Here is a 144,179-nt window from a genome sequence, read left to right on the forward strand (position 1 = left end):
GCTAATTAGCAATTTTGCAACTACTTTCTAGCTACTTTTAAACTACTTAGATTAAACGGCTAAGGTTAGGGAAGGGTTAGCTAACATGTTAACTCCTAACCTTAACCGTTTACCGTTTAACCTAACTCCTAACCCCTAGCYTAGCKAACGTTAGCTAGGTAGCTAATGTTAAATAGGTGGCTAACATTAGCCACAACAAATTGGAATTCATAATATATTGTCCGAATTGCAATTCGTAACATATCATACAAATTGTTATTCGTAACATATCATACGGAATGGATGATGGACATCTACAAATATACCATACAAAACGTAACATGTCATTCTAAATATGAAATGCTCTGAGACCAGGTTTGTTGGTGGATAAAGCTGACATCTCCAACCTATGCAATTTATATAAAAAGCAACTCATGAAGTGGCATTCCTGATGGTTGACATAGCTTTATTGGGATGACATGGTATTTGTGTTGTTATGACCAGGGATGGGGTGAGTAATTGATTAATTAATTTTGAACTTGAAGATCTTGTCCCTGTCATTGACTTCCATAGTTTTTTGGTTAGCAGCGGCTAGTTAAAGAGATTGAACAGGATCTTAAAGATGCTGTATAAATGTTTTGTGTCATTTCAGTATGTAGTTTTGAAAGTAGAGTTCACGAGTGTAAGCGGGTCCACGAAAGGTGGGCACAATTATGTACATGTATTATGTTATCCACTTTGTATGATATGTTAAATTCTGCAAAATGTTTTTATTACCAATTTTTAAGTGCTTAAATACATTTTACAGGATCTTAAGCACTTACAAATTCATAACATATTGTATGAATTGGAATTCGTAACATATCATACGAATTGCAGGATTGTTTTTACAGCCCATACACTACTAACCATGAAAAAAAGCACCAGACCATTATTCCTCCTCCACCAAACTTTACAGTTGGCACTATACATTGGGACAGGTAGCGTTTCCTGGCATCCACCAAACCCAGATTCGTCCGTCGGACTGCCAGATGGGGAGGCGTGATTAATCACTACAGAGACTGCTCCAGAATCCAATGGCGGCGAGCTTTACACCACTCCAGCTGATGTTTGGCATTGCACATGGTGATCTTAGGCTTGTGTGTGGCTACTCAGCCATGGAAACCAATTTTATGAAGCTCCCGACGAACAGTTATTGTGCTGACGTTGCTTCCAGAGGTAGTTTGGAACTCGGTAGTGAGTGTTGCAACTCACTACCGCTTCAGCACTCGTGATCCCGTTCTGTGAACTTGTGTGGCCTACCACCTCACGGCTGAGCCGTTGTTGCTCCTAAATCTTTCCACTTCACAATGACAGCACTTACATTTGACAGGGGCAGCTCTAGCAGGGCAGAAATTTGACGAACTGGCTTGTTGGAAAGGTGGCATTCATTGACGGTGCCACGTTGAAAGTCAATGAGCTCTTCAGTAAGGCCATTACTGACAATGTTTGACTATGGAGATTGAATGGCTGTGTGCTCGATTTTATACACCTGTTAGCAACGGGTGTGGCTGAAATAGCCGAATCCACTAATTTGAAGGGGTGTCCACATACTTTTATATATATATAGTGTATGTTAAGAATTCCCATTCATAGAATATGTTACAAAAAATAGTTGTTTAACCTATTAATGTTGCATTTAGGTCCAACAATGTACTTTCCTAGAAGGCCTATTGATGCTTCTTGTAATCTACACCTCGATTAGGTTGATAGAAATCCTTATTATTTTGATAAATTATTTTCAATTTGAGCTTCATAATTTCTATATTGCCTAAACTTTCTCGTTCTGAACTTCTAATGCGAGTGGGGCGGGTGTGGCTTTGTTATAATGATCACAAGAGCAGCTGCTCAACGATTTRACASCTCCAACGCAGTTCCACTTCTGACACCGCCAAAACATCAGCTGTGCGGGTGTCGGCTATCGTCGGTTAACGCTTGCGCTTGATCTGTTTGAATCTAAGCCTAATTAAAATGTTTACCTGGCCACTGTTTCCAAACAAAACCAAAGCATGAATTGCTGTCATACCTTGTCCATAGACTGCTGCCAGTGTAAGGAAACCAATATGTAATTTGGGTGCATTATGCTTTAACACTCGTCACAGAACATATTCTGTCTGTCTCAGTTTCACGGGCAACTAGCCACAGTAAGTTCAGTGATTGTACTGAATATCAACTGGCACCATATTTGCTTAAAGGTGTTCACTTTCTAGCCGGAGCAAGTTGTAGGATTTTTTSGTCATCATTTTGAAGGGAAAGGTCACTTTGAAAATAAAAACCACAAAAAATGTGTACTTTTTTTCACACAAAGAAAATGATTTAAATTCATTTAGGATTTGCCGCATTTCACATATCCAGGTGCTATATGGTGTCCTCCTGTGCATTTTATTAGACGAGTGGCTCTTGTACACAATCATGAGCATAGACTGTAAGGATGTTCACAATCTTTTTTATTTTTCTCTGAAGTGCGACATATTTTCGTCGCTTATCTCTCTTGTTAGCTCCAATGCACCAGACTCATACACATACATGCACTTACCTAGCTACCTCCACCACCTCTGTGACAGCAGAGCAAAACAGTGTCAACATCTAGGTGCTGTGTCTGTGGTACACAGTCATATATAAATATCTATTAAAATATATCAGCCCCTACAAAGTTGACTAGTCAAATTCAAAATCAGTTCCCCTCAATTGCTGCAATTACCAGCACTTGATTTTAGGTGTTTGCAACAATATACAATTTTTAAGACAGCATGACTATTCATCTAAGATGTTACTTGGAAACTTGGGGCAGAATCAAACCTAGGACTGTGGGAGACTTTCACTGCACAAAAAAATGTAATGTTCCGTAAAATATACTTTCATGTGATGCAGTAATGGCATCACTTTCTTGCAGCGCAGGTTTGTTGTAATTCCAGCCCTAGGGTAGTTTGCTGTGAAACTAAATGGTCACACAGCATTTGGACGGAATGCTGAAATATACAGATTGGTTAAGTAACCTTAGATTCCAGGCTTCCTCACCTAATGAACGAGACTTGGGAAGTATGGTAATGTGAGACTAGCCCGCAGTCTGCTAGGTAAAAATATGTTGAGTAAGTTTTCCATCAAACTGACATTGAACATCAACAGATTTTTTGGTTGAATTCACAGAAAGTGGGCAACGTACACAGTTTGTCTAATTTCAACCAGATTTCAACCACAAATCAACAATAGAATTTCAAAGGTTAGTTAATTTCAAGTTCGTTGACAACTCAATTCAATATCCACAAAAATKTATGTTGATTTGAGATTTCGTCAGGTTTTTGCCCAGAGGGGGAAAAAATAGTGTTGAAAGCCCATGAAATAAAATGAACATTTGGGATTTTAGAGCCGCATCAAACATTCCTAAATTATGACAGTGCTGAACCATACTGTAAATGAGCGAAATTAGTTTTTTTTTTTTTTATGTCTACAATATTAGAAAAAAGTTCCTATTTATGTAAAAATGTTGTTTAAGTGTTGGTTATAGGTTTTGGTTCTAGGTTTTAAATGGTGCTGTTGTTTTTAAAACACTATAAACATGGCCATCAGATTTGCACATTTTCTTGATATCTGCCTATACACAAAATGAATGTTAAGATCTGCCAACCTTTTGAAGAGTAAAGCAAGATATACAGTGGGTGTTGCAAGATCTTTCACATGTAAAACAATTATATTTCACATCTTTCATTTGGCAAATTATTACACTTTAAATGACCACCTTTTAAATCACTTGTTTAGTGAGGTTTGGACTTGACAGGTGTGCTGCACACTCTTAAAAAATAGCTAGTAGAAACTTTGGGTGTTTATGTGCTGGCTCTAAATAAATAAAAATACTAAGCATATAACTTTGATATCCTGTGTGCTTTTCTCTGTGGATATATTTTTACATTGACTCTTTTGGAATTAGCACTGCAAACATCTACTTGGAACACTTTTTTATAATCTTGGCTGGAAGGACTTTTGTTTGAACTTGACAGGATGTTGACCAGAGGGGAGGTCAAATTGGGTAAAGTATTTATCAAGGGTTTCATGGTGTTTAGTTTTAATTAATGTTACACATTCACAGCTAAAACCTGAATTGCAGGTTTTGGATGAAATAATTATACTAGTGATGGAGTTTAATGATGGAGTTATGGTAAACCTTTTTTGCTTTGTAATTCACAGAAAGGTTTGTGTCCTATAATTCACCCGGGGTGTGTGAAATCATAAAATTGATTCAATAGTTTTTTCCCTCATCAATCTACACACAATACCCCATAATGACAAAGCAAAAACAGTTTTGAATTTTTTACTTATGGAAAAAATCCCATAAGTATTCAAAACTTTTACTCAGTACTTTGTTGAAGCACCTTTGGCAGCGATTACAGCCTCAAGTCTTCTTGGGAATGACACTACAAGCTTGGCACACCTGTATTTGGGGAGTTTTTCCCATTCTTTGCAGATCCTCTCATGTCTGTCAGGTTGGTTGAGGATCATCGCTGCACAGCTATTTTCAGGTCTCTCCAGAGATGTTCGATCTGGTTCAAGTCCGGGCTCTGGCTGGGCCACTCAAGGACATTCAGAAAGTTGTCCCAAAGCCACTCCTGTGTTGTTTTGACTGTGTGCTTAGGGTCGTTGTCCTGTTGGAAGGTGAACCTTCGCCCCAGTCTGAGGTCCTGAGCGTTCTGGGCAGGTTTTCATCAAGGAGCTTTCTGTATTTTGCTCCGTTCATCTTTCCCTCAATACTGGCTAGTCTCCCGGTCCCTGCATCTGAAAAACATCTCCACAGCATGATGCTGCCACCATGCTTCACTGTAGGGATGGTGCAAGGTTTCCTCCAGATGTGACGCTTGGCATTCAGGCCGAAGAGTTCAATCTTGGTTTCATTAGACCAGAGAATCTTGTTTCTCATGGTCTGAGAGTCTTTAGGTGCCTTTTGGCAAACTCCAAGCAGGCTGYCATGTGCCTTTTACTGAGGAGTKGCTTCCGTCTGGCCACTCTACCATAAAGGCCTGATTGGTGGAGTGCTGCAGAAATGATTGTCCTTCTGGAAGGTTCTCCCATGTCCACAGAGGAACTCTGGAGCACTGTCAGAGTGACCAACGGGTTCTTGGTCACCTCCCTGACCAAGGCCCTTCTTCCCCGATTGCTCAGTTTGGCCGGGCAGCCAGCTCTAGTAAGAGTCTTGGTGGTTCCAAACTTCTTCCATTTAAGAATGATGGAGGCCACTGTGTTCTTGGGGACCTTCAATGCTGCAGAAAGTTTTTGGTACCCATCCCCAGATCTGTGCCTCGACACAATCCTGTCTCTGAGCTCTACGGACAATTCCTTCGACCGTGTGGCTTGGTTTCTGCTCTGACATGCAGTGTCAACTGTGTGACCTTATGTAGACAGGTGTGTGCCTTTCCAATCATGTCCAATCAATTTAATTTACCACAGGTGGACTCCAAGTTGTAGAATAATCTCAAGGATGATCAATGGAAACAGGATGCACCTGTGCTCAATCGCGTCTCATAGCAAAGGGTCTGAATACTTATTTAAATAAGGTATTTCTGTTTTTTTCTTTTATACATTTGCAAACATTCCTAAAAACCTGTTTTCAGTTTGTCATTATGGAGTATTCTGTGTAGATTAATGAGGGAAAAAAGTAATTTAATCAATTTTAGAACAAGGCCGTAACGTAACAAAATGTGTAAAAAGTCAACAGGTCTGAATACTTTCCGATTGCACTGTATATTAATATATGGGTTCACTTCAATCAAGCTTACATGCAGTAAARAAATTTACCCAAAATACATAAACTGTACCTTTATTACCCAAATAAAACAGCAGAATGATTTTGGGGTAATGTAATAAAATAGCAGAAAGACTCCCTTTTCAAGTAAACCATATGAAGGGCACGTTCCTCTGCCCAGGCGTTGCTGATGCATTCCATATCTTGCAACACCTGGATAGGTATTTTCAGTATCAGCTAACCACATCCATTATGTTATAGCAATTTGTCATTCGATGACGATGACACTGTCGATGACACAGTCGATGACGTGGCAAGCAACCATTGATTGATGCATGCAAGGTCTGAGCAGGGGAACACGATCCATATGTTATTGCATGCCGCTTTTCAAACCAACTGGGAACTCAAAAAAATACAAGGTCAAATCATGACTTCAGTGATCTTCAGGTCGGAAAGTCAGAGCTCTAGAAAGAGGCCTGAGTTCCCGAGTTGGAACTCTGAGTTGCATGACCATTCAAATTTCCCAGCCGGAGCTGTTTTTTTTCTGAGTTCCCAGTTGTTTTGAACGCACTGAAGTCGGAAGTTGGAGATTTCCGAGTTCCTAGTTCCGAGTTCCCAGTTGTTTTGAACACAGCAACTATCTGATGCCCGACTGCACAGTCAATGACGTGTCACGCAGACATTGGTTGATATATGCAGCGTTTGAGCCCGGGGAATGTGACCAATATCAGCCTCAGTCTCAAATCCAATCACCTTCCCGTACTACTATCTGGTGACGTGAGGAGCACGCTGCTTATCCCTCGTTCAAAACAACTGGGAACTGGGAACTCAGAACTGGAAAATCTCAGACTTCCAACTTCAGTGCATTCAAGACAACTGAAAACTCTGAAAAAACTAGCTCCGACTGGTACATTTCTTTTGAACGGTCATCCAACTCAGGCATCTTACATTTACATTTAAGTCATTTAGCAGACGCTCTTATCCAGAGCGACTTACAAATTGGAAAGTTCATACTTATTCATCCTGGTCCCCCCGTGGGGAATGAACCCACAACCCTGGCGTTGCAAGCGCCATGCTCTACCAACTGAGCCACACGGGACCTGAAGATGGCTGATGTCATGATTAGACCTTGTTCCCAGTTGTCTTGAAATCACCATTACTGCAGTAAGAGGTTAGTGATGTACCCGTACCATATGAATAAACTAATATGAGGGCCTAGTCCCATTTCAGTCCCTTGCCCCTACCTGTATAGTATAAAAAACCGGAAAGGACTAGATAAGGGTAAACAATATGTTGATGGTCTTCCTAGACCTGCAGTCGGCAGAGTGGGGATTCTTCCATATTGCTTTCACATATCCAGCCCTATCAGATCTGTGGAGRCAAAAGGGGCTAGGCATTGAAATGGAATGTGGCCATTAAAACGTAATCTTCACTCCAGCCCACAGAAATTGCAGCAACAGCAACCTCTTGTGGCACAAGTAACAGCACCAGTGCCCTATTGTTGTCATCAAAATCAGAAGGGTATTTTGCCGGGATTCAATGTGATTCGCGTTATAGCGAGCATGACCTTTAAATGTTAATGCAATCCTTGTGAAAGCCGGAACATTGCCTTTAAAAAAATGCATTATCTACAAGTGTGATCGGATTGAATTGCATCCTAGTTTGGACCCCAAACATTGTACAAATATTCCTACTGCATCCTGTAGGCTTATCAAAAGGTTGGCTGGACTTCCCTAAAGACCTGTAGATCTCTTCATTACTCCATTTTTGTTTACAAGGCCCTACTTCATAAACTTCCATCCTATTTAATTTTGCTCTTGAAGTATAGACACCTGAGTTGCCTAACCCCTTCACAGGATTGGTTAACTCTTGATGTTCCTAGGGTCTCCACCGAGCTAGGTAAATATGCTTTTAGTTTTAATGCACCGTATTGCTGTAACAAAATTCTAAATACATTTCATCTTAATATTCTTGTGCCGTTCGGTATTGATTGGGTAATCATTCGTTTTTCAGAATGATTTGTGATGTTTTACTTGTGCGTCCCATGACTGTGTTTTTGTATTTTAATGAATGTATATACAGTATATCACAAAAGTAAGTACACCCCTCACATTTTTGTAAATATWTGAGTATATCTTTTCATGTGACAACACTGAAGAAATGACACTTTGCTACAATGTAAAGTAGTGAGTGTACAGTTTGTATAACAGTGTAAATTTGCTGTCCCCTCAAAATAACTCAACACACAGCCATTAATGTCTAAACCGCTGGCAACAAAAGTGAGTACACCCCTAAGTGAAAATGTCAAAATTGGGGCCAAAGTGTCAATATTTTGTGTGGCCACCATCATTTTCCAGCACTGCCTTAACCCTCTTGGGCATGGAGTTCACCAGAGCTTCACAGGTTGCCACTGGAGTCCTCTTCCACTCCTCCATGACGACATCACGGAGCTGGTGGATGTTAGAGACCTTGCACTCCTCCACCTTCCGTTTGAGGATGCCCCACAGATGCTCAATAGGGTTTAGGTCTGGAGACATGCTTGGCCAGTCCATCACCTGTACCCTCAGCTTCTTTAGCAAGGCAGTGGTCATCTTGGAGGTGTGTTTGGGGTGGTTATCATGTTGGAATACTGCCCTGTGGCCCAGTCTCCGAAGGGAGGGGATCATGCTCTGCTTCAGTATGTCACAGTACATGTTGGCATTCATGGTTCCCTCAATGAACTGTAGCTCCSCAGTGCCGGCAGCACTCATGCAGCCCCAGACCATGACACTCCCACCACCATGCTTGACTGTAGGCAAGACCCACTTGTCTTTGTACTCCTCACCTGGTTGCCACCACACACGCTTGACACCATCTGAACCAAATAAGTTGATCTTGGTCTCATCAGACCACAGGACATGGTTCCAGTAATCCATGTCCTTAGTCTGCTTGTCTTCAGCAAACTGTTTGCGGGCTTTCTTGTGCATCATCTTTAGAAGAGGCTTCCTTCTGGGACGACAGCCATGCAGACCAATTTGATGCAGTGTACGGCGTATGGTCTGAGCACTGACAGGCTGACCCCCCACCCCTTCAACCTCTGCAGCAATGCGGGCAGCACTCATACGTCTATTTCCCAAAGACAACCTTTGGATATGACGCTGAGCACGTGCACTCAACTTCTTTGGTCGACCATGGCGAGGCCTGTTCTGAGTGGAACCTGTCCAGTTAAACCGCTGTATGGTCTTGGCCACCGTGCTGCAGCTCAGTTTCAGGGTCTTGGCAATCTTCTAATAGCCCAGGCCATCTTTATGTAGAGCAACAATTCTTTTTTTCAGATCCTCAGAGAGTTCTTTTGCCATGAGGTGCCATGTTGAACTTCCAGTGACCAGTCAGTATGAGGGAGTGTGAGAGCGATGACACCAAATTTAACACACCTGCTCCCCATTCACACCTGAGACACTAACGAGTCACATGACACTGGGGAGGGAAAATGGCTAATTGGGCCCAATTTGGACATTTTCACTTAGGGGTGTACTCACTTTTGTTGCCAGCGGTTTAGACATTAATGCCTGTGTGTTGAGTTATTTGGAGGGGACAGCAAATTTACACTGTTATACAAGCTGTACACTCACTACTTTACATTGTAGCAAAGTGTCATTTCTTCAGTGTTGTCACATGAAAAGATATACTCATATATTTACAAAAATGTGAGGGGTGTACTCACTTTTGTGATATACTGTATATGTATATTTTGTGTATAATGTACGTATTTGTGTTGTATTGTGCAGGACACATTTGAAAAAGAGGCGTAGGTCTCAATATGTCTTATGTTCAAATAAATGTAAAATAAAAACAATATTTACATGGTCATTTACCAGGTGAAGGGTGAAATAATGTTACAAACTCCAAAAAACTACTTTTATTTTCTGTAGACAGCAGGTGGTACTGACTATACAAAATATGAGGACATAAAATTATTAAGGATGGTACAGTTTCTATGACAATGGAGCAGAGTATTTTTTCATTGCACTCAATAGAACTAACAGTGTAAAATAGACATGATCAATGTTCCCTCTAAGCTGTGCGCATGTTAGGCCTATATTATGACCAAATAGCCACAGTAGCCTACTTGACCACTGTTAAAAATAACTTAAAGCAGGTACAGTGTTCACAGTAAACGCGCGCCGGAAGTTGCACAGAATTTTCGCAACATTAAAGTTTGCGCTCAGCAGACCTGAAATTTGCTCAGTGATTAAAAAAATATGTGGGAACATTGGACATGATGTAATCATGTTGTACAGCGACAGCTTATGGACAAAGGTAATACATACATTTTTCTCTATGGACAACCATATCACCAAAGGACAGTATTAAAAAGTTATTAGCAAAAATCCATCAAAACTCCATGCATTGAATTTGACAATGTAAATATGAAAAACGGTCCTACTTTAAAATTACAATATAATCATTTATTTACATGGTAGGCCTAATTACTTTGTAGGTACTGTCGGGTTCACCTAGGGGTCATGAAAAGGGTTGTACCAAGATGTTTGATGTATTACAATAATTGATTATTCTTATGTTGTATTAATAGAAGCTCCTTACATTAGTAGGGTCCTAGACTACAGATTAACAATATATATACATTATGAGATTTTAATATTGTTCCACAGTTGTTTTCTAATTCTCTCTCTCTGCCTCATTAAAAAGAGGCCCCTCTGAGTAATGTGTGACTGTGAAGAAGAAGCTCTGCAGGGGAGTGGAGGAGATAAGACTAGTCAAACATTCCACAATAAATCAACTTTGGGGAGTGGATGTTTACTGCTAAGTTTTAGATAACACTAAAAGCCATTGTTTATATAGCTTGGTAGGCAGGGTTTTGGTCTCAGGAGTAAAAAGCTAATGACGTAGGTAGTGACATCACCAGGGTAGACTGAGGGTGTAACAAAACAACTTGAGACTTTTTGTTTGATGCAGAACTTACTCGGAAACATGCGTGCTATGTTCCTGATTGTCAACTTCTGTCTGCAATTGCATTAATAAAGGTATTTGAATGATTTAATTAAATATATTGTCATAATGCTAATTTCACCAATGATTGACAAGGAGGAAAGGAACGAACCCTAACAGTACATATCGCTACATCGTACAATGTTTGCTAATCTAATGTGTGAATATCCCAATGTGTAATGACACAACTGTAAACTGCTATCACAATAAATTGCACTCTGTAACAATGTGCCTAATCTGTAGTTACGCTTTACCTATCTGACTATAATGTAAATATGATTTTTGCGCCATTTATTATAAAGCGGAACCAAAAACTGTAACTATAATTGTTGGAGCTTCGAGAACCTCACCAACTAAGTGAAATTCAAAACAATTACAGTATGACAAATGTGATCAAGAGGCAATGACGGTTTACATCTTTCTCGCCTCTCCCATTTCCTCATTGGTTTTTAGGAGCATGCACCCACATGTCATCTCCTCATTGGTTTTTAGGAGCATATACCCATGTGGGTGATTGAAAGATGAAGTGAGGTCCACACTCCAGTCCAGTTGGTAGTGGTAATGCACCTTAAAGTTGGTTGCCAACCGCTATTTAAAGTCCAAAGAAAAAGAAGCTGGAAGTAGGAGAGATTACTAGAAAAAGAACTCAGTTTACCACTTTATCTGTGGATTAATTGTCAAGGTAGAGGACCTTGTGCATTTCAGGTAAAATAACAACCCAATGTTTATATCACAGGACAAATTAGCTAGCAACAGCAAGCTAGCTAAATTGTCATAAATGTTTGCTTATCAACCTGTCCCRAAATTAATGTAATTGGTTCAGAATTTGTTTTGATATTTCCGCCTGTGTGTTCTGATCGCATCTGGTGTGGATGGACAAAATCAACATGCGTGTGATGGCGCACGTCTGGTCAGCATGTAACTGTACGCGCAGCAAATACATCCCAATTTCCACATGCTTTTGGAAACTTGGGCAGAAAAAGTTCACTTCAATCCACTGAGAAAAAAGGGACAATGTTGAAGTGTAATTCAATGTGAGAAAAGCTGCAAAATGGAGAGTTGAAAATAAAAAGAAGTGAGGACCAGAACGGTAGCCTCATGTTTGGGAAAGATGTTATGTGTGATGATTTTGAGGCGCTATACAAATTTGACAGTCACAAGATGGGGAACTGTACTGTTCAGATGGGTAATAAACTGTAAACTGTTATCACAATAAATTGTTCTCTGTAACAATGTGCCTAATCAGTGTAAAAAAAGGGGGGGTGGGGGGGTCAATGCAAATAGTCCGGGTAGCCATTTGATTAGCTGTTCAGCAGTCTTATGGCTTGGGTGTAGAAGCTGATCAGGAGCCTTTTGGAACTAGACTTGGCGCTCCGGCACCGCTTACCGTGTGGCAGCAGAGAGAACAGTCTATGACTAGGGTGGCAATATTTAGGGCCTTCCTCTGACACCGTCTGGTACAGGGGTCCTGTATGGCAGGAAGCTTGRCCCCAATGATGTACTGGGCTGTACCCACTACCCTCTGTAGCGTCTTGCGGTCAAAAGCCGAGCAGTTGCCATACCACGCAACCAGTCAGGATGCTCTCGATGGTGCAGCTGTAGAACTTTTTGAGGATCTGATTACCCATGCCAAACCTTTTCATYGTCGTGCCCTCATCACAACTGTCTTGGTGTGTTTGGATCATAATATTTTGTTAGTGATGTGGACACCAAGGAACTTGAAGCTCTCACGTTGAGGGAGACACTTCCAGGTCTCTGACGTCCTCCTTGTGGGCGGTCTCATCGTTGTTGGTGATCAGGCCTACCACCGTTGTGTCATCTGCATATGTAATGGTGTTGGAGTTGTGCCTGGCCGTGCAGTCATGAGTGAACAGGGAGTACAGGAGGGGACTAAGCACACAACACTGGGGCCCCTCAGGGGTGAGGATCAGTGTGGCAGATGTGTTGTCCAGTTTGAGGTGAATTATCACTGCTCTGATATCTAGAAGCTCGTTTCGGTCATAATAGACGGTGGCAGAAACATTATGTACAAAATAAGTTGCGAATAACGCGAAAAAACACATACAAAATAGCACAATTGGTTAAGAACCATCTCTTCTGGCACCATTATGACTATTTATAATATAAATATAACTCCTGCAGAATTAAGCAGTTCTTGCAGCTGAACTGAAATCTTATCAGAAACATGTTAGGTTATTTTCACAGCTTTAATTCCTGTCAAACTGATGTCATGTGTACATTTTGCGCTGAAAATCTTATTGCATTTTCACTTTATCACATATAGTTGGGTGGTTGCAGATGGGTTATTAGCAATTGCGGGTGGGTGAACAAACAGCCGACCCGCACATCACTACTGGAGTGCACCTTTAAGCTTCTACAACTGGGCCTTAAATATATAGACAAAATGTCTCTGCCAAGTTAGAGGACACATCCTGTCTACTATCAGCATACACATCCTATCAACATACCACACATTTGTTACACCAGGACAGGAGCAAATGTTTCTAACCTATAAACAGAATAAGCATTTGGTCATGTTCAGGTCAGGAAGAGCTTTCAATTGACCCACTTTGGAGCGGACTGAAAGAGACACTGATTTCATGAAAGAAGGCAGAAGGGAGAGCAAGCCTTATTTCTGCAGAATTCATTTAACAGGATTGTTTTTTTCACAGAATAACTATAAAACGGACCTACACAATATCCTGCAATTAAAAAAATATCAACAATTTAAACCCACACAAAAGACAAATGCAACATAATCCCTTCAGAAATGCACTTTGACTACTCATTCAAGTATCCAACAAAATGTGTGGTTCTAGACATTGTAAAAATAATCAAAGAAAATGTTTAAAGAAAACAGTATGAGTAAAATGAGGGAGAAATGCTGGTGCTTGTAGATGAGTTGCACATCCATGATTTGATTACTACACACTACCCCTGCAATCTACTCCCAAAACGTTACACACAAGGGATCATTCAGTAAGAAACAGGGTTGGGGTCAATTCAACTTTCAAATCAATCAGTGCATTTAGGAAGTTATTTAAATTTAACATTTACAATTAGGATTTCACACTTACTCAGTTGATGGAATTGAAACGTGAACTGACCTCTACCCTGAAGAAGAGTCAACTTCTCTGTGCATGACATCAGGCTGAAAGCATGACAGAGGTTTCAACCTCCAACATAAAATGTGAYACTTAAGCCTACAAGTTTAAACCAAGTCCAACTTGAGCGATTGAGCAGTGGTGTTAAAAATTCAGCTAATACAATCCACAACCAAAACAAACACACATCTATTGCCCTCACTCAGATGCTGGTACCAGGTCTGTTTTTCCTCTCTTGCCAACTCCTATAACAGTGACCATAGGAGTTGGCGAGACAGCTAAAACCAATCTGGGACCAGGCAAATGAGGAGCTTCTTCACACCTTTCTCCTTTCAGGGTGTAAAGTACATCTCTTTGGTCAGCATTGATACAATGCAGGGGATCTGCTTCTTGGCATCGAAGCCGGGAGAGTTTGACGCAGACTCAAACTCTGTCGCCACCTTGTGGTTGACCCGGGTCAGGATGTGTTGGACCTCCAGCTCTTTGCTGTACTTGCCAATCATCTCACACAGAGATTGAATAAACCAGGAGCCAGTCTGAGTGTTCCTCCATGAGTAGTAGCCTGTGGGAAGACATGTGAGAGCACATAAGAGTCAAGGGCCTGGTTTGAATAATTCAGAAAATGCATCCATGCTCAGATAATAACAGATCTAAATTGGATGGATTGGTAAAGTAAGAGGGTGGTAGCCTTGCATTCACAGATCCAATTACTTATAGATCTGTGCACACCTCAAGGAAACTTGACTGGAGAGTGCTTCTATGTGTGTGTGTGTGGCTTTGGAACATGTCTTGGACCTGGAGCTGTGGAGTAGGCATAGAGGAAGTCTGCTTCCACAGGGATCCTGGTCGAACTCCCATCTGAACTGCTGTCTGCCTCGATGCCCCTGTCCAGATCAGTACCTCTGCAAGCCTGCTTGTCACACACAAGGGGGAACAGGAGACATGGATCAGTCACAGTCACACACGAACACAAAGGCTACCTTTTGAACAATCCCTCACCTCTTCCTGCCATCCAGGACCTCTATACCAGGCGGTGTCAGAGGAAGGCCCTAAAAATGTTCAAAGACTCCAGCCACCCTAGCCATAGACTGTTCTCTCTGCTACCACACGGCAAGCGGTACCAGAGTGCCAAGTCTAGGTCCAAGAGGCTTCTAAACAGCTTCTAGCCCCAAGCCATAAGACTCCTGAACATCGAATAAAATGGCTACCCAGACTATTTGCATTGCCCCCCCCCACCCCCCATTTTATGCTGCTGACTACTCTGTCTATTATCTATGCATAGTCACTTTAATAACTACCTACATGTACATATTACCTAAAATACCTCGACTAACCGGTACCCCCTGTATATAGCTTATTCTTATTTTACTGCTGCTTTTTAATTATTTGTTACTTTTATTTCTAAGTATTTTTTTCATAACGCAGTGTGGTTAAGGGATGTGAAGTAAGCATTTCACTGTAAGGTCTACACCTGTTGTATTCAGCGCATGTGACAAAACATTTTTATTTGATTTGACTGTGGACGAGACTAACCTGTTTTGTCAGTAGGGGATTAAATTAGCCTCTATCTTATACCTTCTTTTAACCTTAACTTCATATTGTTGTTCTAGTGTTTTGGTTTCACCTTAATTCCATCTAGAAAAAAAATAATAAAACAGGTGCAATGGCTTTGTAAATCTGCTCCTGAGTAGTTTAAAAGTCTGATCTAGGAACACACGTGATGGCCACAGTACCTGGATGAGAGAAGTTTGGGCTTGCCCACCAGCGAGTTGCAGCGGTCGCCCCGGAACAGGCTGGTGAGGCTCTTGAGTGCATGAGGGCATCCGTCCGAAGAACAGCCATCATCCCCGTGACTCAGCAGGCAACACACACGAACGAAGCGGAGCAACTGTGGTCCTCCTTGGGGCTGGAAACAACATCAAGTTTTAGATTGGTCCTTCACAGAATATAAAAAGGCTCTTTAAAGGAGCAATCTGCTGATGCTACATACATTTTTTTACTTATAAATGATTGATTATGATGTACCCATTGATTCTTGAAGAACATAACATAAATTCCTCATGAGCTGAGAAACTGTCATACTCCATCAGAACCCAAAATATAAGCTTGATTACTTCAATGTTTGTAAACAAAGTTAATGTAAAGACACTGTACAGCATTTTAAAACATGGTTAAAACTATAAATGTTGAATCATGGATGATCAGTCCTGGCATCCATGACGTTGTGCTATGAGTTTTGGAATGGTTACATTTCTTCAGCCACATCTCTCAACTTTTTACCGAAACATTTGTGGGGAGGGCGTTTTGTTATTGTTTCAACTACGATTGCCCCTTTAAAAAAGGGTAGACAAGAGCAATATTGGGACAATTTCCAGAACAACAAGAAGTGAGAAACGAGACGCTAATTCTTCACCTATGTTTTCACACAGCTATCACGTTGCAGGTGAGGTGAATGAAGCGCGACAGTGCACATGTGCGAGCACTGAGAGCGGATCGTTTTGCATGGTGTTCACCTGCAATGTCTTTGCTTAACCCCGTTGCTCGTGGAAACGGCGTATTGTTGATTCTCAGTTTAAGTACAGGAGACCAGTACTTTCACTGTTTTATTGTGAATGGGCTGCTTTTAAAACGTCATTTACTGAATGTCTTCTGTTGTATTTTTTATTTTTTATTTCACCTTTATTTAACCAGGTAGGCTAGGAGAACAAGTTCTCATTTGCAACTGCGACCTGGCCAAGATAAAGCATAGCAGTGTGAACAGACAACACAGAGATTACAATGGAGTAAACAATAAACAAGTCAATAACATGGGTAGAAAAAAAAAGAGAATCTATATACAAGTGTTGCAAAAGGCATGAGGTAGGCAATAAATCGAATAATACAATTTAGCAGATTAACACTGGAGTGATAAATCATCAGTATCATGTGCAAGAAGAGATACTGGTGTGCAAAAGAGCAGAAAAGTAAATAAATAAAAGCAGTATGGGGGTGAGGTAGGTAAATTGGGTGGGTAGTTTACAGATGGACTATGTACAGCTGCAGCGATCGGTTAGCTGCTCGGATAGCAGATTTTAAAGTTGTTGAGGGAGATAAAAGTCTCCAACTTCAGAGATTTTTGCAATTCGTTCCAGTCGCAGGCAGCAGAGAACTGGAAGGAAAGGCGTCCAAATGAGGTTTTAGCTTTAGGGTAGATGATCAGTGAGATACACCTGCTGGAGCGCGTGCTGCGGGTGGGTGTAGCCATCGTGACCAGTGAACTGAGATAAGGCGGCACTTTATCCTAGCATAGCCTTGTAGATGACCTGGAGCCAGTGGTCTGACGACGAACATGTAGCGAGGGCCAGCCGACTAGGGCATACAGGTCGCAGTGGGTGGCGTATAAGGTGCTTAGTAATCAAAACGAATGGCACTGTGATAAACTGCATCCAGTTTGCTGATAGAGTGTGAAGCTTTTGTAGATGACATCGCCGAAGTCGAGGGATCGTGTAGGATAGTCAGTTTTACTAGGGTAAGTTTGGCGGCGTGAGTGAAGGAGCTTTGTTGCGGAATAGAAAGCCGATTCTTGATTTGATTTTGATTGGAGATGTTTGATATGAGTCTGGAAGAGAGTTTGCAGTCTAGCCAGACACCTAGTACTTATAGATGCCACATATTCTAGGTCGGAACCTCCAGGTGGTGATGCTGCTAGTCGGGCGTGCGGTGCAGGCAGCGAACGGTTGAAAAGCATGCATTTGGTTTTACTAGCGTTTAAGAGCAGTTGGGGCACGGAAGGAGTTTTGTATGGCATTGAAGCTCGTTTGGAGGTTAGATAGCACAGTGTCCAAGGAAGGGCGGAAGTATATAGAATGGTGTCGTCTGCGTAGAGGTGGATCAGGGAATCGCCCGCAGCAAGAGCAACATCATTGATGTATACAGAGAAAAGAGTCGGCCCGAGAATTGAACCCTGTGGTACCCCCATAAGACTGCCAGAGGACCGGACAACATGCCCTCCGATTTGCAACACTGAACTCTGTCTGCAAAGTAGTTGGTGAACCAGGCAAGGCATCATTAGAAAAACCGAGGCTACTGAGTCTGCCGATAAGAATATGGTGATTGACAGAGTCGAAAGCCTTGGCCAGGTCGATGAAGACGGCTGCACAGTAATGTCTTTTATCGATGCGGGTTATGATATCGTTTAGTACCTTGAGCGTGGCTGAGGTGCACCGTGACCGGCTCGGAAACCGGATTGCACAGCGGGAAGAAGTACGGTGGGATTCGAGATGGTCAGTGATCTGTTTGTTGACTTGGCTTTCGAAGACCTTAGATAGGCAGGGCAGGATGATTAGGTCTGTAACAGTTTGGGTCCAGGGTGTCTCCCCCTTTGAAGAGGGGGATGACCGCGGCAGCTTTCCAATCCTTGGGGATCTCAGATGATACGAAGGAGAGGTGAACAGGCTGTAATAGCTGTGTAATAGGGGGTGCGACAATGGCGGCGGACAGTTTCAGAAATAGGGGGTCCAGATTGTCAAGGCCAGCTGATTTGTATGGGTCCAGGTTTCCAGCCTCTTCAGAACATTCTGCTATCTGGATTTGGTAAAGGAGAAGCTGGGAGGCTGGCGGAGTAGCAGCGAGGGGGGGCGGGGCTGTTGGCCAAGGTTGGAGTCCCAGGAGGCATGGCCAGCCATTGAGAAATGCTTGTTGAAGTCTTCGATTATCACGGATTTATCGTGGTGACCGTGTTACCTAGCCTCAGTGCAGGGGGCAGCTGGGAGAGGTGCTCTTGTTCTCCATGGACTTTACAGTATCCCAAACTTTTGGAGTTAGAGCTACAGGATGCGAATTCTGCTTGAAAAAGCTGGCCTTTGCTTTCCTGACTGACTGTCGTGTATTGGTTCCTGACTTCCCTGAACAGTTGCATATCGCGGGGGCTCTCGATGCTATTGCAGTTCGCCACAGGATGTTTTTTGTGTCTGGTCGAGGGCAGTCAGGTCTGGAGTGAACCAAGGGCTATATCTGTTCTTGGTTTCTGCATTTTTTTAACGGAGCATGCTTGTCTAATGGTGAGGAAGTAACATTTAAAGAATGACCAGGCATCCTCAACTGACGGATGAGGTCAATATCCTTCCAGGGTACCCGGGCCAGGTCGATTAGAAAGGCCTGCTCGCAGAAGTGTTTTAGGAGCGTTTGACAGTATGAGGGGTGGTCGTTTGACCGCGGACCGTGGCGGATACAGGCAATGAGGCAGTGATCGCTGGTATCTTGATTGAAGACAGCAGAGGTGTATTTTGGAGGGCAGTTGGTCAGGATAATGTCTATTAGGGTGCCCATGTTTACGGATTAGGGTTGTACCTGGTGGGTTCCTTGATGATTTGTGTGAGATTGAGGGCATCAAGCTTGGATGTGTAGGACTGCCGGGGTGTTAAGCATATCCCAGTTTAGGTCACCTAACAGAACAACTCTGAAGCTAATGGGAGCGCAATAGATCCGATAGATGGATGTCCAGGGCACAGCTGGGAGCTGAGGGGGGTCTGGTAGCAGCGGCGGCAACAGTGAGAGACTTATTTCTGGAGAGATTAATTTTTTAAAATTAGAAGTTCGAACTGTTTGGGCATAGACCTGGAAAGTATGACAGAACTTTGCAGGCTATCTCTGCAGTAGATTGCAACTCCTCCCCCTTTGGCAGTTCTATCTTGACGGAAAGTTATTAGTTGGGTATGGAAATCTCAAGTTTTGGCCTTCCTAAGCCAGGATTCGGACACGGCAAGGACATCAGGATTGGCAGAGTGTGCTAAAGCGGTGAGTAAGGCAAACTTAGGGAGGAGGCTTCTGATGTGTACATGCATAGGCCAAGGCTTTTTCGATCACAGAAGTCAACAAATGAGGGTGACTGGGGACATGCAGGGCGCTGGGTTTACCTCCACATCACCCGAGGAACAGAGGAGTAGTAGGATGAGGGTGCGGCTAAAGGCTATCAAAACTGGTCGCCTAGAGCGTTGGGGACAAAGAATAAAGGAGCAGATTTATGGGCGTGGTAGAATAGATTCTGGCATAATGTGCAGACAGGGGTATGGTGGGCGCGGGTAAGAGACAAGCCCAGGCACTGGGTGATGATAAGAGAGTTGTATCTCTGGCAGCATGCTGTCTCAATGGGTGAGGTCACCGCATGTGTGGGGGGTGGGACAAAGGAGGTATCAGAGGTACGGAGAGTGGAACTACAGGGTCCATTGCAAACCAAAACAATGATAATGATAACTAGCCTGAACAACAGTATGCAAGGCATATTGATATTTGAGAGAGACATACAATAAGGCATAAAGTGATTGCAGGTCTTGATTGGAGAGCTAGCTAAAACAACAGGTAAGATAACAGCAGCAATAACAGGGTGCTAGTCTAACACAGCAACAACAGGTAAAAATGGCGACGACTAGGCAGAGAGGGTCGGATTAACTACACACAGATCCTGAGTTAAACACAGAGCCGACAGATAAAACACAAATAACAGAATGGAGTACGCTGAATTAATGGACAGTCAAGCATGCATCAGCTATGTACCAAGTGATCATAGTGTCCAGGGGGCAGCCTAGATGGAGCAGGGAGGCCTCCACTAAGCTAGCACGCGGCGTTTAAAGTTAGTAGCCCGGGGGTGGTCTGCTCAGACGGAGGGGTCTGCTCAGACGTGGTCGTGTCGACAGAGAATCCAAGCCGAGGCGGATGGGAAAGAGAGGTTGTGAATTGTAGAATGTGTTTGCTAACTGGTGCTAGCTTCGTGGCAGTGGCGCTAGCTGCAAGCTAGCTGTGAGGATCAGAAGTAGTGGCTCAGGGATACGGCAGGAATCCGGCGTTGTTGTCGAGAGAGCAGTCCGATGCTGGTAAATTGGTGAGTAATATCCAGGCTAATAACAGGGCTGGTGTCTGTGCAGAAGGTAAAAGCTACTAGCAGCGGCAAAAAAAATGGCTAAATTAGCTTGTAGCTGATTTAGACCAGTTGTGATGGTATGCAGGGCTCTGTGTCGGCAAAAAAAAGGTCCAGTCCAATTGGCAAAAGAGGTATTGTAGCCCAAGAATTCGCTGGTAGACCCTCTTTCGCGCTGGGCCTAGCTCGAGGCTAGCTCAAGGCTAACTGGTGCTTGCTTCGGGACAAGGTGTTAGTAGCCAGTTAGTAGCCACTCGGTTTCAGTAGCTAGCTGTCGCATGGATACGGCCCTGTAATTGTCCAGAGCTTGCGTCAGGAATCCGGTGATGTGGTAGAGAAAAAGCAGTCCTATATGCTCTGGGTTGATATCGCGCTTGCAGACTGGCAGGTATTGGCCCGGTATTGAAGCTGGCTGTGTCCGAGTTAAGGGCGAAGACCGCAGCAGTGGCTAACTGACTACTAGCTAGTTATCTGGCTAGCTTCTGATTGGGGTTACGGTTCTAAAGTATAAAAAAAAATAGCAGGTCCGTACCACATTGGGTGAGGCGGAATGTAGGAATGTATATTCAGTTCCTAGATGGAAAGTGAAATTAAAATATATACGAAATGTATACGAAAAATACGAAGACTATTTACACGGGACAAGACAAGACAAAGACACGTCCGACTGCTACGCCATCTTGGATTCTATCATGAATAGATCATTATACGAAGACAAACCCATCTCCGTGGTGGTGCTGACTTTCAAACATGCTTACCTGTGGTTAAAACATGCTTGATCTGGTCCACTGTCTGGTCATTGTAAACCTTCACCTTATAACCCAGTTTCCCAAACACCTTCATCACGTTGCCTGCATCCACATCTGTGCCATTGCGTACATTCATACCTTTAAAAACAAAGTAAAGTTATTAGACTAATTCAATTTGCTTTCTGGATATGTAATGCGTGTCATCATTATGTACATACAGCCTTTACACAGTAGTGGAAAAAGTACCCGATTGTCATACTTGAGTAAAAGTAAAGATAACTTAAAATGACTCAAGTAAAAGTGAGTCACCCAGTAAAATACTACTTGAGTAAGTCTAAAAGTTTTGGGTTTTAAATATAATTAAGTATCAAAAGTAAATGTAATTACAAAAATATAGGTGCCTCCCAAGTGGTCTAAGGCACTGATTCGCAGTGCTAGCTGTGCCACTAGAGATCCTGGTTCGAGTCCAGGCTCTGTTGCAGCCGGCCGCGACCGGGAGACCCATGGGGCGGCGCACAATTGGCCCAGCGTAGTCCGGGTAAGGGGAGGGCATGGCCGGCGGGGATGTTCTTGTCCCATCGCGCACAAGCTCCTGTGGCAGGCCAGGCACACTGACACAGTCGCCAGGTGTATGGTGTTTCCTCCAACACATTGGTGTGGCTGGCTTCCGGGTTAAGCGGGCATTGTGTCAAGAAGCAGTGCGGCTTGGCTGGGTTTCGGAGGATGCATGGCTCTTGACCTTCGCCTCTCCTGAGTCTGTATGGGAGTTGCAGCAATGGGACAATACTGTAAACTACCAATTGTATACCATGAAAAAGGGGTACAAAAATATATATACYTAAGTATCAAAAGGTAAAAACATAAATAATTGCAAATTCCTTATATTAAGCAAACCAGACAGAACCATTTTTATTTTATTTGGCTAGCCAGAGACACACTCCAACACTCACACATAATTTACAAAACAAGCATGTGTGTTTAGTGAGTCCTCCAGGTCAGATAAGTGTGTGAATTGGACCATTTTCTTGTTCTGCTAAGCATTCAAAATGTAACATACTTTTGGGTATCGGGGAAAATGTATGGAGTAAAAAGTACATTCTTTTCTTTAGGAATGTAGTGAAGTAAAAGCTGTATAAAATCTGAATAGTAAAGTACAGATAACGCAAAAAAAAGACTTAAATAGTACTTTAAAGTATTTTTACTTAAGTACTTTACATCACTGCCTTTACACATATTCTTACAGTAGTAACCCAGCAGACAAAGCTGGGTGAGGTAATGTCATTACAACCATTTTACATAATCAGGTTATAATGATGTAATTTCAACTAGTTTCACCCACTGGGAAGAAGCTGAACAACAAGCTTTATGCAAACAAAAAACAAGTATTAGACATAGCCTAGACCCGGAGTCTACAAATGAACAAACACAATACCTGTTCTTCTGTCAAAGTTCTTGTTGTTAATGATGATACACTGGCCAATGCTGGGGTAGCGGAGGCTGTACCTGAAGCTATGGGACTGAGGCTTGGCATCCACCTGCATAGACCCAGAGCCACCACAGGGGCCCTCTGACCTAGGAAACAAATAGATGCCACTTAGCAGACGCTTTCATCCAAAGTCACTTACATTTTCGTGTGTGCATGTTTTCCCTCTGAGAATTGAACTTACGACTTTGTCATTGGTAGCTCTTACCAACTGAGCCACACAGGACCACTAGTTAGATTACAGCAATACGCCAAGCTGATACTCTGTAAGTCAGATCTCAGACTGGGTTTTGAGTAAGTATACACGCGAACCGTTGAAATACTTTTGAGCATCCTTCCCTCAAAGTAATCACTGATCAGACATGTGGATTGTGTGGAAGCTGTGAGGTGGTACCCTTACTTTTCACCTGTAGAATCATCAGATCAGTGATTACTTTAAGAAAGGGTGGAAGGATGCATTTGTAACAGTATAACTTTAGACCGTCCCTTCGCCCCGACCTCGGGCGCGAACCAGGGACCCTCTGCACACATCGACAACAGTCACCCACGAAGCGTCGTTRCCCATCGCTCCACAAAGGCCGCGGCCCTTGCAGAGCAAGGGGAAACCCTACATATTGGTTTCAGAGCAAGTGACGTAACTGATTGAAACGCTACTAGCGCGTACCCGCTAACTAGCTAGCCATTTCACATCCGTTACACTCACCCCCCTTTCAACCTCCTCCTTTTCCGCAGCAACCAGTGATCCGGGTCAACAGCATCAATGTAACAGTATAACTTTAGACCGTCCCCTCGCCCCAACACGGGCGCGAACCAGGGACCCTCTGCACACATCGACAACAGTCACCCACGAAGCGTCGTTACCCATCCAGAGCAAGGGACGTAACTGATTGAAACGCTACTAGCGCGTACCCGCTAACTARCTAGCCATTTCACATCCGTTACACATTTCAAAAGTTTCCCAGGCAGGCCCTTAACCCAAAATGCTCCCAGGAGTGTTGCCATGTGGCTGACCCTGTGCCTTCTCTCTCTGACTGTTTAAGCAATATCTATGAATAAAAATATAATACTTTTTTCAAAAGAGATACAATAGATCTCCTACTGTAAAACGTCTATTTTTAGTCATATATATGGCTGTGTGTGCGTGTGTCAACTATAGGCGTGACACAATAACAATTTCCTGTATGTGGTCTAGCATGGACCAAATATAGGCATCAAACTCCATGACCGCAACACGATCATCAAGTAACAATGTCGCCTAATGTCCTGATTTCATTACAAAAATGTATAATAACATGTGGTGGTCCGAATGACTGGTGAATATCGCAACTCAAAACAACTTTACCACGGTTTGCTAGGCTACTTCGTAAAATACATGCATTGAGATAACAAAGAATCTCACTCTTGTCCATCGCCCCGCCTAGCGTCAACGCAGTCCCCAGCACTCAAATCGTTTGCTGCTGCCATGGTATTCTGCGAATCGATTTCAAACAAATGTCAGTGACTATATAAAAATGTTGGTAGTAAAGTTTTGGTCAGACCGTGCAAATTGCCACCCTTATATCAAGCCGATATATTGTATGCGCATGTCTTCCTATAGTTCTTTGTTACAAACAAACAGTTAGCAACCAACCAATAGTAGCGTCCGGAGTAAACAATATTAGGACACGTCACAATCGAAACCAATGCAAGGGGGCGTTCGGTTTCCACACTTCCCCACAACTCACATGATCCATATGATAATATTGATAATAATAAACGTGTACATATAAATGGTGGCTCCATATTGGTGGGCTATATGCATTTGCAATATTTCATATCCATATTGCACGAATTTAGCATGCGCTCAATTATTTGGATAGTAAGGCACACTTCTAGCGCACTGGAACGCACCAYACGTTCTTCCATGAAGTACGTAACATTTCGCTGCAAAACAACGTTTTCCAACACGGGTTCTTGTAAGTAGATAGATTCAGTTCCTGCTTTAAATCGAATTCTGTAACGTTAGCTAGCTAGCTAATTAGCTTAGGTTAGCAAACGTTAAGCAGGTTTTACATATTAATATACATTTTAGTGGTACTAGCATTAACAACATGACATATTAAACTCAACTCYGGCTAAATGTGCAGTGTGTATGGCTAGTCTGATTTAATCAGGCTGTATACACATTTAATTGGTACCAATTCATACACAATCGAATGCTTGTAAAGAAATKTATGAATATAGCTACAACAATCTTGTTATTCTCATGGGCTGTCAGTCCTTGCATCCAATGTGTCTGAATTTGAAAGGTGGCCCTAAATAGCTACATTTCTCCAGCCACATTCCATCCATTCTCTGCTAGGCCTAATAATGATGGGGCTTAACAATCACATTGTTGTGAATTCAAAATCAGAGATGGAGCCATAGGTCTATTGTAATGCCTTCAATATTGATCATTGCTAAGTTAGATATTAATAACACTGACACTACTACATTAAAGTAATCAAATAGTTCTATTTTATTTCTTACATGCAGAAATGACTGTGGTGGCAGCCAGCATCACATAGAAGATGAACAAGGGTGATTGGGAAAACAGATTGAAGAAGGTGGAACAATTAGCTCAGTCCTTCCAGCAGTGTCCTTTGACCTCATGCTACAAACCTAGGCTGTCCCGGCCATGGCAGCCGTCCTCCATATGGAAGCTCTTCCCTCGTCAATGTATGGCTATCAACTTTGCACAGAGTTGCAGAGAGGTATGCACCAGCATGTCTGGAGTAATGTGGTGCCAGATCTGTTTGTGCTGTCATGTTTGACATTGACCATAGGATTTGACAAGACAGCACACACAGATCTGTGAGCAGGCTACTTACTGTATGTCCGGAGGACTTTATGTCCTTTTGTGTGATGTGTGTATTTTATTGCCCTTCCATTTGATTTTTTATTACCTTTATTTAACTAGGCAAGTCAGTTAAGATCAAATTCTTATTTTCAATGACGACCTAGGAACAGTGGGTTAACTGCCTTGTTCAGGGGCAGAACGACAGATTTGTACCTTGTCAGCTCGGGGATTTGATCTTGCAACCTTTCGGTTATTAGTCCAACGCTCTAACCACTAGGCTACGCTGCCGCCCCAATGGGTCATAATAACAGAAAAAATGACATTGTTTTCAGCTAACTGTAGTTTTGACTGCCCTCTAATTCAAAGGACGTACACGTGTTTKCACTTGAGAAGGAACAGGCAAAGATGGGTCAGAGGATCTTCCTGGTCAGCAGTTACAGTGAGCTATGGCATTACTACAGGTATGTATAAGGTTACACCATTTACTTCTATACAACTTTATTTATACCTTCAGAGGCAGTTAAGAAATAAGAAAGTCCTATTTGTCATAACTGAAGATTGTTAATCAATGGTACTACTGCACTTCAACCCTTTAAATTTCAACTGTAATTAGTACCTACAGGCAATCTCTGATGCATTGCTATGAGGTGATCCCAGAGGGGGCTGTTTGCAAGCTATATTTTGACTTGGAGTTCCACAGGCCCTCCAATAAGGGCTTTGATGGGAAGTGCATGGTGGCCTCCCTCATCCAGGTACGCAAACATTGAATGCTTCCTTCCCGCTCAAGTGCAAAATAGACCTGGGTCAAATATGTTGTTTATGGTGTTAGTTATGTCATTGTTATGACAATTTACTTTACACTGACATGACACACACAATGTTTAGATCAGTCTATTGGCTAGGCAAACTAGCTAGCAAACTGGCTAATCAAATTAATGCTTTGTGGCATGACAGTGTAAAGTCAGTTGCCATAAGGTGAAGCCAGCTGCCAAGACTGTTTATGACAAATTTTATTTAGTTGTTATGACAGTGTTATGTAGCCCTTATGACTGATGGTCCAAATAAAGTGTGATCCATAGAAAGTATTTTTTTGCTGTACATTCTGAGGAATTAAATGTTAATGTAACCACTCTCAAATTCATAGACAGAGGTAGGGATGCAAAGACTCCCTTGCATAATTTTAATCATGTTTTGAGGCTATACAGTGTTCGTTTACAACTACATTGTTTACAAACAATGGAGAAAAACTAGCTTATATTTTAGGTTCTGATGGTATGACTGTTGGACTACGCTCATAAGTTATATTCTTCAAGAATCAATAGGTATATATACTACCGTTCAAAAGTTTGGGGTCACTTAGAAATGTCCTTGTTTTCCATGAAAACATATATGAAATTAGTTGCAAAATGAATAGGAAATATAGTCAAGACGTTGACAAGGTTATAAATAATGATTTTTAATTGAAATAATAATTGTGTCGTTCAAACTTGGCTTTCGTCAAAGAATCCTCCATTTGCAGCAATTACAGCCTTGCAGACCTTTGGCATTCTAGTTGTCAATTCGTTGAGGTAATCTGAAGAGATTTCACCCGATGCTTCCTGAAGCACCTCCCACAAGTTGGACTGGCTTGATGGGCACTTCTTACGTACCATACGGTCAAGCTGCTCCCACAACAGCTCAATAGGGTTGAGGTCCGGTGACTGTGCTGGCCACTCCATTATAGACAGAATACCAGCTGATTGCTTCTTCCCTAAATAGTTATTGTATAGTTTGGAGCTGTGCTTTGGGTTCCTGTTGTAGGACAAAATTGGCTCCAATTATGCGCATACAGGGTATGGCATGACGTTGCAAAATGGAGTGATAGCCTTCCTTCTTTAAGATCCCTTTTACCATGTACAAATCTCCCACTTTACCACCACCAAAGCACCCCCTGACCATCACATTGCCTCCACCATGCTTGACAGATGGTGTCAAGCACTCCTCCAGCATCTTTTCATTTTTTCTGCGTCTCACGAATGTTCTTCTTTGTGATCCGAACACCTCAAACTTAGATTTGTCTGTCCATAACACTTTTTTTCCAATCTTCCTCTGTCCAGTGTCTGTGTTCTTTTGCCCATCTTAATCTTCTTTTATTTTTATTGGCCACTGAGATATGGCTTTTTCTTTGCAACTCTGTCTAAATGCCCAGCATCCCAGAGTCGCCTCTTCACTGTTGACGTTGCAGGTACTATTTAATGAAGCTATCAGTTTAGGACTTGTGAGGCGTCTGTTTCTCAAACTAGACACTCTAATGTACTTGTTTTCTTGCTCAGTTGTGCACCGGGGCCTCCCACTCCTCTTTCTATTCTGGTTAGAGCCAGTTTGCGCTGTTCTGTGAAGGGAGTAGTACACAGCATTGTACGAGATCTTCAGTTTCTTGGCAATTTATCGCATGGAATAGCCTTCATTTCTCAGAACAAGAATAGACAGACGAGTTTCAGAAGAAAGTTATTTGTTTCTGGCCATTTTGAGCCTGTAATCGAACCCACAGATGCTGATGCTCCACATACTCAACTAGTCTAAAGAAGGACAGTTTTATTGCTTCTTCAATCAGAACAACAGTTTTCAGCTGTGCTAACATAATTGCAAAAGGGTTTTCTAATGATCAATTAGCCTTTTAAAATGATAAACTTGGACTAGCTATCACAACGTGCCATTGGAACACAGGAGTGATGGTTGCTGACAATGGGCCTCTGTACGCCAATGTTGATGTATGTAAAAAATCAGACGTTTCCAGCTACAAAAGTAATTTACAACATTAACAATGTCTACCCTGTATTTCTGATCAATTTGATGTTATTTTAATGGACAATTWWWYWWTGCTTTTCTTTCAAAAACAAGGACATTTCTAAGTGACCTCAAACTTTTGAACGGTAGTGTATATAATTAATTTAAAAGTCCAAAAATGGATGTAGCAATCACAGATTGACCCTTTAATGTCGATGGTACATACATTCAACATGTTTATTTATATTTGGTAACGCTGTTTTCTCCTGTGTGTTTACAGTATGTGTGTGAGAAGCTGGAGGAGGTGTATGGGATTGAGTGCTCTGGGAAAGATGTTCTGAACCTTGACTCCAGCACAGAGGAAAAATTCAGTCGCCATCTCATCTTCATTTTACCAAATGCAGCTTTTAAGGATAACCTACATGTTGGTACGTAATCTCCTACTGTCTCTGATGAAAAAAGTGGAAACGAGACCGTAGATAGAGATATACAGTTGAAGTCGGAAGTTTACATACACCTTAGCCAAATACGTTTAAACTCAGTTTTTCACAATTCCTGACATTTAATCCTAGTAAAAATTCCCTGTCTTAGGTCAGTTAGGATCACCACTTTATTTTAAGAATGTGAAATGTCAGAATAATAGTAGAGAGAATGATTTATTTCACATTTTATTTATTTCATCACATTCCCAGTGGGTCAGAAGTTTACATACACTCAATTAGTATTTGGTAGCATTACCTTTAAATTGTTGAACTTGGGTCAAACATTTTGGGTAGCCTTCCACAAGCTTCCCACAATAAGTTGGGTGAATTTTGGCCCATTCCTCCTGACAGAGCTGGTGTAACTGAATCAGGTTTKTAGGCCTCCTTGCTCACACACACTTTTTCAGTTTTGCCCACAAATTTCTATAGGATTGAGGTCAGGGCTTTGTGATGGCCACTTCAATACCTTGACTTTGTTGTCCTTTAGCCATTTTGCCACAACTTTGGAAGTATGCTTGGGGTAATTGTCCATTTGGAAGACCCATTTGCGACCAAGCTTTAACTTCCTGACTGATGTCTTGAGATGTTGCTTCAATATATCCATATAATTGTCCTCCCTCATGAGGCCATCTATTTTGTGAAGTGCACCAGTCCCTCCAGCAGCAAAGCACCCCCACAGCATGATGCTGCCACCCCTGTGCTTCACGGTTGGGATGGGTTCTTCGGCTTGCAAGCCTCCCCCTTTTTCCTCCTAACATAACGATGGTCATTATGACCAAACAGTTCAATTTTTGTTTCATCAGACCAGAGGACATTTCTCCAAAAAGTACAATCTTTGTCCCCATGTGCAGTTGCAAACCACAGCCTGGCTTTTTTTGGAGCAGTGGCTTCTTCCTTGCTGAGCGGCCTTTCAGGTTATGTTGATATAGGACTTGTTTTACTGTGGATATAGATACTTTTGTACCTGTTTCCTCCAGCATCTTCACAAGGTCCTTTGCTTTTGTTCTGGGATTGATTTGCACTTTTCGCACCAAAGTACGTTCATCTCTAGGAGACAGAACGCGTCTCCTTCCTGAGCGGTATGACGGCTGCGTGGTCCCATGGTGTTTATACTTGCGTACTATTGTTTGTACAGATGAACGTGGTACCTTCAGGCATTTGGAAATTGCTCCCAAGGATGAACCAGACTTGTGGAGGTCTACAATTTTTWTTCKGAGGTCTTGGCTGATTTCTTTTGATTTTCCCATGATGTCAAGCAAAGARGCACTGAGTTTGAAGGTAGGCCTTGAAATACATCCACAGGTACACCTCCAATTGACTCAAATGATGTCAATTAGCCTATCAGAAGCTTCTAAAGCCATGACATCATTTTCTGGAATTTTCCAAGCTGTTTAAAGGCACAGTCAACTTAGTGTATGTAAACTTCTGACCCACTGGAATTGTGATACAGTGAATTATAAGTGAAATTATCTGTCTGTAAACAATTGTTGGAAAAATGACTTGTGTCATGCACAAAGTAGATGTCCTAACCGACTTACCAAAACTATAGTTTGTTAACAATTCATTTGTGGAGTGGTTGAAAAACGAGTTTTAATGACACCAACCGACTTCAACTGTATACACTGAACAAAAATATAAATGCAACATGTAAAGTGTTGGTCCCATGTTTCATGAGCTGAATTCAAAGATCCCAGAAATGTTCTGTTGGCATGCTGACTGCAGGAATGTCCACCTGAGCAGTTGCCAGAGAATTTAATGTTAATTCCTCTACCATTAGCCGCCTCCAACGTCTTTTTAGAGATTATTTGGCAGTATGTCCAACCGGCCTCAAATCTGCAGACCACGTGTATTGCGTCGTATGGGCGAGCAGTTTGCTGTTGTGAACAGTGCCCCATTGTGGGGGTGGGGTTATGGTATGGGCAGGCATAAGCTACGGACCACAAACGCAATTTGATTTTATCGATGGCAATTTGAATGCACAACAATACAGTGATGAGATCCTGAGGCCCATTGTGAGGCCCATTTTTTTTGTGACCAACATATGCATATCTGTATTCCCAGTCATGTGAAATTCATAGATTAGGGCCTAATTTATTTATTTCAATTGACTGATTTCCTCATATGAAATACTGTAACTCAGTCAAATCAATGAAATTGTTGCATTTATATTCTTGTTCAGTATAGATATTAAACTCATCTTCACAATATTATTGCTTTATATTGGATGTAGAAAATAAAATGCATTGTTTTCTAATCAATGTAGGCTTGTGCTGATTTAAAAAATATCTCTCATCAGTAAATCAAGTATGCATTTTGTCTTTTTTAAAGGGAAATTTATCCATCTGATTCTGCAGCCAGTGCTGAGCGTGCATAGGAGGGGAAGTGAACTTGAGAATGACATGGGTGGAGTCACAGAGGACAGTGGCAAAAGGTCTGTTCTAAAACAAATTTTGGTAACATTATCTTATAATTCTAAGGGATTTAACCCAATTAGTAACTAAGAAACTAATTGAGATACATTCAATACTACAACACAATACTTAAGGGTTTAGAAAAGTCAGGTCCATAATAATTGGCACCGTTGATAAATATAAGCAAAAAATACTGTATAAAATAAATAATACAAATACTGAGATATATGGCATGTTCCATATAATGGGGATATTATATTTTATACTAATACAATTGCTCAGTGAAATATATTTTGTTTAACAAGTAATACAAAAATTCTCAAATATAGGGGTCAAWATAATTGGCACCCCTCTTTTCAGTACTCTAGCACCCTCCCTTTGTGAGGATAGCAAAACTGAGCCTCGTTCTAAAATGTTTAATAAGATTGGATTGAAGAGGGCAATCCATAAGAGCAGACAAAGGATATCAAGGATCTTGAAAGACTCTGTATGGAGGAATGGTCTAAGATCCTTCCCAACGTGTTCTCCAATCTCATTAAACATTTTCGAAAAAGGCTCAGTTTTGTTATACTCCATACATTGAAAACGGGGGTGCCAATAATTTTGACCCCTATCTTTTTTATTAAACAAAATCTCTTTCCCTGTGCAGTTGTATTATTATAAAATAATATCATTTAAAAAAAAAATGAATTAAATTGAGCATACAATATAGCTCAGTATTTGTATTATTTATCTTATACAGTCTTTTTATGGTTATCTTTATCAAGGGTACCAATAATTATGAACCTGACTGTAAATCCTATGTATTATTATTATTATTATTATTAGGGGGCTGATTGGAAGTCCACAGACCAAGAGGCCCAGACAGGAAGTGAGAGACCTCAGCTTCCTGTTGGTGAAAAACAAGGACGGACAGGATGGGCTTTTTGTTGACCTCGGTAAGTGTCACCTAAAGTATCTTGAAAGTCAATTTTACCTTTACTTTCAAATGAGGCTGAAGTAGATACAAGCATTGAGAACTAATCATTGTTATCTTTGTATTTTGTTCTGTTTTAGATGATTATATCTCTGTTTTATTGCTGTGTTTGTCCATCTATTTTTTATTTATTTTTACAACCAGTCTGTAGTTGTATGGAATTTGATTTATCTTGTCAATGCATTGTAAATTGTGTCAGTAATACTAATTTCCACTTGTTTGTGTTAATTTATGTTACAATGGATGAAATGTAGGTGTGTACACCAAGAACAGAAACTTCCGTCTCTACAAGTCATCTAAGGTGGGGAAGAATGCAGCCTTCACTGTTGCAGAGGACAACAAGTTCATCACCAAGCCTAAAAGGAACGTCTCTGCAGAGGAGAGCTTGTTCCAGTCCTCCTTAATCAGCAACGTAAGGTACAGATGAAGTGAAGGGTGGAGTTGCCCCTAGATGCTGATCTTGGGTCAGTTTAGCATTTTCCCCAGTACTGGGCAGGTTGGCATTTATTGGGATGTCTCAGGGGATGGTGATCCTAAATCTGTACCTAGAGGAAACTTTACCCCAGAACTACAGGTGACTTGACTGTGTACTGACCTGGCAAAGCTGGTTGAAATCATTAAAAAAAATGCTATCACACAAGCCCACTGAATGCTGGTTTCGTCATGCGACATTAAGTGGGAGGAAGGAAGAGCAGGGGTGTGTGTTGAAGATTAACATTTGGATTGAGATGGAAGTGCTTGACTATTCAACATGCTTAATATTCTGACATGCTGCATGATGTGTGGCTAGGATAACATTTGTGTTTAATCTAATGTAAATAAATTATGTCTATTTCAATATTGGTCTGCAGTTTCACCGGTCAGAAGATTCTGACATGGGACCTCCATGACGAGAGGGACGGGATATGCCCCAAGCCTCATGCTCAGCTGGGTTCGACTTCACACTGTGTTTCAGGTACTGACCCACAGAGGACAGAGCTGTGTGTGTGTTGTGTACGTGCGAGAAAAGTTGTTAATGACCTCACCCAAACCAGGTGAATCATTCTATAAAATATGAGATTATTTGTCACTGGTCTATACATAATACCCCATAATGTCATGGAATTATGTTTTTAGAAATGTTTACAAATTAAAAGCTGAAATGTCTTGAGTCAATAGGTATTCAACCCCTTTGTTATGGCAAGCCTAAATCAGTTCATAACAATTTGCTTAACAACTCGCATAATAAGTTGCATGGACGCACTGTGTGCAATAATGGTGTTTAAAACCATACTACCTCATCTCTGTACCCCACACATAATTGTATGACCCCTCAGTCGAGCAATGAATTTCAAACACAGATTCAACCAGGGAGGTTTTCTAATCCCTCGCAAAATAGTGCACCTATTGGTAGAGAGGTCTTAAAAAATGTTTTAAAAATAAAGCAGACATTGAATATCCCTTTGAGCATGGTGAAGTTATTAATTAGGCTTTGGATGGTGTGTCAATACACCGAGTCACTACAAAGATAAAGGCGTCCATCCCAACTCAGTGGCCGGATAGGAAGGAAACCACTCACGGATTTCACCATGAGGCCAATGGTGACTTTAAAACAGTTACAGAGTTTAAAGACCTGTGACAGGAGAAAACTGAGGCTGGATCAACAACATTGTAGTAACTCCACAATACTAACCTAAATGACAAAGTGAAAAGAAGGAAGCATGTACATAATAAAAAAATAGGCAAAATCCTAGAGGAAAACCTCGTTCATTCTGCTTTCCACCAGACACTGGGAGATTAATTCACCTTTCACCACGACAATAACCTAAAACACAAGGCTACATCTACACTGGAGGTGCTTACCAAGAAGACAGTGAATGTTCCTGAGTGGCCAAGTTACATATTTGACTTAAATCTACTTTAAAATCTTTGGCAAGACCTGAAAATGGTTGTCTAGCAATGATCAACAACCAGTTGGACAGAGCTGAAAGAATTTTGAAAATAATGTGCAAATGTTACACAATCCAGATGTGGAAAGCTCTTAGACATACCCAGAAAGACTCAGGGGTGTGAATACTTATGTTATTTATTTCTGCATTTTATTTTAATTAAATGTGCCAAAAAAAAWTTAAAWWYWTTTTCACTTTGTCATTGTGAAGTATTGTGTGTAGATGGGTGAGAAAAAAATCTATTTAATACTTTTTATTTCAGGCTGTAACAACAAAATGTGAAATAAGTCAAGGGGTATGAATACTTTGTGCAAAGCTGTCAAGGCAAAGGTTGGCTACTTTGAAGAATCTCAAATATAAAATATATTTTGTTTGTTTAACACTTTTTTGGTTACTACATGACTCCATATGTGTTATTTCATAGTTTTGATGACTTTTGACTGGTACTGTATATATACAGACACAGATGAATACAACTTTGAGTTTGCACTTTTGGGACTATTCCATTGCGCCAGGCAGGCTATGTCAAGCTCACGTCTAGCATTTTAAGGAATATGACATATGTATTTGACCCAGGTATGGAGATTTCATTGCCAATGTTAAACTTCTGGCTAATACTGGTTTTGACTGAAAAAAACAGCGGTTATTGAATTTAATAGCCTTTCTGTCTTCTATGAAAGATATTGTTTTGTTTGTCATCCTTCAATGTAAGACTCTTTGGGAGGCTACCAGTGTTCTCCCCACAAAGAAGTGGACAACTTTGTTCTTTCTGTGGTGAAAAAGGATGGCATCCAAGGAAGTAAGTTTTAAGCAGCTGTTAGATAAATACTTTATATGTATTATTTTAGATGCACTGTATGTAATAAAACAATCTAACTGCTGCTGCATTACAAAGATCTGTAGTGTATCAAATTAACCAAGTTGAAGTGTTGAAATATAAACGTTTCCAATATTTTCCCTAACAGGCATACGACGGTGGAATTACTTTGTTTCAGAGCAGTTACTTGTCTACGACATCCTAAAGTACCGCTGGTGTCAGAATGTTGACCGGTTCCACAAAAGCAACAACATCATGTGAGTGTCTAGTTTGGAATTGAGGGGATCTATCTGTCTCAGTAGTCCAAAGTGTCATCCTTCCTTCCTCTCCTTTTCTCCTTACTGGATTATGTATTGATCTAAAATAACTAGACGGGTGAAAGCAAATAGCCCTATAGGTGGCCACCATGTTCTTTCCACCTATCCTGTTCTTTCAGATCAGTGCAGTTGAAGGAGAGGAAGCCATTTTAAATGCATCCCGATAAAGCCCTTTGTTACTGCATCCAGAGAGGAAGAGGCGAAGCGAGAATATAAAAAATATAGCGTTAAGCAGTGGGAGTGGGGATTGTTTGTATAGTGGTCAATGGAAGAGTGTTGTTTGGTCAACATAAAATTTAATTGCTAATTTGCTACTTGAGGCTTATTTGATTGAATAGAAGTTTCGGAATATTTAGGTTGTTACAAATGTACTGATAAACAGTGCATTCGAAGGTATTCAGATCCCTTCCCTTTTTCCACATTTTGTTAAGTTACAGCCTTATTCTAAAATGTATGAAATTACAATTTTCATCAATCTACACACAATACCCCATAATGACAAAGCGAAAACAGGTTTTAGACATTTTATTAAATTAAAAACAGAAATACCTTATTTACATATATACAAGTATTCAGACCCTTTGCTATGWGACTCAAAATTGAGCTCAGGTGCATCCTGTTTCCATTGATCATCCTTGCGATGTTTCTGCAAATTGATTGGAGTCCACCTGTGGTCAATTCAATTGATTGTGCATGATTTGTAAAGGCACACACCTGTCTACATAAGGTCCCACAGTTAACAGTGCATGTCAGAGCAAAAACCAAGCCATGAGATCTAGGAATTGTACTTGGAGCTCCGAGACAGGATTGTGTYGAGGCACAGATCTGGGGAAGTGTCCCACAAAATGTCTGCAGCATTGAAGGTCCCCAAGAAGACAGTGGCCTCCATCATTCTTAAATAGAAGTTTGGAACCACCATGACTCTTCCTAGAGCTGGCCGCCCGCCCAAACTGCGCAATCAGGGGAGAAGGGCATTGGTCAGGGAGGTGACTAAGAACCCGATGGTCACTCTGACAGAGCTCCAGAGTTTCTCTGTGGAGATGGGAGAGCCTTCCAGAAGAACAATCATCTCTGCAGCACTCCACCAATGATAGAGTGGCCAGATGGAAGCCACTCCTCAGTAAAAGGCACATGACACTCCTATTTGCCTCATCTTCAATTTAAGCCTACTAGAGAGCGTGTGCCCTCAGGCCTGGGGGGAAGCTACTAGTCCACATCAAGTAACTGACGCAAGCAGTAGAATTAGATTTTAAAAACAGATTTAAAAAAACACCTTATGGAACAGCAGGGACTGTGAAGCAACACAAACATTGGTACACACACACACATACACACACACACTAATTAGCCAGAGTGTCCCATGGGTGCGAGTTAAAGCAAAGAGAGTGAGGGCACACAGTGTGTTGTGAATGTATTGTAATGTTTTTTTTAAATTGTATAAACTGCCTTAATTTTGCTGGACCCCAAGAAGATTAGCTGCTGCTTTGGCAACCGTAATAAATACAAATACAGCCCGCTTGGACTTTGCCAAAAGGCACCTAAAGGACTCTCAGACCATAAGAAACAAGATTCTCTGGTCTGATGAAACCAAGATTGAACTCTTTGACCTGAATGCCAAGCTTCACGTCTGGAGAAAACCTGACACCATCCCTACGGTGAATTATGGTGGTGGAGATGTTTTTCAGCAGCAGGGACTGGGAGACTAGTCAGGATCGAGGGAAAGATGAACAGAGCAAAGTACAGAGAAATCCTTGATGAAAACCTGCTCAGGACCTCAGATTGTGGCGAAGGTTCACCTTCCAACAGGACAACGACCATAAGCACACATCCAAGATAACGCAGGAATGTCCTTGAGTGGCCCAGCCAGAGCCCGCACTTGAACCCGAGCGAACATCTGGAGAGACCTGAAAATAGCTGTGCAGCGACGCTCCCCATCCAACCAGACAGAGCTTGAGAGGATCTGCAGATTGGAATGGTAGAAACTCCCCAAATACAGGTGTGCCAAACTTGTAGCGTCATACCCAAGAAGACTCGAGGCTGTAATCGCTGCCAAAGGTGCTTCAGGACTGGCCACCCCTCATAGCCTGGTTCCTCTCTAGGTTTCTTCCTAGGTTCTGGCCTTTCTAAAGATTTTCCTAGCCACCGTGCTTCTACACCTGCATTGCTTGCTGTTTGGGGTTTTAGGCTGGGTTTCTATACAGCACTTTGTGACATCAGCTGATGTAAGAAGGACTTTATAAATACAGTGGGGAGAACAAGTATTTGATACACTGCCGATTTTGCAGGTTTTCCTACTTACAAAGCATGTAGAGTTCTGTCATTTTTATCATAGGTACACTTCAACTGTGAGAGACAAATCTAAAATAAAAATCCAGAAAATCACATTGTATGATTTTTAAGTAATTAATTTGCATTTTATTGCATGACATAAGTATTTGATACATCAGAAAAGCAGAACTTAATATTTGGTACAGAAACCTTTGTTTGCAATTACAGAGATCATACGTTTCCTGTAGTTCTTGACCAGGTTTGCACACACTGCAGCAGGATTTTGGCCCACTCCTCCATACAGACCTTCTCCAGATCCTCAGTTTCGGGCTGTCGCTGGGCAATACGGACTTTCAGCCCCTCCAAAGATTATCTATTGGGTTCAGGTCTGGAGACTGGCTAGGCCACTCCAGGACCTTTAGATGCTTCTTACGGAGCCACTCCTTAGTTGCCCTGGCTGTGTGTTTCGGGTCGCTGTCATGCTGGAAGACCCAGCCACGACCCACTTCAATGCTCTTACTGAGGAAGGAGGTTGTTGGCCAAGATCTCGCGATACATGCCCCATCCATCCTCCCCTCAATACGGCGCAGTCGTCCTGTCCCCTTTGCAGAAAAGCATCCCAAAGAATGATGTTTCCACCTCCATGGTTCACGGTTGGGATGATGTTCTTGGGGTTGTACTCATCCTTCTCTTCTTCCAAACACCGCGAGTGGAGTTTAGACCAAAAAGCTCTATATTTTGGTCATCAGACCACATGACCTTCTCCCATTCCTCCTCTGGATCATCCAGATGGTCATTGGCAAACTTCAGACGGGCCTACATGCGCTGGGTTGAGCAGGGGGACCTTGCGTGCGCTGCAGGATTTTAATCCATGACGCGTAGTGTGTTACTAATGGTTTTCTTTGAGACTGTGGTCCCAGCTTCTCTCAGGTCATTGACTAGGTTCTGCCGTGTAGTTCGGGCTGATCCCTCACCTTCCTCATGATCATTGATGCCCCACGAGGTGAGATCTTGCATGGAACCCCAGACGAGGTGGATTGACCTTCATCTTGAACTTCTTCCATTTTCTAATAATTCGCCAACAGTTTGTTGCCTTCTCACCAAGCTGCTTGCCTATTGTCCTGTAGCCCATCCCAGCCTTGTGCAGGTCTACAATTTTATCCCTGATGTCCTTACACAGCTCTCTGGTCTTGGCCATTGTGGAAGAGGTTGGAGTCTGTTGATTGAGTGTGTGGACAGGTGTCTTTTATACAGGTAACGAGTTCAAACAGGTGCAGTTAATACAGGTAATGAGTGGAGAACAGGAGGAGACTTCTGTGAGAGCCGGAATTCTTACTTGTTGGTAGGTGATCAAATACTTATGTCATGCAATAAAATGCTAATTAATTACTTAAAAATCATACAATGTGATTTTCTGGATTTTTGGTTTAGATTCCGTCTCTCACAGTTGAAGTGTACATATGATAAAAAATTACAGACCTCTACATGCTTTGTAAGTAGGAAAACATGCAAAATCGGCAGTGTATCAAATACTTGTTCTCCCCACTGTACATTTGATTGATTGATTCAACAAAGTACTGAGTACGGGTCTGAATACTTATGTGATATAATAGTTCAGTTCATTTTTTCAACATTCTTAAAAACCTGTTTTGCTTTGGCATTATGGGGTATTGTGTGTAGATTGACAAAAAAAGAATAGGCTGTAACGTAACGAAATGGTCAAAAAATTCAAGGGGTCTGAATACTTCCGAATGCACTGTAAGTGGACACATCAAATCAAATGTATTGTCACATACACATGGTTAGCAGGTGTTAATGCAAGTGTAGCAAAATGCTTGTGCTTCTAGTTCCAACCATTCAGTAATCTAACAAGTAATATAACCTAACAATTACACAACTACCTTATACACACAAGTGTAATGGAATAATACGAATATGACAAAAAGATATATAAATGAGTGATGGCCGAACGGCATAGGCAAGATGCAGTAGATGGTATAGAGTACAGTATATACATATGAGATGAGTAATGTAGGGTATGAAAACATATAAAGTGGCATTGTGTCAAGTGGCTAGTGATACATTAGATGCAGATGGCAAGATGCAGTAGATTGTATAGAGTACAGTATATACATATGAGATGAGTAATGTAGGGTATGAAAACATATGAAGTGGCATTGTTTAAAGTGGCTAGTGATACATTTAATTACATCAAGATGGCAAGATGCAGTAGATTGTATAGCGTACAGTATATACATATGAGATGAGTAATGTAGGGTATGTGAACATTATATAATATAAATAGGCTAGTGATAAATTGATTACATCAATTTTTCCATTATTAAAGTGGCTGGAGTTGAGTCAGTATGTTGGCAGCATCCACTCAATGTTAGTGATGGCTGTTTAACAGTCTGATGGCCTTGGGATAGAAGCTGTTTTTCAGTCTCTCGGTCCCAGCTTTGATGCACCTGTACTGACCTCGCCTTCTGGATGATAGCAGGGTGAACAGGCAGTGGCTCGGTTGGTTGTTGTCCTTGATGATCTTTTTGGCCTTCCTGTGACATCGGGTGGTGTAGGTGTCCTGGAGGGCAGGTAGTTTGCACCCGGTGATGCGTTGTGCAGACCTCACTACCCTCTGGAGAGCCTTCCGGTTATGGGTGGAGCAGCTGCCGTACCAGGCGGTGATACAGCCCGACAGGATGCTCTCGATTGTGCATCTGTAAAAGTTTGTGTGTTTTTGGTGACAAGCCGAACTTCTTCAGCCTCCTGAGGTTGAAGAGGCGCTGCTGCGCCTTCTTCACCACGCTGTCTGTGTGGGTGGACCATTTCAGTTTGTCCGTGATGTGTACACCGAGGAACTTAAAACTCTCCACCCTCTCCACTACTGTCCCGTCAATGTAGATAGGGGGCTGCTCCCTCTGCTGTTTCCTGAAGTCCACGATCATCTCCTTTGTTTTGTTGACATTGAGTGTGAGGTTATTTTCCTGACACCACACTCCGAGGACCCTCACCTCCTCCCTGTAGTCCGTCTCGTTGTTGTTGGTAATCAAGCCTACCACTGTAGTGTTGTCTGCAAACTTGATGATTGAGTTGGAGGCGTGCATGGCCACGCAGTCATGGGTGAACAGGGAGTACAGGAGAGGGCTGAGAACGCACCCTTGTGGGGACCCAGTGTTGAGGATCAGCGGGGTGGAGATGTTGTTTCCTACCCTCACCACCTGGGGGCAGCCCGTCAGGAAGTCCAGGACCCAGTTGCACAGGGCGGGGTGGAGACCCAGGGTCTCGAGCTTAATGACGAGTTTGGAGGGTACTATGGTGTTAAATGCTGAGCTGTAATCGATGAACAGCATTCTTACATAGGTATTCCTCTTGTCCAGATGGGTTAGGGCAGTGTGCAGTGTGATGGCGATTGCGTCGTCTGTGGACCTATTGGGGCGGTAAGCAAATTGGAGTGGGTCTAGGGTGTCAGGTAGGGTGGAGGTGATATGGTCCTTGACTAGTTTCTCAAAGCACTTCATGATGACAGAAGTGAGTGCTACAGGGCGGTAGTCATTTAGCTCAATTACCTTAGCTTTCTTGGGAACAGGAACAATGGTGGCCCTCTTGAAACATGTGGGGACAGCAGACTGGGATAAGGATTGATTGAATATGTCTGTAAATACACCAGCCAGCTGGTCTGCGCATGCTCTGAGGACGCGGCCGGGGATGCCGTCTGGGCCTGCAGCCTTGCGAGGGTTAACACGTTTAAATGTTTTACTCACGTTGGCTACAGTGAAGGAGAGCCCGCAGGTTTTGGTAGCGGGCCGTGTCAGTGGCACTGTATTGTCCCCAAAGCGAGCAAAAAAGTTMTTTAGTCTGTCTGGGAGCAAGGCACCGTGATCCGCGACGGGGCTGGTTTTTCTTTTGTAGTCCGTGATTGACTGTAGACCCTGCCACATACCTCTCGTGTCTGAGCCGTTGAATTGCGACTCCACTTTGTCTCTGTACTGATGCTTAGCTTGTTTGATTGCCTTGCGGAGGGCATAGCTACACTGTTTGTATTCGGTCATGTTTCCGGTCACCTTGCCCTGATTAAAAGCAGTGGTTCTCGCGTTCAGTTTTGCGCGAATGCTGCCATCAATCCACAGTTTCTGGTTGGGGAATGTTTTTAATAGACCATGTGGGTACAACATCACTGATGCACTTGTTAATAAACTCGCACACCGAATCAGCGTATTCGTCAATTTTGTTGTTCGCCGCTTTGCGGAACATATCCCAGTCCACGTGATCGAAGCAATCTTGAAGCGTAGAATCCGATTGGTCGGACCAGCGTTGAACAGACCTGAGCGCGGGAGCTTCCTGTTTTAATTTCTGTCTATAGGCTGGAAGCAACAAAATGGAGTCGTGGTCAGCTTTTCCGAAGGGAGGGCGGGGGAGGGCCTTATTCTAACTTCCGCGACGCATATAACAATGGTCTAGGGTTTTGCCAGCCCTGGTAGCACAATCGATAGAATTTGGGGAGCCTTGGCATCCCGGCAACTTTGAGATTATWWTTTTTTTAATATTGGTGTTGTGCCTGTTGTTCACATGCAAATCTGCCCTCTCATTGGCTAGAATGTTCTAAATCTGCTCCAATTGTTAGAGCACTCAATCCTGTCTCTTGTCAGTATATTGATACTCTTTGGTGAATCTCTAACATTTTCTTGATTCCTCCTTTCCTTGACCACCTCCTCAAAATGCATCTGAGGAGAAGATCCTTGATTCCTCCCCTAGGACCTTCTCTTGCATCCTCCTCACAACACAAGGAATTTACTTTTGAGATTAACACCCTACTTTTGTCCCCCTGACTTTTCTTTCTCTTCTTCCCCCACAGGATTCTGGTGGATCTTAAACAGGAGGTCTGGTACCAGAAGTGTCATGACCCTGCTTGCAAGAGCTTCAGATCTTCTAGTATGCGCTGGTTAAAATTGAAATAGTATTGAAGTAAAAATGGTGCTGACTTTGATTAAATAGAATAGATCTAATACTATTGACACAAGTCGTCTTATTACCACAATCAAGAACCTGTGTTTTAGGTGATTGGTGTACCAGTATGTCATTAATTGAAATGACTGGAACAGCAGGAAATCTTACAGATTGTGCCTTTTAAACCTGTCATTACTCTTCCAGGTTACCCATTACCACAGGACATCTGCGTCAGCTACCTCATTACAATGGTGAGTTCTGCACCTGTTCCCCTCACTGCTACAAAAGTTTTATTTGCCTCAGTCACACTTGTGGCCATTTTAATAGAAAATTACATCACCACAAGAACCAGAAAGAGACTGTTGGGTACCTGACTTCCTCTGGCTACATGAATCTGTATCTCAAAAAAATAATCCCACAATAACAAAAGTAAAAATAAAGCTATTAAGCTGTGTGTTTGTCTATTTGGCGGCAGGATGAGGAGGACCAGGCATATCTGATGGACGATGTGGGGAACATCGAGCTTAGCCAGACACTCCCAGCGGAGAAGTACCTGGGGGGCTCGGCAGCAACACTTCCCCAGGGAGAAGACCGCGATCCCTGGGGAGATGACCAGGCTTACCTGGAGGCCCTGGAGGATGTCGAGAGAACCACAGGCGATTTGGCAGAGGATGATGTCCCAGATGAGCTTCTGCTCCAAACCATGACTGAGTTTGAGTCCCTCAAAGATTTGTGCTTGTCAGCCACTAAGTGGTAARTGCTTTTAACTTCAATTCTGTTCATGGAGACACAGGGTGACCAGGCTTTTGCCCCAGCTCAGGGGGAACCCACCACATTCAACTATTCAAGGGCTTGATGCTTAGTTGAATTAGGTGTGTTGAGGTGCTGGGCTGGAACAAAAGCCTGCCAGCCTGTGAGTCTACAGGAGCAGAATGGAAGAAGACTGCATTAGAGGGAGGTTATACTTGTCCAACAGTTAATTTCTCATTTGTAATACAGTAATTGGGCTCCTGAGTAGTTCAGCGATCTAAGGCACTGCATCTTAGTGCTAGAGGAGTCACTACAGACCCTGGTTTGATTCCAGGCTGTATCACAACCGGCCGAGATTGGGAGTCCCATAGGGCGGCGCACAATTTGCCCATTGTCGTCCGGGTTAGAGTTTGGCCGGGGTAGGCAGTCATTGTAAATAAGAATTGTTCTTAACTGACTTGCCTGGTTAAATAAAGGCTAAATTAAAAAAAAATGAAATTCAGTACAATCCTCAATTTCAATTACTGGCTGTTAATTCACTTTATAAAACAGAGGTTTTTCCTAATTACCTAGGCCTATTCAATGCAAGGTGGCCTATAGCAGGGGTCTCCAACAGGTCGATCGCAAGGTGCCAGTAGCTCGCAGCCCACCTAGGAGTAGCTCGCCAAACAATTCTGAAAGTACATGCAATTTATGTGTTTCACTGCAAACGGTCATAAACAAATCTCACAAGTATCAGACACCGCAAGCTCCCAGCTACTATCTAGTCAATGTAGCATTGACATTATCAAACCCCTGGTCAGCCACTATTGGATTAAAAACCCAAACCTAACACAATATCATATTAATTTCCAGTAATATTGCCTGTGTCTGTGTGGTGCGTTTGTCTATCACTCTGTGTGTAGCTAGAAATACTTTCCCCAAAACCTTCTCTATTATCATAAGTATATAATTTGTATCTATTATTTGCAAACTTTGCCATGAAATGAGCAGCAGCAGTACACATTCCTCACTCGTTAGATACGCAATTAAAAGGGTAATTACACAACATGGATTTTTWTGTTTCTTCCAGATTTAAGCATTGCCATGGACTCAGAACATTCAATTATGTTTCTATATGAACAATTTTATTTTTGAGAGTGAAAATGCAAAAAAATCTAAACATAAAAAATAAAAAAGTAGCTCTCATGGTAGAAAATGCGTTATAGCGTGACAATCTCCACAAATGTCTGGGAATATGCCATTAAAAAGAGCATTGTCGGCTGTGTAGTTCGCTGCACAATAAAGCACCTTGCATTGAATGTCGGCCCTACTGGTTGTTCTGATAGCGTAGAATTGTATATAGGATGTTTCTGATAACATTTATAAACTACCAACTCCTTACCTGTTTTCTGGTCCTTGTTTGTTCTGAATAATTTTATGGGTGATATTATAATTGTATTATATGACTGCAAACCATTTATCTGCAAATTGAGTCACCAAGCATGTGTCCACAGGTGTGGAAGGAAGCTCAAGTAATTCCACTGCCTAAAAATAGTAAAGCACACTTGCTGGCTCTAACAGCCGTCCAATCAGTTTGCTGCCTGTTCTTAGTAAACTGATGGAGAAAATTGTGTTTGACCAAATACATTTTACATTTAATCATTTAGCAGACGCTCTTATCCAGAGCGGTGGATACATTTTCATTTGTACTGGTCACCCGTGCAAATCGAACCCACAATCCAGGCGTTGCAAGTGCCCTGCTCTACCAATTGAGCCACACAAGGTCATTCTTCAGAGAACAAGTTTACTGAATTTCAGCATGCATATAGAGTAGGGCACTCAACTAGTACTGCATTGACTAAGATGAAAGATTGGTTAAAATAAATGGATAATAAGATGATAGTTGGAGCTGTATTGTTAGATTTCAGTGTAGCCTCTATGATTGATCATAAATTGTTATTGAAGAAACTCACTTGCTATGACTTTGCAATCACATGGTTGGATAGTTATTTAGCCAATAGAACCCAGTGTTCAATGGCTGTTTCTCTAACGTCAGATATGTACAGTGCAGTGTCCCTCAGGGCAGTTGCCTTGGTCCGTTACACTTCTCTATTTTTACAAATGATTTGCCACAGGTCTTACACGAAGCTAAAATGACTATGTATGCGGATGATTCCACACTTAACATGTCAGCACTCAAAAGCCAGTGAGCTCACTGAAATTCTAAATAAAGAGTTAGTATCAGAATGGGTGGTTAATAATAAACTAGTCTTAAATACATCAAAAACTAAAATAATTTTATTTGCTTCAAAACAGTAAGACCTAAACCTCAACTGGAGTTGTGCTTCTTCAACCTGAGTAGGTTGAAGAAGCGAGCTCCTAGGTATAACATTGGATGGTCAATTATTAAGTCATATTGACAAAGTTGTGAAGATGGGGAAATGGTGTATGTTATAAAAAAATAAATAAATGTTTATACAAAAATCAACTGTACAAGTTGTTAAGGCTTGTCCCACCTTGATTACTGTCCGTCCGGTAATATGGTGAAGTGCGGCAAAGAAAGACCTAGCAAAGCTGCAGCTGGCTCAAAACAGAGCAGCACATACATAAGATGCACGCCAGTCTATCCTGATTGAGGGTTCATGATAGATGAACTGCTTCTCTTCTAGTTTGAGAAATATTACTGCAAATGAAAATTCCAGGATTGTATGCATTATCAATAACATTCAGCTTAGACACCAATACATATCCCACAAGACATGCCACCAGGGGTCTCTTCACAGTCCCGAAGTCCAAAACGAATTCACAGCAACGCACATTATACAGAGCCATGATTGCATGGAACTCCCAATTACAATTACTCAAGCAAATATCAAAATTACCTTTAGGAAATGGATTAAAGATCTCATGGAACAGAGGGGACTATGAGGCGACAACATTTTTTAGATGTATTGTTTGCCGATTTTCCTACTTACAAAGCATGTAGAGGTCTGTAATTTTTTACCATAGGTACACTTCAACTGTGAGAGATGGAATCTAAAACAAAAATCCAGAAAATCACATTGTATAATTTTTTTTTTTTAAGTAATTAATTTGCATTTTATTGCATGACATAAGTATTTGATCACCTACCAACCAGTAAGAATTCCAGCTCTCACAGACCTGTTAGTTTTTCTTTAAGAAGCCCTCCTGTTCTCCACTCATTACCTGTATAAAAGACACCTGTCCACACACTCAATCAAACAGACTCCAACCTCTCCACAATGGCCAAGACCAGAGAGCTGTGTAAGGACATCAGGGGTAAAATTGTAGACCTGCACAAGGCTGGGATGGGCTACAGGACAATAGGCAAGCAGCTTAGTGAGAAGGCAACAACTGTTGGCACAATTATTAGAAAATGGAAGAAGTTCAAGATGAYGGTCAATCACCCTCGGTCTGGGGCTCCATGCAAGATCTCACCTCGTGGGGCATCAATGATCATGAGGAAGGTGAGGGATCAGCCCAGAACTACACGGCAGGACCTGGTCAATGACCTGAAGAGAGCTGGGACCACAGTCTCAAAGAAAACCATTAGTAACACACTACGCCGTCATGGATTAAAATCCTGCAGCGCACGCAAGGTCCCCCTGCTCAAGCCAGCCCATATCCAGGCCCATCTGAAGTTTGCCAATGACCATCTGGATGATCCAGAGGAGGAATGGGAGAAGGTCATGTGGTCTGATGAGACAAAAATAGAGCTTTTTGGTCTAAACTCCACTCGCCGTGTTTGGAGGAAGAAAAAGGATGAGTACAACCCCAAGAACACCATCCCAACCGTGAAGCATGGAGGTGGAAACATCATTCTTTGGGGATGCTTTTCTGCAAAAGGGACAGGACGACTGCACCGTATTGAGGGGAGGATGGATGGGGCCATTTATCGCGAGATCTTGGCCAACAACCTCCTTCCCTCAGTAAGAGCATTGAAGATGGGTCGTGGCTGGRTCTTCCAGCATGACAACGACCCTAAACACACAGCCAGTGCAACTAAGGAGTGGCTCCGTAAGAAGCATCTCAAGGTCCTGGAGTGGCCTAGCCAGTCTCCAGACCTGAACCCAATAGAAAATCTTTGGAGGGAGCTGAAAGTCCGTATTGCCCAGCGACAGCCCCGAAACCTGAAGGATCTGGAGAAGGTCTGTATGGAGGAGTGGGCCAAAATCCCTGCTGCAGTGTGTGCAAACCTGGTCAAGAACTACAGGAAACGTATTCTCTAATTGCAAACAAAAGTTTCTGTACCAAATATTAAGTTCTGCTTTTCTGATGTATCAAATACTTATGTCATGCAAATTAATTACTTTTAAAAAAATCATACAATGTGATTTTCTGGATTTTTGTTTTAGATTCCGTCTCTCACAGTTGAAGTGTACCTATGATGAAAATTACAGACCTCTACATGCTTTGTAAGTAGGAAAACGTGCAAAATCGGCAGTGTATCAAATACTTCTTCTCCCCACTGTATGTGTATATATATATTTTATATTTTTTGTGACTGTCCTTTATTAGTGCTTTGTTATTTGTCATGTTCTGTGTTTTTTGTGGACCCCAGGAAGAGTAGCAGATGCTTCTGAAAAAATCTCATGGGAATCTAAATAAACCAGTAATGAATAATGTTTAACGTTTTTTGTGATGACTGAAATCAGTTTCATCATATTGTGTACATCTCAAAGAATATCTGTATACAACTAAAAAAGTACAATGAAGCAAAGAGCTACAGTAGGACAAACAGGTTTATTTGGTACAGTGGAGTAAATGAAAGGTATGAATTTTACTCCTGTACAAAACACATTGAAACCGAACACTGTCGATTTAAGGAGAGCTCAAGTTCCTAGTATTGGCCATCTGTGATGGTGTCTCGAAACATGATCAAGCAGATAAACCCAATCATGTACAGAACAATGTTAACAAACAGGTCAATGTGCATCATGAGTACTTAATTCATTGTTAAATAACCTGAATTCATAAAGGACCCTTTTTTTCTGTGTTAGATCTCAAAGTAGACTGAAATGTCTATAATGTGGTTCCTTATATAGAGGTAAATGATGGTTAGGCCTAACACAAATAAGTCACTATTTTTGTCCAAAAAAAGCTAACTCAAGGGGCCAGCGAGCCATGTCTTGGTACTGGCCAGCTTACCCTGGAGAATGATCAGGTTATCCTTCATTAGGCATCAAATGGGAGAAAACATATTCAAAACAGATGGTGAGTGTGCATTCCAATTGGACAAAAGTCAGTTTCACCACCTCCGTTTGAACATTTAAAAAGCATTGGATTTGTGTAAGCATGGGCTATCTAGAAAGACCTTGCACCATTTTACACCCAATTATTTATTTTACATCCATGGGGGGGGGGCGCACATTTCGGTGAGAGAATTGGAAAGCTAGGCTCCTGATTGTTGCCTGCTGAATATGACCCAGGTATCCCTTGGCCGACAGGACTATGTTTTCTATGGATAGGATAGGTCCCTGCGTGTGCATTTTGACACATTGAGGCCACTAGTTTTAAAAGGACACTTACGCAATAAATGTTTCTGTGTGAGAGCAGAGACATTGGTGGCACTTTAGGTTGTGTGTTTTCATTCTGGTATTGCACATGCAGTCTTTTATCCCTGCTGTGTGGGAGGCTTATTTCCTTTGCCAGGCTTTTGTGCCATTCATAAGATCATAACACCTTTCTGAATGGACATTTTCCTACTTGTCTTGTGCTTAAATAGTTATGGAAGGTTCAGAAAGGTTTAGACAAGGCCTGACAGTACAACATTGAAAAACAAGGAAATGCAGCAAAAAGAAAGAACTGTATCAACCGTGACCCATTGAAGTCCTCGTGGCTTTTTTCTACAGATACACTATTTACAGTAACATTCATCAATTATATTAAATATCAACTTAAATTAAAAGAAACAAACATTAGACTTCTATAAATAGCTACTGTATTTCTCAAGTTGAACAAGACAGTACTAATTAATATTATATTTATTTATTATTTGTATGGTGATTTGTCTCATTTCAGTTGTTGAAAGACTGTCTGCATGGGTGTGGTCTTGAAACATAAAAAAGCAGATATACAAACAAAAAGAGAATAAAACTAAAGTTTGTCAGAACTTAGATGATTAGTAAAAACTGGTTAATTGAAACTGACAATTGAGGGATTACCGACTGTGAGATAGTCGAGAAACTCCTAACAGGCGACTCGATCGGCACTTGAAATGGCTGACAGGAATAGTTAACAGAGAGTCACATGGACAATAAGGCATGAACCTCTCCCCCTTTCACTATGGCCTAGATATAAACAAATGTAGATAAACGACCTGTGCACTGCAATCTACTTCTTAAAGTGACTGCGCTGACATGCGCTGCGTTTATGGCGAACGTGATCTCTGGGAAATCACCTTTAAAAAAGTCTAATCACAGTGCATGGGTCTACCTACGTTTGTTTGAATCCCGGTCTCTAACATAACAGACTCACTCTCTCACACACTCCATCTTTTCTACAGCGCAAGGGGACCAAAGACACTGTCACAGTAGACAAGAGAGGGCCACAACCGTCACCGCAGATGAGAATTACAGTCAAGTGGAGCGGGCTATGGTTTCCAGATTGTCACCCTCTGCTTCCCTTTCCCCTCTACCTGGGGTTCACATCTTGATCTTGGCATAGAGCAGGTCAATCTGCTCTCGGAAGTGACTACGGAGGTCGGTCCTCTTGGCCTTTAGCGTGGGCGTCAGGAGGCCGTTCTGGACGGAGAACATCTCCGTGTGCAGCGAGATATCTCTCACCTGCACGAGACAGAATGTTATTCATTGTTCAGCTTATTATGCGTTTAGCTTTTATTTAACAAGCCGAGTCCCATTGAGATGCAAATGTTGTTTCGTTTTTTTCTCCAAGAGTACTCTGGGCTAGAGGCAGCRTTATAATCATGCACAATTTGGAACCAACATCACTTGTGAGTGTTATCGTGTCTAAATGGTGCCTAAGGAATGTGTGGAGCGTTAGGAAGGATTCCTCACCTGCTCAAAAGACTTCAGCCCCCCTTCTTTCCCCAGCCTCAGAATGTCCATCAGAATGGCATTTTTCAACTCCTGGAAAGATAGGCACTTCAGACAAGGCAGTGTAGACAATACATCTTAATGGCTGTACTTAAAAAGGGATAGTTCACTCAAACTATCTTTCAGTATTTTGTTCATTAGTCTATCATTAGACTAATGTCTAATCAGAAGTCACATTTTCTATATGGAGCACTTTCAGTACAAACAAAAACTGTGATGAGTGTTTGAGATGAGATTGGCTCTGTTCCGATATCCACACTAGCATGCCCAATACATTGCTTCATTCTAAGGCTTTACACGCAAATCTTATTTGTCACATGCGCCAAATACAACAGGTGCAGACCTTACTGTGAAATGCTTACATTCAAGCTCTTAACCAACAACGCAGTTCAATAAATAGAGTTAAGAAAATATTTACTAAATAAACTGAAGAAATAAAATAAAAAGTAACGATAACAAGGCTATATACAGGGGGTATCGGTACCGCGTCAATCTGCGGGGGTACATGTTAGTCAAGGTAATTTGTACATGTAGGTAGGGGTAAAGTGACTATGCATAGGTAATAAGAAGAGTGTAACAGCAGTGTAAAACAAGGGGGGGGGGGGGGGGCATTTGATTAATTGTTCAGCAGACTTATGGCTTGGGGGTAGAAGCTGTTAAAGAGCCTTTTGGACCTAGACTTGGTACTGCTTGCCCTACGGTAGTAGAGACAACAGTCTATGACTTGGGTGACTGGAGTCTGACCATTCATTTTTTGGGCGTTCCTCTGACACTGTCTAGTATATACAGTAGGTCCTGGATGGCAGGAAGCTTGGCCCCAGTGATGTACTGGGCCATACGCACTACCCTCTGTAAGGCCTTATGGTCGGATGCCGAAAAGTTGCCATACCAAGTGGTGATGCAACCGGTCAGAATGCTCTCAATGGTGCAGCTGTAGAACTTTCAGGATCTGGGGACCCATGCCATATTTTTTCAGTCTCCTGAGGGGGAAAAGGCGTTGTCATGCCCTCTTCATGACTGCCTTGTTGTGTTTGGACCATTAGTTACTGTAGAGGCTCTGCAAGCTTCAGTGACATTTTTCTGAGGAAAACACTTGTTGAAGTGTAAGAGGTATGCTAGCATGGACTGTGGAAATCAGCCACTGAATACACCGTCAGGTAAATCTGCCATACCATTGAAGCTAGCTAACCTTGCTTGCACACATCTCCAAATAAGAACCCTCGATGCCCTTCTTCTTTGCCCATCCTGGTAAGAAGTCTGGATCAGGCACCACAATGCCCACCAGGCATGCCTGTGTCAAACAAGACATTTTAAAACATTTAGCTTTTTACAATTCCATAAGCATTTATACGAATTTACAAATGTATCAAGATTTACAAGCAGTGGCTTGTATATGAAAGTCATAAGTGTCACCCAAACAAGTTTCAATTAGATGGTGCACATATCCACAACCAACATTATGCATGTACATACCCAACCACAAACAAAGTGCTTCAATAAAAACACGCACAGCAGAAGACTTGGCACACATGCGGACGCGCACACACACGATTTGGTTTGTCACAAACCTGCAAGCTATCGCCATGGACAAAGATCTGGGCCACCGGGTCGCTCCGGATGTAGATGTTCTCGACCTTCTCCGGGGCAATGTACTCTCCTTGAGCCAGCTTGAAGATGTGCTTCTTCCTGTCCACGATCTTCAGAATACCATTCTGAAAGTAGAGTAAACAAACTTAATCACTACTTAGTTAACTACATCAGATTTTGCCCCATTACTACATTCCCGCTCTTAGTCAGTCATAGATTGAGGCCCAATGTCTGCTGATCTCTTTTGCCTGGTACTTATTTCATCATAATCATCAGTTAAGCAGGGTCGGTCCTGGTCACTCCCTGGATGGGATACCAGATGCTGCTGGCAGTGATGTTGGAGGGCTAAGGAGATCCCAATGCCCCAGAGCAGTGAAGGGGACATTGCCCTGCGTAGTGTGCCATCTTTTGGATGGGACAATAAACAGGTGTCCTGACCCTCTGTGGTCATTAAAAATCCCATTGCAATTATCATAAGAGTAGGGGTGTTAGCCCCATTGTCATGGCTAAACTCCCAACCTGGCCCCATTTCATCATGGCCACCTAATCATCTCCCTTATTCCTAACTGGCATATTTCACTCCTCACCTCTCCACCCGATGTGTGGTGAGTATTCTTGGGCATTCTGGGGCGTCAGGTAGCCTAGTGGTTAGAGTGGTGGACTAGTAACCGAAAGGTTGCATGATCAAATCCCCGAGCTGACAAGGTAAAAAAATCTGTCGTTCTGCCCTTGAAAAAGGCAGTTAACCCACTGTTCCTAGGCGGTCATTGAAAATAAGAATTTGTTCTGACTTGCCTAGTTAAATAAAGTTAAAAATAAATAAAAATTCTGGCACAAAAATGGTCACCGTGCAAGCCCAACCAGAGGACAATTTTCCATCCCCGCCTTACAGGCTAGCTCAATGTTTCCCAATCTTGGCCCTGGGGACCCAAAGGGGTGCACATTTTTGTTTTTGCCATAGCACTAACAGTTGATTCAACTAATCAAGTCATCATCATGCCAAAAGAAGGTGGAACCCTTTGGGTCTCCAGGATCAGAATTGGGAAACACAGAGCTAGCTGAATGTAGAGTTGACAGTACTTACAGGCAGCCACTTCCCAATGTCTCCGGTGTGGAGCCAGCCATCCTGATCCAAGGCCTCCTTTGTCTTCTCTGGGTCATTCAGGTAGCCCTTGAATACGTTTGGTCCTTTCACACACACCTGCGAAGAAGCAGAATTATATATACACATCAAATACAAACATGAGACCAGGATAAACACCCACCTCCTCAAAAGGCTAATGATTCAATTGTGAAGTATCAAAGCAAGCTGGGAAAAMCCCCACCCCAGTCGGTCCCAATACACGCGGTAAAGAGATCAATGGAAGGGAGACCAAGGACACAGTCATTGGCGCCCATTCAAAAAAGCTTATCTAACAACGTGGATATTCATATATATTTCTATGTTCTAGCAGGCCCATAATGTGGTTACTAAAATCTGATTAGGCTGTTTTCGCTGCATAATGTTTAGAAGTTGTCTCTTTAGGGTTTAGAAAATTCCACTACATGACCAAAAGTATATGGACACCTGCTAGTCAAACATCTCATTCCAAAATCATGTGCATTAATATGGAGTTGATCCCCCTTTGCTGCTATAACAGCCTTCACTCTTCTGGGAAGGCTTTCCACTAGATGTTGGAACATTGCTGCRGAGTATTGCTTCCATTCAGCCACAAGAGCATTCGTGAGGTCGGGCACTGATGTTGAGCGATTAGGCCTGGTTGCAGTGGGCCTTTCAATTCATCCCAAACGTGTTTGATGGGGTTGAGGTCAGGGCTCTGTGCAGGCCAGTCAAGTTTTTCCACACCGATCACGACAAACCATTTCTGTATGGACCTCGCTTTGTGCACGGGGGCATTGTCATGCTGAAACAGGAAAAGGCCTTCCCCAAACTGTTGATACAAAGTTGGAAGCACAGCATCGTCTAGAATGTCATTGTATGCTGTAGCATTAAGATTTTCCTTCACTGGAATTAAGGGGCTTAACCCAAACCATAAAAAACAGCCCCATTATTCCTCCTCCACCAAATGCATTGGGGGAGGTAGCGTTCTCCTGGCATCCGCCAAACCCAGATACATCCGTCGGACTGCTAGATGGTGAATCGTGATTCATCACTCCAGAGAATGAGTTTCCACTGCTCCAGAGTCTAATGGCAGTGAGCTTTACACCACTCCAGCCGACGCTTGGCATTGAGCATGGTGACCTTAGTCATGTGTGCGGCTGCTCGGCCAAAGAAACCCATTTCACGAAGCTCCCGACGAACAGTTCTTGTGCTGATGTTGCTTCCGGAGGCATCTTGGAACTCGGTAGTGAGTGTTGCAACCAACARACAATTTTACGCACTGCATGCTTCGGCACTCCCCAATATGTGAGCTTGTGTGGCCTACCACTTCACGGCTGAGCCGTTGTTGCTCCTAGACGTTTCCATTTCACAATAACAGCACTTACAGTTGACTGGGGCAGCTTTAGCAGAGCAGAAGCTTTACAAACTGACTTGTTGGAAAGGTGGCATTCTATCACGGTGCCATGTTGAAAGTCACGGAGCCCTTCAGTAAGGCCATTGTCCTGCCAATGTTTGGCTGTGGAGATTGCATGGCTGTGTGCTCGATTTTATACACCCGTCAGCAACAGGTGTGACTGAAATAGCTGAATCCACTCATTTGAAGGTGTGTCCACATACTATATATACAAAAGTGTCTGTCTGCTAAATGAAAACTCCTGTTCAGATAAGCTGGTAGCATAGTTAGCCATATAGAGATCGATGGTGGTATATGAAGTCGTTTTTAAGTGTAATGCAGTTGATTGGTGACGATGACATGAACATGTATTGGAGTTGACAGGCTAATTTTGATGGGTGTTAATGAGGAGATTCTGATCTATCAACAACACARGGGCCCCATGTGTGGAATTTCCATGGTGTTTACATTGTTTTGTCAAACTGCAAACATCTCTTTACCGCATGTATTAAAACCCTACCACTGGGCTTGGCCCTTATTCTTCAATGTTTGCAGATCAGTATGGTGGAAGCTTTAGCACTGTAGTGCTTATACCTATCCAGACCCTTCAGATATGCTAACATCGACTAGTTAGGGCCAAGGGGAAGGGACAGGGGGAGGGACAGTGAGCAATTTGAGACCGAGGTGGGACTTCCATTGGTCTAAACACCTCACCTCTCCTTCCCCATTGGCAGCAAAGTAGTTCATCTCAGTCACGTCCACCAGCTTTACATAGTTGCAGGGCAGTGGAGCCCCCACATGACCTGGGCAAAAAGAGATGAGTTGTCACATTCCAGTAACACTTTATTTGGCTGTTCTTTCATAATGCCAACATGGTCTCATAAGGTTTCATGAAGGTTCCAGTGAGCCACACAAGACACAGAAGTAAAACTGTTCATTGTAGAATCAGAGTGTAGAGCCATTAGTGTGACTTGTTTGTTGGATTAAACATGTGGTGGTATGCATTGTGCGATGTGGTAGCAATTGAATGCTTCGGTAACGCTTGAATGTGTGCATTACCTGCTGTCCAGTCCCCAGGCATGGACATGGTGCACCCGGCTGTGCACTCAGTCTGACCATAGCCTTCATAAAACTGTCAAGTAGAAGCAGCAGACATTTATTTGAAAGCATTGTAATTAAGTAACTTGTGTTTCTCATGCTAGTATCATCTATCTTTCGGCACCACAGCAGCCTGGTTGGGTGTGAGGTTGATTCCCAAGCATGAAGTGATTGTTTTGACTGATAGAAAGAGAACATTATTGCCAATCTTTCTAAGGCAAATCCTGTTGAACAAACAGGAAAGGTCRAAGAGGGACCTGCTTCTCTAGGGTATGAGATGGGCTATACTCCGATTCTCTACCTATGAGACGGGCTAGATTCCAATTCTCTACCTGTAAACTCCCCCTGACGGATTTAAAAAGGTGTGATGAATATGGGGGAAACTCCTTCCAGCCATGCTTGCACCAATCCAAACAATGCTTTTAAAGGCATGAGGGAGTGAATGAGTGCACATACCTCTTTAGAAGGTTAGAGAATTGGAACGCAACCAGGCTCTGCATCCAAATTATCTGAGAAAGGTTGCATTTGTGCACTCTTCCCCACACATTAATAAGCATTGGATTGGTGGAAGCATGGATTAGAGGGAGTTGATCCTTTCTTGCACCTGTCGTTTAATTTGTGAATTCATGAAGGGAAGTCTCACCTGGCAGCCAAGAGCGGCCCGAATGAAGGTCAGGACGGTTGGAGACACTGGGGCCGCTCCTGTGATCATCAGCCTCACACGACCCCCGAGACTGTTCTGGAGAACACAAAGGAGGAAAGACGTTATTGACATCCATGGTTGTACCTCACACAATAGAACAGCGATTCTCAAATTTGGGTCACACGTGTCTGAGTAATTGTATTTATTTTGGGGGGGTGATTAATGGAGAGAAAAAAAATACTCCAGTCTGAACTTAAACCAGGTGTGTAGAAATAATGAAATTACAATTTTAAATAATTTTATTTTTTCAATAACAATTTAATATAGAGTTTTAAGCAGTGCCATTTTTGGTTGATTTTCTGGTCTCAAACCAGTGAGTTTATTAACCTTCAACGACGACCAGTTTTGAAGTCTACCAGTTATTTTATTGTTGCTTGTATTACATGTTATTTTGGCATTAATGTGTGTCAGCATTACTTCCATGCTCGCTATAAGGCAAGTAACACTGAAACATGCATGAGAACATCAGATGTTCCGAACGACTGTGTGATCACACTCTCCGCAGCCGATGTAAGACTTTTAAACAGGTCGACATTCACAAGGCCGCAGGGCCAGACGGATTACCAGAAYGTGTAGTCAGAGCATACGCTGACCAACTGGCAAGTGCTTTCACTGACATTTTCAACCAGTCCCTGATTGCGTCTGTAATACCAACATGTTTCAAGCATACCACCGTAGTCCTTGTGCCAAAGAACACTAAGGTAACCTGCCTAAATGACTACCGACCTGTAGCACTCACATCTGTAGCATGAAGTGCTTTGAAATGCTGGTACATGGCTCACATAAACACCATTATCCCAGAAACCATCCCTAGTTTTGGGGTGGCAGGTAGCCGTGGTTAGACATTTGGCCAGTAACCGAAAGGTTGCTGGATCGAATCCCCAGGCTGACAAGATAAAAATCTGTCGTTCTGCCCCTGAACAAGGCAGTTAACCCACTGTTCCCCGGTAGGCTGTCATTGTAAATAAGAATTTGTTAAGTGTTAAAACATTAATACCTCTACCTACATGTACAGTCGTGGACAAAAGTTGAATGACACAAATATTAATTTCCACAAGGTTTGCTGCTTCAGTGTCTTTAGATATTTTTGTCAGATGTTACTATGGAATACTGAAGTATAATTACAAGCATTTCATAAGTGTCAAAGGCTTTTATTGACAATTACATGAAGTTGAGTCAATATTTGCAGTTTTGACCCTTCTTTTTCAAGACCTCTGCAATCTGCCCTGGCATGCTGTCAATTAACTTCTGGSCCACATCTTGACTGATGGCAGCCCATTCTTGCATAATCAATGCTTGGAGTTTGTCAGAATTTGTGGGGTTTTGTTTGTCCACCCACCTCTTGAGGATTGACCACAAGTTCTCAATGGGATTAAGGTCTCGGGAGTTTCCTGGCCATGGACCCAAAATATGTTCCCAGAGCCACTTAGTTATCACTTTTGCCTTAAGGCAAGGTGCTCCATCATGCTGGAAAAGGCATTGTTCGTCACCAAACTGTTCCTGGATGGTTGGGAGAATGTGTTGGTACCATTCTTTATTCATGGCTGTGTTCTTAGGCAAAATTGTGAGTGAGCCCACTCCATTGGCTGAGAAGCAACACAACACATGAATGGTACCAGGATGCTTTACTGTTGGCATGACACAGGACTGATGGTAGCGCTCACCTTGTCTTCTCCGGACAAGCTTTTTTCCAGATGCCCCAAACAAATCGGAAAGGGGATTCAGAGAAAATGACTTTACCCCAGTCCTCAGCAGTCCAATCCCTGTACCTTTTGCAGAATATCAGTCTGTCCCTGATGTTTTTCCTGGAGAGAAGTGGCTTCTTTGCTGCCCTTCTTGACACCAGGCCATCCTCCAAAAGTCTTCGCCTCACTGTGCGTGCAGATGCACTCACACCTGCCTGCTGCCATTCCTGAGCAAGCTCTGTACTGGTGGTGCCCTGATCCCGTAGCTGAATCAACTTTAGGAGACGGTCCTGGCGCTTGCTGGACTTTCTTGGGCGCCCTGAAGCCTTCTTCACAACAATTGAACCGCTCTCCTTGAAGTTCTTGATGATCTGATAAATGGTTGATTTAGGTGCAATCTTACTGGCAGCAATATCCTTGCCAGTGAAGCCCTTTTTGTGCAAAGCAATGATGACGGCACGTGTTTCCTTGCAGGTAACCATGGCTGACAGAGGAAGAACAATGATTCCAAGCACCACCCTCCTTTTGAAGCTTCCAGTCTGTTATTCGAACTCAATCAGCATGAGTTATCTCCAGCCCTGTCCTCGTCAACACTCACACCTGTGTTAACGAGAGAATCACTGACATGTCAGCTGGTCCTTTTGTGGCAGGGCTGAAATGCAGTGGAAATGTTTTTGGGGATTCAGTTCATTTGCATGGCAAAGAGGGACTTTGAAATTAATTTCAATTCAGTGTATATGCAGTATATGTATGCAGTATATGCAAATTGCCATCATACAAACTGAGGCAGYAGACTGAAAATGAATATTTGTGTCATTCTCAAAACTTTTGGCCACAACTGTACATATTGCCTCAATTAACCGGTGCCCCCGCACATTGACTCCGTACCGGTACCCCCTGTATATAGCCTCGCTATTGTTATTTTACTGCTGCGCTTTAATTATTTGTTACTTTTATATTCACATCTTATTTTTTTTATTTTAGGTATTTTTCTTAAAACTGTATTGTTGGTTAAGGGCTTGTAAGTAAGCATTTCACTGTAAGGTCTACACTTGTTGTATTCGGCACATGTGACAAATAACATTTGATATGTCAGCAAATAACATTAAAAAAATATATATTAAAAAAATCATTGAGTTAATAAAGCCGCATAGAAACATGGTCTCTTTTTTGCTATCTGTGGTGGTGTGGCAGCCAGCGGAAAATACTGAGCGTAGGGGTTGGTAATGTTCTCTAGTTGCCACGTGATTGGCTTAGTGTTCTGTCACTCATAGGGACACTACATCACCGCAAAATCTAAGGGGAGTGCTCGAAAATTCAAGCCCCTTGGGTGCTGCCATAGTTATATTACAAGTGTCCATCCAAGAAGGCAAAAGGTCATTGGCCACAGATATATTTACGTCAAATCWCGTTATATCTACTGTAGCTATGATTGGACTGATCATCATGAATGAATCAAGTCGAYAATCTACTGGCAAATCCTTTTCAACCTTGTCATATGAAGAGAAATGATTGATAAAGCGAATTGGTGCTCATCGGCCATAAACATTACACAACAAGTTGAAAATCGCAAATTCAACAATGAGTGGTTAGGAAGGAATTAGTGGCTAACTGCAAGCATCTGCTAAGCAGTCACTAGCCTGCTATTCAGTGGAGTTGGTGWGTGGGCCAAGTCTGGGTTTAAGAGTCTCTTTTCCAAGCTTAAAGGGATAAACATTCAACATTGGCCATACTGTCAATCCAGCATGACTTCTGCTGCATTCAAAACAACTGGAAACCTGGAAATTTCAGACTTCAGTGAGTTCAAGACAACCTTACCACTGCTACTACACCTGGCTTTGGGACTACTGTTGGGACAGCTTTGTGTAGGCCCTAACAGTTTGTGGGCACTGTTTTTTCACCATTATAGTGCAATTAATGCATTGTTTAGTGTTGTGTTGTGTTGTGTAGCGGCTTTGCTGTCAAGCATTCAATTGTGGGGAGTCTGCCCCACCAAGATTTACATGCTAAAATCGTCACTGATCAAGAATATGGGCAAAAAGTAATTACTATCAATGAAAGTGTTGGGAATGTTGTCCCCATGTCATTTCTACATTTAATATCAATACAGYATTTAAAACAGACAGAAAAAATATATAAAAACATAACATGTAAAGTGTTGGTCCCATGTTTCATGAGCGGAGATAAAAGAACCCAGAAATGTTCCATACACACATTAAGCTTCTCTCTCAAGTTGAGAGCATTTCCCCTTTGCCAAGATAATCCATCCACCTGACAGGTGTGGCTTATCAAGAAGCTGATTAAAACAGCATGATCATTACACAGGTCCACCTTGTGCCGAGGACAATAAAAGGCCACTAAAATATGTAGTTGATGGTGCATGCAATTGGCATGCTGACTGGAGAAATGTCCAATTAATGTTAATTCTCTACCATAAGCCGCATCCAACGTTGTTTTAGAGGATTTGGCAGTACGTCCAACCAGACTCACAACCGCAGACCACTTGTAACACCAGCCCAGAACCGCCACATCTGACTTCTTCCCCTGCGGGTTCGTCTGAGTGGCTGCGTCGGCCTATAATAATGCCCTTTTGTAGAGAARAAATAATTCTGATTGGCTGGGCCTATGCCTTATCAGGCCGAACCATGGCTGTGCCCTTGCCCAGTCATGTGAAATCCATAGATTAGGGCATAATGAATTTATTTAAATTGATTGATTTCTTTATCTGAACTGTAACTCAGTAAAATCAATGACATTTTTGCATCTATATATTTTTTCAGTATAGTTTTAATGCAAATAATGGCCAGACAACCTGGTGCAACCTGGTGCAATATGGGTCCAGAGGCAAAACCAATCGAGAATCACTGCAATAGACAGACACAACCTTAAGATAAAAGTATATTTCGATTTTGGGGTCTGTGGGGGTATTCAATAGGGGACGATGTTGGAAACAATCAAACTTCTTCGGGATCGGTGTCCCTACCACGGGACGGTTGAGCTAACATAGGCGAATGCCATTAGCATGAAGTTGTAAGTAGCAAGAACATTTCTCAGTACATAGACATATCTGATATTGGCAGACAGATTCAATTCTTGTTAATCTAACTGCACTGTCCAATTTATAGTAGCTATTTCAGTGAAAGAATACCATGCTATTGTTTGAGGAGAGTGCACAATTTTGAACATGAAAAGTTATTAATAAACAAAATAGGCACATTTGTGCAGTCTTGATACAGAATTTTGAACAGAAATGCAATGGTTCATTGGATCAGTCTAAAACTTTCRCCATACACTGATGTCATCTAGTGGCCAAAATCTAAATTGCACCTGGGCTGGAATAATACATTATGGCCTTTCTTGCATTTCAAAGATGGTACAAAAAAATAGAAAAAACGTTTTTCTTTGTATTATCTTTTACCAGATCTAATGTGTTATTCTCTTACATTCCCTTCACATTTCCATAAACTTCAAAGTGTTTCCTTTCAAATGTTACCAAGAATATGCATATCCTTGCTTCAGGCAGTTAGATTTGTGTATGTCATTTCAGGCAAAAAATGTTTTAAAAGGGGCTAATCCTTTTAAGGGTGGCATTATAATGCTTCATACAAATTTGCCATGATGAAAATTGCTAATGTGTGGCACTTACCACCAATTGTTTTTACCATTAACCCTCATCTTTATGATACCCACAACCCACAATCCAATTTTCTATTTTTTTATTTAACCTTTATTTGACAGATATTTACCTTGTCACCTCGGGGATTCGATCCAGCAACCTTTCGGCTACTGGCCCAACACTCTAACCACTAGGGTACCTGCCGTTCCTAACCTTAACCCTCACCCAGAACCCGAAACCTAAACTTGGCTCATATAAGTTGCAACATTAAAGTAAACATCATCCTTTCTAGCACGACCATCAGGTGCCTATCCATGGGTACCTGGACTTTTTGGAAGATGAGCTTGTCCCACAAGCTGTCCTTCCTGACTATGCCATTCATCATCTCCGCATGCTTCCTCCTGGAGGCGAAAACCAGCAGCCATCTTTTCAGTGGCGTGTTGGCCTGTCCGAAGATCTTTGAAGGAGAGACAGAAAATAATCTTATTTATCTTGCAAAGGATATTGGTCTTATGCCCAGCTCCCAACCTTGTGCCTTCATCAAGGGCAAAACTGGAGTGGCTGGATAGCAACAATCTGGAAAGCACCAGCCCATTGGTTGACAGTTCAGTTTGCTCTTTTATAGCCCAGCCCAGGATTTGAACCAGTGCCTGTCCAGCTACTGGTCCACCTGTCTGACCTCTGGGCTACCTACCACCTTCTCCAAAGAAGGAGTATTCAACAACATATCAAACCGCAAAGCTAGGCCACTGAGCTATTTGAAACCTTTGTGGTCAAATTCAGTCCAACCCACCTTTGCAATGTTTATGAAGYGTCTTGGTTTTCATACCATTGCCCACACCCACGCTTTAAATAAGGTTTCAATACACATGTACAACTATTTTAAGACATTTTTGAATTCGTCTTTTATGCATGTCCCATTAAAATAAATCCAGCTACTGGTACTAAATGATACGGTCATATTATTGTTGAAAACATCCCTCAGGGTCTACAGTATATCTGACCTTGTCAAACATGCGGTTGAGCAGGCGGGGCACGACAGGGAAGACTGTTGGCTGCAGGGTCTTCAGGTCGTCCATCAGGAGCCGAATGTCCCCCTGAAAGTAGCCAATCCGAGCACCGTGCACCAGGATCACTCCCTGGAGAAGGGTGGAGGTGAAGGAGGCAGACGAAAAAGTAAGTGTCCGTTAACTGTCAAGTACACGTGTCAAATATGTTCCAATAAAGTTTAGGTGATCTAGCATTGAGTTTGCACTTTGACTATTCCATTGGTTCCATGGTAGCGGGCAAACTAAATCAAGCTCAATTATTTGACATTAACTGTATTAAAAAAGGGGCAATCTGCAATTGCTACATCCATTTTTGGCCTTTTAAATTAATTATATTTATCTATACACACACAATGATTCTTGAAGAATGTAACTTATGCCTGATGAGCTTAGTCCAACTGTCATACCCCATCAGAATCCAAAATATACACTTATTTTACTCCAATGTTTATAAACAAAGAAAATGTAAACAAAACACTATATAGCCACAAAACAAGGTTAAAACTCAAAATGTTGATATCATGGATGGTCAATCCTTGCAGTCTCAGTTTTAACAAGGGTGAAAGGAAACGAGGGGTTCCTGCTTCTCGTCATTCTGTCAGTTTCAGTACGTACCTCCACTACCCTCTCAAACATGTGTGCTAGAGGTAAGTAGGACATGTGAATGTCGTGGAGGTTCAGCATGCAGTGCACCTGCGGAAGACACACACCCACCCGCGTCAGGCACTGCATTACCTCAAAAACCCTCTCAAACATGTGGGCCAATGGCAGGAAGGAGATGAGCACATCCTTAGTGCTGGGCTTGATTACGCTCTGAGTAGACAGCGCGGAAAAAGATATGGAAGGGAAAGAAGGGGGAAAAAAAGGGAACGATAGGAGAGGACAGACAGGAAAGTCAAAGTCAACATGAAGATTGAGGAACAAGAGCGAGAAAAAAAATAACTGACTGGATTTTAAAGGGCATTTAGCAGGGGGGTGGGTAAGGAAGTGCAAAGAAGGCTTGGAAAATAGCAGCTTTCCACACATTGTGGAATACAACAGTACATATTAACATGACTAAGCATAATAAGTGCCCATTTTGTTTTACTTGCCCATCTAAGCAGAGGAAAATGTTAAGATAAAAATTGCTGTTTTTAAGCCAGGTTTGTTATTGCAAATAAGAACTTGTTTTCTATTGTTACCAGGTTGAATAAATTCTACTTACTGTTATAAGAAAACCCTTCTGATAGTTTCACGATACCTATATTTATTTTGATATTTACAATGCTTATACTTCCTTTGATATTTACAATGCTTATACTTCCTTTGATAAGCCATTCAAGGAACAAATTAATGAAATGGGTGGTTAGTTTACCTCTGTTATCTTGATGAAAGCAGCACAATTGGCAATAACATTGCCATGTGTAAGCATTCCACCCTTTGGGTTTCCTGGGAGTAAAAGAAAACAAGTGACCATTTATTAAATCTTGAAGGTTAGATGCTTCATGTTTTCAGTACACAATATCACTAATAAAAAGAGTCAGTAATTCATGTGTGTGGGAGAGTCTCCATTCATGGAAACAATGGATTAGTAGTTTATCAACAGGATCATTCTTGTCACGAGGGTCCAAGTGTAACACACATCCTCCTGATCATGCATGTACACAGTATGTCAGTGAGTGTTCCTTCACACTTGACTATCATACTATTTGTATTACATTATACATGTCAGCGTACTGGCCTATTTTTCTACTGTGTTGCTTTTGAAATAAGACTGTTCATACTTTTAAAATGTCTACTCTCCCTACTTTGAATCCCTGACTATGAAAAGCCTGACCTTAGAGTCTTGAAGTGTTTGAACGCTCTATAGCATTTTGTGGTTATTCTCTGACCCTGCTGGTCCCCTATGAACCTTTTAACATATCAGGCCTTAATGGTACTCTTAAATCTCTACCCGGTACAGCGAGAAGAGGACTGGTCACCCCTCTAGGTTTCTTCCTGTTCCTGCCTTCCAATGAGTTTTCCCGGTCCAGTTCTTCTACCTCTGCATTGCTTATTCTATGGGGTTTTAGGATGGGTATCTCAAATTAATTCATATTTTATTTGTCACATGCGCCGAATACAACCTTACCGTGAAAAGCTTACTTACAAGCCCTTAACCAACAATGCAGTTCAAGAAATAGAATTAAGAAAATATTTACTAAATAAATAAAAAGTAATAACGAGGCTATAYACAGGGGGTACCGGTAACGAGTCAATGGGCAGGGGTACAGGTTAGTCGAGGTAATTTGCAGTGGTGTAGTATTTTTACTTGGTCATATCTGTACTTCACTATTTATATTTTTGACAACTTTTACTTACTAAATTCCTAAAAAAAAAAGTACTTTTTACTCCTTACATTTTCCCTGACAACCAAAAGCACTTGTTACATTTTGAATCCTTAGCAGGACATGAAAATGGTCCAATTCACAATCTTATCATTTATTTGTAAATTATGTCTAAACGTTGGAGCGTGCCCCTGGCTATCTGTAAATCACTTTTTAAAAAAACAAGAACATGGTTCTGTCTGGTTTGCTTAATATAAGGAATTTGAAATTATTAATAGTTTTGATACTTAAGTATATTTGATCAATTACATGTATTTTTGATTCTTAAGTATATTGAAAACCAAATACTTTTAGACTTTTACTCAAGTAGGATTGGGTAATTTTTTCCACCACTGGTAATTTGTACATGTAGGTATGGGTAAAGTGACTATGCATAGATAATAAACAGCGAGTAGCAGCAGTGTAAAACAAAGGGGTGGGGGGGTGGGGTTCAATGCAAATAGTCCGGGTGGCCATTTAATTAATTGTTCAGCAGTCTTATGCCCTGGGGGTAGAAGCTGTAAAGCAACGTGACAACTACCGATGTAAAAAAAAAAAAAGCTTTATAAAATACATTTGATTGTTTAATGCGGGATATGCAAATTCTGAAATACAGAGTAATGACATGAAAGCAGAATTAAATGCACACACACCTGTGGTTCCACTAGTGAAGCAGATGAGTGCCAGGTCCTCTGGTGTTGGGGGCTATAGCAGACCACAAAGAGATTTAAGAGAGAACTAGTAGCACGTTATTTTAACAGTACAGACATTCAAACAAATAACATAGTAAAAAGACAGAGTAATAACCTACTACTTATGTTATTTGTTTCTTTGGGATTCATTAAAATCACCACTGTTTGAATGAACCGCAATATGGATTTGTACATTCCTACTCACCAATGGCTGGTGGTGGTGGGCCTTGCCAACAGCCTGAGGGTGACAAAGAAACAGTAAAGAAAACATGACACGAAATTCAGTTACATTTTTCCCACATTGAAACGTTAGCTCTCTAACATAAGAAAACATATATCTGGGATATGCATAACCAAACAAAACTAGAGAACAGATCAAAATGAGGACCCTGCGCGAACAAGCTGGTTTTCTCAATGAGCCTCTGGATAAGAGCCTTGGCTAAACATGAATACTGTAAACATAGAAGTACATTACATTTTAGAACTTACCTCCACATCCTTCAGGCTAAGGATCTCGATGCCGCTCTGCTGCCCGCGGGCCACCAGCTCCTCATCAAAGGCCTCCATGAGCACGATGGTCTTCAATGTGTGCTCCTTGCCGCTCACGCAGTCCAGGATGAGCCGCGCTTTCTCCGCCAAGTCGCAGATCACTGTAGAGACGGCGGCTGAAAACATGGGATGGCACTGGGTTATTTATTGCCTTTTATGGTCAACTTATTTTTTTATGTTCCGTGACAGTCATAAGGGTGCGAGGTATAGTCCTGTCTTTTGTCCTGAGAAATGAATTTAGTTACACATTAATTGAATGTTCTTGTAATGCCTACAGTAGTGAAATAACCATGACTTGTCATCTAATGACAGTTTATGCAGATTACATCTCTTTTACGTTTTCAGTGTTATTGTGAGATTTCAGTGCATCATAATGCTTCATAAGTTTATATGACAAACTAAAGTAATGTTTGAAATAATAACTTCTATATCAAAAACAAATATTTGAGGGCCGCCGTGTCTGCTGGTTGATACTAGTTCATTCTACAGCTGGTGAGGAAGCCAAGACAGACACGTTGCCAGTGTGGAATGTAGCTACTGTAGCCCCTTAGCACATGTAGATCTGGAAGGATTCAATAGGTGTAAGAACTATGGTAATAGCCCCACCATGCTTTCTGAATTGGAACTTCTACCATATTACTTGAATCCATCTAACCCATTCAGCTCTAAATAACTGCCGTAATATAGAATATTGTGTGTGTGGTACCCATGAGTAAAATTGCCATAGACTAAGGGGCTTTTCCTGTTCTAGCAATTCTATTTCTAAGGAAAAGTCTAGGGGTGGATTTTGGATATCAGTCCGCACTTTTGTGACCTTGTTCCAAATGGTGTTTGTGGTTGCCCTGTGACATACCTTGGTCGATGATGTATTCAATGGCCTCGAGGCCTAGCGTGTCATACAGTGGTACACACACCAGGGAGTATGTGTAACAGGCCAGCTCTGAAATGGTCCACTGAAAGAGAGGACATGGTAACATCAGTACAGGGGTAAAATTGTATCAAGGTTTGACGCCAGGTCCGAAATAGTTTTTGCTAAAAGTATATACTAAAATCAGCAAAAAAAGAAACGTCCTCACTGTCAACTGCATTTATTTTCAGCAAACTTAACATGTCTAAGTATTTGTATGAACATAACAAGATTCAGACAATCTAAACAGCTTCCACAGACATGTGACTAACAGAAATTGAATAATGTGTCCCTGAACAAAGGGGGGGGGGGGCACGAGAGGGTCAAAATCACACCAAATACTGCAGTGTACTGCAGTGCATCTCCTCCTCATGGACTGCACCAGATTTGCCAGTTCTTGCTGTGAGATGTTACCCCACTCTTCCACCAAGGCACCTGCAAGTTCCCAGCCATTTGGGGGGGGGAATGACCCTAGCCCTCACCCTTCGATCCAACAGGTCCCAGACGTGCTCAATGGGATTTAGATCCGGGCTCCTCACTGGCCATGGCAGAACACCTCCTGTCTTGCAGGAAATCAGTCATACTGCTCGTTCTGTGCGTGGTGGCATTGTCATGCTGGAGGGTCCTGTCAGGATGAGCCTGCAGGAAGGGTACCACATGAGGGAGGAGGATGTCTCCCCTGTAACGCACAGCGTTGATTGCCAGCAATGACAAGCTCAGTCCGATGATGCTGTGACACACCGCCCCAGACCATGACAGACCCTCCACCTCGATCCCGCTCCAGAGTATAGGCCTCGGTGTAACGCTCATTCCTTCGACGATAAACGCGAATCCGACCATCACCCCTGGTGAGACAAAACTACGACTCATCAGTGAAGAGCACTCCTGTCTGATCCAGCGACGGTGGGTTTGTGCCCATAGGCGACGTTGTTGCCAGTGATGTCTGGTGAGGACCTGCCTTACAATAAGGCAATATGTAAAAGGGGATGTGCGCACAAGTGAAAGCAAGAGTGTGCAAGAAAGAGGGAGAGAAAGAATTGTTGCTGCTCATTCCTCTTACCTCTGGCCTGTTCTGGGAAAAGATGCCGATATGCTTGTCTCCAGTCTGGGAGTGCCCCCGGTGGAGGAGAGCCGAGCCAATGCACTCAGCTTTGTCTGCAACCTTCACAAAACAAATAGCAAAGACACTCTTACTTTTCCCCATTTGAACAATCATATGATCCATACCGGTTTGAGGGAATTCATTGTTATGAATTACAAAGATAAAAAAAGTAAAACATCTATATAAAGATGGGCACTAAGCAAATCTCTCAATTGTTAATGGCGTATATATCCTATTCAGTTAATTGTTCAAACTGACTGAAGAACGAACTAATTAAGCAAATTAGCTGTAAAATGTCTAAAGTCCGTTGCGCAAAGAGAAATCAACTGGAACTACGTTTTCCATCTAAAAAAATAATGGCAGTATATCTCACCTCTCGGTATGACAGCCACTCGTAAGGCTGGTTGGGTTTTCGTGATCCTAGACAGGGCCCATCATCTGGAAAGTAAAAGACAGTGAGTGCCCTTGTGACGACAACAAACTCACTGCAGTTCTCTATATGCTTACTGATGGAAAACCACGGTCCTTACACGATTTTCTTCTCACAACTTAATACAAAAGTTGTAGAATTTTGTTTGCATTGCTCATTATTACTCCAGTGTTGTCCCTCAGAACAAAAGCATTTTGCTGCACCTGCGATAACGTGCAAATCTGTGTACGCGACCAATACAAGTTGATTTTATGATAAGCCACAAGTCAGTTAGAACCAGACCAGGGTAAAAATACTATTCAAACTTATTTTTGTCGGTGCTTGATTGAGCTTGCCTGGCACAATGGACCCAATAGAATGCACACGTGCAAATCCTTCCATCTGGCGCTCCAGGCAGACAAAAGCTAAGGCTAAAAGTATTTGAAAGATTTCAAATAGTATTTGAACCTAGGTCTGGTTACAACCATAGGTCGGCAGGATTGCACCATTCTTGCAGAGAATAATGCACACATCCCAATAGTGTGCTGCTGAAAATAATAGCATGATGCAGACAAACAGTTTTAGTAGAACAACTTTAACGAAAAAGTTAAGAAACCCTAAATTCTGACTATGATAACAACTGTATAATATGGAATGTGGTGATTGCAATTGAATTAGGTACATTACCATCACCAAATCATTGTGTTGTGGTTTACCTTGCCATGTTTTTGCAATATATACACAGACTATTTTCATCAGCGTAACATACATCTCCCTCAACTGTATATTACTCAAATGAACTCAAAATATTGATTTACTAATAAGTTGTAGTAGGTTGCTTACTATTAAGACTGACTTGTCTGTTGCTGCATGCCTGTTGTCCTTTGAGTCTACACCTCAACTAAATAAAGAAAAGGTAAAAAATATACCCACCCCCCCTCAAAAAAAGAAATGGTTGTGTTTGTTGATTTGTTTGTGGAAGAGTACTCACTGGACACCCGCATGCCTCGGAGGAATACTTCGTACATGGTCCGCGCGTCACTGTAGTAGTGTGTCATGTGCTCATCGTCGTTATTCAGAATGGACCGCCTGACGTAACCGTCACCCTATGAGGAGAGAGACATAGTTAAGTTGGGTCTTAAGAACATTTTGAAATGCAAATCGCAAAAAAACATTTTGCTACAGTGTGCCCTACTAAAACAGGACCCAGGTGTACAGTATGTGCCAGTGAAATAACTGATCCACTTAGAACTGGGGTTGACAGGACAGTCTTACACTGAGGGCTGGTGTGAGAACATAATTCTGTACAAGCCAAGCAGCACACCTAATTCAAATAACCAAATTCTTAATTGAAGATTGTGGTTATGTGATTAGTAGAATAGTAACTGCTTGGCTGGAACAAAGGCATGCATCCACACCAGTCCTTGCAGGGGGAAGATTCATTGTCCATCACTCAATTAGAGCAGTTTTACTCAATCTTGGTCCTGGGGCCCACAGGATGTGCCGGCTTTTGTTCAACACCGTATGAACACACCTGATTCAATGAATCAAGGGCTGGATCGATTGAAATGAAAGTGTTACTGCTGGGCAGGAAGAAAATGCTTGCTTACTGTGTGTATCCCAAAAACAATGGTTATAAAAATATAAAGAATGTTAGTCTGAAAAAAAGGCAGGAAATATTTTTACCAAGATTTTGAATACACATTTCATAATTCCACTTAACCTCCTGCATTCAAACGAACCATGAACAAATGTCTCATGTCTTAACTGAAATAGAGAGTAAATAGTGTCATGCTCTGTGTGTAAACCTTGTGTTAAAATTTTGCAAGTGGACTAGCTGCTACACTCAGGAATCGCTTTTATGTAGCTTGTTGAAATAAGCCAAACATACAAAGGCATTCCCCAGATCCTATTTCGGTCACAATGAGACAATTCAGGCTGACTTGAGACAGACACACACACACAGAGAGACAGAAACTTGATCGTGGTTGGGTGTCATATTTATAAATGGCAGTTCGGTCACACACACACACACACAACCTTTCTTATGGATACGTAAAAAGTATTCTATGGAGCAAGAGAATCAGAACAGCTTTCAGGTTATTTACTTGGCTACAGCTTTAGTGCAAAACAACAGGTATGTTAGGACCCATGTTAGCATGGGTTCACATTTTATTAGTCTGGGAAATGTATGGGAACCCATGTTCCCATCATCTAACGAAATGCTTACTTGCAGGTTCCTTCAACAAGTCAACAATAACAAAAGATAAGAATATGAACAGAAAGTATAATACAGGAAGGCACATTTTAGTCCAATATTTACATGTGTATTGGAGAAGGATGGGGCAAGTATATAAATTGATCAGTATAAATAGAGCCTGGTAGCAGTAGTTGTGATCTGTGAGTGTAGCATGAATATAAACAGCATGAATGGAGCATACAAAAACATTAACACCTGCTCTTTCCATAACAGACTGACCAGGTAAACGCTATGATCCCTTACTTATTAAATTCACTTAAAATCAGTGTAGATGAAGGGGAGGAGACAGGTTAAAAGAAGGATTTTTAAGCCTTGAGACAACGGAGACATGGATTGTGCATGTGTGCCATTTAGAGGTTGAATTGCCAGGACAAAATATTTAAGTGCCTTTGAACAGGGTGCCAGGCGTATCGATTTGTGTCAAGAACTGCAATGCTGCTGGGTTTTTCCACACTCAACAGTTTCCCGTGTGTATCAAGAATGGTCCGCCACCCAAAGGACATCCAGCCAACTGTGGGAAGTATTGGAGTCAACATGAGCCAGCAGTCCTGTGGAACGCTTTCCACACCTTGTAGTCCCTGCCCCAACAAACTGAGGCTGTTCTGAGGGCAAARGGGGGGGGGGGGGGGGGGACTCGTGTGTTKGTGGACACGAGTGAGCGCATGTGTGATAAGTTGCGAATAATCAGAGCAGATGGTCAGTCCAGTTCAAGTGTTCAGCAGTCTGATGGCTTGTAGAGCTTCTGAGCCTGTTGGGACCAGACCTCATGCTCCGATACAGTCTACCCGACAATAAGCTTGTGGGGTCCTTGATGCGAGTGCCTTCCTCATGCACAGTTTTGAGTAGATGTCCTGGATGAGTGGGAGCACGGTCCCAGTGATGTACTGGGCCGTCTTCACCACCCTCTGGAGGGCCTTGCACTCGTGGACGGAGCAATTCCTGTACCAGGCCATGGTGCAACCTGTCAGTATGTTAAAATGGTGCCGCGGTAGTATTTGGAGGACCCAGGGGGGCATGCCAAATTTCTTCAGCTGCCTTAGGAAGGAGAGACGCTGTTGCGCCCTCTCGCATAGAGTAATGGTGTTATTGGTCCATGGCAAGTTCTCTGATGTGGACGCCGAGGAACTTAAAAACATATGACTCTACTGCAGTCCCGTTGATGTGGATTGGGGCATGTTTCCTCCTCTGCTTCCTGAAGTCAAGAATAAACTCCTTTGTTTTGCTGACGTTGAGGGAGAGGTTGGTGTCATGACACCACAATGCCAGCTCACCTCCTCCCTATAGGCTGATTTGTTGTTGGTTCAGGCCTACAACCATGGTGTCGTCAGCAAACTTGATGATGGAATTGGTGTCGTGCAAACCCACGCAGTTGAGGGTGAACAGCAGAGGACTGAGAACACACCCCTGGTGGGCCGCTGCTTCAAGGGTCAGCGTGAAGGAGGTATTGTTGCCGATCCTTACAGCTTGTGGTCTGCCTGCCGGTCAGGAAGTCCAGGATCCAGTTGCAGAGGGTGGTGTCCAGACCCAGGGTTCTGAGCTTGGTGGGAACAATAGTGTTGAATGCTGAACTGTAGTCAATGAACTACATKCTCACATAGGAGTTCATCTTGCCCAGATGTGTTATGGTCATGTAAATAGCGATGAAAAAGGCATCTTCTGTGGATCTGTTGGAGTGGTAGGCAAATTGGAGTGTACCTGGCATTCTGGCCTTGATGTGGGCCATGACCAGCCACTCGAAGCACTTCATGACGACCGAGGTGAGTGCAACGGGGCGAGAGTCTTGGGCATGTCACCTTGTTTTTCTTTGGGCACCGGGAAAATGGTTGCCTCCTTAAAGTTGGTGGGCACTACAGCCTGGGACAGGTTGAAGATGTCCGAGAAGCTGGTCAGCACACACTGGCCAGGGATGCCATCTGGGCAGACGACTGAGTATTTATTCATTAATTCGAGAGTTTCTCACGTCAGCCTCGGTGAACAAAAGCACCTGGACATCCGGAGCAGTGAGAGTCTTCCTGGATGGCTCTGTATTTTCTGCCTCAAAATCGACGATAGACTGTGTTAAGCTTGTCTGGGAGGGAGGCTTCTATGGGAACCGCACAGATGGATTTGCTTTTGTAGTCTGTAGTCCTTACCACATGCAACAAGAGTTAGCTGTCGAACATATGTGTTGTCTTTTTGCATCCCTAATAGATTTACAGAGCTCTTAACTGCTTGCCTTGTACGAGTCACATGCCACCGAGTCATTGGGGTTCGTTCTGCTGACATTGACCCCTGCAGAACGAGCTCTCAGCATTGTACAGATATCTTCATTTATTCAGGGATTTTGGTTGGGGTATGATGTCYGGATTGTTATTGTGGGTATAACCAACACATTTCCTAATGAAGCCTGTGACTTATTCCTCAATGTTGATGGATAAGTCCTGGGTGGATGAATCTTTGAACATACATTATACAGTGCATTCGGAAAGTATTCAGACCCCTCGACTTTTCACATTTTCTTACGCCTTATTCTAAAAAAATWAAATAAAAATGAATTCCCCCATAAATCTACACACAATACCCATAATGACAAAGCAAAAAAGTGTAAATTTATAACAAATAAAAAAATTGAAATATTACTATTCAGACCCTTTACGCAGTACTTTGGTGAAGCACCTTTGGCAGCAACTACAGCCTCAAGTCTTCTTGGATATGACGCTACAAGCTTGGCACACCTGTATTTGGGAAGTTTGTCCCATTCTTTTCTGCAGAGCCTCTCAAGCTGTGTCAGGTTGGATGGGGAGCGTCGCTGCACAGCTATTTTCAGGTTTCTACAGAGAGGTTCAAGACCAGGCTCTGGCTGGGCAAATCAAGGACATTGAGACTTGTCCCAAAGCCACTCCTGCGTTGTCTTGGCTGTGTGCTTAGGGTAATTGTCCTGTTGGAAGGTGAACCTTCGCCCCAGTCTGTGTTCCTGAGCAGGTTTTCATCAAGGATCTCTGTACTTTGCTCTGTTCAGCTGTCCCTTGATCCTGACTAGTCTCCCAATCTTGGTTTCATCAGAACAGAACATTTTGTTTCTCATGGTCTGAAAGTCTTGAGGTGCCTTCTGGCAAACTCCAAGCAGGCTGTCATGTGCTTTTTATTGAGGAGTGGCTTCGTCTGGCCACTCTACCATAAAGGCCTGATTGGTGGAGCGCTGCAGACGAACTCTAGTGCTCTGTCAGAGTGACCTCCCTGACCAAGGCCCTTCACATTTACATTTTACATTTAAGTCATTTAGCAGACGCTCTTATCCAGAGCGACTTACAAATTGGAACGTTCATACATATTCATCCTGGTCCCCCCGTGGGGAATGAACCCACAACCCTGGCGTTGCAAGCGCCATGCTCTACCAACTGAGCCACACGGGGCTTCACCCCCAATTGCTCAGTTTGGCTGGGCGGCCAGCTCTAGGTCTTCCATTTAAGAATGATGAGCCCACTGTGTTCTTGGGGGCTTCAATACTGCAGACATTTTTTGGTACCCATCCCCAGATCTGTGTCTCGACACAACCCTGTCTCGTAGCTCTACGGACAATTCCTTCGACATCATGGCTTGGTTTTTGCGCTGACATGCACTGTCAACTATGGGACCTTATATAGACAGGTGTGTGCTTTTCCAAATCATGTCCAAGCAATTGAATTTACCACAGGTGGACTCCAATCAAGTTGTAGAAACATCAAGGATGATCAATGGAAACAGGATCCACCGGATATCAAATTGCAAGTCCCATAGAAAAGGGTCTGAAAACTTATGTAAAAATATATATTTTTTGTAATTATTTAGCAACAATTTATAAAAACCTATTCTCAATGTCATTATGAGGTATTGTGTAGATTGCTGAGGATTTTTTTATAATCCATATTAAAATAAGGCTGTAACGAAACAAGATGTGGAAAAAGTCAAGGGGTCTGAATATTTTCCGAAGGCACTATACGCACACACGTATGTGGACACCCCTTCAAAATTGTGGATTTGGCCATTTCAGCCACACCCATTGCTAATATGTGAATTTTAAAAATCAAGCACACAGCCATGCAATATCCATAGCCAAACATTGGCAGTACAATGGCCTTACTGAAGAGCTCAGTGACATTCAACTTGGCACTGTCCTAGGGTGCCACCTTTCCAACAAGTCAGTTACATTACTGTCCTACTAGAGCTGGCCCGGCCAACTAAGTGCTGTTATTGTCAAGTGGAAATTCCTAGGTTCAACAACAGCTCAGCCGCAAAATGGAAGGTCACAAGCTCGCAGAACGGGACCGGCGAATACTGAAGCGCAAAAACATCGTCTGTCCTCGGTTGCAACACTCACTACCAAGTTCCAAACTGCTTCTGGAAGCAACACCAGCACAAGAACTGTTTGTCGGTAGCTTCACGAAATGGGTTTCCATGGCCGAGCAGTCGCACACAAGCCTAAGATCACCATGCGCAACACCAAGCGTCGGCTGGAGTGGTGTAAGCTCACCGCCATTTGACTCTGGAGCAGTGGAAACGCGTTCTCTGGAATCACTCATCATCTGGCAGTCTGACGGACAAATCTGGTTTCGGCGTATGCCAGGAGACCGCTACTTGCCCGAATGCAGAGTGCCAACTGTAAAGTTTGGTGGAGGAGGAATAATGTTCTGGGGTTGCTTTTCATGGTTTGGGCCTGGCCCCTTAGTTCTAGTGAAGGGAAATGTTAATGCTACAGCATACAATGACATTCTAGACGATTCTGTGCTTCCAACTTTGTGGCAACAGTTGGGGAAGACCCTTTCCTGTTTCAGCATGACAATGCCCCAGTGCACAAAGCGTGCTCCATACTGAAATGGTTTGTCGAGATCGGTGTGGAAGAACTTGATTGGCCTGCACAGAGCCCTGACCTCAACCCCATCAAACACCTTCGAGATGAATTGGAATGCCAACTGCGAGTCGGGCCTAATCTCCCAACATCAGTGCCCAACCTCACTAATGCTCATGGCTGAATGGAAGCAAGTCCCCCGCAGCAATGTTCCAAGATTTTGTGGAAATTCTTCCCAGAAGAATGGAGACTAAGGGGGAACCAACTCCATATTTATGCCCATGATTTTGCAATGAAATGTTCAACAAGGTGTCCACATACTTTTGGTTACGTAGTGCATTTCAAAAATCAGTATACTTCTTTAAATGTTTTATTTAGTTAAATAAAAGGTTAAGGAACACAACAAGTATTTGTTTTGATTAATGAGGGTGGGGCAACTGTACAGTGTGTACGTCAAAAACTCCTTCTCTCTCTCCTCTCTATCAATACCTGCTCCTCAATCATTTCCCTCCAAGGACCCAAAATTTGCCCAGATACTTTGGCCCATTTTTTGTGTATTTCTTCTTTGGGCCCCCATTATTAACCAAATTAGCATAGTTCTATGCAAAATATATATTTACAAATGTCCACGGGTTTAAGATGGACCAGTCCATCTGGAATTTGTCTTAACTGCCCTATGGCCAATCTGTTTCTGCAGCCGTCAACCACAGAGCAAAAACAAATACTCTACTAAACTGCCATGTGCTCTGTGAAGTTGGCCACAGATGTACTAGACAAAACAAGCCTGCTTTTCATTGCAGAAAGTTGTTTCCTACCCTAGCTCACTCTCCCTTTGATGATCTGAAATGACTAAATAAAGCTAGGGGAAAGCTAGTGTAACCTAGGCTACCTGGGGTGGCTGAGGTTAGAGAAACTGGTCACCTTCCACTCACAGTGAATGAGTGAGAGTGAAGGGCGGCAGAGAAGAGGCATGTTGTAGCTGGGTGAAGTGGAGTGAACAAGGACAGAGGGGGGGGTGAGTGAGGAGGGGTGGCTAATTCTCTGGAATGGAACACAGCCTAGATGGTTGTCATGGTGACAAAGGGGCCCATGCTGACAGGCCCAGTTACATTATTGTGATCTCTCTGATTCTCCGCTCTGGGTGAAGTTTCCTCAAGGTACAGATCTAGGATCACCCAATCCTAACCTTAAACATTTGTAGGGAAAATGCTAAACTGACCCAAGATCAGTGTCTAGAGTGTAACTCCACCCTACTCTGGTCCTCCTGTGACCAGCTTTGAGAACTGTATATCATTAGGGTTTGTGTATGTGTGTTCAAACCACTGCTACATCTTCTCAAAGACGACAAAGACAGACTTTTTACCTTTTCAAACTTCACTTAGAAAAACAGGCAGCAGATGCTAGAAGAGAAGACTGCCTCCACCCCAGTATTTACCATTAGTAATGAATCATGATATGAGTATGTGTCTGCATAATGACTTTGTATTGTACGTTGAATGGAGGGCTGGCTGAGAAAACGAAGACACAAGTGTTTTCCATTACACCACACAACGCAATTCTATTACACATTTTCATTGTCTTCGACACACACATAAAATAACAGATGAGGACTGTAGGAATGCAGTGCTGGCACAGCAAAGAACTTCTCGTGTTTACGTAGGCCAGAGCAGGAACAGCTTTCTCAAGTCCTCCCACTGCCAACACCGGGGTGTGTGCACTCACTCACACACACCCATTAATCTCACTTCTTAAGCAAGATAAATACAGAGACTTACTCGGTATCCAATTGAATCGGGGGAGTCCCTTAAGATGCTTCAATCTGTACTAGTGCACACACACAATCAGTGACTCACTCAAATGTAAATAGTCTTGGACTACATGCTCAGACAAGCACACTTGTCTGGCCTCCTACTCTGTTACTGGGATATAATAATTTTGAAAGTAGAAAGAGAAAAATCTGGTCCAACACTTCAAAGTGTTGTTAATAAAATAAACCTGTATATTAACCTGTGCAGACAGAGACCAAAGGCTACAGTACTAAAAATACATGGGTCACATTGTCCAAACACCCATATGAACTTTTGAACCACCTTAAACCAAGTTAACATTACAACACTCTTCAGAAATGTACACAATAATAACTTACTGTGAACAAGTACAATGCCATACAGTAATGAAGACTGATGCATCTATAGACAGTTGTCTTTTGTCACATGTAACTTTTTTTGTTGACAAATCCAGCCATTATTTCCTCATCACTTCCTCCTATGCTGTTACACAAGTTGTCTCAGAAACAAAGGAAACCTATGCTCTTTGGACTTGTGCTGGAACATTAAAAAAGGGGCAAACTAGGATTTGAACATAAAGAAATAAAAGTAACGAAAACTATCCCTTACCACCATGGCCACTGACTGCATGTTGAGGTCGCAGGGCGGCTTGAGGGCCTTGGGCCGCGTGGCGTACCAGTAGGTGGTGAGGGCGGCAAGGGCACCCACACCCATCAGCATGTTGGTGGGCAGGCTGTGCATGTACTGGCGCACATCCTCCATCTCTGGGATCCGCAGCTGTCTCAGGAGCTCCTGGGCCTGCATCTTCTCTCTGTTGTAGAGAGAGAGAGGAGAACAAACATTTAGTGCAACACATATCAGTAGTCTTTGAAAAGTTACATTTCCATCTCCCCTAGCACCTAACTACCTCCTCAATATGTAAAGACATGAAAGAACTGCATAGGGGAAAGCAATAATAGCCAAAGGAGGACTAGTGCCCGGTTCCATTCGCCGACCCCGCACACTGAGGACTGAGCACATTTGAGGTGACATGTTTTACTGCAAGGAGCTTTGGTTGAGGGTGGAGCTACATTTATTACCAACATTGTTTGTACCCATCTTATCCCCTTGGTTCTAGAAACATTATAGTAGGTACTACTGAAATTGGTTGGTCCCATTACTCTCAAATGGCTTCCTTTCCTTTGCCAGCACTCACCTATAATAAGTTGACATCTTAAAGCGACAGTAATAGTAGGCTTCCTTCATCGCATACAATCTTACACCAGTGCAGCTGACGGAAATGACGAGGAAATCACTCCAGAACATTGAGACAGAGCTACACATTTCATGAAAAACGTAAACAAGATTGGAGAGAAAGGGTTTAGCGCAACACATTTACATTTAAGTCATTTAGCAGACGCTCTTATCCAGAGCAACTTACAAATTGGTGCATTCACCTTATGATATCCAGTGGAACAACCACTTTACAATAGTGCATCTAACTCTTTTAAGGGGGGGGGGGGGTTTAGAAGGATTACTTTATCCTATCCTAGGTATTCCTTAAAGAGGTGGGGTTTCAGGTGTCTCCGGAAGGTGGTGATTGACTCCGCTGACCTGGCGTCGTGAGGGAGTTTGTTCCACCATTGGGGTGCCAGAGCAGCGAACAGTTTTGACTGGGCTGAGCGGGAACTGTACTTCCTCAGAGGTAGGGTAGCGGATGCGAGCTTCAACTGGAAGCCAGTGGAGAGAGCGGAGGAGCGGGGTGACGTGAGAGAACTTGGGAAGGTTGAACACCAGACGGGCTGCGGCGTTCTGGATGAGTTGTAGGGGTTTAATGGCACAGGCAGGGAGCCCAGCCAACAGCGAGTTGCAGTAATCCAGACGGGAGATGACAAGTGCCTGGATTAGGACCTGCGCCGCTTCCTGTGTGAGGCAGGGTCGTACTCTGCGAATGTTGTAGAGCATGAGCATGAACCTACACCTCACCAAACTGAAACCAAGGGAGGAAAATAGTTCCTTTTTAAATTTTACCCCTTTTTCTCTCCAATTTCGTGGTAGCCAATTGGTAGTTACAATCTTGTCCTGTCGCTGAAACTCCCGTACGACTCGGGAGAGGCGAAGGTCGAGAGCCGTGGGTCCTCCGAAACACAACCCAGCCAAGCCGCACTGCTGCTTGACACAATGCCCACTTTTATCCCGGAAGCCAGCCCCACCAACGTGTTGGAAACACCGTACACCTGGCGACAATGTCAGCCACAGGAGTCGCTGGTGTGCAATGGGACAAGAACTTCTCTGCCGGCCAAACCCTCCCCTAACCCGGATGACGCTGGGCAAAATTGTGTGCCGCCCCATGGGTCTCCCGGTCACAGCCGGCTGTGACAGAGCCTGGACTTGAAGCAGGATCTCTAGTGGCACAGCTACAGTAGCACTGCAGTGCCTTAGACAACTTTGTCACTTGGGAGGCCTCATAGCTCCTTGTATTATATTATTTTCCCCATCACCATACACTTGACTTGCAAACATAATGAACGCCTTAGGGGAGTCAAACTGACACTCTAAACATTCCATAAACCAATCCTGAACACAGGTTTCCGTCATGATATCAGGACACCCGCACATGGCACATCTCATTTTAGTGAGGAAGTAAGACGTGGTGACATTTCCTGTTTGGAGTGCTTTGATAGTGAGCTCACTGGAATCCCCTCTTCCCTGCACACCAGGCCAGAGCCCTGTATAAACACTTCCTTGAAGTCAGCATTAATCTCATGATCCAGCACGGTTTAATTGATCCAAGCAAAGGGGGTGGATTGATAGTCCAGTGTATAAGGCAACATGTGACAACTGCGTGGGTACTTTCTACAGCAGGGATTGTCAACAATAATCAGCCGCGGGCCGATTGTTTCTTGAGCGGCTGGTCGGGGTGCCGGAGCATAAAAACTAAATAATTTGTAGACTGCAAATTGACCACAAGAAGCACAAACAGATATATTTCACTAAAACATTTCAAACATCTATAACGCATGGGAATAATTGGGAACATATTTCCTAAATTAAAATTGATTTCCTGGTGTTGTTAACAGTCTTATGTCCAACAATGAAAATACAAAAADTATATAATTTTTTGAACAGTATTACCTTAAGGAAGAAGTTTATAGTACAAGGCCCTGAGGCTCTAGTCACTCACTCTCCACATGGAGACCAGTGTGACCGTCATAGGTCACAGTCTGTGAAGGACAGTCACCTCACAACATGTTCAATGTCAACAACTCTGTCAATACAACAACATTCAGCCAAACTGAAAGTTGCATTACTTTTCTATTTTACTTTACCAGTAAGTTGACTGAGAACACATTGTCATTTACAGCAACGACCTGGGGAATAGCTACAGGGGAGAGGGATGAATGAGCCAATTGTAAGCTGGTGGCCATGATGGTATGAAKGCCAGATTGKAAATTTAGCCAGGACACTGGGGTTAACACCCCTACTCTTACAATAAGTGTCATGGGATCTTTAGTGACCACAGAGAGTCAGGACATCCGTTTAACAACCCATCCGAAAGACAGCACCCTACACAGGGCAATGTCCCCAATCACTGTCCTGGGGGATTGGGATATTTTTTTAGACCAGAGGAAAGGGTGCCTCCTACTGGCCCTCCAACACCAATTCCAGCAGCATCTGGTCTCCAGATCTTTAAAACTAAAGACGACTACACTTCTACTCTCATTTCCCTTCAATTGTGACAGAATATTTTTTGATGATCCTGTTTGTTCTTAAAAAGCACTTTGCAGGACAGAGGTTTGTTACCATTGGGAAACTGCACTACAGTCTCAAAGGTGCTTCATCCTGTCTTGGCACAATTACAGAGATCAGAGTGAGAGGTAGAGAGAAACAGGAAAGAGTGAATAGGTCACCCTATGCTCTTTGCCCCTAGACTGCCTGCCACTATTGATGACTGAGAATGGTTAGTTAGACAGGGAGATGGCTCAATTCTGACTTCCAAGAACGGTGGCAGTCACATTTTAGCCTAAGAACATATTCAAAATATGATCTTGGCTTTGTTCACATTAATGTCAGAGAAAAAAAATAATAAAATGATATTCACATTGTGACAATCATTGAAAAATAGCCACAAAAAAAAGGGAGATAGACTAACTGCTCTGCATCAGTAGAGGTACCTTTACCTTGTATCCCTGAAGTAGTAGCAATTGCTCCCAGAGGGGACTGAGCTACTGTAGACCTTTTAGTTCTCACAACTATGAATAACAGTTTCCAGGCTAAAGTAACCCCCCCTTTCAAAACAGCAGGCGCATGAGGCGCTGACGCTCTTCTGAGCCACTCATTGGCGTTCCGCTCAAGGAGGCAGTCATTGAAAAGCGTGTGCCGGTCTGTGTTAGGACCACGAATAGGGCTGTGACTGCCATGGAAGTTTTGAAGTGACCATCGTTGTAAAAAATATATATTTTAAATTAAATACATTCTCCTCTCCTTCAATCCTGACTGCATGTGCTGCTGCTTCAGGGGCGGGGTATTGTCTAAGCAACCAACTTACTTTTTTGGAGAAATGTCCTCTGGTCTGATGAAACAAAAATAGAACTGTTTGGCAATAACGACCATCGTTATGTTTGGAGGGAAAAGCCCTGATCTCAATCCTATAGAAAATTTGTGGGCAGAACTGAAAAAGCGTGTGCGAGCAAGGAGACCTACAAACCTGACTCAGTTACAGTCATGAGGAATGGGCCAAAATGTGGTAGCTTGTGGAAGGCTACCCAAAACGTTTGACCCATGTTAAACAATTTAAAGGCAATGCTATCAAATACTAATTGAGTGTATTTAAACTTCTGACCCATAGGGAATGTGACGAAAGAAATAAAAGCTAAAATAAAATCACTACTATTATTCTGACATTTCACATTCTTAAAATAAAAATGGTGATCCTAACAGACCTAAAACAGGGAATTTTTACTAGGATTAAATGTCAGGAATTGCGAAAAACTGAGTTGAAATGTATTAGGCTAAGGTGTATGTAAACTTCGACTAATATAATTTCTAAAATTAATGTATTAACATTTTAATTTTCATGATGTCTTCATCCATTATCGTCGGTTACACGATTATAGAATTACCGTGCCAGCCCTAACCATAAAAGCTCCAATAGATCCCAATCATAGTAATTGAAGATTTAGTCCAGGATGCTAATGTTGCTAATGGCAGAGCCATCACATCTGAAACATGTTAATGAAGAAAAATCTAATCTCACGTAAACAGGCCCCGGGGTAGACCATTCGCGGGAATAGCTGGTAGCATGACGCAAACACACTGCCAGGGACATTAGAGATTATAACAAGGAAGAGGTACAGAGGGTAAATGTTGCTGTTTTTACTGAACAACCTCCAGATATGGAAAACTGCTTAGGTCAAACAAAATGGTGGAATTCTTAAGACTAGGGTAACTACCACAGCCGAATGCTCGCTATACTTAAAACCATTGCCATTTCCCTCTCAGCCCCCCTCTTATCTTTATTTCCATACCAACCTGCCCACTCTCCTAAGTGTGTGGTATGTGCATACAAGCGTCTGTGTATGCATGTATACCACACACACACGTAAGACACATGTGTGCGCGCCTCAGTCAGCTGGCCGGGGAGAGCAGGGAAAAGGGACATGCCACAGGCATCACATGGCTTGGCTGTGACTCGTTTCCAGGCTAAAGGTAACCCTCCACTGCTTCTCCCCCTCCAGCCAGCCCCTCCATAATTGGCCTGGGAGGATGATGGGCCAATGGCAGCGCTCACCCACCAGTCACCCCACTCAGACAGAAAACTGAAGACATTGGAAAAAAACTGAGGGGGGGGTGGGGGTCACAATCCAGCTGGTCTGTTTGACCGCAGAACGCACAGAATACAGTGCTGTCAACAGCTAGAAAATGGTATGTGGTTCAGTCATTTCAAGTCAAGTGCATGAGTCAGACGATCTAGGTTTATACAGAAACATTCTTGCAGATCTCCTGGATGTGTGATGTTAATAAAATATGGAGTATAACTTACTAGCTACTTTTACTTATGAAAACGAACATAGAAGAGTGGTTAACCTGAGCCATGTTCAAAGTAGAAAATTGTAAAATTCAGGTTGTTAAATGGTAGGCTACTTGTTGGTGCCCTGAACAAGTTTTGAATACAATGCAACAAAGTATTCATACTGGATAACTGTAGGGGATTGACAAGAGAAGGATCAACTATACTGAACAAAAATATAAAACACAACATGTAAAGTGTTAGTCCCATGTTTAATGAGCTGAATTAAAAGATCCCAGAATTGTTCCATGCGCAAAGCTTTAATTTCTCTCAAATTTTGCACACAAATTTAAATCCCTGTTACTGAGCAGCCTTTGCCAAGATAATCCATCCATCTCGCAGGTGCAGAATATCAAGATGCTGATTAAACAGCATAATCATTACACAGCACCTTGTGCTGGGGACAATAAGATGTGCAGTTTTGTCACAACACAATGCCACAGATGTCTCAAATTGAGGGAGCGTGCAATTGGCATGCTGACTGCAGGAATGTTCACCAGAGCTGTTGCCAGAGAATTCAATGTTCACTTCTCTACCATAAGCCGCCTCCGTAATTTTTTTACCTCCTTTTTCGTCATAGCCAATTGGTAGTTACAGTCTTGTCCATATGGGAGTTGCAGCGATGGGACTCTGGAAAGGTGAAGGTCGAGAGCTGTGCGTTCTCCGAAACACAACCCCGCCAAGCCGCACTGCTTCTTGACGCTTAACCCGGAAGCCAGCCACACCAATGTGTCGGAGGAAATACCGTACACCTTGCAACCGTGTCAGCGTGCATGCGCCCGGCCCGCCACAGGAGTCGCTAGAGCACGATGTGACAAGGACATCCCGGCCGGCCAAACCCTCCCTAACCCGGACGACACTGGAGCAATTACACGTCGCCTCATGGTTCTCCCAATCACGGCTGGCTGCGACACAGCCCCGCCTCAAAAACCGCAAACCACGTGTAACCAGGCCAGCCACACCACATCTGGCTTCTTCACCTGTGGGATCATCTGAGACCAGCCACTCGGACAGCTGACAAACTGGGTTTTCACAAAATAATTTCTACACAAAATGTCAGAAACCGTCTCAGGGAAGCTCATGTGAGTGCTCATCGTCCTCACCAGGGTCTCGACCAGACTGTTACGACGCCGAAGAACAGACTTCGATGGCCACTGGCATGCTGGAGAAGTGTGCTCTTCACAGTTTAATACCGGTTTCAACTGTACCTGGCAGATAGCATGTATGGCGTCAAGTGGGCAAGCAGTTTGCTGATGTCAACGTTGTGAACAGAGTGTCCCATGGTGTTGGTATGGGCAGGCATAAGCTACGAGATCCTGAGGCCCATTGTTGTGCCATTCATTCGCCACCATCACCTCATGTTTCAACATAATGCATGGCCCCATGTTGCAAGAATCTGTACACAAATCCAGGAAGCTGAAAATGTCCTGTACGACAGCATGTTCCAGTTCCTGCCAATATCCAGCAACAGTTTATTTTTTACCTTTTTCTCCCTGATTTTGTGATAGCAAATTGGTAGTTACAGTCTTGTCCCGTCGCTGCAACTCCCCTATGGACTCGGGGAAGGCGAAGGTCGATAGCCATGAGTCCTCCGAAACAACCCTGCCAAGCCGCACTGCTTCTTGACACACTGCTCACTTAACCTGGATGCCAGCCGCACCAATGTGACAGAGGAAACATTGCAGACAAAGTCAGCTTGCAGGCACCCGACCCTCCACAAGGAGTCACTAGAGCGCGAGGGGACAAGGAAATCCTGGCCGGCCAAACCCTCCCCTAAACCGGACGACACTGGGCCAATTGTGTCCCGCCTCATGAACCTCCAGGTCACGGGCGGCAGTGACACAGCCTGGGATCAAACTCAGGTCTGTAGTGACGCCTCAAGCACTGCGATGCAGCGCCTTAGACAGCTGTGCTACTCGGGAGGCCCCAACATCCAGCAACTTCGCACAGCCATTGAAGGAGTGGGACAACATTCCACAGGCCACAATAAACAGCCTGATCAACTCTATGCGAAGGAGAGGTGTCACACTGCATGAGGCAAATGGTGGTCACACCAGATACTGACTGGTTTTCTGATTATTATTATATTTTTTATGTATCTGTGACAAACAGATGCATATCTGTATTCCCAGTGATGTGAAATCCATAGATCAGGGCCTAATGAATTTATTTCAATTGACTGATTTCCTTATACAAAATTTAACTCTGACATCTTTGAAATTGTTGCATTTATATTTTTGTTCAGTGTAGCTTAGTTTGGCTGTAGACAATGGCTTCCCCTTGTCATAAAAGCTATGAGTTTGCTATAACGTACACAATTCAGAAAAAGCTCTTTCTAGAAACTCTAGAAAAACACGGAGCAGTGAAGCCAGATGACGTCACCAATGACACCAGGACTAAGATGATAGATCGATAAGTAAATATGCTTGATGATCTGTATATATAAAAAGAAAGAAAAAAGAAAGCGTGACTTCGCATATCTGAAAAGGAGATTGAAGACTTGAAATGGTAACACTTCCTATGAAGCAACAATGAGCGCCTATATCATGCATTGTGGTGCATTATGCAGTGTATAAGACAAAAATGCTTATAATGCATTAAAGAGATGGAAATGTACAGTATGTCTTACTAAAAAAGAGAATAAAAATATTGAACAGTTTACCTCGTGTTTCCATCTCACACCCAGTCACAAACAAAGACACAAATAGCATTTAAAGGAAAGTCCAGGAATGAGCTTATTCTGAACCAAGTCAACTCCCCTACCCCTGAGACAGACCAATAGACAGGTACCACACCGGGGTTCAAATATATTAACAATTTTGAGCATTTGATTAAGTCTACCTGGAGTGCCAGATGGGGCGGGATTTGAAGTTGGGACTTTTCTACTGGTTTATCGAACCAGACAGGCTCAAACCGGCACAGAAATTATGTTTAATGTATTTGAAACCCAGGTCTGAAAAGGCACGCAAACAAGACACTCCAGTCTATTCAGGTTAAGAGTGTTAGACTTCAAGGAAGTGAAAGCCCCAGAGATTGTCAGCTTGACGACTGGGATCTGTATTAAGCACACTAGCCCAAGTACTGAAGCCAGGCTTTTAAACCTTTCCCACTCCTAAGCCTGTTCCAGATACAACCGATAGCCCCTACCCACTCTTAGGCCTGCTTCAGATACAATGCCTAGCCCATTCCAAGGCCTGGTCCAGAAACACATCCTCTAAAGCTAAAGTCAAGGGAATTCTTTAGAAGACTAGGGATTTAAACTGCTATAGGTGTATGAAAGCAGCGTGCTAGCTCAGTTTCAATTGTTTACAGTTAGAAATGCCCAGAGGGCTTACACTGTCACAATACCAGCAACTCCACTTCTAGATGTACAGTGTATTCATTGAAGTGGGACTTTCTGAACCTGGCAATTGCAGACATAAATCTAATTCAAATAGAGGTCACTGAGATAGAACATCCAGGAACATTCAGGAAGATGCAATTCTGTAACGTTGCACCTTCCTGAAAAGCCCCTCTTGAATCCACCTTGAATTCTCAGGACCAAAGCCAACAGGCTTCCAGTCTCAGTGATGTGAAAATTCCCATAAATTGGAAAATCAGCAGCACCATCCCTGTAGCATATTGATTCTCTCCTGAATTAGCACAGTATGGATACTCTAGCCTAGTGCAACAACCTTTGGCATACAGAAAAACCCCTCAAAACCGCCATGCACTATTCAGTTATTGAATAGGCTGTGTGTGCGTGCGTGTTGTGATTTGTTAAGCGCTGATGCCTCATTGATAATTCAACAGCATTAGCTACAAATAGCTCTGGAGGATGTTGTAGTAAAGGGGCAGGGGGATCGTTATTCTATACATACAAAGTTGTTAACATACGAGACACATACACACACGTTGGGGGAAGCATAATAGATTTATTTCACTGCAAGGGAGCAGGGAGGTCAATCTAGACTAGTGTGACTGAGGTGGCTAGTTGTGGAATGACTGTAGGGGGTGGGGAGGTGGAGGTAACTGCAAAGTGATCCATCCTTCTATAATTAGCCCTGCACGGACACAGCCTCATCTTTCACCCTCAATCCCCACTCCGCTTTGGACACAAAAGTGACTTTGATGGGGAGAGCAGCATTCATGAGGACAGCAGGTGACCCGAGAGGAAATCAAATGTGCTGGGTCACGACCACACTGTACAGGGTCATAGAGAGATGGGACATTGGGGAGGGGTGAATGTGAGGGAAGGTTGTCCGCACTGCAGGCATGGCTCGGTGACTGCAGCCTCCCGGTCAACAGGACCGAAAGACAGTAGTCTGCTAAAATGGCTTCAAAACTAGCCATAGCCCGGTCACAGATCTGTTTGTGCCATCTTGCCAACTCCTATGGTCATTCTCACACCTAACTGTAGCCATATAGCACAAACAGATGTGGGACCAGGCTTACCTAACCTGCCAAGTTTCCATGAGGCTCCCACCAACACACTGCAGATTCAACCACAGATAGTAGAATCCCTTTATTTGCCAAGACCCATCACACCCATTTACAAACAAAACCAGGGTCAGCACTTTTAATTGGAAATTACATTTACAGATTGCACCTAAGAATCTGAGTCTGGGCTATGAATCCTAAAAACATGGTAGAGGACAATTTCAAAGTCATACTTTATAAAATCAGACCCAAACCTAGTTCAATTTCAAACTGCATGTGCGTTTGTCAAAAAGCCATTCATAACCATGATCCATAAGAGAATAGCTCTGTACGCATCTCTCTACATGTARCATCAAACACAAAGCGCCAAACCTGCTGTCTTAACATTCAAATAAAATGTAGGGGTGCAAAGGTTTAGTAAATCCATGCGTCACGGTTCGGTTCATACCTCGGTTCAAAAAGACTTCGTGTTACAGGATAAATTGTCATCCAGTGGTGAAGAACCATTAGGCCTAAACCCCAAATGTTATATTTATAAATCACATTCATACATATTTTTATATCAACAGTTCGTTACAGCACTCCGATCCCACTGTGGCTATACATTATCATCTTTTTTTTTTTAGGGACTATTGATTTTCTTCGCAAACAATTTAAAATCACCACCCTTTCACACCGAAATGCTACAAACTCAAAACAATTTGGACTAATATCCATTTAGCATCTAACTATCAATGGAAAGCATTAAACACCCTTAATCTCCTCAGCTTTAGCCCATTTAGCCGTTTACAGAGACAGAGGTAAGCAGGTAAGCTCTAAAATTCCACTCAACGGAATATGGTTCTCGCCAATGACGCGCTAATACCTTACAGCTCACCCCTGCCCGAGTGCCGATTTCCTGTTTGACCAGGCCGTGGTCAGAGCCTTGGTAGAAGTGTTGTGTAAATAAAGGCTCACTGACTTGCTGTGGCCTGAGGGCTTTGGCCGTTAGTAACCCCCGCCAAAGACGAGCGGCGCAGGCGGGTCGCGGTGGAGAGGCAGTGCACCCTTGGCCCTGTTCCACAGAGTGGTGTGAGAAGGGAGGGAGAGAGAACAGGAGAGAGAGAGCTCCGTAATCTGAAGTGGAAAGTGCTAGATTCTCATGTGAGAGACGCCGAACATTCGAGACGACCAAGAGTTTTTTTTCTCCACACCACAAGCCTCCATTTCCAGATTAACTTGAATGGTTTGGGATGAATGCTGTCATTGTACTTCAAAGCTGACAGGACAAGAATCCTCCACATGATAATCACAATCACAAGTTTGTAAACTAGAGCAATTGGTCTGTGTGCATCGCAGCAAATTAAATCAAATGGTATTTGTCACATGCGCCGAATACAACAGCTGTAGACCTTACAGTGAAAGGCTTACTTACAAGCCCTTACCCAACAACGCCGTTCAAGAAAACACCTAAAAATAAGACATAAGAATAACTAATTATTAAAGAGCAGCAGTAAATAACAATAGCGGTGCTATATACAGGGGGAACCGGTACAGAGTCAATGTGCGGGGGCACCGGTGTAAAGGTAATATGTGCATGTAGGCAGGGCAATATGGCCAAAATCTCATATCACGATATAGGTCATTTCATATCCCGATAATGATACATATTACGATATTGCACATTATGTAAATTCAATGAATAAATAGTTTATATAAAATTACCACATGTAAAGGCCTACTTCTTACTACCTTTTGAATTATACTCAACATGTAAAAAGGTACTCTCATATTTGATTCTTTCTCCTTTTATTTAGAACCTTGGTGCAAATTTTCAATTAAGCATGGAACAGAATACGAATGTATAAAAATCTGCAAATAAAAGATAGATAGATATATATACACACACTTTTTTTAGGGGGGGGGGTGGGCTTGCCTGTTTTGTGTGTTATTTTGGCATTAATGTGTCACATATCAATTTGCATTTGGTACATTGGGTCGGGTGTTAGCGCCAATTCACGAAACCCCCGTTTCTCGACCGTGTAAATTGGGGCCATGTCTTTGCAGATGTAAGTTGTAACGGCAGCTGTTCTCATTCCATCTTCGTGATTCTTTGCCATAGGGTGTGCCGTGGGCAAAAGCCTCCTGCAACAGAGTTGGGGGGTTTGTGTTGAGCATTCGACTGTACTTTTGTGAGTCTCATCCGTAGACTCTCTCCGTACTGTTTCACATGAATCTTGCGTAGGTGGTAAAAGAAGTTAGTGGTGTTTGAGCCCGTTGTCGGTACCGGCATGAGGAATATTTTGCAGAGGACRGTTTTCTGGTCCGTGTCAGACTTCACACCCAAACCACGTCCATCTGACCAAAGTAGCCCCTCTTTTAGGTACGAGCTCCGTGTCGCCGTACTCTGTGTCACATTCACTCTCCTCCATGTTTTTTTGTGAAAGAATGCAAAGGGTAGTCCAAATGACAAGAAATATTGCTGTAAAGAGTGTGATTTACAACAACGAAATAAACGATAGAGCATAATATGATACCATAGACATTTTATCGTCACACGATAAATATATATATATATTATATAGTCATATCGCCCAGCCCTACATGTAGATATTCACTTTAAGACTATGCATAGATAATAACAGCGATAATAATAGCAGCAGCATTCCAGAGGTGGGGGGGATGCAAATAGTCTGGCTGGCCATTTGATTAGTTGTTCAGGAGTCTTACGGCTTGGGGGTAGAAACTATTTAGGAGCCTCTTGGACCTGGCGCTCCGTTACCGCTTCCCATGCAGTAGCAGAGAGAACAGTTAATGACTAGGGTGGCTGGAGTCTGACAATTTTTAGGGCCTTCCTCTGACACAGCCTGGTACAGAGGTCCTGGATGGCAGGAAGCTTGGCCCCGGTGATGTACTGGTCCTACGCACTACCCTCTGGAGTGCCTTGCAGTCGGAGGCCGAGCAGTTGCCATACCAGGCAGTGATGCAACCAGTCAGGATGCTCTAGAACCTTTTGAGGATCTGAGGAACCATGCCAAATCTTTTCAGTCTCCTGATGTGGATTAGGTTTTGTCGTGCCCTCTTCACAACCGTCTTTGTGTGCATGGACCATGTTAGTTTGTTGGTGACGTGGATGCCAATGAACTTGAAGCGCTCAATCTGCTCCACTACAGCCCAGTCGATGAGAATGGGGGCGGGCTCGGTCCTCCTTTTCCTGTAGTTCACAATCATCTCCTTTGTCTTGATCACGTTGAGGGCGAGGTTGTTGCCCTTGCACCACATGGTCAGGTCTCTGACCTCCTCCCTATAGGCTGTCTCATCGTTGTCGGCTATCAGGCCTACCACTGTTGTCATCAGAAAACGTAATGATAGTGTTGGAGTTGTGCCTGGCCGTGCAGTCATGAGTGAACAGGGAGTACAGGAGGGGACTGAGCACGCACCCCTGAAACGCGGATGTGTTGTTACCTACCCTTACCACCTTGGGGCAGCCTGTCAGGAAGTCCAGGATCCAGTTGCAGAGGGAGGTGTTTAGTCCTGAGTTTAGTGATGAGCTTTGAGGGCACTATGGTGTTGAACGCTGCGATGTAGTCAATGAATTAGCATTCTCACATAAGTGTTCCTTTTGTCCAGGTGTGAAACGGCAGTGTGGAGTGCAATACAGACTGCATCATCTGCGGATCTGCTGGTGCGGTATGCAAATTGGAGTGGTTCTAGGGTTTCTGGAATAATGATGTTGATTTGAGCCATGACCAGCCATTCAAAGCATTTCATAGCTACCGACGTGAGTGCTATGATTTGGTAGTCATTTAGGCAGGTTACCTTAGTGTTCTTGGGCACTGGGACTATGGTGGTCTGCTTGAAGTTAGTATTACAGACTCACAGGGAGAGGTTGAAAATGTCAGTGAAGACACTTGCCAGGTTGGTCAGTGCATGCTCAGAGTACACGTCCTGGTAATCTGTCTGACCCTGCGGCCTTGTGAATGTTGACTTGTTTAAAAGGTCTTACTCACATCGGCTGTGGAGAGCGTGATCACACAGTCGTCCGGAACAGCTGATGCTCTCATGCATGTTTCCGTGTTACTTGCCTCGAGGCGAGCATATTTAACTCTGGTATGCTCGTGTCACTGGGCAGCTCTCGGCTGCGTTTTCTTTTGTAGTCTGTAATAGTTTGCAGGCCCTGCTACATCCGACGAGTGTCGGAGCGGCAGCTCTACCCTTTAGCTCAGTGCGAATGTTGCCTGTAATCCATGGCTTCTGGTTGGGGTACGTACGGTCACTATGGGGACAACGTCATCGATGTAATTATTGATAAAGCCAGTGCCTGATGTGGTGTACTCCTCAATCCCATCAGAAGAATCGAGGGAGAGCTTGGAACACATCTCTGTGTTTAAATAAATGCATAGGCCCCTGCCCCGTGTCTTACCAGAGGCTCCAGTTCTGTCGAGAGTGTGTATAACCCGCCAGCTGTATGTTCTTAATGTCGTAACGGGGATATGGGCCTGGTGTCTGTATTATATCCTTCCCCTCTGACTCATTGAAGAAGAACTCTTGGTCCAGTTTTAGGTGAGCCATCGCAGTTCTGATTTCCAGAAGCTCTTTTCAGTCATAAGAGACGGTAGCAGCAACACTATGTACAAAACAAGATACGAACAACGCAAAAAAACTAACAAAATAGCATGGTTGGTTATTAAGAGCCAATAAGACCCGTGTTACTGACAGGCAATTCCACGGTAACGGCATTGCAACTCACTTAATATCTATGGCAAAAAATATATATAATTTAAAAGTAACGAACCATACAACTCTATGCACAAGGACTACTTAACAATTTTCAGACATATTTACAAAAACACATTTATTGGAAGTACTGTGCAGGTACAAAGTTTGGTAACAGAATTTCAGTAAAATCCCCTTTAGGTGACCACGTTTTCCATAAACTCTTAAATATCGGCTCTGAATTAAGAATAAAAAAATGTCTGCAGAAAGAGTGAGGTGTCAGCTATGACATGACACCTGGAGTTTAAAAAAATATACGTCCACCCGGTGTCGGTCAGTGCTCTTTGGGTGAGGATGCTGGTTAAATGGAAAGAGGGTCATGAAACTGTCGGTCTCAAAGTAACTGACCGTTAATTAACAAACACGTTTAGCATCTCCTGGCTTCCACAGAGTCTTCAAACCACTGATGCAGACCGTAGGAACATCTATATTTTAAAAAGTCTAATATATCCATTTTATATAGCCTACATCACAATAAATCCATTATTTATTTTAGACAGTTCTAAAGAAACATGACATAGAAAATGTAGCCCATTTCAGAAGAACAGAATATTCTGAGTTTACCTTATGTTAGGCCCTGATCTGGCTATTCCATATGGCTGTGGGCTACACTAGTTAATTTAGCAGACAAAGTTTGCTTAGAATTATGTGGCATTATTTTACAGTATGAGGAATACAAATGAACATAGACTGATATTTTCTCCAAAGATTTCCAATGGAGTGTTGAGCAATTAACAATGAAACAGTTCCTCCTTCTGAAAAAAGTAATGAAAGGCATGAGCTCTGCTTCTTACGCAGGCTGCACACACTTCAGTCTCTCATTTACAATTTAACAAGCACTTGATAATTCTCACCGATCAGACTATTCTTAATTTAATCTGGTCTTTACATATAGCCTATGGATGGAACCATTTATTTTATTTAGAATGGCCTACAACAACAACAAAAGTTATCCATAGCCTGTACTCAAATAGCGAATGAGGTTGTTATTAATATGCAAGCATAGGCAGTGCATCCATAAGGCTAGGGGAAGCTTTTGCTAAAGTACATTGAATTAAAATTGCCAAAAATATATAGCCTACTCTCGTCTATACAAAAGTTCAAAAAAATAATCATTCAAAATAGGCTACTAAAGCATGATTTGGCCACAGAAAATCATTTGATTGTAAATAGTATTGCATAGTCGGAAGGAAATGCAGCAGACTAGGTTATTGTTAAATTGCGACTGTCTGAAAAGTAGAGAGGCCAAGCCAGGCATATCGCAATATTTCATAATACAAATTGCAGGAAAACATGGTTTGGAAAGTAAATGCTGTAAAGAGAAGACAATGAGGCGACTCATCTGTCTTTTAGTTATCAAAATTCTCAATTTAACCGAGCGAACAACAGTATAGCCCATCTTATTGGCACCAGCGGAGAGCATCGGCAATATCCCAGGTGAGTGCGCACATTCACTATTTATCATCATTGTTGGGTCAGTGCTACTTACTATTTTTGGGGGGGAATTATTTCCTCCTCCTATTTAGAGGGACATCATATACTTTGTCTCTCCCTTTCTTGTAGGCCTATTATATGGACAACATAGTTCTTATTGAGCCATTTGTCTGTGTCAGCAGAGTAGGCTACCCTGTAATTTGTCATTTAAAAAAGATTCTGCTAGTGTCTCCAGTCATATAAAGTGTAGTAGAATTGCATGAAATGTCTTTTTATAAAGAAAAGCCATATTTTTCCCGATGCAAAGAAATAAGCCATGCAAAAAAAGCCAGGCTTCCCCCCAAAAATGTTTGGGATTTGGCTTCACTACCATCACATTGAGAGAAATATTTAATTGACAGAAACAACTTGGAATTGTTGCATCTCGTTGAATTGTCTTCTGGTGGCTGGCTAGCTAAAATTGTCCCATTCCTAAATTAACCATGGATGGAGATAGGGATTTGGACTTGTGGTTTTACTTTATTCTCCGTAATAGCCAATGATTACGGATCAAAACCATAAATTCATACATTGTGTCCCTGGACTGAGAGGATGGAAGTTCAAAATGTAGCTAAATGTAGAAGGCTAATGTTAGCTAGTTAACGTTGCCCATGAAAGGAAATTAGGCTAGCGAGCAAGTATTTTAGATAGGTAGCCTAGGACAACAAAATATAAAGGCGTGTCCTGTATGACAGTCATAGACCATGTTGTCAACATGAAAGAGGATGGCATTGGCATTTCTCTACAAGTAGAGTGAGTCAACATGTTTTTTCTACTTGCACAAAAATCAGAACCATGAGCAGCCACATATTTAGCTTAAGTAGATTGGACAAATAGTTTTTGGTATCATCTAGTTATCATTGTAATGGCTCAGTTTTCACATGTGTTTGTGCAGTGACTGGGCTTATAAGAACACGTTTCACTAGGCTCTGTAGGCTGTGTTCTCTAACGGTGTTCCAGGGGACCTAGGACTATAGGCTACGTTTGGAGCTATTTGTCCCGTTTAGTTAGATACCAACCTTATCAAAACATATAGGCCTATGGGCTAGGCTACATGATGTGTGTGACTGATTTGAAAAAGTTGCCTAACTGCACATGCTGGGCATCATTCACAAGTGAAAAGAATGGAAATGAGATAAGAAAAAGATGCGTCCCTTTTTCAGAACCCTGTCTTTCAAAGAATTCGTAAAAATCCAAATAACATCACAGATCTTCATTGTAAAGGTGTAAAGGGTTTAAACACCATTTCCCATGCATGTTCAATGAACCATAAACAATTAATGAACATGCACCTGTGGAACGGTCATTTACAGTTTACAGACGGTAGACAATTAAGGTCACAGTTATGAAAAATTAGCACACTAGAGGCCTTTCTACTGACTCTGAAAAACACCAAAAGAAAGATGCCCAGGGTCCCTGCTCATCTGCGTGAACGTGCATTAGGCATGCTGCAAGGAGGCATGAGGACTGCAGATGTGGCTAGGGCAATAAATTGCAATGTCCGTACTGTGAAATGCCTAAGACTGCGCTACAGGGAGACAGGACGGACAGCTGATCGTCCTCGCAGTGGCAGACCCGGTGTAACAACACCTGCAGAGGATCAGTACATCACACCTACGGGACAGGTACAGAATGGCAAAAACTGCCCGAGTTACACCAGGAACGCACAATCCCTCCATCAGTGCTCAGACTGTCCGCAATAGGCTGAGAGAGGCTGGACTGAGGGCTTTGTAGGCCTGTTGTAAGGCAGGTCCTCACCAGACATCACCGGCAACAATGTCGCCTATGGGCACAAACCCGTCGCTGGACCAGACAGGACTGGCAAAAAGTGCTCTTCACTGACGAGTTGCGGTTTTGTCTCACCAGGGGTGATGGTCGGATTCGCGTTTATCATCAAAGGAATGAGCGTTACACCGAGGCCTGTACTCTGGAGCTGGATCGATTTGGAGGTGGAGGGTCCGTCATGGTCTGGGGCGGTGTTTCACAGCATCATCGGACTGAGCTTGTTGTCTTTACAGGCAATCTCAACGCTGTGCGTTACAGGGAAGACAGCCTCCTCCCTCATGTGGTACCCTTACTGCAGGCTCATCCTGACAGGACCCTCCAGCATGACAATGCCACCAGCCATACTGCTCGTTCTGTGCGTGATTTCCTGCAAGACAGGAATGTCAGTGTTCTGCAATGGCCAGCGAATAGCTCGGATCTCAATCCCATTTAGCACGTCTGGTACCTGTTGGATCGGAGGGTGAGGGCTAGGGCCATTCCCCCCAAGAAATGTCTGGGAACTTGCAGGTGCCTTGGTGGAAGAGTGGGGTAACATCTCACAGCAAGAACTAGCAAATCTGGTGCAGCCCATGAGTAGGAGATGCACTGCAGTACTTAATGCAGCTGGTGGCCACACCAGATATTGACTGTTACTTTTGATTTTCACACCCCCTTTGTTCAGGGACACATTACTCCATTTCTGTTAGTCAAACATCTGTGGAACTTGTTCAGTTTGTGTCTCAGTTGTTGAATCTTGTTATGATCATACAAATATTTACACTTGTTAAGTGAATGAGTAGGAAAGTGTATCCATAGGCTTGCGTTGTTGTTATTATTACATCTCAATTTAAGTCCACAAATGGATGTAGCAATTGTAGATTTAAAATCTGTCAAGTCTAACTTTAGACCGCTAACTGCACTTAGATTGAAGATTAAGCAACAAGAAGGCCTAAACTTCCTGAGGATTTCCGCCTTTGATAATAAAAAAWTTATAAATTGACACAGTGTGGTCCATCTTGTAGTCCATCTCCTACTTCATGCATACGGTCATAAAAAAATATGTTTCCGGATCTCTTTTGTGGCACATTTGGAGAGATGTAACATCTGTAACATACAAATACAAACCAGAATCCCTTTGTAATATATCGTAAAAGGCATGAGAAGATCTTCTGTAGAAGTTGCCACATGGTTGTCAGTCAACACATCACTTCATATCTGAATTCAAAGAGGCATGAATTCATGCTACTACTGGCACCTTTTTTTATTATGCGGACTACTCCAGATTTTCGGGAACACACTGCCCCTGGGGGTTGTAGTCAACTATCAATAAGAGACATTCACCTTTCACCTATAAAAAAAAAAAAAAAAAANGGACCCGCTTCGGGAAAGTCGTATTCCTGGTCGTAGTGCTGGTAAGTTGACGCCACTCTGATATCTAATTCTTCCCGGCTCTATGTAATAACACTTAAGATTTTCTGGGCTAACAATGTAAGAAATAAAACATTWAAAAAAAAAAAATACTGCAAAGTTTCCTAAGGACTAGAAGCAAAGCAGCCCTCTCTGTCGGCACCATTTTGTGGCACMTTTGGAGAGATGTAACATAGGCAAATACGAACCAGACTTCGTAGCAGAATACCTTTGTAATATATAGTAAAAGGCGTGTGAAGATCTTCTGTAGATGTTGCCACATGGTTGTCAGTCAACACCTCCGTTCATATCTGCATTTGACATGAATTCAAAGACATGAATGCATGCTACTAAAGGAAGGTTGTATAGGGGTTGGTTTCAGACCAGATCTAGGAGCTTTTAGGCAAAAAAAAAGATAGGGTGGGATTGGGAACGTGAACCAGGCAACAGGTGGCACACAGCCTGGCTGGATGATGAATGGTGTAAACAGGGACCGGTTCAGGATGGTGCAACGTTACAGAAACGTTCATATAGAAAAGCATTGAGTAGAACAGATATGGTTGTCTGTCTTGTAGAATAAGAAACCATGTTACCTGTATTTGTTACACTTCTATCTGCGACGTTGTGAACATTTCACCTCACCGAAACACATCCCTGGTGACCCCTTCCGTGTGTTCCATAAGCGCCAGCTGCTAGTCAACTAGCTGCCTACTTTTGTGGCATCTACTTAATTGACTAACAAATTGGGGTGCATCAGATGCAACCAAATCTGATTTTGAAGGGCAAACATTTTTGCAGGGGGGCATGCCACCACTCCCCCTTAGGTTGTAGTTAATAAGAGACATTCACCTTTCACCTAAAAACTGTCTTCAACAGCAGTACTGTAATATACTGACAAAATATCTCCTTTGTAGTATATGAACAATGCAACTCCATATGATAACCACATGGCAGACCAATCCAGTGAAAAAGGGTTCGCATCTCAAGTATATTGTCAACAGGAGGCAGTTAAAACCAGCGCACTCAGTAAGTCAATGTCAAAAACAGACTCCAGGCAACATTCCACACAATTCCTCTAATGCGGTTGTCTGCTGTACCACAATGAGCCAGGTATAGGCCTAGCTTATGACATCAAATGTTCAGGTGTTCTACCAAACCAAGTTTAAATGGCACCTGTCATTATTTGAACTTGGGCCTAATAAGTAGGCTACAACCATTGGTAGCAAGTGTATGTCTTTGAAATAGCTGTGAACTTGAACTTGAAGCCACCCTGGACTGGCCTGGGCAGGGTTAAGAAAGTGTGCATTACAGCTTTCTGGCAAAGAACATTGAAGACTTAGTAACACCAACAGGTCTAAACCTTGCCACCTGTACTAAGCTTAATAATGCTTAGGAATTAACTGTTTAGCGAAAGAAAAAAAGAAACCTTCATTTGAGAAGGTCACTAAGACTGAAACCCTGAGTAGGCCTAATGCAGCATTAATAGGCTTTGAGCTACTCTTTGAAAAAAAATTGCTACATTGCAATTTCAACAGAACCTTGCACGATCACTTAAATGGGTATCCCAATTTCACTTTAAAATGAAACATGATAAAGAAAGTTACTGTTAATTCCAAAATAATCAAAAGTATTTGAATTGTTTTCTCTATGCGTCGGAGTAGCCTATCGCTTTTGTTTTACTAATGGAAATATTGTATTTTATATTGCTTGTTTAAATAAAAGTTTTAAAAAGTATACAAATGAACCTATGAATATTTTTCGAGAATCACTGATAGTAACTCAGCAAACTGTCTCGAGGCAAATGACAAGGCGGGGATGCCACAACACGAGTTTGACAATGGATACATTGTCTCCTTTTAAACTTATATTACAATATTAGCGAATTAACTAACAATGGCGTCATTCGGGCTCCTTTCACAAGTCCTAAAAGCGCGCATCACGATAATAAACGTTTCTAAACAAAGTTGAGTGTCTCACAAACGTAGTATCTCCTTTCAGTTTACGGCCTTTTTATTCAATCTCTTCCACTAGACTGCCTTAGAAATTTCGTCTTTACAGTTTGCGGTCGCAAGAAGTTGATATATAGTTTACAGGAAGAAAAATGTATACAGCAGATAGCTATTTTTATGACTACGTGTTGATTCACCGAGCATGCTACGAAATAGGGAACGCCTGTAAAATATAAATATTGTTTTTGTATAGGCCTACGTCTTAAAATACGTAGTCTATCCAGCCAGCGATGTGCACGTAATCTGTATTGATAATATGATGGATATTATCTACATTTAAAACGAGTTAATCCACCATCAGACATCTAACGTTACGCCTTTTGAAAACTGAGCGACTGTTGTTTTTTTAATGACCCAGTTATTGCGCAAACAAACAAACAATAATGTATTTCTTATTTTTACATAGTTATTGAGCACAAACTTGGAATAATATAATTGAACAGGCAAAGCATAAAGTTAAACATCCAACAAACCTGTGTCAGGCAGCCTCCTARGCGTGAACCATTCACAATCTTTAAAGAGGATGTAGCGCTCAACAGTGGATCTCTCTTGTAAAGCAGCTGCTTGGCCAATCAGTGATGCTGTCTAATTTTTTCCCCATGCATTTTCAAAGGCGTGTTTTCATTGGACAATTTTTATTGAACGTTACGTACGCGTCCATTTTTTGCACATTCCATCACACTTTATTTACGTCACATTATTCAATAAATATTTAATCACCGAAAGAGTTGCAGATCAAATTTGCTCAAACAACTTCTATTTGTTTATTAAAGATGCTTCGGATGCAAGTTTGTTCCGACAAGTTCAATTTTGTTCCAAATTCAATTTCAATACAATCTTTAACAGAGCAATTCATGTAGCCTAGGATTTTATTACATTTTTTGTTGTTTTTGACAACACAGTTTTGCCACATTATCAGACATCCATTAATTTTCTCATAYGGACAAACTATGATATTCCACCAGGGTAAAGGACATTATAGCCTACAGTATGTAAAGGACATTGTATGAAACCAACTGCTCAATTTCTTATGCTGTCTAGCCTAAYTTAACTTCATCCAACCAACTAATATTAAGATTGTCAGTCAGCAGTCAAGTTACTCACACACTGTCCTCTGTGATCTGATGGTGACAACTAACATTTAGATGATTAATTTATGCTTTAATGTCGCTTTAAAATCCTTTTTAAAAATCCCTTTAGCCTTGTGCCCTAAACCTGTGCTTCTATTGTCCCAAAAAGCTCCCTGAAAAGAATCCAAAGTTTGATCACATATTGACAAACCAACATATACATCATCAAACACATTCAATCCCATTTGATAAATGGCATAAAGGAACACAAACTTGTTCTTGTTCTTGACCGGCCATCAGTGTCCAGATCTCCAATTCAATAGAGCAATTGTGGCGTGTCGACTCATGGAAGCAAGCATTCAACAAAAGAGCACAGAGAAATCTGAGGGAGCTGGTGACATTCCCTAGGATTGGTCAACAACATCCCAAGCAGGTGCCTCAACCAAGCCAGTGGCTGATCCCAATGATGGGGAATGAATGTAAAGTAAAAAACGTACTATTGTCCAAATATGTACATTAAAGGCCGATTAAAAAGCTTTAACTTTTTTGTTTAAAAAAATGTGTGTACAATCTGTGTACAACACTGTTTGTCTGAGAAAAGGATGTTCCATGTCCACCTGTTTTATGAAATAATATAATAATAATATATGCCATTTAGCAGTTTTACAGTAATGCGTGCATACAATTTTTACGTATGGGAGAACCCAGGAATTAAACCCACTATCCTGGTGTTGCAAAAGCCATGCTCTACCAACTACCAGCTGCAGAGGACCGAACGTAAAGGACAGTACATGAATAGCAAATAAAAGTTTTGAGAAAGAATACGTGTATGTGTGTAGATGTGTAGTCATAGTGTAGATGAAGACAGTTTCATAATTGTTATTTGTTTTTGGGGTTTTATCCATTACTGAAAGAAACAGGTGCCAATATGGCATCTAGTGCAAACTTGGGTAAATCTGGCCAATAGTTCTGTGCAGAACCCAGTCTGCAGCCACAACCGCAAAGTCATAAAGCAACCCACCACTACATCCCATCTCTCACGTTTTCCCACTTTGGAAAAACAGTAGGTTGAATGGACTTGCCATGGAGCAGTTCAGGTTAATATTACAAGGGGGAAAAATGGGCTGATGTGGGGGCCATCCCTGACAGTAGGTCTACATGTTCTACCCCTTTAAGCTGATGACAAACAATAATTATGAACATAATGGATTGGATTTCTATAGTGCTTTTCCACGAGGTGCTCAATGCACTTTGAACTGAATGGGTGTCAACTCAACTCATCCACCACCAAGGTCTGCCTTCAAATCAAATCAAATCAAATGTTATTGGTCACATACACATGGTTAGCAGATGTTAATGCGAGTGTAGCGAAATGCTTCTGCTTCTAGTTCCGACTGTACAGTAATATCTAACGAGTAATATAACAATTTCACAACAACTACCTTATACACACAAGTGTAAAGGAATTAATAAGAATATGTACATATAAATATATTGATGAGCGATGGCCGTGTGGCATAGGCAAGATGCAGTAGATGGTATAGAGTACAGTACATACATATGCGATGAGTAATGTAGGGTATGTAAACATTATATAAAGTGACATTGTTTAAAGTGACTAGTGATACATTTATTACATCCAATTTTTTATTATTAAAGTGGCTAGAGATTTGAGTCTGTATGTTGGCAGCAGTCACTCAATGTTAGTAATGGCTGTTTAACAGTCTGATGGCCTTGAGATAGAAGCTGTTTTTCAGTCTCTCGGTCCCAGCTTTGATGCACCTGTACTGACCTCGTCTTCTGGATGATAGCAGGGTGAACAGGCAGTGGCTCGGGTGGTTGTTGTCCTTGATGATCTTTTTGGCCTTCCTGTGACATCGGGTGGTGTAGGTCCTGGAGGGCAGATCGTTTTCCCCCGGTGATGCGTTGTGCAGACCTCACTACCCTCTGGAGAGCCTTACGGTTGTGGGCGGAGCAGTTTCCGTACCAGGCGGTGATACAGCCCGACAGGATGCTCTCGATTGTGCATCTGTAAAAGTTTGTGAGTGTTTTCGGTGAGTATGAGGTTATTTTCCTGACACCACACTCCGAGGGCCCTCACCTCCTCCCTGTAGGTCGTCTCATCTTTGTTGGTAATCAAGCCTACCACTGTAGTGTCGTCTGCAAACTTGATGATTGAGTTGGAGGCGTGCATGGCCACACAGATGACAGAGTAAAATGTCTACAATGTATGTATGCTTCCTATTGTGGTCATAACTGGAATCTGTTCATACTGTAATAACAATATTTCATATCCAAGAATAACCCTAACAGCATTTGCTTCTTTCATACAGGTACATCATCAATAGTACAAAGTGTTTTATCAATCAACTTTTTTAAGTTCAATTACAGGCTTTTAATTTTACATAATTGGAAAGCTTTGCCTTTCTTTCGAACCATAAATGTTTGATTATGGAAAACTGTTATTTGATAAAATGATGAACCCCATTATATGTTTTGCTCATTATTTAATGTGACCAGACCAATGGCGCACTCTAGAGTAAGACCCATCAAAGTGAGACTCAGCAAATCATTGATGTCAGACTATCAGTTATGTTTATTCAATGAAATGTCAAAGACAAAAGGTTCTAATCTAAAGCTTAAACTATAGAGGATCATTTAGTCATTATTTCATTGTCAATTTGAAGAGTATCTATTTGAATGGCTGACTTCATATTACTTTATTCGGTATTGCAATAAAATGCATAAAATTCATAAATATGTGAATGCTAGAATTGTTTTAAACCATAGACCCATAGGTACGGTAGTGCAAACATAATTTCTAATTGGCCCCTGTTGGCGATTCTAAATATTCAATATTCATTCAAATCCCCCTGCAGCAGGATTGTTTTCCTCCTGCGACAAAATGGGTCATATTAAGATCTGACATCTGTAGGCTACAAAATAGGCTTTTTTTTCTGATAAAAAATGTATCAACACTTTGGTGCAAGTATGTTGTACATTTGTACAACTCTAAGCAAAAAAATCTAAGTAGATTCTCAAAATGGCTTATGTTTCAAAACTATAAGCACATTTTGACTGAGTAAAACAAATACATTTACAAAGTCACTTGTTCATTGCACAAAATCACTCTTTCAATTTGGATAGTATGCATATTCAATCAAAGTATCTGCCTTTCAAAATGCAATATTCACTTTACTTTTAATATTATTTTCTTGTCATTTGTTAACAATACAATTATCACCTAATCAAACTGCTCAAAATGGAAAACTACTCAACTCAAATGAAATAGTGCTTAGTTAACGTATAGTAGATAACTGCTGAACACTGTACATTTCTATATGTTGACCTCATAAATGTATCAATTTGACATGAATATATGGATGTGGCTGTAAGTACTACATCATTATTCTCCATCCACCAGTGTGCTTCAATAGGACAAAGTGGAAAGATTCACTCTACACTCTAAAAAGAAAAGGTTCCTGGAGTATCCTTTAGGGGTTCTTCAAATCGAAACTGTGGGAATAACCCCTATAAGTTATTCAAAGAACCCTTTAAATGGGTTCTTCAAAGAACCCCTTTTAATGGATCCTCRAAAAACATTTAGAAGAACCTTTTGGGGTTCGTTTTTGAACTATCCCCCCTGCCCTATTAGTATTATTATTAATATGCATAGCAGTAATACAATATTTTAGTTGTCAGTGTTAATAATGATTTTAGTGACATGTTAATGTGTTGATGTTCTCCATATCCATAGCCAGAATGAGTTTGCATTGTATGGTGATGAACAAGTTTCCTGTTATGTTGTCACGCCCTCGGGGTTCTCTATGGTGTTTTAGGTCAGGGCGTGACTAAGGGGGTTTCTAGGTGTTATATTTCTATGTTGGTGTGTGTGTATGGTTCCCAATTGGAGGCAGCTGATGATCGTTACCTCTAATTGGGGATCATACTTAGTGTGTCCTTTTTTCCCACCTGCGATGTGGGATATTGTTTTGTATGAGTGCCTATGTGCGATATGTATTTCACGATTGTTATATCTTTGTTGTTTTGGAAATTTCACTATCATTAAAATGTGAAACTCTACTCACGCTGCGCCTCGGTCCAATTATTCATACGACAGCCGTGACATATATCCATCAGAGGTGTAGGGAGGGTGAAGTCTGTGAATCCCAAAAAATAGTACAGATGTTTAATTAACAAAACATGCACACGACAGAATATGCACACGACGATACCTTGGTTTTTGTAGTGAATGAAAAAAACTGTTTTGATAATGGTTTTCATCCACATACCTTGTCCGTAATGTAGAGGCCTATGGGATTTTCATTGAAGAGGTAAGGGAGAAGGATGGTACATACCAATACCAATTGACATACCTTTGTATGCCTCCTCTGTATACCTGCAGACAGACACAAAAGTGAGCAGTTCAGTCACCTCTACCCAATACAGCTAGCCTTCAACATATTCTTATAGCATACATATTCTTACCTCTGTTGATTGATATCCATTGAAATTTGTCAATTTTTTGTTTTACAAAGATTTGCACAAATATGAAAAGATGGTATCATCATAAAACAATATMAATTTAGATCATATAAGGGACAAACCTTACCTTAAATTGAGGAGATCTTTACATTTTTCAGTTAAGTGTCTGGGCCTGCTCTCCTTTCATATTCAAATCCAAATGTTTCAGTTGGGTGGTTGGGTTCCTGCAAGAACCCCCACCAACTAAGGAGGTTCCTCAATGAACCCCACCTCCTATGGGGTTCTTGAAGAACCTTTTGGGGGTAATTTTCAGTGCCAAGAACCCTAAGGTCTCTCAAACTTTAATGATCTTGGAAGAACCCTTGTAGAACACCACATTTCTTAGAGTGTTGTTGCTACCATTATGAATTATAGTGTTGTGTTTGTACAATGCACAACGGAAATACCTGGGTTGTATTTAATAATATATCCCACTCATTATCTAAATGTCAATGATACACTGTAAGCTGATTCATTTCAAGCAGGGGATACAGCATCAGTTTACAAGTCATGTGGAAAAGGTGATCTAGCACAATGTTGCATGCGGCAGAAATGGAATACATAACTGTCCTAAGTTTTCATAGTAGCCAATACTCCTATTTCTGATGATTTGTCCTACATATGTACTGTATAAGGATAATGAAACTGTAAGACACATATTTCTCAACTTGCTCACAACCTGCCATTACAATCAATCAAATCAATCAAATGTATTTATAAAGCACTTCTTACATAAGCTGATGTCACAAAGTGCTGTACAGAAACCCAGCCTAAAACCCCAAACAGCAAGCAATGCAGGTGTAGAATCACGGTGGCTAGGAAAAACTCCCTAGAAAGGCCAGAACCTAGGAAGAAACCTAGAGAGGACCAAGCTATGAGGGTTGGCCAGTCCTCTTCTGGCTGTGCCGGGTGGAGATTATAACAGAACATGGCCAAGATGTTAAAATGTTCATAGATGACCAGCAGGGTCAAATAATAATAATCACAGTGGTTGTCGAGGGTGCAACAGGTCAGCACCTCAGGAGTAAATGTTAGTTGGCTTGGCCAAGATGTTAAAATGTTCATAGATGACCAGCAGGGTCAAATAATAATAATAACAGTGGTTGTCGAGGGTGCAACAGGTCAGCACCTCAGGAGTAAATGTTAGTTGGCTTTTCATAGCCGATCATTCAGAGTATCTCTACTGCTCCTGCTGTCTCTAGAGAGTTGAAAACAGCAGGTCTGGGACAGGTAGTACGTCCGGTGAACAGGTCAGGGTTCCATAGCCCCAGGCAGAACATTTGAAACTGGAGCAGCAGCCCAGCCAGGGGGACTGGGGACAGCAAGGAGTCATCAGGTCAGGTAATCCTGAGGCATGGTCCTAGGGCTCAGGTCCTCCGAGAGAGAGAAAGAAAGAAAGAAAGAAAGAAAGAGAGAAAGAGAGAGAGAGAGAATTAGAGAGAACATACTTAAATTCACACAGGACACCGGTCGCTCTGGATAAGAGCGTCTGCTAAATGACTTAAATGTAATGTAAATGTAAATAAGACAGGAGAAATACTCCAGATATAACAGACTGCCCCTAGCCCCTGACACATAAACTACTGCAGCATAAATACTGGAGGCTGAGACAGGAGGGGTCGGGAGACACTGTGGCCTCGTCCGACAATACCCCCGGACAGGGCCAAACAGGCAGGATATAACCCCACCCACTTTGCCAAGCACAGCCCCCACACCACTAGAGGGATATCTTCAACCACCAACTTATCATCCTGAGACAAGGCCAAGTATAGCCCACAAAGATCTCCGCCACTGCACAACCCAAGGGGGTTACAGGCAGCAGTAGCCTCGTGGTTAGAACATTGGGCCAGTAACTGAAAAGTTGATGGTTTGAATACCGGAGGCGACAATGTGAAAAATCTGTCGATGTGTCCTTATGTTTCAAAACTGTAAGCACATTTTGATTATGATGATAACTATTAKGATTTTACTTCACAGTAAGTAAAATATTTATATATATTTACAAATCAGAGATGTAGTCTACTGTATAGTATGTAACAAATGCATCCCCTATACCAAGGGGTACTCAACTACTATTTGAGAAGATACCTTTGCCACAAATTTCCTAGGTGGCAAAGGTATGGATATTGTAATTTATCGGTTTAGTTACCAAGCCCCACCTTGCGACCCATGCAATCCCAAACTGCATTAAATTGAAAGCCCGACTGAGTTCCTAAAAAATAAATACAATTGTTAAAGTCTGGAAACCCGCAGTCCGCATTTACCCCATTCTGGGTTCGGATCTGGACCGCGTTCTGCCTGTAGAATATGGCTGCCCTAAAAATAAATCAAACCCTCCGGTGTTGCTAATCCTCAAGACAGACTTGTCAGGCTTAAATTTGTTTCATTTGATTACAGTACTCATATGATTGACTTGGAGTTACATTGTGTTGTTTAAGTGTTCCCTTTATTTTTTTGAGCAGTGTATTTGAACAATACATTTATTTTGTTGCATCACTGATTGTGAATGATATCTTCAGTGATCACACCTTTGATCACACATGGCATAGAAATTATGGAAATTAGATTTTCAGGAAATGTTTATGGGTAGTGCAATTGTGTAATGTGAAAACAGTGTAATGTACTGTAATTTACAGTACTGTAGCATATTATATTCAAAGGGCAATTTTTAAACACACATTTTTTGCTATTGGATTAAATGGTTGTTAAAAGGACTCAATTGAGAAGATATCCTTATGTTGTGTTTTGGTGATTAAATCAAGGTTCTCATGGTATTTCACAGTAAACTTATATTTTGGATCAAAGGTTGTGTGGTGAAAGATGTCTCCAAACAATATGAATACACCATAACATGTTTTGAATACAAGGCTTGCTGTTTTACAAGGGTTACCAGTTTGGAGTTTTGAAAATTCCCCACATAGGCATACTTCTGAAAATASCACCAAAGCCATTGAAAAAACATTTACATTGTAGCCTAGTTAAAATGACTAAATGGTGAGCCTATCATTCATTATCTGATGGATTGGTGACTAAACAAAATGTTCTCATGGTATTTCACAGAATACCTTGATTTTGCATGAATGACTCAGGGGGAAAACTGTGTGAAAACGCAAAGAATGCGCAATCAAAAGATATGGGCATTACAATTGTTATCAGTTTAGAGTTTTGTACTTAGTTTTTTAAATKTAGTACCACATACATCTAAAAAATGTGCCAAAGTGATTGAAAAAAAAACATTAATATGATAACATTGATGATTTGCATCAACCATCATTATTTTCACCATGTATTATTTATTTTTGTATTCTTTATTTATTTGATTTTCACACACAATGGTGAGCGTGTGAACTGAGGCAGATCAGACTCAGGGTGGCGCGAGAAGCTAAAGGATTGGTGTCTGGGACTCACGATAGGTCATTGCGGGTCACAGCGCAGTGCATGACAACACAGCGTCCAGTGGTTGACACTTCATTACCATAAGGACTGGAATTTTTTTTGGTTTTGTAAGAATCATTCTTATACGTACAACTAATAATTTCAGAAATAGGTTGAAAACATATTGACTACCTCATATGCCTACGCAGTTCTTAGAATTAGGTTTTTAACCTATATAAGTAGAATATTATTGTAATGAAAGAAAATAAAAATGGTTTAGTACATTCGTTTGATTAGTATGTTAAATTGTACTTAGTGAGAAACATTGGTTGATTCTCATTTTACGTGATGGTACTTGCTGGAATATTCAATAATAACGTTATGCAGGGGGATTATGATACAGTGCCTTAAACATTTATGAAAAATAAAACACTAATATATCTTCATTAGATAAGTATTCAACGCCCTGAGTCAATACATGTTAGAATCACCTTGGGCAGCTATTACAGGTGTGAGTCTTTCTGGGTAAATCTCTAAGCACTATTCACAACTGAATTGTGCAACATTTGCCCATTATTCTTTTCAAAATTCTTCAAGCTCCATTGCTCGACAACCATTCTCAGGTCTTGCCATACATTTTCAATCAGATTTAAGTCAAAACTGTAACTCTGCTGCTTAGGAATATTCACTGTTCTTAGTAAGCAACTTCAGTGTGTATTTGGCCTTGTGTTTTAGGTTATTGTCCTGCTGAAAGGAGAATCATCTCCCAGTGTCTGCTGGAAAGCAGACTGAACCAGGTTTTCCTCTAGGATAAGCCATTCCGTTTGTTCAGTCCGTAACGATTACATTTATGAAAAATATGCTTGAGAATATGGAGTGTGGTAACGATTACATTTATGAAAAATATGCTTGAGAATATGGAGCGTGGTAATCAGTAATGTGTTGCATTGGATTTGCCCAAAACATAACACTGTATTCAGGAAAGAAATAATTGCTTTACCACATTTTTTGAAGTATTACTTTAGTGCCTTGTTGCAAACAGGATGCATGTTTTGGAATATTTGTATTATGTACAGACTTCTTCCTTTTTACTCTTTCAATTAGGTTAGTATTGTGGAGAAACTACAATGTTGTTGAGCCATCCTCAGTTTTCTTCTATCACAGCCATTAAACTCTACAACTGTTTGCCGGAGAGGAAGGAAATCCCTGAGCGGTTACCTTCTTCTCCGGCAACTGAGTTAGGAAGGACGCCTGTATCTTTGTAGTGACTCGGTGTATTGATACACCATCCAAAGTCTAATTAATAACTTTACCACGGTTAAAGGGATATTATTATTTTTTTAATCCTTATTTTTTAAACATTTTTACCAATAGGTACCCTTCTTTATGACACATTGGAACACCTCCCCTGGTCCTTGTGGTTGTATCTGTGTTTGGAAATCATTGCTCAACTGAAGGACCTTAAAGATAATTGTATGTGTGGGGTACAGAGATGAGGTAGTCATTAAAAAATCATGTTAAACACTATTATTGCACACATAGTTAGTCTATGCAACTTATTATGGGATTTATGGGATTTKTTCCACCCAACTTTTAACCTAAATCCAATGACAGTATGACATTTTTTGCTGAATTCACGTTAGTTAACAACAACCAAATTTAAATCAAAACTGGACGTTCAACTGACATCTGTGCCCAGTGGGATGCAACGGCTGCCAATATGATTTTGTTTTACATGGATTCAGGCTGTTAGGTAGCCTAGATCTTTTCTTCCTTTCACCCACTCTAACCTGCCATTGCACCTAAATTGTTTAAGCTTGGATCAACCCTACTCATGTTAACTTTCAGTGAACATTTGGATAACCATGATAGCTTTGCCCTTATGTGGGTGCTAGCAAGTATACTAGGTAGTGTTAGGTATCAACAGTTAATCCAGTAGGGGTTTAACCTAACGTAGCAGGCGTAAGAGAAACGCCTGAGCAGAGTTTCTACATGTGGTTTTCAGAGGAAAAGGAAGCTAGGTTTAAAATGACAACTCCACTTAGGCTAGTAGGGGCTGGAAGCTATAGTGAGCTTTGATTGGTCAATAGCACAACTATGTCTCTGATTATTTGCATAAAGTTCAGTTTTCTCCAACTTTGGTTCCGCCAGCTTCACTCCCTCTCGCCCATGCTTGCATCGCCCAATGGTCCCCCGCCCACTTCGCTTCCCTTGATTGAAAATTAATATGACTCAACTCCTAATGAATAACTGTGCATTTTCTTAAGAAAATACTATGTGTTTGCTGTCGGTGGTATTATGTTGCTCAGATAATAATCTATTGTCATATTTTACCAGCCTGGTCTCACAGACTAGACGTAACATAGTGAATGTAAATCTGGGACCCTCAAATTAGTATGATATGTTAAGTTTTGAATGGTTACATAAGACAGATGGTTACTTAACACAAAAACAAAAGTAGGATGGTTGGTCAGGGTGGATGGGTGAGCATGTAATGTGAACATCAAGCAACCCAAAGGTTGCGAGTTCGAATCTCATCACAGACAACTTTAGCATGTTAGCAACTTTTTGACTACTTACTACTTTTTAGCTACTTTCAAACTACTTAGCATGTTAGCTAACCCTTCCCCTAACCTTAACCCTTTTAGCTAACCCTTCCCCTAACCCTAACCTTAGCTAATACTTCCCCTAACCCTAACCMTAACCCTTTTAGCTAACACTTTCCCTAACCCTTTAACCAAACTCCTAAACTAACCCTAACCTTAACCTTAACCCTAACCCTAACCCCTAGCCTAGCTAACATTATTGTTAGCCACCTAGCCAAATTTGAAACATATTGTACGTTTTGCAAATTCTTAACATATACCTTTTTCTAATTTGTAACATATAATATGAATTGTAATTCATAATATATCATATGAACTGGGTAATGGACATCCAAAAATGAATACATCCCATACAAAACGTAACATATCATACTAAATGGTGTGTCTCTGATTTACATACAGAATATAATGAAATGCTCTGAGACCAGGTAGATTTTACATGACCTATATAAGGCATTTGGTGCTTACATTTTCTTTTATTTATTGCAAAATAAATACATATTAGAGTTTGTCATGGACTTGATCAGCTCTTATGCACTTATTATTTTTGTTTAATGCAGAACCTAATATATAATCTGAGCTCCCCTTAAATTATTGTATTTTATGGTATTAATARATAATTAGGCTTCATACATCAGATGACTGAATATGATAGTTGTTTTATTGTGGTTAGAATACTGAAAATATAACGCCATATGAAAACATATTTATCATTATTTTAAACATCCCACTTGATCTGAACATTTAAAATGTGTATAGTATGGAGCATTATGGTATATGGAGTATATAGCATGGAGACGCAGTAGTCTAGTGCCCAAACATCCACCAGCGCACCATGACTGTTTTACATCTATGTAAATCGTACAAATGACAATAACAAATCATTTAGCAAACTCATAACTCGATTTTTACCACAGTGATTAGAAAACATGTAATTTAACGTTTGAAAAAATTAAATATAGTTATAAAATGTGTCAATGATCGGTAAGAAAACTCTATGACGCATCGTCTTTAACCAACGTTTATAGTTCCTAAAGTCTCGTTTTAGACTTTCGACAGAAAATAATCACACTATAAAACTTCATAAAAAGTCATAAAAACGTTGTTGTTCTTATTTCAAAGACCACATGTATAAAGACGTGTTAAAAAATCCACAATATAAGTAATGGGATTTAATGCCCCAGTCCTGTTCAACGGCGCCTTTCTCTAGTGGTGCTATAAAAGTCTCCAACACTTTAGAAGTCCTGGGATCCTTTATATTTTATTTAATCTCCATTTCTTTTATTTATTTTTTTCTCTCCAAAGTTGCACACCGGATCAATTATATGAAACACGGCGAAACTTTCAAGATTAAAACGTACTGATGAAAAAAAGCAGACGAGCAAACGGTTTTGGCGCATGAGACCCAAGGCTGAATCTGTGAGACGGAGCGTACACAATAAACCTGTTGTTAAACTTGCTGTGAAAATATGTTTGAAGAAAATAGACAATTGTTGTACGAAATGTATTCAAGTATAAAATAATGCCCTTTGTTGGGGAAAACTTGAGCAATGTGAGGGTACAAAAGTACCCTGTGGTATTTACTAGGCTCCTTTGTGAAGTTTGCGCTTTGGCGTCTCCACTTGGCGCATTACCCAGGCCCCTTTAAACGCGATTGTTTCTTTCTTTCTAATGACGTTTACCGGATCAAAACATGCTCTTAATTCGATCAGAAAGCTTCACCCTTCACAACAATACCAGAATAATTTCTCCCAAAGTTTGTTAAGTTGACCGAAATTAGGCAAATGAATAGGGGTCTCCAGGCTACCCCTGACGCAGGTGATGGGGATAATGCACGTTCACACCAGCTGCATTCTTCTTTATTTCTCCCTTTTCTTTCACAGCATTATTAAAATTTAGGCCAATGAAACTATTCACTCGACTCAATAGACATTTTCTTATAGGATAATAGGATACAAATTGAGCCTCTCCAAAGAGTCCTCGGTGGTGGGTAACCCTYGWGTGCCAAAGACTGCTGGAGACGCCGGCCGGTACGCAGGCGACGCTCGTGTGCCAGRCCCATCACACACCTGCCTAGGACTCCCACGAAATAAAGAATGTAAACAAAAAGCTTGCCATCTCTCATAAAAGATGGACGTGTCACCAAGTCGTGTGAGAAACGAGGAGAACAAACGGGGGACTCCGTCTCCAAAAGATCTCCCTTGAACTTGGCGGAACAGCCTATTAAAGGCTTACTTAATTACTCTAATGGCACTGGACAGGCCTTAAAACTCAGACAGGGCTTGGATGGAAGTTAAGTTCGCTTGCTGGGATTTGTAAACAGGCGATCGTGTGAGAAACGCGAGTTGGAAGAAAGAGGGGTCTTTTTTCGGCGGCTTTGTTTTCAGTGCGCGCACTGCGCCTGGTCGGATCAGGCGAACCCAACGCTCAATTCACATTTCCCGCCTGGGTTGTTACTATGCAAATAATATTCTAAAAGTAATCACGTGCATGTCTTTTGAACAGCCACGTGGATGAACAAAGCAAGTCTGCCCCCCTGCTAGCCGATGGCTTCAGACTTTTTACTTGTTCTTTAACTGATCCTAAATGCACACATTTACTAGAAGCTTGCTCTTTAATCCTACGGAATAATTTAGACCATGAATGCTGGAGTCCCTCGGATGATCGCTTTATAAGGGGCAGCTTCTCAGCTCACCTCTCAGTCTACCTAGTCTACAAGCTAAGGAACACATCCAAACTGCCTCACGGCATTACTATTTTGAATTAGAACTTTATCGGCACTTTGCTAAAGGATGGCATCCAAGATGAAGGATCGCAAGGTAGGCGCTCAACCTTCTGCGCTCTGGGTTGGAAACCTACTCGAAAACCGTGGCCTTTTCTAGTCGTTATTTTAAAATGTATTACAATAATTTACTTTGGTACTCATAATGTACCATCATTATGTCTATGTGTAGTCAAAGGCGAAATGTGGGTCCATGGAAATTGATGGGATAGCCTACTGTGCTTTTGCGCACTTTAGCGAAAACGTAACCAATATAGTACACATTTGAGTTAGCAAAAACGACAAAAATGTAAATAATTAATTTAAAGAAGAAAAGTGGATGAAGTTGTCACTGCAATAGTATAATTGACGGTTCGAAGCACATGTGTGCCATACTCCATGGTTGTATTTGAGCCTTGGCACCTGCCTTGGTCCATGTGATGCTCGCTAGCGCTGTTGCGCTCTAGTGCACCAAAGCGCACCAAGGTGGCTAGGCAAGGCTATGCGTCTCTTTGCCGTTTGGTTTCCAAGTAGTTTCGTCTTCATTCTAGTTTCAATCAGCTTTTTGTTCTAGGTTTCCAGAGCTATACACTTTAGACATGGCCTACTGTTGATTATGTTTGTTTGTCTAATCATTTGCGTTGTTATTTTTCAACAGAGAACTCCCATCTCCCATAAAGTGATAGAAAAAAGAAGACGAGATCGCATCAACCGCTGCCTAAACGAACTGGGGAAAACCGTGCCAATGGCGCGCGCGAAACAGGTAGCATACAGTACAGTTTTACAATTAAATAATCGTATTCACAATTCATAAACAATTGCCTAAATGATCTTATTCGACGTTTTATATTGGCTAAATATATGTCTTATTCAGCCTACTCATTGCATTAAATCCTTGCTATGCGTGACAAATAGCGTAGCCTACATAATGTCTGCCATCTGTTTGATTTTGTGTATTTAAACGACGTAATATTATTTTTCTAATATCTTTTTTTTCTTCTTTTTTCTGATGATAGAACTCTGGAAAGCTGGAGAAGGCCGAGATTCTGGAGATGACAGTTCAGTATCTACGAGCGCTGCACTCTGCAGACTTCCCCCGGGGCAGAGAAAAGGGTGCGTTTTCCTGTCCGCTCCAAAGCGCACAGACCCGGGGTTCTCACCCAGAGCGCATTCGTATCCTGTTCCACCTTCCTTGACTCCATTCCGGCTGTCTCGTTGACATATTTATCGTCGTAATATCAATCATCATCACTGTAGTCTATATCGTAAATATATCCTCACATTTGAATGTAATAGCCTAAAGAATATTGAAGTTTCTGTGTGTTTTCTAATCGTCCACTTCTTCGGATTCCTTTTAGGTGAGCTACTGGGGGAGTTCGCCAACTACTTCCACTACGGCTACCACGAGTGCATGAAGAACCTGGTGCACTACCTGACCACGGAGGAGAGGGTTGAGACCAAAGACATCAAGTACGCAAGGATCCTGGCCTTTCTTCAGTCCAAGTCCCGGGTCGCCACCGAGCCGGTGTTCGGCTCCATGGGCGCATTGCCAGACCAGGCAGATTATCTGTGCCAGTTGCACTCCTCCCCGGAGTCACTCCAGAGCCACAGCCCCAACGACTCCGTGTTTCAGCAGAGCCCACCCGGACACTTCTCTTGGCACAGCACGGCGCGCAGCCCGACCATCTCGTATCCAACGGTGCCGCTTTCCGCGCCGACGCAACAGCACCATGGTGGCTACCTGTCACCAGTGCAAGGACTTGACCATCACTACTTCAACTTTTTCAACGGCCACCCGCACGCGAATGCGTTCAGTTTGCACAGTACGCAACACGCGTTGTAAATAGAATCCGGTTACCATTTTGTGTTGTCTTTATTTATATATGTGTTCATAATAAATACTTAAAGATTGTGGATATTGTATACTGTACAATACATCTTTTTTTATAGAAAAGTAAATGTGTATTTCCCACAGTTTGTTGTTTTCTTGTGGTGTTATAACGCACATTGTTCATCAATTGGTGAAAACCTCCCTAAAAACCTGATGGTATAATAGYGTTGGTCTATTGATTATGAATAGGCCTAATTGTTCATTCTTCTAAATCATTTATTACAGAAGAACTCTGCCCATTTCTACAAAAATCTATATTTTTATTTCTTAAAGGGATAGGCTAGTTAACTTTTTTTCACAGCTTATTTTCAACTAACCAAGGGTGTGGTCCTTTTATTCAAACCGTTTTTAATCAAATGAAATCACATTTTATAGGTCACATGCACACATTTAGAAGATGTTTATTGCGGGTGTAGCGAAATGCTTGTGTTACAAGCTGCAACAGTGCAGTAGCATATAATAATTCACAACAATACATAGAAATCTAAAAGTGAAATAATGGAATTAAGAAATATATATAACGTCCTTTAACTGGTTATTTAGCAAGTTCCAGAATATCCTAGCATTTTTGGAGCGTATAGCAATGTTAGTGGACACGGATTGTGGCCTATTTAATTGCCAGTAAGATGCTAGTTGACAAGCAACCGTGGTCCACTGGTCTTTAACCTCTATAGGCTAGTAGTATCATGTGTCGATAGGACCTTAGGACACTTACAATTAAATAAACACTGAACTAACTCACTAAACTGGGACTTCTCTTCTTCTGTGAAGAATGAACTCTTGTTAACTCAAATATGAATTATATGTTGAGGTTGACAGTTAGGCTACTCTCCTCTTCCTCATCAGACCGTTTCTTTCCTCTTCCTCATCAGTTACTCCTCTTACTTATTAAAGCATTAGTACCGGCATAAACATGCTGGAGGTTGCTTTTCTATGAATTTAAGATTTTTAATGGCTATTGAAAACTGAAAAAATTAAGAAAGTCACACACACCCAAATACATATTATTCATTATAACTCATTGCTGAACTAACGTTTTGGCACCCTTCTGGGTGAAGTACGACCTAAAACTGACCACCCTGTTGCAGGATTACAAACACTTGTAGTGTATTTGAGATTTAAAAACACTTCTGAAGTTTGTAATTTTCACTCTTAAATTTCATACTGCGCCACCCGGGAGGCCCCCGGGTGACACATTTTTAAAATGGAGTCAATAAGTTATTGTGCACTTCTTCTTGGTTAAACACAAATTAACAAGCTGATCATATTATCGATCAGAATAGGAGATTGGAATAAGTGTCATTTTATGCAATGGTGTGTTGAACTCCAACACCATGATTGACAGTAAGCTTCTTTCCTGGGTGATCCATTAATAATGGTGCACATTCACAGTGCACCACCCATCCATCCCTAGTTTTCTCCACCTATATTTAAATCAAATGCAAATAACAAAATATAGCTGCAAGCAGCAATGCCGGGTTTCAAGCTGTGGGCCCAATGTGCCACCATCAGGACAAATTAGACACACCACCCTAAAATGAGCTAAATCTGTGCTCCTTATCACGCTTGCCAAATATCAGAACTCCAAATGAAACAGATCATGCAATATGCATATTTTGGACTATTTTTAATGATGTTGACTACTTTAAAATTCTTCTTCTCCCAGAACCACTACACCAGTCAGCACCACATTTGGTATGTACAGTGCCTTCAGAAAGTATTCACACCCCTTTTGTTGTGTTACAAAGTGGGATTAAAATGGATTTAATTGTATTTTTTTGTCAACGATCACCATTGGCCTCATGGTGAAATCCCTGAGTGGTTTCCTTCCTCTCCGTCAACTGAGTTAGGAAGGACTCTTGTATTGACTCTTCTAGTGAATAATTGTTGATTCAAGACATTTCAGTTTTTAATTTGACTAAAAACATAATTCCACTTCGATATTATGTGGTATTGTGTGTAGATCAGTGGCATAAAAAAATCTATTTGAAATTCAGGCTGTAACACAACAAAATGTGTAAAAAGTCAAGGGGTGTGAATACTTTCTGAAGGTACTGCTGCTATCTATGGATGCACATCTTCAAACACAACATTTTCCAACACTTTTGCTCAAACAATATGGCAGCAATAAGCCAATGAATCTGCATGAATGATTTTCCCTGTCCAATAATGTCACCATGCGGCCAAGCTGAGCCATACTTTAATTGACAAATTAGCTAGACTCATATCCCTTAGGATGTGTGCTATATAATATTGCCTTGAGAGAGCTTGGTCCATAGATGCTATATACAAAGTTTCATCTAGAAATCCATCATGGTGGACTTTATGGGTCCTTGAGGCAAATGTGTTGCCTGTGAGGAGAGGGAAATGAGTACCAAATTCCAGGACTATGTCACACGGATGGGGTGAGGTGACTGACCTTTCAAAGTTTCCATTTTAAATAAATTGTTATAGCTCCACCAAGTGGCCAATTTGCATGGCATTGTATGATATGCTGAGGCCCTTGGCCCTTTACCATCATGCAAGGTTGCACTCTCCCTAGTTTTCTCCACCTATATTTAAATAGATTGCAAATAACAAATACAATTTTGCGACACTCTCTCTCACACCCAGAGAGGGTTGAGGGCTAAAGGAAAGGATTAATCTCCTTGTTTCAACATAGAGAGAAGCAATGGTTTCTAGGGGCACTTCCAGCTATATTTAAATATAATTCAAATGACAAACACGATTTGTCGACATTCTCTCTCAAAGAGGAGGTTCTTCTAGGGAAGGGTTCATCTCTGTCTGTTAACATCATGAGAAACAGGGGTTTCTGGGAAGGGGGGCAACTCCATGCTTTAAGCCCCTAACTTAAACAAGCTTGCATGTTAGCTCCCATTCACCCCTCGCTCCCTCAACCAAGCTAAAGTTTATCAATGAGCTTTCAATTACCAACAACAGTCTTTTTTCACAAATATCAATCCATGTCTGTATCTACACTGTTATAACACTGTTATTCATGGTTATAATGGGTGAAATATTGTTAGTAGGGAAAAGATCAGTTCTTCATGCCAGTAAGGTAACTTGATGTATTCTGACAATGAAGTGAAAATGTTCCACAACACCAGTAATGCAAATGTTTTTTAAGATTATGATTTGGGGATTCTTCATGATGGGATTTTCAAGGATTACAGATGAAATATGAGAGTTCTCACACACTTTCGGGCATAGGCAGGTTGCATAATTTCCATATATTTAGGCAAATTAGGGTAGACTATTCATCATTGTGGGTCGGATTAAGGTTTGCAGTTCCGAGAACAAGATGAGGGCCACCTTGGTTTAAAAGTTGCCCTTCATTTCCATACAATTTTATCAATTGTCAGTGAGCCATAGTGTGCATTGTTGATCCAACATTGGAGGAGGACAGTGCTCTTGCCCAACCATTTTATCCGCAGAGAGATAAAATCAACCTAGGGATTTGCAAGCCAACTAAAAAAGTGCTCTTGCCTCGACCATGGTCCATGAAAATGTTGTCAATTTTCAGCCCTATTGCCATTCTTTAAAAAATCTTCGAACCTTCAATTTAAATTTAGACCATTTCAGCCTTCTTTTAAAAATATTTGGACCCATTTCAATTTGGAAAAACTTTTAGCTAGACTCTGAGAACTCAATTGTGGCAGGGCCTCTGACTTTCCCTCACATAGAAAATAAAATGTCTTTGGACCAGTAGGGAGCTGATTTTGTCCAGCTTGTGCCTTAAATGCTCTTCCCTTGTCTCTCAATAACTCAACTAATCTCCTCCCCAACCCCTGTCCCTTCACTCTTTCTTTAAGTAAGTTGTATGGTATTGCTTTCCAAAAGAGCGGTGAGAAAAGAGAGGTAAAAAAGAAAGTGAGAAACTCATAGTGGTTTTTGCTAGGGTTGCCCCATTGTGGTGGGCCTGAATGGGAGGACAATCTCTGGTTCCTTGGGCTTCATCCTTGAGTGATTCGGAAGAAAAATAATCACCCCCATGAAATCAAAGTGTTCTCTGTAGAAGGGAAGGACTAAAGCTGCTTGCTGGGCACCCCAGGCCCCTCTCCCCCAGGCCCTCTCCCCTCTTCTGCCCAGGTCAGGGAGCCCTGCTACCATTCTCCTTTCCTGCTTCCACGAACAAGTTCACTTTCTCGCACACACACACACACACACACACACACACACACACACACACACACACACACACACACACACACACACACACACACACACACACACACACACACCAACACACCACCCACACACACACACACACACACACACACACACACACACACACACACACTAATTAGTCAGAGTGTCCCATGGGTGCGAGTTAAAGCAAAGAGAGTGAGGGGTCTGCAGGTGTCCTTGTGTGGACTAGAGGATGGATAAATGGACAACGTTCATCGCCTCGCCAGCTACTGACCAAAAGTGGAAGAAAGACAAAGTGCCCACGCAGATGGAAAAGTGATAATAAGATAAAAGAGGAGGGCTTTTGAAAGAATACTTTGGTCCCAACAGCCCCAATATTGGTTTAAATCCGTGCTCTAAAAACAGAGTTTAGCGGAGAAAAAAAGACTCCCTTTTCAGCCAGATGAGTAAGATTTAGCAAGAGCACTCACCATGAATAATAATAAATTGAACACAGAAACAAAGGATCCCCCCAAAAAACATTTATTGTTATGTAAACTGATCTCAATGAGTGAGCTTTGAATGTCTCACTGGTTAGAGAATATTTATCTTTTGTATTAATATCACACACTGAAATTTCACAATCCACTCTTTCAAAGTTCCCTCTTTACAGGAATGTTGAAACTGAACAAAATACTACTTTGAACGGATTTTAACGTAAAGGAATATACAAGTGTAAAGCACATGGAGAGTTTGTTACATATGAGCACCAAAAGCATTGGGACAGTGACATATTATTTGTCGTTTTGGCTCTGGACTCCAGCACTTTGGATTTGAAATGATACAAAGACAGTCAGCTTTAATTTGAGAGTATTTTCTTCATCCATATCAGGTTAATCGTTTAGAAATTATAGCACATTTTGTACATAGTCCCCCCATTTTAGGGAACCAAAAGTATTGGGACAAATTCATTTCCATGTGTATTAAAGTAGTCAAATGTTTCATATTTGGTACCACAAACAATTGCTGTATTTTTTGTTTGTGTTTCAGATTAATACTAATGAATAGTAAATAATGTATTATGTCATTTTGGAGTCACTTTTATCGTGAACAAGAATGGAATATGTTTCTAAACACTTCTACACCATGATTACGGATAGTCCTGAATGAATCGTGAATAATGATGAGTGAGAAAGCTACAGATGCAGAAATATCATACCCCCAAGACATGCTAACCTCTCACCATTACAATAACAGGGAAGGTTAGCATTGTTGGGGGGGTGGGGGGATATTTGATATCTTTCTCACTCACATGTACAGCACCAGTCAAAGTTTGGACACACCTACTCAGTCAAGGGTCTTTCTTTATTTTTTACTATTTTCTACATTGTAGAATAATAGTAAAGACATCAAAACTATGAAATAACAGATACGGAATTATATAATAACCAAAAAAGTGTTAAACAAATCCATATATATTTTAGATTCTTCAAAGTAGCCACCCTTTGCCTTGATGACAGCTTTGCACACTCTTGGCATCCTCTCAACCAGCTTCACCTGGAATGCTTTCCCAACAGTCCCGAAGGAGTTCCCACATATGCTGAGCACTTGTTGGCTGCTTTTCCTTCACTCTGCAGTCCAACTCATCCCAAACCATTTCAAATGGGTTGAGGTCAGGTGATTGTGGCAGCTAGATCATCTGATGCAGCACTCAATCACTCTCCTTCTTGGTCAAATAGCCCTTACACAGCCTGGAGGTGTGTTGGGTCATTGTCTTGTTGAAAAGCAAAGGATAGTCCTACTAAGCACAAACCAGATGGGATGGTGTATCGCTGCAGAATGCTGTGGTGGCCATGCTGGTTAAATTTAAATCTAAATAAATCAATGACAGTGTCACCAGCAGAGCACCCCACACCATCACACCTCCTCCATGCTTCACAGTGGGAACCACACAAGCGGAGATCATCTGTTCAGGGCTATTTTCTGTATATCACCCCTACCTTGTCACAACACAACTGACTGGCTCAAATGCATTAAGAAGGAAAGAAATTCCACAAATTAACAAGGCACACCTGTTAATTGAAATGCATTCCAGGTGACTACCTCATGAAGCTGGTTGAGAGAATGCCAAGAGTGTGCAAAGCTGTCATCAAGGCAAAGGGTGGCTACTTTGAAGAATGTCAAATATAAAATATATTTGGATTTGTTTAATACTTTTTTGGTTACTACATGATTCCATGTGTTATTTTAAATAAAATTTAAAAAAGGTCATAGTTTTGATGTCTTCACTATTATTCTACAATGTAGAAAATAGTCAAAATAAAGAAAAACCCTTGAATGAGTAAGTGTGCCCAAACTTTTGACTGGTACTGTATATCTACCAGATCTCACAGTCTCAATCGTTAAAAGTATTTTTATTTAACCTTAATTTAACTAGGCAAGTCAGTTAGGAACAAATTCTTATTTACAATGACGGCCTATGCAGTTCCTTAGACTGCTGCACCACTCGGGAGACAAGTAAGAGTTTAGGTTTTGGATAGGCTTAAACAAAAATATAAAAAACGACTTTCTATCGCTGGATTCAAACTTGCAACCTTCGGAATCAGAGGCAGATTCTTACATGGGAGGTTGGCCTTTTTTTTGGTTGGGGTATGATATTTTAGTGTCTAACCTTCTCACTCATATATGTAGCTTCTAGCTCTCACAGTCTCACATCAGAATTAGAAGTTCATTCATGATTCTCAAATGTCAAATTTCAAATTTGTTCCAAACGTCAAATTTCGAAGTGTATAAGAATAAGTTCAGGCATTAACTCCAAATTCTTAAGGTTATGCATTAACTCTGAATGGTTAAGGTAACGGTTAAGGTTTGCGATAGGCTTAAAACAAAAAATATGAAAAACAACATTCTATTACTGGATTCAAACTTGCAACCTTTGGAATCAGAGGCAGACACAACGCCATAACAAAATCGAAACCTACTTGAAGATAACACTGTTGCCCCTTGTGGCCGGTTTCCGCGTCATCTCCCAACGTCAAATACTGACTTGYAATCACGGGTGATCCGGCTGAAATATATACGCTCCCCTCCTCATTTATTTGAACAGTGAAGCAATTTTCTTTTTTTTTTACATTTGGCTCTATCCTCAAGCATTTTCAATTTGAGATCAAATGTTTCATATGAGGGTATTTTCATACATATCTGTTTACCGCTGAAAATGAAAACACTATGTATCTAGTGCCCTCATTTGAAGAATTATTTGTATTTGGAAAAATTCACTAATAGTGTATTAAAGCAGTCAAAAGTTAAGTATTTGGTCCCATATTCCTAGCACGCAATGACTACATCAAACGTTTGACTCTACAAACTTGTTGGATGCATTTGAAGTTTGTTTTAATTGTGTTTTGGATAATGTTTTGCCCAATAGGAACTGAATGGTGAATAATGTATTGTATCATTTTGGCGTCACTTTTATTGTAAATAAGAATATAAGATGTTTCTGAACACTTATGGATAATCATGAACAAATTATGAATATGGGACCAAATACTATGTTTTTGACTACTTTAATAGACTTTAAGTGAATTTGTCCAAATACTTCTGACTGGGGGGAGTAGATACATAGTGCTTTCATTTCTAAACAGTGAAACAGATACAATGGGTATTGTAAGTCTTTTTTCACATTTTGTTGCGTTACAAAGTGGGATTGATATAGATTGAATTGTGATTTTTTGGGGTCATTGATCTACACACTCTGTGTGAAATAATAGAGGTTGAAATTATTTTTTAAGGACTACCGCTTCCTCTGTCACCCATACATACCACATCTATCTGTAAGGTCCCTCAGTCAAATATTGAACTTGAAGCACAGATTCAACTACAAAGACCAGGGAAAAGCCTCATAAAGAAGGGCAGTGATTGGTAGATGGGTAAAAATAACAAATCAGACATTGAATATCTCTTTAAGAATGGTCAAGATAATAGTTATGCTGTGGAGGATGTACTAAACCACACAGAGATACATGAGATACATTTGTCCTTCTGAACTGTGCTGCAGGACAGGAAGGAAACATTGCCCTCATGGTGACATCCCTGAGTTGATTTTAAAACAGCTACAGAGTTCAATGGCTGTGACAGGAGAAAACTGTGGACAGATCAACAACATTGTAGTGACTCCACAATAATGACCTCAATGACAGAGTGAAAAAAATTATACAAATATACAGAATAAAAATATTCCAAAACATGCATCCTGCATGTTCAATACTGCAAAATACTGCAAAAGAAATGGCTAAGAAATACACGTTTTGGCCTAAATGCAAAGCCTTATGTTTGGGAAAATCCAACACAACACGTCACTGAGGAACTGCCTCCTTATTTTCAAGCATGGTGGTGGCTGCATCATGATATGGTTATGCTTGACAACTGCAACATCTGGGGAGTTTTTCAGGATAAAAATAAATGGAATTAAGCTAAGCACAGGCAAAATCCTAGAGGAAAACCTGGTTCAGTCTGCTTTCCAACAGACACTGGCAGACAAATTCATCTTTCAGCAGGACAATAACCTAAAACACAAGGCCAAATATACATTTGAATTGCTTACCAAGACGACATTGAAGAGTGTTAAGTGGCCTAGTTACAGTTTTGACTTTAATCGGCTTGAAAATCTATGGCAAGACTTCGAAATGGCTGTCTAGCAATCATCAACAACCAACTTGACAGAGCTTGAATCATTTTTGTGCAAATTAGCAAATATTGTACAATCCATGTACAATCCAAAGACTCACAGCTGTAATCACTGCCAAATGTGATTCTAACATGTATTGACTTAGGGGTGTGAATAATTATGTAAATTAGATATTTCTGTATTACATTTTCAATACATTTCCAAACATTTCTAAAACATGTTTTTAGACATGGAAGTTGCTCATCTTTATCAATGGATGTTATTCAGTTGTTGCCATGCACCTGCGGCAAGGATATCTCAGATGTGCAAGTGCCTTTTGACATTTTAAAGATTAATAAAAAAATAAAACACTGATGTACCTTGATTAGATAAGTGTTCACCCCCCTGAGTAAATACATGTTAGAAACACGTTTGGCAGTGATTAGAGGTGTGAGTCTTCATGGATAAGTCTCTAACAGCTTTGTACACCTGGATTGTCCATTATTAAAATAAAAATATTCAAGCTCTGTCAAGGAGTTGGGGATCAAGTCATATTCCTTGCCAATGACAAGCATACCCATAACATGATGCAGCCACCACTATGCTTGAAAATATGAAGAGTGGTACTTAGTGATGTGTTGTGTTGGATTTGCTCCAAACATAACACTTTCTATTCAGGACAAAAAATGTATTTCTTTGCCACGTTTTGCAGTTTTACTTTAGTGCCTTATTGCAAACAGAATGCTTGTTTTGGAATATTTTTTTCTGTACAGGCTTCCTTCTTTTCTCTCTTTCATTTAGGTTAGCATTTTGGAGTAACTACAATGTTGTTGATCCATCCTCAATTTTCTCCTATCAGAGCCTTTTAACTCTGTAACTGTTTTAAAGTGACTATTGGCCTCATGGTGAAATCTCTGAGCAGTTTCCTTCTTCTCTGTAAACTGAGTTAGGAAGGACGCCTGTTGATACACTATCCAAATCCTAATTCATAACTTCACCATGCTCAAAGGGATATTTAGCATCTGCTTTTTTATTTTTACACTACCAATCGGTGTCCTTTGCGAGGTGTTGAAAAATATCCCTGGTCTTTGCGGTTGAATCTGTGCTTGAAATGTACTACTCGATTGAGGGACATTTACAGATAATTGTATGTGTGGGGTACAACGATGGGGTAGTTATTAAAAAATCATGTTAACCACTATTATTCAACACAGAATGAGTCCATGCAACTTATTTTGCGATTTGTTAAGCACATTTTTACTCCTAAATTTATTTAGGCTTGCCATAACAAAGGGGTTGAATACTTATTGATTGCCTCATGACATTTCAGCTTTAAATGTTTTATAAAAAATAAAAAAAATCTACAAACAAAATCCCACTTTGACATTATGGGGTATTGTGTGTAGACTAGTGAAACAAAATCTCAATTTATTCCATTTTTAATTCAGACTGTAACACAACAAAATGTGGAAAAAGTCAAGGGGTGTAAATACTTTCAGAAGGCACTGTATATATTTCCACACTATGACATTGTAATAATATTGTGAAATCATGAAAATTATGATAATGCCCTTTTAGTGTGAGAGGTGTTTGAAAAGATTGCTTGAAATTTCAGCCTGTTTTTGTGTGATGAATTTCTGGAGTGCCTGGTGATATCACCAGGCGGTAAATTAGTTAATGGACTAATAAGAACGAGAGTTCCAAACCTCTCTGTCAATAACAGCTAGTTTTCAGTTTTCCCCTTCCACTCAGACCACTGCCAGAAAGTCCTAGCAACAACATTGTTTCTTAACATTCTCTGAATGTTCTGAGAACATGACTTTAAATAGAACCATGAAGAAACCTGCAGAAAATGTTACGCTGAAGTACTGAAATTCCCACAGAAGAACGTTGTTTTTTAAAGTTCTCTGAACATCCTGAGAACATTACTTTAAATAGAACAATGAGGAAACCTATAGAAAACGTTATGCTGAAGTACTGAAATTCTCACAGAAGAACATTGTTTTTAATCCATAACATAATTCTCAGAATGTTATGTGCTAGCTGGGTATCCTGCACCATTCCCAGAATGTTGTGGGATGGTTGTATGCAAAATAACCATAGGACAGCCACACTTTCACCAAAAATATTATGTGCTATCTGGGTTGTATTATTGTGGAGTGACACTTAAATAAATACAGTCATGTACAGCATTTCGCTACACCCGCAATAACATCTGCTAAACATGTGTATGTGACCAATACATTTGATTTGATGTCTAAATGTTGTTTGTATGTCATTTTGACAACCTAATGCAAAGCAAATTGCCCCTGCTGATTTGCCCAGCAGGCATATTTTGTAACATCATGGTCAGGTTGTAAGGCGATTGTAAAAGGACATTATTTAGACATCTTTTTAGTGACCAGGAAAATACGTCTTAAATTGGTTGTATAATCTGACGTCACATCAACCAGAAAAACCAATTTCAACCCGGAAATGACGTCATTATGACGTCCCATGCCAAACTTTGCTTGCTGGGTGAGGGATGAGGATGACTCTTTACTTTACTCTAGTCCCAGAGGTTCTTTTCTTGCGTATGTCCTGGATCAGCCGGCGATAGGCCACCCGGCCTGCTAGGTCTCGGTCCAGCCCGGCCAAGACATGGTAGTACTCCTCCGGGTCCAAGGGTACGTCACACAGCCGCAGAGCTGCTCGGAACTCGCCTGGGGAGAGGTAGCCGCTGGCAGAGCTGTCCAGCCTGCGGAAGGCCCGACGCAGAATCTTGCCCTGCCGCTGAAGCTGGGTGGAGGGTGTCATGGGGAGATGGGGAGGTTTTCAACTCAAAACAACATTAATAAAACTGTAGTGTAATTCTTATTAATCGTTCTGCTTATGTGACTCAATAAAAACAATTGTTCAGAAAAAAGAACCAATACTAATAATGGTTCTCATTCAAGAAGTCTTGCATAACTAACTTTTTCCAAAGGAGTGTTATAATTTTCTTTTAGCAGCAATTATTCGATAAAGCTCATTATGAAATTGAATCAGTGTAAGGTTTTCATCATGCAGAATGGGGTTTAACTAGATCTTGTAGTCTATGAGGATATGGAAGTGGATTGAAATATCCTAAATCTATGGTAGAACACACTGGTTAAAAGTTAGTCAGTGTACCTTCTTCCTTAGTCTTGAGCTCAGTGGTACTTGGTCACACAAGGAAGAGCCTTTCTCTGCAGACAGATCCTCTGTTTCGTTATGGAACTGCAGTATGCCGGCCATGTTGGATCCATGCCTCCACGGCTGTTTCCGTCTCCCAAAGGGCCTCAGGAACTCAACGAAGGAAACCCTGAGGATGGAGTGTTGCTGCTTATTCACGTTATAAGGATCAAAACCATTGGCCATAGCCACTTGAGGAATGTAGCTGAGGCACAATCAGATGGAACATCAGTCTGATGGTTCCAGATCCACCCTCTGATTCTAGAAGCAATTTTAGGTTTGTGCAAAAATGTTAGGTTTGTGTAAAAACTTAAACAGGGATAGGCCATCCTGTATGTCAACTAGTCAGAATTCCTGGCAATTCACCCACCTTCCATCCCTGTTGATGTCAAACTTTCGAGCCAGCATCTCCCACTCGTAGTCATCGAGGTGCGCACACAGACCTTTCAGCACTTCCTGGAACTCCTTCTGGCTCACAAACCCCGTCCTATAAGGATCCAACTCCTCGAACTCCTCCCGCAACTCATCCAATGACAGCTCCACCTAGGCCAGTGTAGAGGGAGGGAAATAATGGCGACAATTAGAAAAAGTTGACCTGGGCCAAAGATGGGGTTAGGTAGATTAACCCTGGGCAGACTGCAGATGTGAACAGCGGCTAGCACAGTCCACACATACGCTTAGGGACGCCAAGGGCAGTAGAAAAGCTAAAGATGGAGGAATATTACATCTCCACATTTTTCAGCGGCTAGTAGCTGCTGTGAAAGGATCTTAAGCACAATAGACACGTCTCAGGAGGAACTAAAGGCTTAGAGATTGGGTGTAAGCGACGTGTTCCACTTAGAGACGACACAACAGTTCTGCTTAAACTTGATCACTTTCTGGGCCATAAAAGGACCTTACACTAGAACCGCCATAGGCCCTGCGGTTTGATTTTGTAATTAAAATAAATCTGCCTTTTTTAAAGCAAAGTCCTCCTTCTTCCCTGACTTTTCCTAATTGCCCAGTTGTCAGAGTTTTAAAATCACAAACAGCAAAGTATTGAGAGCCTGTTTACCTGTTTTCCCACCTAATTTAAGGGGCCAAGACAAATGCGCTGCTGGGCGTTGGTACCCAGGCGGCTGTACGTTGGTCCTGCTGCTCTGATTGGATAAAGCAAAGCTGTCACCGTTCACTCGCTTCATATTTCACGCAAGCTGTCTCAGTTCACTCACTTCATAATTTACCCGATCACTTCTCACAGCATGTTTCGGTCTGATCATTTAGATTGCTGCTGCATCCTGTTAGTCTGCTACTATAATAAATCAATAGGCGAGGATGTTTGCTAGCAAGCTATCAATGTGCATAAAATCTTACAAGCGAAATGAGATTAGGGAAAGATCTGTGATAGCCTAATCAATTATGTTTGTTTTGTTCCTTTATTTTTTCCAGACACCTTGATCACTGAAGCCGAGACCATAGTGGATGGGGAAACGTCACTGGATTTGGTAGCTGGCACCGATCGATCCAAGGATTCTCCCCCAATCAAATTTCCTTGGCTCCTAACCCGTTATCAAACTCACAGGAACCAGTGCTACTCAGCCCAGGATGCAAGCATCTCTACTCAGATAAGCAAATACTTTGATGTCATCCAAGACATTGACACAGATGCTGCACTCATCTTCTGGGCTAAAAGCAAAGACAGATTCCCAAATCTATACACATGGGCAATGAAGGTCTTATCAATCCCTGTCTCCTCAGCACCGGTCGAGAGGAATTTTAGTAGAGGGTCATCATGCCATCATGAGACCCCACTGCGCTCGTTTAGGTCATAGAAGGGTCACTGCACTTGTATTTCTGAAATGCAATCATACCCCGTTGTAGTTGATCTCTGATAAGAGCTACACCCATCCATTCACTTTCCTCAAGCATTTCAAATTGGTATGAAATGGCTTAATTGAAGCTGGTAATGTGATTTGAAATGCCAAGATTACACAGTCGGACATTTACATACAGTACACCTTAGCCAAATACATTTAAACTCAGTTTTTCACAACTCCTGACATTTAATCCTAGTAAAAAATGTCCTGTCTTAGGTCAGTTAGGATCACAACTTTATTTTAAGAATGTGAAATGTCAGAATAATAGTAGAGAGAATGATTTATCTCAGTTTTTATTTCTTTCATCACATTCCCAGTGGGTCAGAAGTGTACATACACTAAATTAGTATTTGGTAGCATTGCCTTTAAATTGTTTAACGGGTCAAACGTTTTGAGTAACCTTCCACAAGCTTCCCACAATAAGTTGAGTGAATTTTGGCCCATTCTTCCTGACAGACCTGGTGTAACTGAGTCAGGTTTGTAGGCCTCCTTGTTCGCACAAGCTTTTTAAGTTCGGCCCACAAATGTTCTATGGGATTGAGATCAGGGCTTTGTGATGGCCACTCCAATACCTTGACTTTGTTGTCCTTAAGCCATTTTGCCACAACTTTGGAAGTATGCTTGGGGTCATTGTTCATTTTGAAGACCCATTTGCGACCAAGCTTTAACTTCCTGACTGATGTCTTGAGATGTTGCTTCAATATATCCACATCATTTTCCTTTCTCATGATGTGACGTGCACCAGTCCCTCCTGCAGCAAAGCACCCCCACAACATGATGCTGCCACCCCATGCTTCACGGTTGGGATGGGTTCTTCGGCTTGCAAGCCTCCCTCTTTTCCCTCTAAACATAACGATGGTCATTTTGGCAAAACAGTTCTATTTTTGTTTCATCAGACCAGAGGACATTTCTCAAAAAAGTACGATCTTTGTCCCCATGTGCATTTGCAAACCGTAGTCTGGCTTTTTTTAATGGCGGTTTTGGAGCAGTGGCTTCTTCCTTGCTGAGCGGCCTTTCAGGTTATGTCGATATAGGACTCGTTTTACTGTGGATATAGATACTTTTGTACCTGTTTCCTCCAACATCTTCACAAGGTCCTTTGCTGTTGTTCTGGGATTGATTTGCACTTTTCGCAACAAAGTATGTTCATCTCTAGGAGATAGAACGCGTCTCCTTCCTGAGCGGTATGACAGCTGCGTGGTCCCATGGTGTTTATACTTGCATACTATTGTTTGTACAGATGAACGTGGTACCGTCAGGCATTTGGAAATTGCTCCCAAGGATCAACCAGACTTGTGGAGGTCTACAATTTTTTTCCTGAGGTCTTGGCTGATTTCTTTTGATTTTCCCATGAATTTGAAGGGAGGCCTTGAAATACATGCACAGGTACACCTCCAATTGACTCAAACTATGCCAATTAGCCTATCAGAAGCTTCTAAAACCATGACATAATTTTCTGGAATTTTCCAAGCTCTTTAAAGGCACAGTCAACTTAGTGTATGTAAACTTCTGACCCACTGGAATTGTGATACAGTGAATTATAAGGGAAATAATCTGTCTGTAAACAATTGTTGGAAATATTACTTGTGTCATGCACAAAGTAAATGTCCTAACCGACTTGCCAAAACTATAGTTTGTTAACAAGAAATTTGTGGTGGTTGAAAAAAATGAGTTTTAATGACTCCGACCTAAGTGTATGTAAACTTCCGACTTCAACTGTATGTGCACAGTATACTCTAGCCTGTGAAATGAAAATATTGGCTTTATGATTTGAATATATCAGAATGACAAGATATAAAATACATTTTATATTTTGAGTTGGTGTTGAAATTACTTGATGAAATCTTTTTCAACTTGTTTGTTTTATTTATCATTAATGATACACTAAATTACCAATAGTATGCTGATACCTGCTCGTTGAACATTTCATTCCAAAATCATGGGCATTAATATGGAGTTGGTCCCCCCTTTGCTGCTACAACAGCCTCCACTCTTCTGGGAAGGCTTTCCACTAGATGTTGGAACATTGCTGAGGGGACTTACTTCCATTCAGCCACAAGTGCAATGGTGAGGTCGGGCACTGATGTTGGGGTTGAGGTCAGGGCTCTGTGCAGGCCAGTCAAGTTCTTCCACATCAATCTTGACAAACCATTTCTTTATGGACCTCGCTTTGTGCACAGGGGCATTGTCATGCTGAAACAGGAAAGGGCCTTCCCCAAACTGTTGCCACAAAGTTGGAAGCACAGAATCGTCTAGAATGTCATTGTATACTGTGTCGTTAATATTTCCCTTCACTGGAAGTAAGAGGCCTAGCCCAACCCATGAAAAACAGCCCCAGACCATTATTCGTCCTCCACCAGACGTTATAGTTTGCAACTATGCATTGGGGCAAGTAGCTTTCTCCTGGCATACGCCAAACCCAAATTCGTCCGATGGTGAAGCCAGATGCCAGAGGGTGAAGCGTGATTCATCACTCCAGAGAACGCGTTTCCACTGCTCCAGAGTCCAATGGCGGCGCGCTTTACACCACTCCAGCCGACGCTTGGCATTGCGAATTGTGATCTTAGGCATGTGTGCAGCTGCTCAGCCATGGAAACCCATTTCACGAAGCTCTTGACGAGTAGTTATTGTGCCGACATTGCTTCCAGAAGCAGTTTGGAATTCGGTAGTGAGTGTTGCAACCGAGGACAGACAATTTTTTACGGGCTGTGTGCTTCAACACTTGGCGGTCCCGTTCTGTGAGCTTGTGTGGCCTACAATTTCGCGGCTGAACCGTTGCTCCTAGACGTTTACCCTTCACAATAACAGCACTTACAGTTGACTGGGGCAGCTCTAGCAGGGCAGAAATGTAATGACCTGCCTCGTTGCAAAGGTGGCATTCAGTAAGGCCATTCTACTGCCAACGTTTGTCTATGGAGATTGCATGGCTGTGTGCTCAATTTTATACACCTGTCAGCAACGGATGTGGCTGAAATAGCCGAAACCACTCATTTAAAAATGTGTCCACATACTTTTGTATATATATTGTATGTCACAGTAGTTCCTTATAAATACCTTTGCTGTCTTTTAATCAGGACAGTTTGCTGAAGTGACAATTCAAATAAACTTTTGTTTTCGATATGATCACCATAAACTGCAAAGCTGTCATCTATTTATACCAGTACTACACTCTACTGTATATACCACATGCAATGGTTTTCATATATCTTATAGCCTACCTTGTAGGAACCGTTTTGGCTTACCTTGCTATGTCATTTAATGTGTTCGGTATATGTTGTATGTCTAGGGATGTTTGAACTTGTTTTGTAAACTGGAGGGCACTATATGTTGGGTCAAGGGTCACTGGTCATGTATTATGCAGTCAATTCGGATATTTTTTCCACTAATTGGTCTTTTGACCAATCACATCAGATCTTTTTCAGATCTGATTAGTCTAAAGACCAATTTGTGAAAAAAAGACTAGAATTGGGCTGCATGTCTAAACACAGCCAAGTTAGCATAGAAGTCTGGTGTGAATTTAAATCAGAGGAAAGGCTCAATTAGTCTGTCCCTCAATTTAACCGCACACCAGCTGATGGGGAAATTCTATGTATGTAGTGGCTAATCTCTGAGCCACCTCTTGCACATGTTGAGAGCAGTTAATGACGCAAGTCAGTCATTTGAAATGCAATTTTTTWGATAAATGGATTGGCTTCTGTCACTTAGTAAATAATCCAGTTTAGTGGATTTAGTTTCTAAAGAATGGGGTGGAAGAGAGAATGCATACAGCATCACCCATTTTTTCCTGGGTGTGTCAGCTCTTCCACCCCAAACGGCATGGGCACGGTCTTTTGGGATGTGGTCTCCCAGGGCTCTCATAGGGCCATCGCTTATACCAGGCTGCAGCAAGTCAGTCTGGATAGATGCTGAAAGTGGGCTTTCTCAGGACACAGCATCTAGCGCCATGACCTAAGATGTCAGGCAATATATATTGTACACTACCTTTCAAAAGTTTGGGGTTACTTAGAAATGTCCTTGTTTTTGAAAGAAAAGCTATTTTTTTTGTCCATTCAAATAAGATCAGAAATACAATGTAGACATTGTTAATGTTGTAAATGACTATTGTAGCTGAAAACAGCTGATCTTTATGGAATATCTACATAGGCGTACAGAGGCTCATTATCAGCAACCATCACTCCTGTGTTCCAATGGCACGTTGTGTTAGCTAATCCAAGTTTATCATTTTAAAATGTTAATTGATCATTAGAAAACCCTTGTGCAATTATGTTAGCACAGCTGAAAACTGTTGTCCTGATTAAAGAAGCAATAAAACTGTCCTTCTTTAGACTAGTTGAGTACCTTGAGCATCAGCATCTGTGGGTTCGATTACAGGCTCAAAATGGCCAGAAACAAATAACTTTGTTCTGAAACTCGTCAGTCTATTCTTGTTCTGAGAAATGAAGGCTATTCCATACGAGAAATTGCCAAGAAACTGAAGATCTCGTACAATGCTGTGTACCACTCCCTTCACAAAACAGCGCAAACTGGCTCTAACCASAATAGAAAGAGAAGTGGGAGGCCCCGGTGCACAACTGAGCAAGAGGACAAGTAGAATGTCTTTCTTCTTTCTTTCTTTCTTTAAAAAAAAAGGAAATGTCTAAGTAACCCCAAACTTTTGAACGGTAGTGTATATATACATACAGTACCAGTCAAATGTTTGGACACACCTACTCATTCTAGGATTTTTCTTTATTTTTCCTATTTTCTACATTGTAGAATAATAGTGAAGACATCAAAACTATGAAATAACACATATGGAATCATGTAGTAATCAAAAAACTGTTAAACAAATCTAAATATATTTTATATTTGAGATTCTTTAAAGTAGCCACCCTTTATGACAGCTTTGCACACTCTTGGAATTCTCTCAACCAGCTTCATGAGGTAGTCACCTGGAATGCATTTAAATGAACAAGTATGCCTTGTTAAAAATGTAATTTGTTGAATTTCTTTCCTTCTTAATGCGTTTGAGCCAATCAATTGTGTTGTGACAAGGTAGGGGAGGTATACAGAAGATAGCCCTATTTGGTAAAAAATCAAGTCCATATAATGGCAAGAACAGCTCAAATAAATAAATAGAAATGACAGTCCAACATTACTTTAAGACATGAAGATCAGTCAATGCGGAAAATGTAAAGAACTTTGAAAGTTTCTTCAAGTGCAGTCGCAAAAACCATCAAGCACTATGATGAAACTGGCTCTCATGAGGACCGCCACAGGAAAGGAAGACCCAGAGTTACCTCTGCTGCAGAGGATACGTTTGTTAGAGTTACCAGCCTCAAAAATTGCAGGTAAAATAAATGTTTCACAGAGTTCAAGTAACAGACACATCTCAACATCAACTTTTCAGAGGAGACTGCGTGAATCAGGCCTTCATGGTAAAATAGCTGGTATTGCAGGTAAAAAAAAACACTATAAAAAGGACACCAATAAGAAGAAGAGACTTGCTTGAAACACCAGCAATGGACATTAGACCGGTGGAAATCTTTCCTTTGGTCTGATGAGTCCAAACTTGAAATTTTTGGTTCCAACTGCCATTTCTTTGTGAGACGCAGAGTAGGTGAACGGATGATCTCCGCATGTGTGGTTACCACCGTGAAGCATGGAGGAGGAGGTGTGATGGTGTGGGGGTGCTTTGCTGGTGACACTGTCTGTGATTTATTTAGAATTCAATGCACACTTAACCAGCATGGCTACCACAGCATTCTGCAGCGATACACCATCCCATCTGGTTTGCGCTTAGTGGGACTGTGATTTGTTTTTCAACAGGACAATGACTCAACACACTTCCAGGCTGTGTAAGGGCTATTTGACCAAGAAGGAGGGTGATGGAGTGCCGCATCAGATGACCTGGCCTCCAAAATCACCTACCTCAACCCAATTGAGATGGTTTGGGATGAGTTGGAATGCAGAGTAAAGGAAAAGCAATCAAAAAGTGCTCAGCATATGTGGGAACTCCTTCAAGACTGTTGGGAAAGCATTCCAGGTGAAGCGAGTTGAGAGAATGCCAAGACTGTATTAAGCTATCATCAAGGCAAAGGGTGGCGGATTTGAAGAATCTCAAATATAAAACATATTTGGATTTGTTTGACACTTCTTTGGTTACTACATGATTCCATATGTGTTATTTCATAGTTTTGATGTCTTCACTATTATTCTACAATGTAGAAAATAGGAAAAATAAAGAAAAACCCTTGAATGAGTAGGTGTGTCCAAACTTTTGACTGGTACTGTATATACTGTATATAATCCTGGGCAGTAGGACAGCTATGTAACTGGTACTGTATGTCTTGGCCCTGCTCCATGGAGGAGGGTTGTCAAGAGCGAAGTAAGCTCCTCACCTGCTCGCTCCCATAAGATGGGGAGGCAGAGCAGGCAGTAGCTAATCACAGTAAAAAATGGGACGAGGAAAAGTCAAAAGCTTTATGGACTCGAGAGTACCAGATAGCTCTGTGCCTTTTCCCTAAGATCCAGAAAGTAAAGAAAGGAATTACTAGCTCAATGGAGAGTGTTCTCCATAACAGAGCCAAGTCGTCTTTGCAGTGGTGGAAAAAGTACCCAAATGTCATACTTGAGTAAAAGTAAAGATACCTAAATAGAAAGTGACTCAAGTAAAAATTAAAAGGGGCATGAGGGAAGCCCTACAATATTATGTTTTTCTAAGTAGTGATAAAGCCTGGGAGCAGGCAATGTTGGAAAGTAATCTTTAGACATGCTGTACTTTACTTAAATGTAGTTTTGTAATTGACTAAAACAAGCAGACAMCAATATATTTTTTTCCTGAGCCAATGGGGTAACATAGGTAACCACAGGTTGTTTTCCCCACAGACTGGGGCGGTGGCCACGTTCTATCTAGTACCAACTGAGACTATACGAAATGATATTTGCTTCCAAAGATTTTGGAAGCATCTATATACAGCAGGTCTTATAAATGGTTTATGGTGTACAGAGCCGGTGGTCTAGTTGTAAATCTCCTGGCTCAAGACACATATGTCGGCTATATCACTCTTTCCACCAGAGATCGAGGTTCAAACCCAGCTCCAACCTTGCAATCTGTTTGTCCAATCTGTATCCCCCTCTGTCATTTCAAATCTGGAAAATATGTAAGTGGAATTCCACAATCCTTTAAAAAAGGGGTTATAAAGGCTTCGTTAATCCTTAAAAGTTGTGCTTTGTTTAAAGTGGGATGATTATTATTATCATGATCACAGGGAAGGTAGAAGGGAAGGGGCAGTTGGGAGGTTCTCTGAGAGTTGCACCAAAGCTGAGTGGCCTCCCTCTCCAAGCTCACATGAGTGGGGATATGGTGGTAGGGAGACAGCAGTGGAGGTCCTCTGGTTCTCCCACGTGAAGGACAAAGCCCTCTCTGCTGGGTGAGTGTGAGCAGCAAGTCCCTCTAGGGAACTCCCATGGCCCCCTGTTCTCATACCCACCCAACAGCCAACAGTCCCCCTAACACACACACACACACACACACACACACACACTTTGCAGTAACCTTAAACAAGCTCCCAACTGAGCTCACATTAGACAGATGCGGGTAGCACAGTGTTGTGTGTGTGTGTGTTGAAGGCGATAGGGGCTTACCCTTGTTTGTTTTGTAAGTCCCCCCTACCCCCGCTCTTATCTTCCCACCCCTGCCCCCTTATCCCTACCTTGGCACGCACTCCATCTGCAAGTATGTCAGACACACAGTGGAGCTTTCTGGAGCACTGCCGGAGATTCTCATCCCCTTTCTTCRGGGGGCTGCGCTTGGCGTTGGGAAAGCACGAGGACTTGGGAGAGTAGCCAAAGTGGCGCGCAAGCTGCAAGAAATCCAGCGTCCTGTCCTGGTGGGAGCAAAGTGACCAGCAAAGATGTCGGATCTCCGCCCCGGCTACACTTACTAAGGGTGGTGATGTCCAATCAGCAGGCAAAAGATGACAAGAGAAGAGCGGTAGAGAGGAAGAACAGAGTGAGAAAAGGGATGGAGAAATGAAAGAGGGGGACAATTCCACTACATATAGATGATGATATACTACTATCTCACAGGGTTTAAGGGCCCCTTTTTGCTTGACCGTCAGACCCCCCCTCACACACTCCCCCCCAGCCCACTTCACCGATAACATGCCAAAAACTTGGCAGCCAACCCAGCACATAAGCAACAGTTTCCCATCAGAGAGCAAGCAGCTATCTTAGGCCTTGTTGGCATCGACCGGAGGCCAAAGAATGGGAAGCACTGTAAGAGAGCAGACATGAATGGGTCTGTAAGAAATGTAAAAAAAATTATAAAAAAACGTCTACACCGTTATACTGCCTGCCTCTCAGCTCCCTGAGAATATGTTATTGATGAGTAAAGAAGTCCTTTGAAGAGAAACAGATTTGACCCTGATAATTTAACTATTTTTGTTATTCGATTTTTATATAACCCATGTAGATGGATATATGTGAGATATAAAATGTTTTCAAATGACAAAGCCTAAAATATATATATAACATTTAAAAAAAAAACTGGATTGAGTGGAAAATATTACAGATAGCGGGAGTATCTCGGAAGGGRACGTTTTAACTGGCTAGATGTGGTATATTAGCTGTGGACCTGCTGGATTCTGACTACTAAGTTGTTGTACTAAGACTCTGGAAGGGTAGGGTGAGTGTCCCCCCTGCCAAGGGATGAAGGGTTTACCTTTTCGCAGTTGGCACGACCCTCAATGTGCTCACCCGCACTGAGAACCCCAATGCCCGAGATTATGCAAATCCATGGAGATGTTCTATTCAACACTACCTCTATTTAGGGCAGCCACTGGGATATTCCAGCCAAAAAATGAATAGACAGATAAAGGAGGGAAACGATATAAAGGAGAAAACAAGTGGGAAAGGGTCAAAAGAAGACTCAGATAAATGAACAATACATTTTTTCAAAATGTTCCCCAAACTTTGAAAAGGTATCCCCAGTCTCTCAGTCTTTGTCACTTTTCTTTGGTAGTGGGATTCTGATAGACATGGAGCCCAATGCAGAACAGAGCATGACATGGGAACACCAAAACAAGCGTGCAATACGCCATAGAAAATTGTCTGCCTGTGCTCTCAAGAAAAACAAAATCACAGTAAACGCTTTGTTATTCATGGGAAAAAAAGAGCAGACTTGTTAACTCCCACAATTAAGGCATCATTTGCCAGGAGAAAGTGCCGCTTCTGATGGCCATTGTTTTTGTGGACAAAAGGTCTCCAAAGCGACCCTCAGATCAGTGCGTATGACTGTGTGAGTATCGCGAGGGTGGCTTTGGTTATCATGTGGCGCCACAACAAGGGGCACTTGTGTCACGAGGAGAGACAGGGTTGTGTGACATCTGAGAAGTACTAAAGATGAATCAGTTGATTTGACACGGTGGTAAGACAAAGAGGCAGTATGCATTCCATAACTCTGTGACACCATTGAGAAATACTCACAGGAACTGGGGGCATATAATGCATTTTGAGTAATTTCCCAAGACATTGCCTGAAGAATAGTATTATTCTGTCGGGGAAAACGTTCAGATTAAAAGCCTTTTTGTTATAGACTATAATATCATTATATCTAAACACCAATCAATTATTCATATTTTAAAGGTAAAAAATTATTAATTAAAACAAATTTAGAATTACTATTACTATTACTCAGTTCTGTGGAAATAAAGATGAAAATCATGTCTGTCAAATGGCAAATGATTACTTTAGATAACAAAACACAATATTTTCAGTTGCAGCGAAGTTGAGGGTCTAAATTAGTTCTGCAAACTAAACACATTGTGCGGTTGACTCAGCTACTGTAGTTGCAAAGTCAAACTTCAATACCTACAGTAAGTTCACACAACATCATTTTTTAAATCCAGCTTAAAGTGAACAAACTGCCTCGGTTAGTAAAGTATTCCATGTCAGCTCAACATGTTTTAGTCCAGCAAACTTAGACATTTAAACAGTTACATTTTTATTTTATTTTACAGTGAAGAAAAACAATATAAGCGATTCAGAGAAACATTTCACATTTTAGGAATGATCTGTGTTTGTTGTGATTCATGGGTCTTTACCGTCACATTTATGGCATCATCCCTTTACCAGTGAATTGAAACTGTGTGTGAACAGTGTTGGGAAAAGTACCCAATTGTCATACTTGAGTAAAAGTAAAGATAACTTAAAAGAAAATGACTCAAGTAAAAGTCACCCAGTAAAATACTACTTGAGTAAAAGCCTAAAAGTATTTGGTTTAAATGTATCAAAAGTAAATGTAATCGCTAAAATATACTTAAGTATCAAAAGTAAAAGTATAAATCATTTCAAATTCCTTCAACACTCAGACATAATTTACAAACGAAGCATTAGTGTTTAGTGAGTCTGCCAGATCAGAGGCAGTAGGGATGACCAGAGATTGTCTCTTCATAAGTGTGTGAATTAGACAATTTTCCTGTCCTGCTAAGAATTCAAAATGTAACTAGTACTTTTGGGTGTCAGGGACAATGTAAGGAGTAAAAAGTACATTATTTCTTTAGGAATGTAGTGGAGTAAAAGTAAAAGTTGTCAAAAATATAAATAGTAAAGTAAAGTACAGATACCCTAAAAAACAACTTAAGTAGTACTTTAAAGTATTTTTACTTAAGTACTTTACACCACTGTGTGTGAATATATGTTAATGTATATTCGCATACAGTATATACTGTACGTTGATATAATGATCATTTTGTTTTTGTGATAATTAACATGATTTATGAGAAAGACAAGGGATGTGTCACAAATAGCATCCTATTTCTTACATAGTCTACTACTTTGGTCAAATATAGTGCAGTTTATAGGGAATAGGGTGCCATTTGCGAAACAGGCAGAATGTACCTCTTTAGAAGCTGGTAGAAGGTCTCTTGACTGAGACGTTTGGTGTTCTTCTCATCCAGCTTCTCAAAGACTCGCTCTGCTGCCTGGTAGTGGTTCTTCACCAGGGCCTTGATGATCTGGAACAGCTATTGAAAAGAGACAAATGTGCCACATCTGGCATTTACACCATACACTCTTAAAATTCACAATGGAATTCTATGGATGTCAATAGTGTCAACTTATGAATCTGGCAAAACATATGACATCTACAGTATCACATTCATTAACAACAACTCATTTTATTATTACTACTACTACTATTAATAATAATACAACAACAACAAAACTCTTAGAAAAAAACAGTTCCAAAAGGGTTCTTCGGCTGTCCCCATAGGAGAACCCTTTTGGGTTCCATGTAGAACCCTCTGTGGAAAGGGTCCGACATGGAACCCATCAGGGTTTTACCTGGAACCAAAAAGGGTTCTTTAAAGGCTTCTCCTACGGGGACAGCCAAAGAACCGATTTAGGTTCGAGATAGACCCTTTTTTTCTTAGATTGTAGTACAGCTACTACTACTACTACCTTTACTGCTGATAATAATAATAATACATAACATAAGCTCTTATTTTGACTCTGCAAATAGGAAAGCTGCTCAAGCAGGCAGAAATACAGCCGGAATGGCACGTTATGCATCATATGAGGGAAAATCATTAATGACGAATCGATCAGATACACATGAAAAGACCCCGGGAATCGATAGTACATCGCTCAGAGTTGCACAAATATGACACAACATTCAAAATGGGTGAATCTTTCCTTTAAAAGTCCAGAATGTAGCTTTGTGGGTGAACTGACCAAATTCATATAGAAATGTGTGTTACAGATCTGTCATTGTCATTGAAGGCAAGTCTGAAGAACATTATTTCTATGCTTCCTGTTCCGGTTTTGCGTCTTTTTACTTTCTGAGTGAAAATGCAAGCCGAGATCTTTCGCTCAGATTTTTCTTTAGCATGACTTTAAAAAAACGTAAGCTATGCAACATTAACCAATTAAAAACAGTTATGTTTGTGCAGTAGGCCATAGGCCCAATACATTATCACTGCATATTAGCTATGCTTGAATTGCACTGCCAATGTTGTTCTTCTTAGAATTTGCTTCTTTTTTGTGCTGGACTGATGGCCTGCATCTGATGGTCAGTCTGAGGGGAGGGAGTGAGTAGCGGTGAGGCTGCCTCTCACCCAAGTGACCCGACTCACAGTCCATCCACTCTCCCTCCCTCCTCTGAGAAAAGGGGACACGGTCTTCCAGCTGATGGCAAACTCAAGTCGCACTGCATTATTTCTGCCTCATGCACCAATTCATGTTGTTATTCCTATGACCAAAGAAAGTGAAATATTCCTTGATATTAAAAAAGACACAAGCCGCTAATAGTAACAATGCAAGCTTATCGGAACTTTTTGTYATACTCCTTCATTGCAGCTGCAGTGCTGGTTATAGCGTGAGTGGAAGTAGGGAGAATGCGCATTTTATGGATTACAAAAGTGTTGAACAAAGTTTTGCCAGTGCTAAATAACTACCTAAACATGAAATTACTCATAAAACAGCAGCTGTAGGGCCTCCCGGGTGGCGCAGTGGTCTAGGGCACTGCATCGCAGAGCTAGCTGCGCCACCAGAGTCTCTGGGTTCGCGCCCAGACTCTGTCGCAGCCGGCCGCGACCGGGAGGTCCGTGGGGCGACGCACAATTGGCCTAGCGTCGTCCGGGTTAGGGAGGGTTTGGCCGGTAGGGATATCCTTGTCTCATCGCGCTCCAGCGACTCCTGTGGCGGGCCGGGCGCAGTGCGCGCTAACCAAGGGGGCCAGGTGCACGGTGTTTCCTCTGACACATTGGTGTGGCTGGCTTCCGGGTTGGAGGCGCGCTGTGTTAAGAAGCAGTGCGGCTTGGTTGGGTTGTGCTTCGGAGGTCTCTCCCGAGCCCGTACGGGAGTTGTAGCGATGAGACAAGATAGTAATTACTAGCGATTGGATACCACGAAAAAATTGGGGAGAAAAGGGGGTTAAAGGGGGTTAAATCTCACAGTATAAACTTTGCTCTGCATTCAAGGCTTCTTTTTACAGTCTATAGCTCAAGGGAACTGTGCAGACATGTTCATTTGAACTATCTGATTAGCCAGCGGTAGGCCTATAGGTGCACTTGATTTGCTCTCTGGGCCTGCCGGGTTGGCGGAATCCTACCTTCAGACACATGAAATGGTTGAAAGATCCTTCCCGGCAGGTTAGAACTGCTGAATCAAGTGCACCTTTCAGTCAACAGCGCAAAACAAAAAATATGCTTTACCTTTGTTTTTTTTACAGAAAGGATCGACAGGTTGGTGACCACTGCTTTACACTATACACGTAACTGCCAAAATAATGGAAACACTTTTGTAAATGAGGGATACAAAATATATTGAAAACAGGTGTGGTTCCTGAGTTAATTAAGCAATTAACATCTCATCATGCTTAGGGCCATCAATAAAAATACTGGGCACGCCATTATTTTGGCTACCATGGCTATGCCCCCATGGGATGACAATGCCCCTGTCCACRAGTGGTCACTGAATGGTTTGATGAGCATGAAAATTATGTAAACCCTATGCCATGGCCATCTCAGTCACCAGGGCCCAGAGTCACAAATGCTTCTTAACTGCCATTTTTTTTCTTAACTAYAGACTTAAGAGGAAAGTTAAGCAAAGTTGCTATTCCTCAAAAAGGTTATTGGACATTTTCTTGCGCTATTTCTTATGTTTATCCTTAAGCATAAAGTTAAGAAGAAATTTGATTCTTGAAAATAAAGTTGTATAATGTTGTTAATTCCAAGATAGCTAAACCCTTGTCTTAAACTCAGGGCAGTGAGAGAAAAAGCACATGAAAGCAATTGAACATGTTTAATTCACTCACAAACCCCATCTGAAAATTACTTTAAACCCAAGAACATGTTTTAGAATGATAATCTCAGTAAGAAATATGCTAACACGATTGCCATTGCTAGCTAGATAGCAAAAACGGTTGCCTAGCAAAAAACATCTTAAGAAGATCTGTAAGAAGATATTTGAGAAGCTCGGAAGAAAATCATTMAATCTTAAGATATTGTTGAGGAATTGCACTAACGAACTATGTTATGAACTTCTTATTTTTATCTAAAGAACATTCTTAAGTTTCTGCATAAGAAGTGTTTCGTGAATCTGGGCCCAGGTCGTCAAAATCAATGGCACTCCCTCGATATAAAGTTGTTTTTGACAAAAATTTATCAGTTTGTCACTTTCACGAGGTTGGAGTAATACCATGTTCAACTACCTAAGAGATTGGCTTGAATCTAGGTTGGACCTTTTAGATTTTGAGCAAAATAAATAGGGAAGTATTTTTCACTTCACTCATTGAGTTTAAGAAAAGGGTTTAGCTATATTGGAATTAAGACCAAATCTAAAAACATTATTTTCAAGAATCTAAGGAAAACATAAAAAATAGCGCAAGAATATTTCCAATAACTTTTTTGAGGTATAGCAACTTTGCTTAACTTTTTTTTAAAGTCTACAGTTAAGGAAAAAATGGCAGTTAAGAAGAAATTTCTTCTTAAGAAGGTTTTGTGAATCTGGGCCCAGATCTCAATGCAATTGAACCATTATGGGAGATTCTGGAGCAGTGCCTAAGACGGCGTTTTCCACCACCATCAACAAAACACCAAATTATGGAATTTCTTGTGGAAGAATGGTGTTGCGTCCCTCCAATAGAGTTCCAGAATCTATCC

General features: G+C 41.7%; 5 protein-coding genes across 7 annotated transcripts in view; 2 read left to right on the forward strand and 3 right to left on the reverse strand.

The window, feature by feature from the left end:
• Positions 1-12,926: 12,926 nt before the first annotated feature.
• On the reverse strand, positions 12,927-24,636 carry casp3a (caspase 3, apoptosis-related cysteine peptidase a). The gene is given in 7 exon segments (XM_070446304.1): positions 12,927-14,404; positions 14,638-14,760; positions 15,583-15,703; positions 15,706-15,741; positions 21,485-21,621; positions 22,916-23,055; positions 24,366-24,636. Coding segments are annotated over 7 exon segments (852 nt in total). The 5' UTR covers positions 24,431-24,636; the 3' UTR covers positions 12,927-14,174.
• Positions 24,637-24,663: 27 nt separating this feature from the next.
• On the forward strand, positions 24,664-44,826 carry primpol (primase and polymerase (DNA-directed)). Its single transcript, XM_070446303.1, has 14 exons — positions 24,664-24,921; positions 25,481-25,698; positions 26,151-26,245; positions 26,398-26,536; positions 28,831-28,978; positions 31,361-31,463; positions 32,272-32,381; positions 32,674-32,836; positions 33,271-33,374; positions 35,060-35,146; positions 35,313-35,421; positions 42,602-42,678; positions 42,898-42,944; positions 43,169-44,826. Exons 2-14 carry the CDS (start codon positions 25,516-25,518, stop codon positions 43,448-43,450), a joined length of 1,647 nt encoding a protein of 548 aa, XP_070302404.1. The 5' UTR covers positions 24,664-24,921; positions 25,481-25,515; the 3' UTR covers positions 43,451-44,826.
• Positions 44,827-48,170: 3,344 nt separating this feature from the next.
• Positions 48,171-100,034, reverse strand: acsl1a (acyl-CoA synthetase long chain family member 1a). Of its 3 annotated transcripts, XM_024147421.2 has the most exons (22): positions 99,939-99,985; positions 97,305-97,397; positions 78,199-78,400; positions 69,730-69,844; positions 68,703-68,767; positions 68,288-68,389; positions 67,174-67,273; positions 66,261-66,436; positions 65,977-66,009; positions 65,733-65,784; positions 64,089-64,162; positions 63,350-63,427; positions 62,690-62,824; positions 62,008-62,142; positions 56,325-56,420; positions 55,643-55,715; positions 55,298-55,386; positions 53,173-53,289; positions 52,070-52,213; positions 51,691-51,792; positions 50,463-50,534; positions 48,171-50,231 (listed from the first exon to the last, which is right to left on the reverse strand). In XM_024147421.2, exons 3-22 carry the CDS (start codon positions 78,391-78,393, stop codon positions 50,091-50,093), a joined length of 2,094 nt encoding a protein of 697 aa, XP_024003189.1. In that variant the 5' UTR covers positions 78,394-78,400; positions 97,305-97,397; positions 99,939-99,985; the 3' UTR covers positions 48,171-50,090. The 3 variants fall into 3 exon arrangements, with proteins under 3 accessions (XP_024003189.1, XP_023854117.1, XP_023854118.1); XM_023998349.1 differs by lacking the exon at positions 97,305-97,397 and having other exon boundaries at positions 99,939-100,034; XM_023998350.1 differs by lacking the exons at positions 63,350-63,427; positions 97,305-97,397 and adding an exon at positions 63,470-63,547 and having other exon boundaries at positions 99,939-100,034.
• Positions 100,035-113,733: 13,699 nt separating this feature from the next.
• On the forward strand, positions 113,734-115,717 carry helt (helt bHLH transcription factor). The gene is made up of 4 exons (XM_023998421.1): positions 113,734-113,859; positions 114,460-114,564; positions 114,818-114,914; positions 115,160-115,717. Exons 1-4 carry the CDS (start codon positions 113,833-113,835, stop codon positions 115,642-115,644), a joined length of 714 nt encoding a protein of 237 aa, XP_023854189.1. The 5' UTR covers positions 113,734-113,832; the 3' UTR covers positions 115,645-115,717.
• A 4,640-nt stretch (positions 115,718-120,357) lies between these two features.
• Positions 120,358-144,179, reverse strand: part of LOC111971267 (uncharacterized) — a 27,392-nt gene continuing 3,570 nt past the window's right edge. Inside the window, exons 4-9 of the mRNA XM_070446007.1 lie at positions 140,416-140,540; positions 138,239-138,278; positions 137,229-137,402; positions 128,049-128,221; positions 127,637-127,808; positions 120,358-127,264 (exon numbers count right to left, since the gene is read on the reverse strand). Of these exons, the coding sequence (XP_070302108.1) occupies positions 127,025-127,264; positions 127,637-127,808; positions 128,049-128,221; positions 137,229-137,402; positions 138,239-138,278; positions 140,416-140,540 (924 nt within the window). The 3' untranslated portion in view covers positions 120,358-127,024. The remainder of the gene's footprint in view (positions 127,265-127,636; positions 127,809-128,048; positions 128,222-137,228; positions 137,403-138,238; positions 138,279-140,415; positions 140,541-144,179) is intronic.

Source organism: Salvelinus sp. IW2-2015, linkage group LG13 (assembly GCF_002910315.2).
Source record: "Salvelinus sp. IW2-2015 linkage group LG13, ASM291031v2, whole genome shotgun sequence".
NCBI classification, from domain to species: Eukaryota; Metazoa; Chordata; class Actinopteri; order Salmoniformes; family Salmonidae; genus Salvelinus; species Salvelinus sp. IW2-2015.

Coding starts and splice junctions, on each gene's coding strand:
- acsl1a (XM_023998349.1), bottom strand. CDS start 78,393: ATGCAGGCCCAGGAGCTCCTGAGACAGCTGCGGATCCCAGAGATGGAG. Junction 62,143..62,689: donor TCAACCGCATGTTTGACAAG/GTCAGATATACT, acceptor TCTCCTTCAAAG/ATCTTCGGACAGGCCAACAC. Junction 50,535..51,690: donor TGGAGATGTGTGCAAGCAAG/GTTAGCTAGCTT, acceptor CTATCTTTCCAG/GAGTTGAAAAATGCCATTCT.
- helt (XM_023998421.1), top strand. CDS start 113,833: ATGGCATCCAAGATGAAGGATCGCAAG. Junction 113,860..114,459: donor CCAAGATGAAGGATCGCAAG/GTAGGCGCTCAA, acceptor ATTTTTCAACAG/AGAACTCCCATCTCCCATAA. Junction 114,915..115,159: donor CCCCCGGGGCAGAGAAAAGG/GTGCGTTTTCCT, acceptor GATTCCTTTTAG/GTGAGCTACTGGGGGAGTTC.